The sequence below is a fragment of the Dermacentor variabilis genome, chromosome 3 (assembly GCF_050947875.1).
Source record: "Dermacentor variabilis isolate Ectoservices chromosome 3, ASM5094787v1, whole genome shotgun sequence".
NCBI lineage: Eukaryota > Metazoa > Arthropoda > Arachnida > Ixodida > Ixodidae > Dermacentor > Dermacentor variabilis.
Window position 1 is genome coordinate 125,395,996 of NC_134570.1, and position 144,179 is coordinate 125,540,174.

Genomic DNA, 144,179 nt, shown 5'->3' on the forward strand with positions numbered 1-144,179 from the left:
CGACTGACTGATGCCGCTGACGGCGATAGTGAGTCAACCCCAGCTATCCGCCACACAAGAACAGGGGGGGGGGACCCTTTCCTCCTCTTTCTGCATGGCGGCGACGGTGTTCTATGCAGTCACGTTATCTTGACTCTCTAGCGGCGTCAGCGGCATCCAGCGGTATCAGTCGGTCGCTGCTAGCGCTGGGGGTTGAAAGGGGGGCGGAGCTGGTTACGAGGCCGACGACGACGCCGACGACGACGCGAAACCCAGGAACGGACGCCAAAGAGCTGCGCTCTAAAAAACATTCAAATTCCGTTCTTGTAAATGTATGTAAATGCAACCTTTTAGACGACCGACGCGGGTAGTCTCGTGAGGTATAAAAGGTAACTGCGAGCTCATAGTTTGGCATAGATTGGCGTCAAGGGAACTTGCGTACTCGGTAAGTAACTTCACTTTCGGCTCATGCCATCATATGTACCCCGCGAAAAAAGAGAATGGCAGCCATGGTGTACGTGGTCTCAGCGAATTTCGTCTGTCAAGCGCTTTCCTATAGTTCTGCTCAGGTGCTCAGAGGCGCACAATATATTGAGCAGTTTTACAGTAAAGATGTCAGTGGGAGGTGCAGACGAATTTAGTGTGGTGATGAACGCTGCGTGAGCGCGGCAGCCTGTTCTGTATGAAATCTGAAAGAACAGCCTGCAACTGTGCCACCATACTCGGCGCAAATTTTTTTTGAGACGTAATTGTCGAAAGTTTGAAAAGTTGTTTTGCGTATGTTTCACTTTAGTAGACCACCTCGTCGTGTGGTTTAGATTATCTGAAATTATAGTTTTGTTTTCTCACATCGCATTCCTCTGGATACACGTGGTTGTCCAGCTAGGAGGAGCCTTAATCAACATGTATCGCTTCGGAAATTTTAGCTGCAATTATTTATAGTAACTCTTACGTAGAATTCGCTGGCGTCGTACAGTTTATTTCTGGGCATTTTAAAGGAAAGGGGCCGTCGTGAAAGCAATAGCAAGATTAAGCGCTATGATTGCACCGGGGGGGCGATGCTGTAACTACAGACCGTTTTATCGATAGCATCCTACATTTTTGGATCCCAGTTCCGTGTATCGTCCGGCCCCATGGTGGTACGTGGGATTGCGCTGAAGTGTGCAAAGCGAACGCACTGTTGATGACAAGTAGCAAGTTTTCACGTTTTCTTTAAACGTCTCCGCACGTTTCTTTTTTTTAAACTGAGAGGTTCCTTTCCCTGTCGCTACTCACATTTTAGCGTCAATAGAGCCGCAATATCGAGTGGCGACGTGCCTAGAGGAACTGCCCCTGCTTTTCCCGCGGTCGAAATAGCAGGCGAGTCAAGTCTGAACATTTGCGATACGTAGCCGATGAGTAACGCCTTATTATTGAATGTCTAGTCATGGACACTAAAATGTATCATTCAGGCTACAATAATCAGAGCTGTCTCTGCGTGCCATGAGGTGTGCCTCAGCGGCATACATCCCAATCGAAGTAGCTAGCTGAGCTCCGAGGAAACACGTTTTGTAGCTTTCATGCTCCAAAAAGTTTTGCGGTACGATTTTTTAAGAATTGGTTACCTGGCACAAATGTATTAAGCTTTACAAAATGAGGAACTGCAAGCTACCTCGACCGGAAGGGTGATTAGCATGGGATACCCAATGAAGCGACCTGGTGAAGGTGGCTACAAATATGCCACTATCAACAAGACCCACTCGACGCCTTGAAAGAATTGCGCACTCTTAGGTATTGAGTAATGTCTGTGCAAGGTCACCTCGCCGACTCGAGACAGATCAAATACGAACTACGCTCTGCAAGAGCTACCATATTTTTTGAAGTAATACGGCGTGCTATGCGTATAGGCGGCGTCTGTCAGAGAACTTGCCGGCGAGTTTTGAAAGAATGTCAGAGCCCATGTGAACCAGGGGCGGCGGGCGCACGATGGGCATGGCTTTGGATAGAGAACGAAAAGAACGCGCTTTCAAATACTTCGTCTGCACGTACTGTTTCGATAATACATCCCCTGTTAACTTCCACCAGAGCGTTGGTTTGTAAACGTGATTATCTTAGAACTCATTTGAACCTTGTAACGTCTATCTGCGTGCACGAAGAAATAGTTGACCGACTAGAATGGGCACCTTTCTTTCCTATCGCAATTTGACCACGGGTGTACATTTCTCCGCGCTGCGCTCACTGCAAACGAAACCTTCCAGTCGATACCTGCAACGAAGCTGATGGCGTTAAATTCTATCTATTTATGCTGGCAAACCAACGGCACGTTGTTCTCAACCGCGTTGGCCTTGTTCACAGTGTCGCCGCTGTTGAAGGGCCGCTTTACATCCGCTTTGAAAGTTGTTTTTACAGCCCAATACGGTACGGGTGATAACATCTTGACCTTGAGTGATCTGGCATCTTAGTAATAACAAACGGGACACGTTAGAATCGCATTATTTTGCAATCGCACCGCCACCATTCCAAGCTACTACTGGGATAGAGCTGCCAACCTCGGAACTCAGTTTTTCCTTGATTCGCATATAAACATTTCCCTAGATTTCTATATACATTTGAAAAAGATGGTTGTTGAATTCGCCAATACAACTTTTACGGAAAATAATTCCTATGAGCCACGCAAGTTGACTGCAAATTTTGTAGTATCAATTTATTTTAATTTTTACACATAAATAAAATAATTTTAACCGCGTTTTGAAATATTCAAATAACGAAGTCACGGGACTCAAGCAGGAATCATGCCGCATTGCAAGTTGTTATGCCAAACACACAGCCTCTTGCTTGGTGTCATATTCTCAGAAGAAGATGCGCCAGCACTTTTATGCTTTGTTCATTCTCCATAGTTGTTTCTCCACAAAACTCAAATGCCGAGATTACACGAAACTTTACTTGTATTATAAACAACATGGACAGCGGACACCTTTACAGAAGGCATTGCCACAACAATGCGCCAGTTCACGAAACAGATGTCAAAGGTGTGAAATCTTTTTTAATGCCATGTATGGACGTAGCACCACCATGCTTACTAACTTACGCGACATTTTCAGCAAAGCACGAAGTTATGCGGCCAATTTCTATCGTTCCTCCACAGCTCAAGCACATGACAACTGGGACATGGTCCTAGGTTGCTCTGCATATGGGCAATTCCCTGTCAACCTTAGCATACGCATGTGGAGTCTGCGGCTTTGCGGCATGCACGAACGCAGTGTCCTGCTCGGTGATGGCTATATGAGCCCGGTTACGCCCTGATTCGTCCTTGCTGCATTGTTTGGTGTCCGACCTTACATTGCTTTTAAAGTTACAAAACATATTTTACTCGGATTGCGCGGACTTCGATAACCCCCTTATAGCGGTACGATTGGAAAAATCGCAGTAGCCGTACTTCGTTACACGGCCTAGGGCAATGACACATTATTGTTTACTGGGGGAGATGTATTGACAGCGCTGCGGTCCGATCAAAATAGTTCGCATGCTAGTGCGAAGGTAACTTGCAAGCGACTGAAGTGAAAACGCACCATCGTGGCAGCAGTTTTACCGTTTTAACATCTTGGCACCAAATTTTTTTACATTAGGATACATTCCCCCATTTCCCTGAACAATGCGTCAAATCTCTAGATCCAAGAAAATTTTTCTACAGTTGCCAGCGCTGCACGGAGAGAAACAGCAATCCTTCCATACCAGTACGAACAGGATGGCGCAGCGGCACGCTGGGTCAAGGCCATGTTCCTCGTGGGCCTGTAAATTGTTCTATACGCAGGTGCTAGTACACGCGAGTGCGACATGTACTGATGCCCTTAAATTTCCGGCATCCTTAAACGCTTTAACACGCTATGCAGTGACACTCCGCTGCCCGTAAAGGGCAGTGCCAGGCTAATTTCGCCATTTTCAAAGTGTGAGCACTGACATTCTCTTGGAATTTTAAATACGCGGAGAAGAAATAAAACAAAAGGGATGCACTGGAGCTTTTATTCATTACGACTTTTGTTTGTATGCTCCAATTATAAATATGAGTAGGAGTATGTCAATGAAGAAACTAAGACCTCGTTTGAGCAACATTGGCAGTTCAATGATGAAAAACTCGCCTCCATTTCATTCTGTGAAAGTGGATGTATAGCGAACCTGCTGTGGACGTTAGACAAGTACCGCCCCAACTGTTGCAAGACGACTTCACACAAGCAGTGCCCCCACAACGATGTACGCCATGCGCGCACGTATGTGTGCGGAAGTACAGCATAAACAGCATAGGTCCTCATTCTTCTAGGACAACGACCAAGCGCCAGCGCCTTACTGAACTCAGTTATTGTTTAAGAATTCTTCAGCAAATGCATAAAGCACGACTTCCACACAAGCTGCAGACAAGATAGCATCGTACTGAAATACGAACGAGTGAGAAAACGTAATTATATTGCGCGAGAACTCAAACAGAACGCGTTCCAGCTGCGGTTTGTTCTTGGGTGCTGTGCCTGCGGAAGCGCGTTATTGAACTAACTGAATTTCTAAAAGTGAAGTGTTTAGTACGACTTACGCACAACCTACATACGTGACAGCATCGGACTGTTACTCGATTATACGTGAAAACGTAATTCTATCATAGGAAACTCAAACACAGGCACTCTTTCCAGCTGCCCTTCTTTTTTTACGTGAGCATGGCACGAAAAATTGCGACCAGCTATAGGGCAATAGTTTCGATGTAAAACTTAAATTAAAAAAAGCACGATATGATTATAAGTCACTCCATAGTGGGGGATGCGGAATACTATCGACCACTTGGGGTTCCTTAAATTGCATCCAATGCATGGTACACGGCCGTCTTGGCATTTCACCCCCTATGAAAATGTGGCCGTCGCCACCGGTATTTGATGATTTGATAGTGCAATCTAAGAAAACAGGAAACAATAAAACAAAAAGAGCCTAATGCAGTGGCAGATATTTAATACTTTTGTTCATCTCTCACGTAGCTAATGTAATCGCTGATTATGTGTTCAACCTGAAAGGGTGGATAGCTCTTAATTGGTTTTCAAAGGAGAAACATTCAAGTATACAATTCGATAGAAAATGGCAAAAGTAAAACTAACATATTATCAAATAATCTCTCGATAAAACCTGAAACACCAATATGTCCCAGCAGTGAAATGAAGGATAAAACGTCCCAACCCTTATAGATAGATTAGGGATAACGAAAATGCATGCTTCACACGAACATAGTACGCGCATGTGCATACAAATACGATGCCACTTTAAGCATTATTTACCTGTGGGCGCGTGGCACCATGCTTCTTACATTAGTTATAAAGCGAATGTTTACAAGTTTAGGCGGCCAATAAATGAACTTTCCTTCCTTCTTCTCCTCCCTTAAACTGGCTCTCTTAACTACTACATGCAGAGACAAAGCAACAGCGCGCGCATTAGATCCCATAGATGAGATGAATATTTACAATTATTATTAGGGTTATAATTATATTCGAGTGCTGATTGCCGTGCTATCGTTTGTTAATGAAGTTTTCCCTCAAGTCTAAATATTTTAAGGCAGTTTGTCGTGTGCGTATCATGGCCACGCACGCTTATATCGCCTTCCGTTTCTCTACCACGGGTGCGCTTTAAAGGGAAGCTGAAACGGTTTTCAATTTCCACGAATTATTGGGATTGGGAAGAACAGGCCTAATAATTTACGGTTCCGAATTTTTTTTCTTCGTTTTGTTAATATAAGGGGCGGAAATGGCTTTCTAAATCACCCCCGCGGACACGCCCCCATCGCTTGCCGGAGCGCCGGGTGAGGTGGTTGCCAGAGGAGAGAACCGGCGAGAGTGACGTCATTCGCGGCGACCGAGCTGCCGGACCGGCGTGCTGGCATGTACTGGCATGCCTCTTTCCGTCCTGCGCTTTACTGAACGACGCAACGAGAGATCTCCCGCCGCCGCCGCTCACGTTTGTTTTCTTTTGCGATTTTCGTAAAATGTTCTTCCGTGAAGCTGCCCGTCGCGGCAGGTTCACGTGCATGCTCGCGCGAGCAAACGCCGCTGGCACGCTGCGAAGCATAGACGGAAATGCGCGCAGTAATAAATTTTGGTGACCGGACTTCGTGCGTAGCTTCCACAGCGTTGCACCTGAGGTATGAAATGGAGTATAGGCTTGCCTAGTGACATTCGACGTACGGTTGCAGTTATCGTGTTTACCATGCGGCGGTGCTAAACAGCCTAATATCTTTATGTCAACACTAGCATGGAGCACGCATACCGATTCTTGATCGAGCCACAATCGCAAAGTCGTCGAACCATAGTATGAATATTGCACATATAATACCTCTGGCCATCTCTGGATGTGTATGATAAGCAACTTCCGTGACTGTACCTCGCAGCACTGCATGTGCGCGGTTTGAAACGCGGCACTTATGTTCGCGATCGTGTATCAACACTCAAAAAACCACGGGACTTTAGACAAGCAGCGGCAAGGTGCTTGACATCGCGGAATTGCACCCGTGTTTACAATCTAATGAGAAGTTAGTGCTTCGGCATTCTTCCAGCATCAAGTTCCCAGTGACACTTTAGCGCATTTTTTCTCCCGTCATTGGAACGTGCAGCTACATTAAAAAAAAAGACATACGTACCAGCTAAGATTTCCAACGCGCGAGAAGGTGCACAAATAGCTCTCGCTGTTGGCACACTCAACATCGTCGTTGCCGCCGTTACCGCCATTGCCGCCATCGTTTTCCGTATCGGCTGTCGGTTCGAACATGTACGGCGAAAATACAAGATGTCCGAGACGGCGAGAACGTTCCATAATGCTTACAACTCAGCTATGAAGCCAGAACGTGCTACGCTCTGTCGGCGGCATGCGGCGGCGCCGACCGGCGACTGCCGCGATTGACGTCACAGCGGCCCCGACCAATCACGGGCAACAGCGGCGTTCGCGCGATGCCCTGAGGCGCTGGTGCGCGTTTTCTCGAAAAAACAGCCGCTTGCCTTTGTTTCAGCCCTTTTTGAACCAGATATTCGTGTTCAGGGGACTCAAAACTGTAGAATGCCGCAGAGAACTCATTTTTTTCGAAAAGTGTTTCAGCTTCCCTTTAAAACCACGGCGCTGCAATTTTGCTTTAGAGACTTTCCTTTCCTTCCTTCTTCCCCGCCCTTAAATTGGCTCTCTTAACTACTACACGCAGAGACAAAGCAACAGCGCGCGCGCGCGATCCCATAGATGAGATGAATATATATATATATATATATATATATATATATATATATATATATATAATAACCCTAATAGGACTACTTTCGAAAGAAAAAAACAAGGAAACGGCCCGGAGGGCTATACTACGAGAGCTATGTCTGATAATTTTCTATATATATATATATATATATATATATATATATATATATATATATATATATATATATTATATCTATATAGAAAATTATCAGACATAGCTCTCGTAGTATAGCCCTCCGGGCCGTTTCCTTGTTTTTTCTTTCGAAAGTAGTCCTATTAGGGTTATTATAATTGCACGAAGGTATTTCGCCCTCGTCAGCAGCAGTCCTTGAGATAGTTATTCTGGCGGCTAGCTTCCCACGCTATGCGTGCCGCCCTCGCACCTGTTTAAGCTTTTCCTAGACGCTAGAGTTATATATATGTCCGCGCAACCTTGAGCGATCGCAAAGCGCGTTTTCTCCTCTTGGCCCGCGGAGAAGGGAGGCTTTGTTCCGGCCGCAGAGCCCTCCACGCCTCAGTAAGGTGCCTGGTGGTGGTCTCGTGCGGACGGTGCCCTCTCGGTGAGCGCATATTCCCCCTCATCTTTTAAGAGGTTCAATACTTACAAGCATTTGTCTCGCAAACCATATTTATTTCAAGGGAATTTTCCACGTCTCAATAATTTCTCTCGTCGTATTCGAGTGCTGATTGCCGCGTTATAGTTTGTTAACGAAGCTTTCCCTCAAGTCTAAATATTTTAAGGCAGTTTGTCGTGTGCGTATCATGGCGACGTACGCTTATATCGCCTTCCGTTTCTCTACCACGGGTGCGCTTTGAAACCACGGCGCTGCAATTTTGCTTCAGAGACTTTCCTTTCCTTCCTTCTTCTCCTCCCTTAAACTGGCTCTCTTAACTACTACACGCAGAGAAAAAGCAACAGCGCGCGCATTCGATCACGCGCTCGCCGTGCACGTGATCAAGCTTTTCCTAGTCTCTAAAGCCGCTCGAGTTCGCTCTTCCCCTCGGGCGGCCATTTTTCCAAGAAAGTATGCCTTCGACTATCGCGGACGACATCAGTCCCTTTCCACGTAAGTATGAGGCTCGGAGCAGGAGCTATGGCGCTTGAAAGTAACCTGGGGCCTGACGAACCAACCGACTGAGCTATCTTTCCGGGCAACATCCAAGGGTCACGAGTTCAAATCGCCTGTTCCTTTTTTCCCCTTTCTTAATGTCTTTTCTTTTATTTTATCACTGTACGGAAACCCTCCTAAAGAAAAAGAAAGAAAGATATATATCCTCAATTATGTATGGCCACACATGTGCAGGTCATAAATACCAGGTTCTCTAGCCGAGTGCCATCCGTGCGGTATAACCGAGCTCAGATTGGTCCACCTTGACTGATCAAATAAGGCACCACTGTAGCTTAAATGAGGCGTACAACTCCTGCGAGACCCACCGTGGTTACTCAGTGGCTATGGTGTTAGACTGCTGAGCACGAAGTCGTGGGATCGGATCCCGGCCACGGCGGCCGCATTTCGATGGGGTTGAAATGCGAAAACACCCGTGTACTTAGATTTAGGTGCACGTTAAAGAACCCCAGGTGGTCGAAATTTCCGGAGTCCTCCACTACGGCGTGCCTCATAATCGAAAAGTGGTTTTGTCACGTAAAACTTCATAATTAAATTTTTAATTTAACTCATGCGGGGACGGTAGAGTATCCGCCTCCCGTGCAAGTGGACCGTGATTCAAATCCCGTTGCCGCACAATTCTCCACCGGAAAATATAAAAAAAACGTGTGTTGAGAAAATTGCACAAACAGGCCTGGAGTGCGGCCTGATCCCAGTGACCAGAACCGGTAACGCACTTTCTCACCAGAGCAGGATTGGCCACCCTGGTGCAGTACTTGGCCACAGCCTCCTATATGAATACAACAATCAAACCCCGGCCCTCAGTCTCCAGCAGCCGCGAAGCAACTGACCACGGCGGCGGTCAGATCTGTGACGCAGCAGAGGGTGCTAAGAATACCTGGCTCCGGACAGGCCGCCATTGGAATCTGAACCTGGCAACGTTTAACGTTAGAACGTTATCTTGTGAGGCGAGTCTAGCAGTGTTATTAGAGGAATTAGAGGGTAGTAAATGGGATATAATAGGGCTCAGTGAGGTTAGGAGGACAAAAGAAGCATCTACAGTGCTAAAAAGCGGGCACGTACTGTGCTACCGGGGCTTAGCGGAGAGACGAGAACTAGGAGTCGGATTCCTGACTAATAAGAAAATAGCTGGTAACATACAGGAATTCTGTAGCATTAACGAGAGGGTGGCAGGTCTTGTTGTGAAACTTAATAAGGTACAAATTGAAGGTAGTACAATTCTATGCCCCTACATCCAGTCATGATGACCAGGAAGTCGAAAGCTTCTATGAAGATGTGGAATAGGCGATGGGTAAAGTCAAAACAAAATACACTATGCTGATGGGTGACTTCAATGCCAGGGTAGGCAAGAAGCAGGCTGGAGACGAGTCAGTGGGGGAATATGGCGTAGGCTCTAGGAATAGCAGAGGAGAGTTATTAGTAGAGTTTGCAGAACAGAATAATAAGCGGATTATGAATAGCTTTTTCCGCAAGCGGGTTAGCCGAAAGTGGACGAGGAGGAGCCCGAATGGTGAGACTAGAAATGAAATCGACTTCATACTCTGCGCGAACACTGGCATCATACAAGATGTAGACGTGCTCGGCAATTTGCGCTGCAGTGACCATAGGATGGTAAGAACTCGAATTAGCCTTGACTTGAGGAGGGAACGGAAGAAACTGGTACATAAGAAGCCAATCAATGAGTTAGTGGTAAGAGGGAAACTAGAAGAATTCCGGATCAAGCTACAGAACAGGTATTAGGCTTTAACCCAGGAAGAGGACCATAGTGTTGAAGCAATGAACGACAATCTTATGGGCATCATTAAGGAGTGCGTAATAGAAGTTGGTGGTAACGCCGTTAAACAGGAAACCAGTAAGCTATCGCAGGAGACGAAAGCTTTGATCGAGAAACGCCAATGTATGAAAGCCTCTAACCCTCCAGCTAGAATAGTACTGGCAGAACTTTCTAAGTTAATCAAGAAGCGTAAGACAGCGGACATAAGGAACTATAATATGGATAGAATTGAACAGGCTCTCAGGAACGGAGGAAGCCTAAAAGCAGTGAAGGAGAAACTATGAATAGGCAAGAATCAGATGTGTGCGTTAAGAGACAAAGCCGGCAATATCGTTACTAATATGGATGAGATAGTTCAAGTGGCTGAAGAGTTTTATAGAGATTTATACAGTACCAGTAACACCCAAGACGTTAAGGTGAGAGATAATACGCTAGAATAACTTGAAATCCCACAAGTAACGCCGGTAGAGGTAAAGAACGCCTTGGGAGCTATGCAAAGGGGGAAGGCAGCTGGGGAGGATCAGGTAACAGCAGATTTGTTGAAGGATGGTGGGAACACTGTCCTAGAAAGATTGGCCGCCCTATATACACAATGCCTCATGACCTCGAAGGTACCGGAATCTTGGAAGAACGCTAGCATAATCCTAATCCATAAGAAAGGGGACGCCAAAGACTTGAAAAATTATAGACCGCTCAGCTTACTGTCTGTTGCCTACAAAGTATTTACTAAGGTAATGGCAAATAGAATCAGGAATACCTTAGACTTCAGTCAACCAAAGGACCAGGCAGGATTCCGTAAAGGCTACTCAACAATAGACCATATTCACACTATCAATCAGGTGATAGAGAAATGTGCAGAATATAACCAACCCTCATATATAGCCTTCATTGAATAACGAAAAAGCATTTGATTCAGTCGAAACCTCAGCAGTCATGAAGGCACTACGGAATCAGGGTGTAGATGAGCCATATGTAAAGATACTGGAAGATATCTATAGCGGTTCCACAGCCACAGTAGTCCTCCACAAAGGAAGCAACAAAATCCCAATAAAGAAAGGCGTTAGACAGGGAGATACGATCTCTCCAATGCTATTCACAGCAAGTTTACAGGACGTATTCAGAGACCTGGAGTGGGAAGAATTGGGGATAAAAGTTGATGGAGGATACCTGAGCAACTTGCGATTCGCTGATGATATTGCCTTGCTTAGTAACTCAGGAGACCAATTGCAATGCATACTCACTGACCTGGAGAGGCAAAGCAGAAGGGTGGGTCTGAAAATTAATCTACAGAAAACTAAAGTGATGTTTAACAGTCTCGCAAGATAACAGCAGTTTACGATAGGTAGCGAAGCACTGGAAGTAGTAAGGGAATACATCTACTTCGGATCCGGATCATGAGACTGAAATAACCAGAAGAATAAGAATGGGCTGGGGTGCGTTTGGCAGGCATTCTCAAATCATGAAGAGCAGGTCGCCACTATCCATCAAGAGGAAAGTGTATAACAGCTGTGTGTTACCAGTACTCACGTATGGGGCAGAAACGTGGAGGCTTACGAAAAGGGTTCTATTGAAATTGGGGACGACGCAACGAGCTATGGAAAGAAGAATGATAGGTGTAACGTTAAGGGATAAGAAAAGAGCAGATTGGGTGAGGCAACAAACACGGGTAAACGACATCTTAGTTGAAATCAAGAAAAAAAATGGGCATGGGCCGGACATGTAATGAGGAGGGAAGATAACCGATGGTCATTAAGGGCTACGGACTGGATTCCAAGGGAAGGGAAGCGTAGTAGGGGGCGGCAGAAAGTTAGGTGGGCGGATGATATTACGACGTTTGCAAGGACAACATTGCCACAATTAGTACATGACTGGGGTAGTTGGAGAAGTATGGGGGAGGCCTTTGCCCTGCAGTGGGCGTAACTAGGCTGATGATGATGATGAAAGAACTATCTTCCTGCTGTTCTCTAATAATTTGCGATACCAATCAATGCGTCAACTTTTGGACGAAACTGCGACTTCTTATCTTCAGTGATTGATCTTGTAGTTTTCTACCTTGCTGCTTGCGTGTTTAAGGAACTCATGTACCTTTTATTCACTACATTGTCTATGGTGCCGCAGTTGTAGACGCTGATGTCTGTAGCTACGTGTAGCTGGGTATAGCTGGGTTATAGCAGTATAGCTGGGTTATAGAATGTGGAAGCAGCAAACACTTTCTGAAGGAAAAGAATACATGTTTGTACGTGAAATACATACTGTCAAAACAGAATACGACTGAGAAAAGGACATCGCCATTCATACAAGTTCCTTTCACAGGTTTTATTCAGGCCATGAACGCTTTTGTCTACGCCGCTGTGATAAGTTTGGCAGTCTGGGTGGCTTGCGGTAAGTCCCACTATCTTCCATGACAATTGCATTTTGCTGAATTCGATGATCCCGGTATATATATATGTATACACACACACACCAAATGCCTGTTCGTTATACAGGGTGCCCACGTAATTTGAGCCAGAGATTGAAAAATGATGCAAATGGCACGTAGCTGGACAGAACCAATGTAATGTTATATGCTGTCGCTTGGAGCTACTCAGAATATTTTTTCATTCCATTTAGTTATTTAATTAGTGGTAATTATTTATCAACTCTAGTAGTATAAATACATTAAAAGTGCCAATGACAAAATTGAAGAGCAACATGAAAAACTCCTTATACAGGTTTCTGTTGCTCAATACGTGCTATATAAAAGTGTTTTTTCGAGCATCAAGGAAGCCCGCTAATACACGCGAAATTTCTGCTCGGCTGGCCGCTCGAGACGAAAGCCCTTTTATTTAGCACGCATCCAGCAACACAAAAATGTATCGGGAGCTTTCGTTGTTGCTGTACAATTTTCTCATTGAAACTTTTCATTTAATTATAACGATTGGGAAGTTGAATAAATAACATATACCAATTATGTAATTAGGCGGAAGGAAAAAAAATAATCTGAATATTGCATATGAAGGAACACAAGACTGCCTTGGTTGTGTCCAGCATTTCTATATTTTAATAGTTGGCTCAAGTTACGTGGGACACCCTTTATGTATGCAAGCAGCAAGCACAATGTAAAAGGACATATGTTCGACGAAAAGTCGTCGGGCGAGGCAGACGCATTGTCAAATAAAACGGCGCTCGCCTAAGTTCCAAAATGAAATAAAACAAATGATGAGGTTTTGAGACCGCTACGGGTCCTTTGTTCATGATGATGAGCACAATTGACAACTGACGCTAACTTTACTGAAATTTATTGAAGGGTGATGATTATTTATATGTTAGGTGGTTCAGAGTGTGCATGTATATCCCGGGGAGATTACCCCGCGCCCAGTTAATCGCGTTTGTAGTCGTTTGAGTATGTAAAGATTGAAACAGTCGCCTTGAAGATAGGCGCTTCGCTGTCGCGGATATGCACACAGCAACCCAAGGGTGAGAAGATTTATTGGAATGGAAGCAGAGAGCTCGGCCTGAAGTAACGCGCTCTAGCCTGCTACTCTGCACTGGGGGAGGGGGAACGGGGACATAAAGGTGTGATGAGGGATGATGATGACATAGCAAGAGGGATGCACAAAGGTGAAACCAAGTTCAATAATCTGACGATAAACATTCAGAGATCTAATTCATGAAGCCACTACCGAGTTCTATAGCTTACTTGCAGTCACTAGTTTAAGTAAACCTAGGGATAAAGGCGCTAAGGGGAACCTGATCTGTGGGCCTCCCCTACGTGAGCACCACAGGCACCAAGAAAAACCTTTACAGCATGTAAACAGCTGCGATAAGCCAGTACGGCGAGCACCTCCAGCTCACTTTTAGCGGCCGGATTATGGAGACCACCGAGAATCACGCGCATTGAGCCTACTAGGTGCTTCAGCATTTCCTGGACGCCTTCCTTCTCACTGTGTCCATCTCCTGGGTTGCCCGTAGTGTCACCGATTTCAATGCCCCTAACATTCTTGGCTTTATGGCGCAGAGGGCCACTAGGACGCACTGCTATGGCCGTGGGTCTAGAGGGCAGCAAAGGCCATTCATTTTCTGTATCAGCAGGTGGAGGTGAATATTCGTAGCGTGCTCTCACCGACCCTGAATTAGCAGCAGGTGCGGTTACCGTCTTAGATGCATGCACGGGCAGTGATTTGGCGTGGTGACTGTGCCCCGCTATGCAGATTTTTTGAAATGGCTTTGTTGCGCTTCTTTCGCAAGCGTTGGTCACGTTGGCGAACAGATTGAGCTGTTTCTTTATGTGAATATTTGTGTCATGCCATTTTCCAAAGAATCCGAGCTTGTTGTTTCATCTTCGGGCATTCCATCGAAGTCGCTTCGTGAGAGCCAGTACATTTGCAACGGTTATATGAAGACGCATCACAGTCGGCGGTATTGTGCTCTCCGCCACAGCGCGAGCAGGTAGTTTTACTTCTACAGACAGCGCTCACGTGTCCTATCTTTATGTATTTCAGGCACTGAAGAGATCTCGGAACAAATGGTAATACACTGTGTATAATACACGTACACCAATTTTAACAGACGCTAGTAATGTCGAAAAAGCAAATATTATCTTGATACATTAGGAGGTCCCGAAGCGGTGAATCTCAAGAACGCGCGCAGATGACTTGGAAAGACTCTTGAGGTCCGCATAGTTGATTTCAAGCTACCCGTGGGAAATCACACCAGTCGTTGTCTCCTTCCCGTAAGCAACAAAGGAGCGGATGGGGATCGGGCAACTGTGGAATGGTCTTTAACATCTCCAGTATATTATCTTCTCCAGTAGGACGTTCTTGCGAGCGTTGATCATGATATGGTTCATTTGTCCAGGGACCGCTATTTCAAAACATTCTGTTGGAAACTGCCTAATGGGGGAATTTATTTTGTATGACGTCGAAAGCGGCACATAAAAAACCCGTGAGGATTCCTGCTCACTTTCATTCGATGAAGTGGTCTCAGTCGACATTCAGTGCATCTTCTTCATACGGTGGCCCATGGCTAGGGTGTACTCCCTGTGAGAGTCCGTGACTACCGGCGTTGAGCTCTCCCAGGCGTGAAGCTGGTCTGCGCTTCCAGAGGCACGTCGTCCAAAAATGAGCGATTATGCAGACGACTGACTATGTTTAGGTGGTCGTGGTGCGTCTTCTTGCTCATCCTTGATGAAATGACTCACACAAAAATGGCCAAAATGTAAAAAAAATTCATAACAGCAAGAGGCCCCGAGCACGAGTGAGCCCTGGGCACTCCTTTTTCTTCCGCCAAAGTGTTCGAACTTGCATTGCCATTCCTAACATTGTTCTGGTGCAGATGTATCGTCCTTCTAAAATTTAAAGTATCGCCTATGCTGGATGTGTCAGACCTCTTGCACGAGATCTTGTAGAGCAACCCCGGAAACCTTGACTTCTAAAAAGCGTCTGTCGCACGTGCGAGGTTCGGTGTGTTGGGACGTGTGCGATTTTTCACCGTATGTGCAAAAACTTTCGCCAGTGGCTCACTTATTCTTGGTGCATAAGTAATAGCCAGCCGTTTCTTCTTCTTTGTTTCTTCTACTCTTGCATGGTTAGCAATTGCATGATTAGCAATTTTCAGGACACCTGCTTTTATTCATCGAAACTGTGGCATCGATGGAAGCGGCACGGGAAGTGGTACCGGAGGATATCAAGTTTATGAGCGGTACGTGGAATTCCCGTCATTTTTTGCCGTTTGAAGGTTTCACGCCACGCTAACGGAGTTAACCCTACAAGGCTAAGCGGCCAGCCGAACGCGCGTGACCCGTGACCCGCGGAGCGTGTCCCGTGCTTCGTGAGCGCTCGTGAACCGTCGCTCGCTCTTTTCGAGAGCGACTTGGCGCTGCCGCCCAGTTCTAATGACTGAAGCATCCGATGCGAGCAAGAACTGCACGAGAACTGAATCAGGAAAATAACAGCACTGAAATGCAGGTGGACACGATACGAGAGCAGCAACAATGGGCAGTGGAGTAGACGTATGACGATAGCAGCGGAAAGGCGATAAACATCCAGGAAAAAATGGCAAACATGGGACAGGAGAGGCAAGAAGACTCAGGTTCATATAAAACCCGCAGCCGAGGAAGCAGACCAAGCACGAACGCAGCAAGCCAGAGGAACGATACCTATTGCGGGAAACATGCCACATTATAGAAAACCGAGACTTCCGCCTTTGCTAGTGGACGACACGAAGATCATTTACAGACCTAAGGCGGGATAACAACTCTCCAAATGGATATTGGTGGCAGTGACACATACCATCGGCCGAGCTAGCAAGTTCTCCCAAAAGGACTTCTATGACAACATCCGGATTCAAGTGCAACACGTCGAGAATGTAATAATTGCAAGTACGCCAAACAAAGACATGGCGTACGACATGCTCCTCAAGATCCCCAGCATCCAGCTTGGAGGGTCTATTTACGAAGTAATAGCACATGTCAGGACACCAGGGGGCATCAGCAAAGGCTTAATCTACAACATCCCGCCAGGCACGAGCGAAGAAGAACTACTACAAGGACTACGAGTATCCGCAAAATACACAGTCCTCGCAGCACGCATGCTGGGAAGATCGTCTACAGCAGTCATCTACTTCGACGGACCGCACGTCCCATACAACATGATATATAAATGCTGCGACTACCACTGCGAACTATACAGGAAATCCGTGCAATACTGCAGAACCTGCGGAGAACTAGGGCATCGGCAAGATATCTGCCCGAAACCCCTTACCAACTTCTGTTGCATGTGCGGGATGGAAAATCAACCGGATGAACATTACTGCAAACCCAGTTGTAAAATCTGTCAAAAACCCCATGAGACAGCAGGAAAGGGGTGCCGACATAAACTGAAACCAAATCCACCACCGTGCAAGACCAGACTGTAATGGGAAAACAAGAACCAAGAGCAGCAACGCAGGTGGAACTCAAATTCAAACTCAGACTTCCCGGCACTATCCTTATCAAGCAATACCTCACTACACAGTGCACGCAGATCCAGAAGTGACTCCAAATCAACAGGCGATGAAGCAAACAATAGACTCCGGTCAAGGTCACGGTCTGCATCCCGTACACGCAACCCACAAAAGCGAGTCACGTATGCAGACGCTGCAGAGGAAACGCACGAGCACAAGAGCCCACAGAAACCGAACGAGATCTGCGAGCACAACTCCAAAATCAGCAAGCCCTCATTGTCAAGCTCATACAAAGGCGCAAAGAGCAAAACAGCGCCAATCAAGCCTCAAAACCTCAAGGAAAACCAAACACCCCACCGCCCCTTACGGAAGAAAGAATAAAGGAAATTGTAACAATGCAGGTGCAGAAGCAGATACAGGAGGCCATGACCACTTTTGCAAATGAGATAACACAACAGCTTCAGCAACACATCACCACTCAGCTGGCCCCTATCCATGCTACCCTCCAAGACCTCAGAAACTTCATGTCCTATGCCAAGCAGAACCGCGTAACGAAAGCCACAGTGGAAAAGCTGCTCAACAACACCGACACGGCTCGCAAGAAAGCACGTAAGGACCTCCACAATGCAGCCAGACCGGAATCCATGGCCCGGGGCGAAAACAACGATATCGGACAAGATGGCGAGTAATACCAAGAAGATATTACCACAACTTCCAATGAAGCTCTGGCAATGGAACTGTCGCTCTATCCGAACCAAAAGAACAAACCTCCAAGAAATGACCAAACTGGAACAACCAGATATCATCGCTATCCAAGAAACTTATCACACCAATCCGCGCATACAGGGATACGATATACACACCGTATCTCAAAGAACAGCCATCCTGACGAAGAAAAATTTCACCACGCAAGGTCACACAATCCAGGGAACAACCGTGGAACACACCCTAGTGGAAGTGCTACCTGAGAAGAAGACACACCGAAGACTATACGCACTATGCTTATATAGTCCACCCAGGGATCCATTATCCGACTTTGCAAACTTGATCACGCAAGCAAGAAGACTATCTAAGGGTCATAAACTCGTTATAATGGGGGATTTGAATGCCCCACACACGGCATAGGGTTACCAGCACACGCACAAAAAAGGAGCGCGAGTGTACGATTCGGCGCAACAGAATCACCTCACCCTCTGGAATGATCCTAAATTGACGACTCGAATAGGCAACAATGTGTCCAGGGGCACAAATCCCGACCTGACCTTTACAATAGGAATATCCAAGGCGGAATGGACTCGACTGGAAGAAAATCTCGGCAGTGACCACCACATCCTTCAGCTTGAAATCCTGCACCGTAAGAAGCCGAGCAGAACCGAAACGGCAAGGCTGACGGACTGGAAGGCCTCCCGAAAATATTACATAGAAGAAAATATCGAAAATTTTGAAGAGTGGCTCACCGAAGTGGTCATGGTGGTGGAGAAGCATACTAAAGTCATCCAACTCGCAATGGACACGCCGGCCGTAGACGCTCACCTCCTGCATCTTTGGGATGCCAGAAGAGGACTACTGAGGCGGTGGAAAAAGATGAAACTTAATCGCAAACTGCAGAAACGGACTGCTCACATAACAAAGCAAGCAGAAGAATACGGAGATCAACTGGGCAGTAAGAACTGGCATAAGCTGTGCGACCAACTTCAAGCACACTCAGCACGAAGAAGACCTGGCATATACTGCGAGCCCTTCTAGCTACCACCAAAACCAAGACTCAGCAAAGACATGACCTCAAGAAAATCATTAACTCCCATCCAGGAACTGAGAAACAAATTCTGGAAGAAATCAAGCGTAAACTTGTCGGAGACAATTCCCCCAAGGTTACCGATCCCCGACCGTACAAAGGCGAACCAAATCTCACCCTCGACAGCCCTTTCACGCTTCCTGAACTCCATGCCGCACTTGCCAAATTGACCCGTAACACATCGCCAGGAAATGACAAGGTGACAAACAAGATCCTACGAAACCTCCCAGACAAGGTCCTAAATGGACTCCTCGACTACATGAATAACTGCGGGGTAAAAGGTAAGCTTCCGGCAGAGTGGAAGCACGCTGAAGTCATTATAATCCCAAAACACAACAAGCCACTACCAATCAGCAACCTACGGCCCATATCCCTTACTTCCTGCGCTGGAAAGCTTCTCGAACACATGGTTCACGATCGCCTTACCACATACCTCGAAGACTAAGGACTCATGCCTGACACAATGTTTGGCTTGCGACAGCACCTCTCAGCACAACATATACTACTACAGCTCAAGGAAGACCTCTCGGACTACCTAGAACGCCACAAAAAGTTGTCTATTTTAGCAATAGATGTTAAAGGAGCCTTCGATAATGTGACGCATGAAGCAATCCTCCAATATCTCCAAGACACAAACTGCGGAATCCCGACCTACCAATACATACACGACTTTCTCAAAGATCGCACGGCTACGGTGGGTATAGGCAACATCCGAAGCGACAAGTTCGAAATGCCCAACAAAGTAACTACACAAGCTTCAGTCATTTCACCTTTGCTCTTCAATCTCGCCATGATTAAGCTCCCACAACGACTCGAAGGAATCGGAGATTTAAGCCATGCAATATACGCCGACGATATAACGTTATGGACAAAAGTGTCCACAACCAGCCAACAGCAAACTACTCCCCAAGAGGCAATCGATCAGATAGAACAGTACCTCTCAAGATGCGGGGTCCAGTGCGCCCCCGAAAAATCAGAGCTACTTATACCCAAGGCAAGGACCCGGGGATGACCACCAGCCTACGTCGCTCCTGATCCCAACGTCAGACTCAATGGAATCGATATCCCTGAAGTTGGCTCACTCCGCGTCCTTGACCTCGACGGTTCTGGCGCAGCTACACTTCCGAAGCTTCAGAAGACCGTAACACAAGTAACCCTTCTCATTCGGCGTATAACCACCCAAAGAAGAGGATTTAAAGAGCAAGAAACCGTCCAATTAATCCAAGCACTCCTTTAAGCCGGATCACATATGGCACTCCGTATCTACTCCTCAAGCAAGCTGAAATTGAAAAACTCAACATCATCATCAGAAAAGCAATCAAGAGCGCACTAGGACTTCCCAGTACGACCTCAACCCCGACACACCTAAAGCTTGGCCTTCATAATACCTGGCGAGAAATGAGTGAAGCGCGCAGAGCCAGCCAACTGGAAGGCCTTAAGCTGACTGAAACAGGCAGAGCAGTAATTCGCAAACTCGCATACAGCGAAAACTTCATACCAGACTCAGACGCGAAAGCCCGATTGCCGCCACTTGTTCGTGACTCTATCTCAGTCGCTTAAATGCCTCACAACATGCATGCAACATACCACAAAGACAGAAGACAAGCAAGAGTAAGAGCGCTGAGAAAGAAATACTCAAAGGACCCCAATACGAGGTAAACAGATACGGCAAAATGCCCAGGTAGAAGAGCATACGCAATTACCGTGACCAACAACCAAGGGAAGGAGCTAATCGCTGCCACCATACCGGCCGGAAACTCAGAAACGGCGGAGGAAGTGGCCTTCGTCCTCGGCATCGCCACATGCAAAGACACAGCAATCATCTTGAGCGACTCGCAAACGGCATGTAGAAACCTACGAAAAGGCCGAATTTCTGCCGCACCAGTGAAGATTCTGAAGGAAATAACAGGACGCCGAGAACTACCCGAAACCTACGTCGCACGGACCCGATGCTACGAACACCTGGCAGGAAACGAAGCAGCAAATGTTGTCGCCCGAGAGCATACCAGCCGGGATTTTCTGCGCATGGTCTCCGGAAAGCGACGAGGGTGGAGGACGTTCCCATCAACTACGCCGCAATATTGCAACATTACCGACGGGAAAGAAGACAATATCCTCTACCACATCCAAAATTAAGCAAGGAAGAAGCCACCGCCCTTCGCAGACTACAAACGAATACTTATGTTCATGGAATTATCATGCACCGAATGCACCCCACCGAATTCTCATACCTTACCTTACCAGACACCCTGAACACATGGTGTTGGTGTGCCCGCACCGCGAGAATAACAGTCAAGATGATGCCCCAAAACCGCTACAAGCGATCGAAGAAACGTCGGAGGCAACGTTAAAGGCACACAGCCTGGAAGATCAGCGAAGTCTGCTGGACCGGGCCCGGGCTGCGGCATTAGCCAACGGCTTTCTGGACTAAGACAGCCACACACCTAGGGCGAAGAAAGAACGCTTTCTCGCTGTTTCACACAATAAACGTTCATTCCTCCTCCTCATTCCTCAGTAACTGTGATAGGTAGCCGTTGTTGGAAAGGTCCTTCTTTACCACTGCTAGCTCCCGCTTGCGCAGTCCAGGCTCGGAGCAGATGCACAATGCGCAAGAGAAGAGAGAACAGATGGACCAGTTGTTTTTTGAAGAAATGATGGGCCCAAGGAGGCACTGTCATTAACGAAAGCTACAGTCAAGAGATGATCCTATAAATTTGGAAAATAATGATACCGCCAAAGCTAACGTTCGGGATTTCCAACAGCTGCTTTTATTAGGTCTCGCCGGGGTTGACGTTAGCGAAAGCTTGGTGGGCCGATAAGTGTTACGGGTCCTTGGTAAAACCACCAAAGAGCCGGCGCAGAGTCACATAGTTTGCAACTAGTTTGAAGAAAGAGAAGCGCATGAGAAATTTAATTTTTGGAATTTATTAGGAGCATGGACAAAATTATTGGGCGGGCCGGGAGCATATTATTTGTACCTCAAAGGCGCTGGCACGGATTAGAGCAAGCGGTCAACAAAGTCGGAAGCCAAGTAAAGGGTTACAGGAATTGCATGTATACCAACCGGAGCTATGGAAAGGAAAGTGAGAGGAAAACTGACGTTAAACTACCAGAAAGGAACGAAAACAAAATGTTGATGGGTATATACAAATAAGGCAAGAGAAAAATAAAGAGAGATAATCTGCACTATATCAAAAAGTGGACTATGCAGAGAATCCTTAGTGATGTATGTTCGGCCTAAATTAGCATTCGGCTGCGTAATATTTTCCGGTGGTCCCGCCTACAAAATAAACCTCTTATACTCTTACAAAGGGAAGGTCTTCGATTATGCCTCGGGCTACCTAGATTTGTTGCCTGAACTGTTTTATATCAGGAGGCTCATATACCCACCATAGGTTGCAGATTGCACATGCTTACGGTTAAGACATTTAAAACATATGACTTTTTAAACAGGCGTAAGCAATGTGTATTTACCACTGAACCATCTCAGTTTTTTCAAGTGCAGTGGTTGAGACTACACAGTCTTCACGTAATATTTGTGCAAGGACAATTACAAAAATTGGATGTGTACATACGCCAAGTTTCCCATTGAAATAATGCCTTGTCAGACGTCCAAATTCAGCTCGAGGACATATTCCCAAATCATCATAAACTATTACCAAGCACACATTTAATTAATATCTTACATGGCCACCTGCGCTACCTAACCACCGACAATGTAATAGCTACTGACGCTTCTGTATGCAATGAGAAGGCTGGAGTGGGGATCTTCTCTGAATCTCTTCAATGGTCTTACTCCCTTCGCCTTCTCGATTTCACACCCCTGTTTGAGGCCGAATTATTTGCGATTATATTAACGTTACGAAAACTCCCCCAAAATGACCCATTAGCTGTTATTGTGACCGACTGGCCATCTGTATGCACATCACTTAATGCACCTTTGAATTTAAGAATTCAACGAACATTTCTTTCGATGGTTCCTCCATGCTTACAGAAAATATATTCGCTTTGAGTACCGGGAGATCGAGGGTTGCACTTGAACGAAATGGCTGATTCACTCGAACGAGCATCCCTCAATGACCCTATAATATCTGTTTTGCCGACATCTGCTTACGTCACCGCGGCTAGATACAGAAATTTCTCTATATCGCGAAACACTGCTATATCCATGCAAACATCCTCTTGTGAATTCCACCATCTTGGCTTCCCATAGTATAATAATTGGTGCACATCAAGTCAGTTGGAAGTTTCTTTTGCAAAATTGAGTTGCCCTATACCGCCTCTAAATTTTCACCTACACAGGTCTGGTCTCGCTATGTCCCCTCTACGTTCTTTTTGCAGCGGACCTGAATCTATTAAACATTACTTGCTGTCGTGCTACCGCTTTCTAAGACAACGAAAACTCTTCGATCATTTAGCAAACTTGGGCTATCACTCGCCTCACCAACCATTCTTTCTCTTGGTGCGACTTCGCTGGGATCCAGCCACAGTGATGCTTTTCTTTCAGTTTACAATTTTGTTAGAGAGACAAAAAGGTTACTTTGCTGAATTTCTAAAATAATCAATTATTGATATTATTTTATTTCTTTATGTAAACTTACTTTATTAAAATTATTAATAATATTTTCATTGTACTTCTAAACCACAGTTCTTTAGACCCACGCTTCAATGTTCAAATGTATTTTTGCTTTATTCTAACCCTACGGAAAACCGCCTGCTTCTTGGCCAATTCATCGCAGTGGGTATGCGCCAATGTTTGGGAAACGAAACGGAACAAAGTGCAGTGCCTTGCTGTTTGGAGGCCGGAGCTGGCCGCCTGAAGAGAAAAGCATACAAGACAAATTTATGGTAGCAAGTTGAGGCTTGTGTCTGTTTAGGAAAACTGGAAAAAGAACTCAGTTCCTCGTAATGTAACGTCAACATGTTGACAGCACAAGGACAGCGGGAAACGTCACCATTCCAGAAGCACTGGGACTTAGAGCAGATCGGAATGTCAAGTAGTCAGCAGTCGAGATAAACAGGAGAAGCTGAGGGGATTCGTGAAAAAAAAGAAGGGAAGAGATGGAGTCAGTTGACGATACAATATGGAAGCTTTAAATAAAGAGTAACGACATAAAGGAGACATAAGCGAAATGCTGGGCGGCAATAGATTTGTAAAGCGTGATTAGCTTATTAACCTGAGTATGCCGCAATGAATAATTATCAGAAAATGATCGGAACTAGAAGCGAGAAGCGGAACAACGACACGAGTTGGCTTTGAGCATTGGGAAACATGAGCATCGAAGTCAGAAGGGTGACGATAGATAGAAGAAATGATTAAACACGTTTCATGTAAGCTTCATATATATCTTCTGAGTCTGTCCAGCACACCTTTTCTGCGGCAACGCACTCGTTTTGCCACTTTTAATAGTGCAGCCCTGGGTTTTTTTTCTTCTAGTAAGGTCGGTGAGAGTTATGAGTGCGGTATCACTTCTTATGTTAATCACAACGCCCACTTAAATTTTGTGCGTTCTTACGCATACTCGAACGAGGTTATAAAGAGCAACATACATTGACTCATGTAAAATTACAATGGTGCAAATATTGTCTCACCATAAACCTTAGCACTGTTTCTAATATGTCTCGTATTTCACTGTACAATCCCAGATTACGAGGAAAAGAATATTTATGGCTCCCAAGCTGCGAAAGTTGGAACAATTGCCACCCTCCATCTCGGCAACCCACGATTTTGAAGGTTTCCGCGAACATATACCGCTGGAACTCTACGTGGTTATTGTAGCTAGGCGCTTAGTGTCGCACAGTGCAGGTAAATGGGTGCGACACGTAACTCAAGCATGGGTACGTCAAAAGGAATGCCGGGTAATGGCGTGGATGGGCATTGCTATGTGCTCCTGCACTGTGCATTGTCCAGCCCGTACCTGTTGCAAATTTTGCCATGCACGTTTTGCAGAATGGGGTGACCTAAATGACAAAAGCGGTTGACGTCATCAGGTTTTTTTATCTGTGCTCTATATCTTCTGCGAACAATTTCACAAATAGCACTATTGCGTTTACCTAGGCAGCCCCCTACGCCTAAGGGAGAGCCCCAAAGCATCACCGATATGAGGAGACACAAGGTGCCGGACTATGTCGAAACGTTGCTAAAGAAAGGGCCTAAGTTTGCTATCTAGCCAAGTCCAGCTCCCGAATACTTTTGGCCTTAGCACATAACATAGGCACCAATGTGCCGCAAAAGTAGGCAGAAAAATGGGTGGCCAACGCCGTGGCCTGCGTCCACACAGCTCTCAAAAATCGGCATAGAAAGAGGAGGTTACAGGATCCGAGAACCACTGAATGACTGCAGTTTAAAAGGGCTAGTTAGTAGTGGCGCACAAAGAAAAACAGTTATCTTTGACTACAGTGACTACAATCACAAAGCAGCCGATGCCTTAGACCGGAACTTCAAAGTAGGGTAGCAAAGTTTTGAGAAAAGGCAAGAATCCAGTAGCTAACAAAGGCAGTCAAAGCAAGTAAGGCCTTAACATTGACAGCATTCCTTTCCGCAAAGACCAAAAAAGAAAAGCTCCTTTGAGAGCGATTCCGGAAGAGACAGGAACCTGGCAGAAAGTATTGGCCTTGTACAACCAAAAGCGTTTGGTTATGCTTAACGTTAAGGATGCTTTCGTGATTCCAAATTCTGAAGAAGTTGAAGCTAATTTGAGGGTCAGCGAGCTCATACGTGCTTTATTTATTAATGTCACAGACACGTTTTACAACATTGCACAGGAAGTTGCCATCATGACAGTCGAAGAGTAAATTGACTGCTGTGCCATTGTTAAATTCCAAAACAAATGTGGGGCCACCTCGAAAGGGGGCACTGACATCCTGGGCATCAGCTTAGACTCCATGTTTCGGTGCTACAAAGGCAAGACCTACCTAAAAAACAATTGCATTTGCATCAGTTGCTGGATCACCCCTCTTCCCAGTGACCTCTTTCTGGTCAGAGGAAACCGGAAGCTGGAACAGCCATTAAGAAACTTATGGGTAACCTAGTGCTTTCGGTGCGTAGATGACTTCCTTGTCTGCCTACCTGCAGCAAAGTTTACAGAGAACTGTAAGGAGGACTTGCTTAGGCTGTTCCACCATGAACACAAGGGGCTAATTATTACGTACGAACTGTTCGCGACAATTGCTTTAATTTCTAGACTTCAATATAACTTTTGACAAACAGCATAGCTTCTGCGCCTACAAGACCAGAAATGGCAAACGAGTATTACTATATGACTCGGGTCACCCAAAATTGTGAACAGAAGCGTTCATACTGTTTGCCTGCTTGAGGATATGAGGAAGTCACACGAACACATGGTGGAAATCGGTGTTCAAATGCAGATAGAGTGCTTAACGAGGATGATATACCCGCCTCATTTCATACCTTCCATCATGAGTGCTTTGATTCAAAGAAGCCCAGGCGACGAAGGTCCCAACAAAAATCCAAGAGGCAAACCGTTCATTACTAGGCCGTACCTACAAATGTTATCACACCGACTAAAAAAGGTAGCTGCTAAATATGGCGCACGTGTGGTCCTCACAGGATTAGAAAATCGATAGGGATTGTTCACAAAAGTAAATGGAATGATCAGATAAAGGAACACCACGAATGTATGCACTACAAACCACGACTAAAGATTTGTTGACTGCGCTACGGGAATAGCCTGCCAAATACCTTTCTCGTGCGGGATTGATCGTATAGGCCACACAGGCCGGTGCATGAAAGCAGACGGCTCGCACATCGATACAACTGAAATATGATACAGGTGCCAGAGCACTTACTCATTTAGGGCTTAGCCAATCAAGGCTATTAATAGCCTTGAACTTAGCCAAGCGGAAGGCTATTTTCAACACGACAGTGATTCTGCTAAAAAGTAGAAAGCAAACAGAGAAGAGAAGTAGTGGAAGCATGCAACATCAAAATGTACGCACAAGAATCATGTGTACACGCCGTCTATTTCACTCTGCAAAGAGGAAATTAGTTTAATCACTCACAATAGGGCGCTGGGACGAGCATCCCTGCGCCTGTAAGTTCGCTATGCATATGCCTCGTTTTTTAAAAGTAAACCAGTTAATTGTTTGCTCCCACTTGTCCTATGGTTTTTTCACGCTAAATTCCTGTCCCTTCGTCTCTGTGCACAACAATGTTATGTCGTGCCATCTAGCCCACTGTGTAATATTCCTTGATCTGGATGCAGGATGGGTGCTGTTAACCCTCGGCGCTGTCGAGCTTAAGCGTGAGCTCAAATGTGCACCTCGAAATGGCTGCCTGTATATGCTTGGTATATAAAGTTGTGTCTTTCATAGCAGAAAGCGACTGTCGTATGCTGTCTAGTGGCAAGAAGATGGCAAGCTAGTCATCGCGGGGTCAAATGTATGCGTTAAGTATTGTTATCCGCCTTCTCCTCTGCTGTCATCCCGCTGAGGTATGATACTTTCAAATGATGAGAGTCAATGGCGCATGTTTTCGAGGCTCTTTTATGGTAATGAGATACTCCTTTAGATAATTTAATGAAGAAATATGAGCCGGTAAAGTAAGGAAGCGACGTAAAAGAGAGAGAGAGAGAGAAAGAGAACAACTTTAGTGAAAATGCCTGCAGAGTCGGTTAGGCTCCCTCCACGCAGGGAGGACAAGCTTTTACCGCGACGTGGCTACTACGTCAGTCTCGTGCATTTTGCTCCTCGAGGTCTTGGTTGCTCGCTACTTCCGCGGGTCCGAAAGGGCCGCCGCCCCCTTCCGGGGGGTGCTGCCCCCCTTCTCCTCTGTTTCGCGCGGTCGCTGCCTCTCTAGAGCTGCTGAGACCTGCTGGACGGCCTCGAGTTGTGTCTCTTGGCCATAGCTCCTCGTTGCAGCCTCTAGCTGCTGCGGGAATGTCGTCTTTTCGCTGGCTTCTCGCGGATTTATGCTACAGTCCCAAAGGGTATGAGCCGCAGTGACTCTCTCCTTCGCGCACGGTCGACACACGTCACTCGCGAACACGCTCGGACACACGTGCTTAGCTAGCACCGGGGTGAGCAGGGACCCCGTCTGTAACTGCCTGTGTAACACTGCCTCCTTCCGGGTAAGCCCTGGGTGAGGTGGCGGCATAGTCATTCTGTTCAGTCTGTACCACTTCATTATTTCGTTGAAGGTCGTCAACTTGTCCTTGGCACTGCACCGCGACCAACACTCCGAGTCGGCTGTGCTTGCAGCTGCGCGGTTGGTTAGTCCTCACGCGGCCGAGTTGGCCGTCTCGTTGTGGTTCACGTTGCCGCGTTTCGACACGTCACTGCCCAGTGGGCCGGAAACCACTTGATCGCCACAGCACTTTCGCATCCGATGCCTTCGGCCTTGCGCAGTATGCGCGCGGCCTCACTACATACCCTACCGTTGGCGTAGTTCTTCACTGCAGTTCTAGAGTCACACAACACTGTGGTGCATGCGGGGTCGGTGACGGCCAAGGCGATGGCCACCTCCTCCGCCTGGTGCGCCTCTCGTGTCCGGACGCCCCCCGCGGTCTTCGTTGCACCCGTCGATGCCCCGACAGCAACCACCGCGTATGCGTAGCTGCTCCCTCGATATTCTGCCGCGTCCACGTAAACGGCGCCTTGTTCTCTGGCGTGGAGGTCCACGAGAGCCCTGGCCCTCGCCAACCTCCGCTCCTTGTCGTGCTCGGGGTTCACGTTTCTCGATATCGGGCAGACCCTGAGCTTTCTGTTGATGCTATCCGGTATAGGTACGTCTTTCTGCTGCTTGCCTTCCCTCAGCTCGAGGCCAAGGTCCTGCAGTATCTGTATTCCGGTTCTCGTTTCAGAGAGACGCTCGAGTTGCGCCGCTCCCTGTGTTTCGGCTATTTTATCCAGCGTGTTGTGGACTCCCAGCGCCATGAATTTTTCGGTGCTCGTGCTCCCGAGGAGGCCGAGTGCCGCCCCATACGCCTTGCGTATGGCGGCGTCTATCTTGTTACGTTCGCTCGGCCTCCAGTTGTGGAAGGCGGCCACGTACGTTATGTGGCTAACTGCGGAGGATTGAACGAGCCTAGTCAGGCTCTCCTCCTTCATCACGGCTCTTCTGTTGGGCACTCTCTTGATGAGTCTCATTGCCGCGGCCGCTTTCCCCGCGAGCATGTTGATTGTTTCACCGTTGACTCAATTTCGCTGGATGAGCAGCCCGAGCACTCGAATTTTCTCGACCTCCGGTATTAATTGTCCTCCCGCTGTCTTGACCGTGATCTACTTGACTTCCATATTCTTTCTCTTCCTGCCCGCTCCTGTCGTCGGAATCACCAGCAGTTCTGACTTGGCCGGAGAGTAAACGGGTCCAGACCCGCCCCGCTGCTCCTCGGTGGCGTTGACCGCTTCTTGCAGCGTTGTCTCTATGTATCCGTCGCTTTTTCCCGGTACACATAGCGTAACGTCGTCGGCGTAGATGGTGTGCCGGACTCCCGCTACTCTTTCTAGCCGGTTGGCCAACCCGATCATCACGAGGTTGAAGAGTAGCGGAGAGATCACCGAGCCCTGCGGAGTTCCGACGCTGCCCAGCTTCTCCCCTTCGAGCTGCAGGTCTCCCGCGCAGATTTCGGTGATCCGTTCCGTCAGGAAGTCTTTTGTACTGGTATGTCCTTCTGCCCATGTTTAGCCTGGATACTTGGGTCAGGATAGCCGAGTGCCTCACTTTACCGAAGGCGCTCTGCAAGTCCATCCCGAGTATGGCTCTGTAATCCTTGGTGCCCGTCGTATCGTCGATGATCTCGTTCTTCACTGAGATCATGGCGTCTTGCGTCCCGAGCTTCTTCCGAAACGCGATGATGGAATTTGGGTAAAGCTCCGATTCTTCCAGGTAACGCTGCCACCTCTTCATGAGAATGTGCTCGAGGACCTTTCCCACGCACGAAGTGAGCGAGATCGGCCTGAGGTTCTCTATGTTGGGCGGCTTGCCAGGCTTGTGGATGAGGATCGTCTTGGCTGCTTTCCATTGCGTGGGCAGCCTTCCTTCTTGCCAGCACTTGTTGTAGAAGTTCGTGAGTGTTTCGATGGCCGCTTCGTTGAGGTTTTTGAACGCTCTGTTGGTCACGCGATCGGGACCCGCGGCGGACCTGCCATTGAGATCCTGCTGGGCAACTCTGACTTCCCACGTCTGGATGTCTCGATCTAGCGTCTCGTTCTCGTTGCCTTGGTAATCCGGGTGTCTTTCCGTGGGGGTTGTCGGCAGGTACTTGGCGTCCAAGCGCCCCTTGACCTCGTCCTCCCCGTGTTCGCAGATTGCCTTGTGTAGGATCCTGGCCAGGTTATTGTGTTGGTGGCCCTTGGTCTCGGTTTCGTCGAGGAGGTGCCGCAGCATGTTCTACGTCTTGCCCTAGTGCATCTGTCCGTCGGCTTCGTTGCAGGCCTCGTTCCACTGTTGGGTGCATAGCACCCAACAGTGGAACAACATTTTCTGGTAAAACTAAAAGAGGAACGTTTGCAGCCTACTTGTGCGATTATAAAGTGTCGTCGTTGGTTTTCAATACCATCACGTACAGATGCAACAAATCAAAGCACTGTCCTCAGGAGTGCCGCTTTGCACAATTCCCGAAACAGTCATCGGATGCTGAAGGGCTACCATTCGGCTACGGCTCTCCGTTCACGTTGGATAACAAACAAAAAGCACGAGTGCACAATACTCTTGCCGCTCTCCCACTTTTTTACTGCTTAGTTATGTTCAAACGCGCGACGAGAAAGAGATGCCTCAATTACGACAAACTTATGTTTTTGTCCAGGAGTCCTTGACGATGTAGTGACTGCAGTCGCATCCTTAGCACATAAATCCTGCAACTCCGCCTCAGCTGCGTCCTTTCGCATTTCAAACCAAGTTTATTAGGACTAATTGGCGCGTTCTCACTCATTAGAACACATGGAAGGGCTCTTCTTCCCCAGAATCTTGCACCACAACAGCAACGCATAAATATATTTCTACTTGTATCGCCGTAAAGATTATATGTTGCATAAATTTCAATTTGCAGAACCATACGTTGCAAACTCATCGGCTGGTAAGTTGAGAACACGGATATTTTTTTTCAATGCTGAGCGCCTAAAACCCAATACTGTAGCCGTGCAATGATACCAGGTTTTGCCTGCTCGTAGTGCGCCTTCATGACATACAAGAACACACCTAATGAAATATGTCTGCGTGGAATCCTTGGTTACGAAATTTTTTTATTTAAACAAGAAAATATTCTTTAAGAAAGGTGTCCCGCGCGAACAGACACAATTGCACCCCAGAATCTTGCACGACAACAGCGTCGTATAAATACATTTCTACTTGTCTCCCCTCAAAGATAATATGTTACATAAATTTGAATTTGCAGAACCGCAGCTTGGAAACTCGTCGCCTGGTAAGTTGAGAACGTGGATATTCTTTCGATACTTAGCGCCTACAACGCAATAATGTAGCCCTGCAAGTATACCAGCTTTGCCTGCTCGTAGTTAGTCTTAATGACATACAACACCGCAAATGAATTATATCTACGTGCAATCCTTGGCTGCGCAATTTTTTCATTTGAAACAAAGAATTATTCCTTAAAAAAAGGTGTCACGTGCGAACAGACACAATTTCTGCCCGAATCTTCCGCGTACGTATACAAGAAATGTCCGAGGTTTAATATTGAAACTTATCAGGGCTATGGAATAACAAATGTCCATCTTCCGTGGCTTGCACGACAAATTTATATGTGAAGTACGCCTGAAATGAGCCAGAGATAATTTTTTAAATGCTAGAAAGAAATATTCCAGCCGAAGAAGCTTCTTTTCGGCCTAGCCGTATACGTATTAGAAAGACAGACGGGCAAAAAGAAAGAGTACAGATTATAGGGGTTGCTAGTACACAGTGAGCTAGGTACACGTGCAATAAGCATGCATGTTCTACACATATAAATCGCAACGTTCTAGGCAACATATACTAAATTATTGCTGCGGATCTGAATTACACACATTGTAATGGTATTAATGTCACATGATCAAATATACGGATCTGTAGATAAATGTTACTGCCTTTAAGGTGCACCATTATTCAGATCCAATTAGTAAACGGAGACATAATCATAGGATATACAGTCGAACAAAATGTGTTTGAGCGTTTATCTCAGGCTAGATATACATGTGAATGCTTGTTTACCGAATAGAACGTTATACATGGCAGCGTAACCGATCTAATGAATATTTACTAAATTATGAGGCCCAAATATCAGAATAAAAACTTCAAGGAATGGTCACCTATGCACAATCTCCGACAAAACGAGATATTTAAATATCATTCCGAAGTAATGTTTTATTTGAAAATAGCATAGCAAGGTGTATTTTGCAAGGTGAACTTAATGAACATGGTGAGTAAGCGGTGGTTTATTAGTAGGGGACAATGGGAATGAAGACAAGGGAAGCATTGTGGATCGCTTAGCAAAATGGCATCATTAGGGTAGCTGGCTGGCGAAGATGTGAGGCACATCACGTGGAATTGGCGTAATAGACATTACTCTGAGACCCTATCATCCTCAAATGAGGAGGTATAAAGAATGGAAGGCTGAAAGGTTCAAAAGTGATGATAGAATATTTATAACGGTGATTATTATATGTAAAGGCGAGGGTGTTACTCGTGCATATCCCTAGGGCAAGCCTTATTTGCCAAAATTACTGCTTGTCTGATTTCCTTAAATATCTCTACACTGATTATCTCTCTACTCTACACTACACATCATGAGAGTCATCAGCTGCCATCATGACAGTCGAAGAGGGAATTGACTTTTGTGCCGTTGTTATATTCCAAAACGAATGTGGGACCACTTCGGACAGGTGGACCAACATTCTGCGCATCTGCTTAGCCTCCATGTTTCTGTGCTACAAAGGCAAGACCTACCTACAAAACAACTGCATTTGCATCGGTTGCCGGATCATCCCTATTCTCAGTGACCTGCTTCTGAACAGAAGAAACACGAAGCTGGAACAGCCGCTAACAAAATTAGGGATAACGAAATGCTTTCAGTACGCATATGACTTCCTTGTCTGTCTACCTGCAGCAAAATTTACTGAGAAGTGTAAGTACGAGCTTCTTAGGCTGCTCCACCATGAAAACAGCCGGCTGCTGTTTACGAACGAGCTCCCGCGTGAGGATTGCTTTGAATTTGCAGACTTCAATAAAGCTTTTGACAGCCAGCATACCTTCTGCGCCTGCAAGACTAGAAGTGGAAAACGAATATTGCTATAGGACTCTGGACACTCAAAAATTGTGAAGAGAAGCGTTGGCACTGTGTGCCTGCTGCAGGATACAAGGAAGTGGTGCGAATACATGGTGGAAATTGGTGTTCAAATGCAGATAGATTGCTTAACGAGGATGAAATACCCGCTTCATCTCATAGCTTCCATCATGAATGTTTTGCTTCAAAGGGGCCCAGGCGTGAAAAGTCCAAACAAAAATCTAAAATGCAAACCGTTCATAACCATGCCCTACCTACAACTAGCATCACACCGACTAAGAACGGTAGCTGCTAATTATGGTGCACGTGTGGTCCTCACAACACCAGAAAATCTAGAGGGACTGAGCACAAAAGCAAATGGAATGACCAGATACAGGAACACCTCGAATGTATGCACTACAAACCACGACAAAAGATTTGTTGACGGCGCTATGGAAATAGTCCACAAGATACCTTTGTTATGCGGGATTGATCACGTGGGCCACACAGGGCTCTGCATAAACGACAGACAGCTCGCACATCGATACAACTGCAGCATGATACAGGCACCAGAGCACTAAGCTATTCGTAGCTTAGAGAATGAAGGCTATTATTAGCCTTGCACTTAGGAGAGTGCAAGGCTCTGCACCCACATGACTCATGTGTACACGGCGTCGATTTCACTCAGCACTGACGAAAGTAGTTTAATCACTCACAACAGAGCGACCCGCCGTGGTTGCTCAGTGGCTATGGTGTTAGGCTGCTGAGCACGAGGTCGCGGGACCGAATCCCGGCCACGGCGGCCGCATTTCGATGGGGGCGAAATGCGAAAACACCCGTGTACTTAGATTTAGGTGCACGTTAAAGAACCCCAGGTGGTGAAAATTTCCGGAGTCCCCCACTACGGCGTGCCTCATAATCAGAAAGTGGTTTTGGCACGTAAAACCCCATATATTATATTATTATACAACAGAGCGCTGGGACGAGCATCTCTGCTCCTGTAAGTATGCTTTACGTATGCCTCACTTTTTGAAAAGTAACCCAGTTGATAGTTTGATCGCACGTGTAGTGTGTTGTTCTCACGCTAAATTCCTGTCCCTTCGTCTTTTTGCGCAACACTGTTATGTCGTACCAACTAGCGCACTGCGTAATCTTCCTTAATCTGGACGTAGGATGGCTGCAGTGCACCCTCTGCTCTGCCGAGCTAAAGTGCGAGCTCAAATTTACGCCTGACAATGGCTGCATGTTTATGCTTGGTATATAAAGTTGTGTCTTTGAAAGCAGAAAGGGACTGTGTTATGCTGTCTAGTGGCAAGAAGATGGCAAGCTAGTCATCGCGGGGTAAATGTATGGGTTAAGCATTGCTATTTCCGTGAACGTTTGAGTGAACAAATTTCAGCGAACTTCCTTTTAACTTAAAAGAACAACTGTATTTCACTCATGTGCTCATTGTTAGAGTACGCATGCGTTTGCTGGGATCCGTATACCAAAGAGCTCGCCGATACGGTTGAAAAATTCAGAATAGGGCATTGCGATTCCTTCTAAGTAATTGGGATCGTCAACTTAGTATGAGAGAAAGCAAAAAGAAACTTAAATGGGAAGACTTGAAGGATCGTACACGAAACCTCAGGTTGAAATTTTTTCATAATAACTACCATTCTAAAGCTGGAATCGATAAGAAGAATTCCAAGAGTTGTCCTACATATCCCAAAGACGGCACCACAGTCTGAAAGTAAATGAATGAATGACGTTTGCGCTATTCATTTTTTGTTACATGCATAAGAGAGTGGAATGATCTTCCGCCTATGATTGTATAGATTGTGTCGAATGATGATTTTTGCCGCGCTTTGTCTAACTATTTTATTTATTGGTCGCAAATATGATGCTCATTTTTATGTATCCCTCTGCTGTAATGCCTGCAAAGGCGAAGCAGGTATCAAATAAATAAAAAATAAATAATCCGCGTTCTCCTCTGCTGTCATCTCGCTGAGGTATGATACTTTCTAATGATGAGAGTCGATCACGCATGTTTTCTAGGCGATTTCATGGTAATTAGATACTCCTTTAGATCATTTGTTAAAGAAATGTTAGCTAGAAAAGTAAGACAGCGAAGTAAAAGAAGCCATTTTGAAGATTTTCTGGTACAAATAAAGAATAAAGAGGAACGTTTGCCGCCAACTTGTGCGATTAAAAAATTTCGTCATTGGATTTTAATACCATCACGTGCGGATGCTACAAATCAAAGCACTGTCCTCGGAAATGCCACTTAGCATCGTACCCGAAACAGTCATCGGACGCTGAAGGGCCACCTTTCGGCTACCGGTCTCCGCTTACGATGGATAACAAACAAAAAACAGGAGTGCACAATACTCTTTCTGCTCTCACACTTTTTTACTGTTTGGTTATGTTCAAACATGCGAAGAGAAAGAGTTGCCTCAAGTACGACAATGTTATTTTTTGTCCAACAGTCCTTGACGGCCTAGTGACCGTAGTCGCAACCTTCGCACACAAATCCTCCGAACTCCGCCTCTGCTGCGTCCTTTGTCATTTTAAGCCAAGTTTATTAGCACTAATTGGCGCGTTCGCACTCATAGAACACACGGAAGGGCTCCTCTTACCCCAGAATCTTGCACAACAGCGTATAAATATATTTCTACTTGTCTCGCCATAAACATTTTATGTTGCATAAATTTTAATTTGCAGAACCGCACCATGACAACTCGTCGGAGGGTAAGTTGGGATGTTGGATATTTTTTCAATGCTAAGCGCCTAAAAGCCAGCAATGTAGCCATACAAATATACCAGGTTTTGTCTGCTTGTAGTGCGTGTTCATGACACACAAGATCATAAATGCGCACTCATTGAAATTGACCTATACGTGCAATACTTCGCAGCGCAAATTTTTCATTAAAAAATTATTCTTTAGGAATGGTGTCACGTGCGAAGAGACACAATTTCTACGTGACCATTCAGCGTACGTTTGCAACAAATGTTCGAGGTTTAATATTGAAACTTATCAGAGCTATGGAATAACAAATGTTGATCTGATGTGGCTTGCACGACAAATTTATATGTGAAGTATGCCTGAAAAGAGGCTCAGATAATTTTTATATGCTAGAAAGAAATATGCAGGCCGAAGAAAGTTGTTTTTGGCCTAGTAGTGCACGTAGTAGAAAGACCAGAAGGGCAAATTGAAAGGGTGCAGATGATAGTGATAGCTAGTACACAGTGAGCTATGTGTAGTGCAAAGAGTATGCATGTTCTGCGCAGATCATTGCAATGTTCTAGGCAATATGTGCTTAATTTTTGCTGCAGACCTGAATTACACAAATTTTAGTTGCATTCATATCACATGATCAAGAGATAGGGATCTGTAGAAAATGGTAATGCCTTTAGAGTGCCCCACTATGCCGATCCAATTAGTAAAAGGAGACATAATTATAGAATCAAGTCCAGCGGCTTAAAGCAAGTGGATATCCTACACAACTTCTGTCATCCTTGACGGAAGTTTTATTGCAAAAGGTTCGTTCCCCCAAGAAACAGCGCGAATCCGTTGATGACTTAACCAAGACTGCGTGTCCCATTGCATCAAGGAAACCACAGGCCGGGCCGGCGTAAAGGAGGTGTTTACCACGCCTAACAAGTTGGGAAGGTTGAGCAAAAAGTCACGAAAAGCCGTAGAACACTTGGACTGTGAAATAAGCAACATGTCGCCAGGCCTGTAGATTGCAGTACCAACGTAGTGTATTCAATTCCCACCTCTTGCGGCTGCACCTACATAGGACTAACAGGACGTTGTTTGCGTGAGCATGCGCACTGTGTCAAGATCAAGAGTGGCAGTAATCTAGCTGTTGATTGTGCAAATTGTCTGTTGACCACTCCTGGACGACACGCGTGTGTTGAAAAGGTAAAGCAATCAGATGGCCAGAGAGATCTTTGAGGCATTTTCAATGTGTCAGTTTGGAGCCACCTTTGTTAGTTCCCCTTCCATAGCTCTTTGTGATAAGTAAAACGCTTAAGATCCTTAGAAGGTAATCAGTTTCGCCTGTATCCACTATGTGTATGGTCACATTTGTATTGTTTAGTGTTATTGACGCATGCGCAGCAGGAGTTGCTCAATGATGACACGCCTTCCCTTTCTTGTTTTACTCTCCTTATGCCCGTTGCGAATTGTATATATTTGCGCAGGCTTCAATAAAGGCGTTGTTGGCAGTCAGCGCTCGTCCTGTGTCCTCCCTTGTCCGTGTTTTTTGGCGCTGTTTTAAATATGAATGATCCGTATCAAGTAGCTCGCACCCAAACCCTTCTGAGTCGTAGGATGTACAGTCGAACAAAACATGTTGGAGCGTGTATCGCAGGCACATCTTACATAGAAGCCTAGTTTACCGAATATAACTTGATACAAGGGTATATAGCCACTCTAATGAAGCTGAAATAAACCACGAGTCCCGAATTTCAGAATAAAAACTTCAAGGATTGGTCAGCTATGCACAACCTTGGATAAAAAGAGATATTGAAAGGTATACTTGAACTGTTTTATTTGAAAGTAGCAAACAAAGCGTATTTTGCAAGGTCAGGTTAATGGATACAGTGAGTAAGCGGTGGTTTATTAGTGGGAGATAATGGGAGCGAAGACAAAAGAAGCATGGTCGATCGCTTAGCAGAATTACATAAATAGGGAAGCGGCCTGGCCAAGACGTGAGGCACATCATGCGGAATAGTCGTATTCGAGATTGTTGTAGGGCTCTATCATCCTGAAATTACGAGATATAAAAAAAGAAGGGCTGGGATGTTCAAAAGTGATGACAAAAATATTGATAATGGTGAACATGCAAGGGCCTAGGGCAAGTCTTATTTGCCAATGTTAGGGCTTGTCTGATTTCCTCAAATATCTCTACAGTGATAGATCATGCACTGATAGGACATGATAGGTCAATCGACTCGCTTTGCTTGTAGGAAGCAAATTACCTGCACCCTCTGGGATACCGAGAACTCGAGTTCAACTAGAGTGCACTCTTGGGATCACTTTAAGGATGCCTGGTTCTACGAAGTCCAACAATGTTAAAGTTGTAGGTAGAAGGCATCGAGAGAAGTTTCATTTCCAGTGTCCCTCCATAAAGCCATGTTCCTTCAGCGGCAGCAACAGACGGCTGGTCTGTGCAGGAGTGCAGATTATAAGGGGAGCAATATAATTTCCGTTAGTTTCGGAATTTTTCAGAAACGTACAAGTTATAAAGACGAAACCTTGCCTCCGACTACTGCTGCAGGTGGTAATCTCGTTGGCGCGATGGTGAACGACGTAGATGCCCAACGGTATCCTATTGGGAAATATTGGGTATCTAGTTCCTGAATAATAGTTGAATGAGTTACCGTGAAATTCATATCTTATTGTTCAGAATATATTCTGCTGCGTTAATCGGGTACATGCTTTAAAAGTCGCTTGTGGGATCGCTAAATACTAGCTTTTGGGCCAATTGGTGATTCATTATTTGTAGGAGTGGTAAAGCACATGGAAACGTAGGAAAAAAATAATTGTACAGGGCAGATGACTGCAATTTGTGTTCTCGCTTTTTTATACGCTTGTATGTAGCGTAGCACTACTGATAAAAATCTAGCATTGATGTGAAGAAATTTTACACGTACGTTTCATACTGTTTACATATAGCATGCAATTTAATGAAGAGCCCGAGTACCCAGTGTGTGGACGTAGCATTGTGAGTAAGGTTTGCAGTATAAGTTGGTCATAAAAGGTGCAATAACTTTAAGTAAAGCAATATTAGGGATGTGAGCAACACTTTATCAACAAACACTGTTGATACATATTATCTTAGTGCTTTGATTGTTCAAGTTGTGTCTTTACGATGAGCAGAAAATGACATGGCGAGCCTGTATTCAGCATGGAAGGGTCTGTAGGTCTCCTAAACATTTCTTAGAGCGCATTTCAGTTGTAAGTAACAGTAATGAATGGGTAATCATTCGAAGAGGGGAAGTCTTCGTGGAATATTGTGTATAGTGCATGGCAATGCGATATGATAGCAGCCATTAAGGGATGCCCAGTTGAGATATAGAAGGCACAATCGTACGTTGAGCAAGACTTTGTGACACGAAGAGACCTTTTGAGCAAATGCATCTTTATATTGCACATGGGCGTTATTGGAGCGGTAATACCTCACTTTTTGTAAAATGTGGTTATGTTTGTCTATGTTAAATTTAGCTTGAGATTTTAGAAGCGCTGCGATTCAAATTTCCGCAATCATCGCTCACACTCATCTGTGAAAGCACTTGTATCTAGGCCAGAAACCCGAGTGTTGCTTTCGCTTGCATTCCTTATAACTTTAACTGATTTAGCGACGTCAGTACGAACGTATGCGAATCCGCATTAACTTGCGGTGGTGCTGATTTCCAGCAGTGGTTATAATGATTTCGGCTGCGTGATTTACGCAGTGGAACAACACAAACAACTATGGTGTTATGAAACAAGTTCTAGTGGAGGCCACCTGAATAATATTCAGCGGTGCCTTAGCGTGGATACCAATTTAAGCGAACAACGACAAAATTTTTTGTCCAAGAACACACCACAAAACCTGTTGGTTAAGCACGGTGTTTCCAGAATAAGTTGAAATGCTCGAATGTAAGCACTTTCCAAGTTCGTTGCAAAATAGTTGGCTCAGTGTGTCAAATGCATTCTAATGTTTTCTAAACTAAAATGATTAGCAACTTTCGTTGATCTTCTTAAATATGTGTTACGTAACCCCTAGTATCGTGTATTGAGAGGATATGTCTTCAATAAAGGCATAGCACTCGTCCATGATAAAAATTGTAGGTTTTATTACATATTGTGATGGTAAAATAATCCTTTTTTAGAAAAGCTCGGATGTGCAGAGGCTGCCTGTAGAGACCGAGTGTCATGCAGGCAATCAAGATGCTTTGTTGGGCTAGTTGGCATGTATACATGATTGAAACTGCCGCTGTAACGAGAAAAAATGAGAGGCGAAAGCATTTGCTTATTTTTTGCGCTACGTTCCACCATTTCAATCAAAAGGCACTGGTTTCCTGGAGCCGTGCAGGCTCTCACTGTCCATGCTATGGTGTTCACAATGAATTGTTTAATGTTTATTGTGTAGGGACTAAAACTATTTAATTACCACGTTGTTATGACAATGAAAGTGTACCTGGTTTACGTGGTGGTGAAATAAAATTTGGCTGCCTTCTAGTTGCCCGCGGTGCATACCGCGCCATTCCCTCAATGGCACAGCAGTTGTTCCAGAGTAGTGTCATTAAAGAGCAGCTCTTGCGCTATTATGACAAGTCAAGAAGGATTGCTGCTGGATGTCGTTGTTAGGCTAAAATGTGATTCTGTAACATCGAACACGAATGCATATATTTCGAGCGAGAGCTCTACTCCTCGAAATGGAACTTCCAAGGTCGATCTCGGCGCGCGCTTAACCTCCAGCTGCTGGCGCGCACATGTGAAGGTGAGAGGTCAGGTCACGTGAACCGCTGCGGAGGGGCATCGGAGCTCTACCTGTGCTCGCTTGAGCCTCGCCACTGTGTAGCTAGTGACTAAGCGAGACTTTAAAGGGTTAAATATAGTCCTAAGTAGCGTGAGCGGGAGCACACGCTGCGTCAAGTTGACGAGAACAGCACCTATAGTTCGACCGATAGTTCCATGCACTGGCGCAGCCAACCTAAAGGGGAACTCGGCGCACGTCGTCGGCAGGGAACATGCTTCACCTCCGCTCCGCTAATGATCGTCTCTAATTGCGGTCATAAAATGCGCACCCCGAAAATTTTGGTACCTTCGCCTAGGCAATGTTTTGCGGCACAAGTGGACAGCACTTTAATCAAGGTGAGCCTATCTTTTACAACTTTGTGAGAGTTTGGATATTTCTCAGACCACCGCGGCAATAGGCCTAACGGCGGTGAAGCTTCCGCAGCCCCGGCCGGGGATTCCCCGGAGATCGTGGCTCTGAAGACTGTGACTGGTGACGACCCTACTTCGATGCAAATTGTACGCATGGACACTGTTCAACTAGAGGACCTTTCAGCAACCTAAGAATAATTTTTGGACGACATGGTTCGAATATGCTCACCCAAGCAGAAGCCGCACGATCCCAAGGTCACCGACGCCGCCTTCCAGCACGAGGTCAGCACGGTGGCCCCCACAGGGGCGCAGCTAGCGAGTCCTTCAAGTGCGGAGACCGAAGCCCCAATGGCAGTCGCAGCAGACGCCATGCTGTGCTCGCGACGAACATAGTACGGCTTTCTGTATGGCCTGCGTGGGACCAAAATATTGTGACGTGGTAGTAACCTTAAAGAACACAGTAGCAATACTCTGAGAGACGAACCTAAAGTTTACTGGGTGAACCTGTGCCCACAAAAAGAGGCTACGCTCAAAGAACGGCGACAGCGGCGAACACAGTCGTCGATCGTCGAAATCTGATCAGCGGGTCAAGCGCGTCGGCTTTTATACATCAGTCGTCGAATGTTCCAGAGTAATCGCTAGGACCCGCGTGCCTTCCAGAAAGTTCTATACCATTGCGTTGCGCATACATGCAATGAGATTACATAAGGTTCGGCGAAAACAGACAGCGGATGGGAGCATCGATAACATTCTAGAAACTTCCGATACATGTGGGCACGTTCTGCGCTGAGCGATAACATTGCTTATACGGTAAGAGTGCTCATTCGTAAATGATAAACGAGTTCCCGTGGCAATATAATAGTTTGCGTAATGAACTCAGTTCCCGCCGCAGAGTAGTTCCTCGGGGACGTCATGCTGGTGGTCGGGGGCTGTCAGATCCCATTCCGTGGACACGCCGAAGCTTCGAACGACGTTTGCAAGGCGATACTCCAGCAAAAGCAGTGGCGGAAGCATGGCGAAATTGGCTCCGTGAGGAAACTGAGCGTCACTTACGTGGCATTGGTCACCTTCAAGAGGAAAAGGATGTCACGTCAAATCTACTGAAGCGATCAGGGCAGCCCTGTGAGACTGTATAAGACGATCCCCGCCTCTGACTGTTGTGACCTGGTGGGGCACAGAGCTGACGTCTGCAGCCGCTGTGGCTCTCAAGTGGCTACCATTCAGACATGGATACCGATTTTACGTTCCATGACCATAAGACGGCTTTAGCTAAGATGTGTAGAGGTACCATTACGGGCCAAGATCCCATAACAGTGAAAACAATGGTGAATCTTGCGGATTCAGCCGAGATCCATTTGCTAGAGTACATTAATCACGTCTGGGACGGGCGTCCACGTTCTCCCGACTGGAAGACCTCCTTTGTCACCTTCGTTCCTAAGCCAGGCAAGACGGTAAACACCGACGACCTGAGGATCCGTTATGATTTGTTTTGCTTAGGATAATGCGTGGTTGTTGGCCCGGTAAGTTATTCGTACTTGCACCATCCAAATTGTTCTGGCCATCACTGACACGACGTGTAAGTGGGGAAAGAGACACCGAAGCCAATTCTTAAGGAAACATGCATGTAATAAAACGAAGCACAACGCAGAAAAACCAAGTAAATAAGATGCCACGACTAACAAAAACGTTTCTGTAGCTCTAGATGTTCTCACACAACCAAACAATTATTTAAAACAGTAAGGTTCGTGAACGGCCACAATCACTTGACATGCGTTGCGGCGCAGCTGCAGGACGTCGGTCGCGTGAGCATCAGTCGCTGCTTGCTTCTTTCGGATCAGCCTCAGTTCGAGGAAGGAGCCACAGAATGTCAGTTGCAGAAAGTTCTTGCCTTCCGCACTATGTCACCAGGATATGCGGACACCAAAGTGTGGAGGCAGGACCGAGTCCGGATCGTCGCCTAATTCTTGAAGTTGGTGCCCGTAGTCCCCCGGATTTGCGTCTCCGTCGTGCGCTACTGACGTCTTAATATTCGGACACACAGTCCGGGAACCTCACTTCCTCAGCCTGGTCATCCTGAAATCTTGAGGTTCAGACCCGCAGCCCGACAGACTCGCTTCCTCAGCCTCGGACACCGGGCTTCTTCTCGAGAGAAAAAAAACAACTATTTTTTCTCTTCTCCTCCCTCTTCCAGAAAACGTGTGTGTCAATGAATGGCTGCTGGCCGAGTTGCCGCGTCCTGCGAGCTCACGCTGAATCCCACTGTTATTTCCCTTCTTTTAGAGTCACTGACCGTCTGACGCACCAGACATGCGCACATTAGTCTTTATACAAGACAAAAGTCCCCCTTTTTGGAAAACCTTTTTTTATGAAGGACACAAAGAAAAAAAATATACTGCGGTGATTTGCGTGGGCTCATGAAATTACAAGCAGTACATATGTTATAAAAAGGTAGATTGGCATAGAGAATTTCAAGCAAGAAAAAATCAATCACAAGAAAACATACAGGATCATGAACTTCCAAAACGCTAGATTAGATAGATGATCGACACTTACTCCAATAATCAGCTGCAACACTTTCTGAGCCTCTTCTGCTCTTGACCTTGAAAGAATGTTCTTGAAGAGCTAAACTCCGTCGAACTCTCCTGTTAAGATGCTTGGCCCAAGGCAGGTAAAACAGAGGGTGGTGGTCTGATTGGATTGTGAATGTAGCTCTATATAGAAAACGGGGAACTTCTCGATCGGCCATACAAACGCTAAGCATTCGCTTTCAATGGCAGAGTATCGTGTTTCATGTGCGTGAAGCTGGCTGCTTCCAAACAAAAGAGGATTAAGTACCCCGCACGCTTTTACATTAAAACTGCACGTATACCTGCATCAGAGGAGTCTGTGCGGAGAAAGAATTCCTTCTGAACGTTAGGCGCCCATGTAATGGGTCCAGAGCTTAGCGCGTTTTTTAAGATCTTGAGAGGCATTTTATTATTCAAGGTTCCAAATCTTCCGGCTACTTTCTCTTTTTTGCATTAGCCCAACAAGATGTCGGGCCTTCTCAGCCTAATGGGAAATTAGGTCTCGGTAATAACCAGCAAGTCGAAGAAAAGAGCGTGCTTCATTCTTGGTTTCCAATTTTGGAGCATTTAGTAATTTTCTATTGTGCTGTCGACGCGTTCTATCTTAATGCTTCCTACCCGAGTGCCTAGAAGTACTATTGAAGTGATTCCAGTTTCACACTTGTGAGTTTAAGTGTTACGCGCGCGCTCCGAATTCCTTCGAACAACTTCCGGAGAGTGTTGACATGGTATGGCCAGGTAAAGTTGGCTACTAGAGCGTCATCTATATAGTGCACGGCATTATTCAAGCGAGATTGAAGTGTAAGCATAAGGCGAGTGAAAATTTCCGAAGCTATCTGAATGACGAAAGGCATAAACCGAAATTGGCAGTGTCCAGATTGTGTGGAAAATGTGGTCTTGGCTCTGGACTTCTCTTTGAGTGGCACTTCGCAATTGCCGTTTGTGATATCCAGTTTCGTAAAATATATCTTGTTTCCCACTTCCGGGCAAACATCAGGTCTGTCCTTGATATTGGCTTGACATCCCAGACTAGCACACCGTTATTGCGCCGGAAATGAATGCACGCTTGCTACGTTTTGTCTGGATTTTTAACAAGACCCAAAGGATCATTGTAGGGAAAATATGAGTGCTTGACCATACCTATTCAACATGTGATTCACTTCACGCTGAACAATCTCATTCATGGAAAAAGCAAAGCATATTGCGGTGTGTTAATCGGTTCTGAAGTTGTCGGCTCAAGACAACATAGACAGCATGCGAGGAGTGTGGTCTTTGCAGGCACTTCCGAAAATAGGTCTTTATAGTTCACTTACAGTTCTTAGAGCTTAGACCTTTCGCTTTCGTGAAGTGCATCAGAGGTGCCAATGCTTTCGATTCATTTCGGCAGCAGTGGTTGGGGCCTGAAGTACGGTCCCAACCATTGTCTAAATTGTTGCGCAAAGAACGCAGCCACCTGAGCTGAAGATACAGCACTTCGACAGCACCTACTATCAAGGCGGACACGTGTCGAGACAACTGCGCTACGTGCGGTGGCTGCCGGCAAGGACAACCCTTCTTAGCGGTAGGCTCCGGACGGTGTTCTTCATTTCGGCAGCAGTGGTTGTGGCCTAAAGTACGGTCCTAATCATTGTCTAAATTCTTGCGCAGATTACGTAGCCATCTGAAGTAAAGATACATCACTTCGACAGCACCTACTATCAAGGCGGACAGGTGTCGAGACAACTGCGCTACGTGCGGTGGCTGCCGGCAAGGACAAGCCTTCTTATCGGCTGGCTCCGGATGGCGTTCTTCATTTCGGCAGCAGTGGTTGTGGCCTAAAGTACTTTCCTAACCATTGTCTAAATTCTTGCGCAGATTACGTAGCCATCTGAGCTCAAGATACAGCACTTCGACAGCGCCTACTGTCAAGGCGGACACGTGTCGAGACAACTGTGGTACGTGCGGTGGCTGCCGGCAAGGACAAGCTTTCTTAGCGGCTGGCTCCGGACGGCGTTCTTCATTTCGGCAGCAGTGGTTGTGGCCTAAAGTACGGTCCTAACCATTGTATAAATTCTTGCGCAGATTACGTAGCCATCTGAGCTCAAGATACAGCACTTCGACAGCACCTATCAAGGCGGACACGTGTCGAGACAAGTGCGCTACGTGCGGTGGCTGCCGGCAAAGACAAGCCTGCTTAGCGGCTGGCTCCAGACGGCGTTCTTCATTTCGGCAGCAGTGGTTGTGGCCTAAACCACCGACCTCTATTTTTGTCAACGATCACCTAACACCGGAAAATAAGCGACGTCTTGCGCAGGCGCTAAAACTTAAGAAATCTAAAATTGGGAAATTTCTGGGGACCGACAACTGCGCTATCAAGGCCAGAAAGTCGGAAGACAGCCATGTGCACTGAATCTCCCGTCTGACTGATCTAACTATCTTCACGTAATCACATGTCGTTTTCTTAGCACTCACTGATCTTTAGAATTCATCACAGCTGAGTCTGTTCTGTCACTTGATCAAACTAATTCTCTGAGGAAAAAAAAGCAACCCACGCTATCTATAGTACACCTTAACATCCGCAGCATTCATAAGAACCACGATGATCTTGTCATGTTTCTTTCCATTCCGGAGCACGATTTCTCTTTCATTTGCCTGAGACGTGGTTGTCATCCCATGACGCAAATCTTTATGGTCTTCCCGGTAATACTTCTGAATACTGTAATCGCGAAGGAAATCGTAGTGGCAGTTCGGCCATATTAGTAAATTCAAAACTGTCATATAAACGTAGTCATGACCTCACCTTGTGCACCTCTCTCTGTGAATCTGTTTGGCTAAAAGTATATCAAAGTAACTTTCAGTCAAGCAGTAACTTTCTGCCGACCAATCGTAATATTATAATTGCGTCCATCTATCGCTCACCTTCGTCTTCTTATATTGAGTTCTGCAGAGAATTCGAGCTGTTACTACAGAAGTTATATGAGGAGAACAAGGACATTGCTATTTGCGATGACATTAACATCAATATAATTGACCCTAACAGTCGGTCATGCTCTGAGCACGTTAGCACTTTTCTTAGTTGTGGATTTTCTTCGCTAATTCATACTCCAACTCGGTGTGAATAAGGTGGTTCTAGCGCTCTGATATTTCATATCCTTTCCAGCTTAGCTGCTGATAATATCACGGCTGGTGTAGTAAACTATGATATTACAGACCATTATACCATATTTTTTGCACAGGCTCCGCATCATCTAGCCTATCTAGAAAAAAAACGGCCTTTTTTGATTCAAATAAATTCATTCAGCTAATTCGTGCGAATGATTGGACTGACGTGTTTAAGGAGCAGTGTGCAGAAATAGCTTTTGCATCTGCTTCAGCGAAGATATCATAGTGCATTATTTATGCATGAGTAACTTCACCGTGACGGGCAGGTTCAGTACACCAAGAAAGCCTTGGATCATCAACAGTGTAATGCGGTCCATAGTAAAAAAAAAGACACCCTTCGCGAGAAGCTCAAAGTTCAGCCATTTAACAACACTATGCGTCCACGATGGAAAGCATATTGAAATGTTCTTGCAGCCACCCTAAAATGTGCTAAGCGTAATTACTGTGAAAACAAGGTTAGACGAAATGGAAAGAACACCAGACGAAACTGGCCAGTTATTAAATAATTATTAAAGTTATTAAATGCTTGTAACTCTAAGTACCGACGTTATGAAGTTGAAATTTTTTGGTTGTGTTATTTATGTCCTAAACAAGGAAAAAATGCATCGAAAAAATCTGCAAGGAAAATAAAAAAATCAGGGCTGAAAGGGTTAAACACTAATACCACTGATATTGGCATATCCGTCAGCTATAATTCAGTTAATGTTATGGACCCTGAGTACGCCGCTGACGCTTTCAGTAACCATTTTAGTGCTATAGTTTAACTACAGCACGAATCACCCTTACCTAGTTTACCACGCAGTCCCCATTCCCCCCCCCCCCCCATTTTACTTATACCCTACAACTTCACATGAAGCTTGTAGTATCATAACATTACTCAAAACAACTGGGCCTGGCCGTGATCTGATCTGACCGTCGAACATTAAGCTTGTGCATAAAGAAATTGCACCGGTACTTGCTGACGCAATAAATAAGTTCTTTAAAGATGGTGTGCTTCCCAAAAACCTCAGAATGTGTAATGTAATCCCAATTTTTAAAAAAAAGGCAATTGTGAGTGTTTGAATAATTATCATCCTGCTTGCATTTTGTCTTTCTTTAGCCAAGGAATCGAAAAACTTATTCACAAGCGTTTAACTAATCACTTATGCAAATTTAAGCTATTATCTCCTTATCAATTTGGTTTTAGAGAGCATTTGTCAACAGAACTTGACTTATTACGTTTACTGACAAAGTTATATAAGCTATAGACCAAGGCCTATTAGTCGGTGCTCTCTTTAATGATTTCACTAAAGCGTTTGATACATTTAATCACCTCATCCTCATGGCATTTCTCATCCTTATGGCATTTCTGGCCCGCCTTTGCAGTTAATTCGTGACTACCTAACAGATCGACCACAAATAATCCAAATGAATAGTTCCTTCTCTTCACCTAAAATTATAAATTGAGGCGTCCCTCAGGGATCTATACTTGGGCCATTGTTATTTTTATTGTTCATTAATGATTTGCCACAAGTATTAACACACGCCCGCTGCCTTCTCTATGCTGATGACAGAACCATTTTTGTATCCAACAAAAATTCGGTCACATTACTAAACAAATTAAACAATGATCTCGCTAATGTTCATGCATGGTGCCTGAAAACACACGTTATATATCAATCCATCAAAGACCACATTTATGGTGTTTCATTTCCCTCAAACATTAATCATAGATTGCTTAGTTGTATCACTTAATAATCACATATTTGCAAGATCTGGGTCAACCAAATTTCTAGGCATTATCTTAGATGAGCACTTAAAATTCAACCGCCATGCCCAATCTATCGTTCAAAAAATTTCTTTTGGCATTCACGTCATTATCAAATCGCGCTACTTTTCTGAACCAAGTGTTCTTTTGTCTTTGTATTAGGCGTATATTCACAGTCATCTTTTATATTGCCTCTCATCATGGGGTAATACAGACTTCACTCATCTCCACCAACTAAAGCTTTACAAAAGCAAGCGGTACGATTGATGACATTTCAGTCTTTTACGTCTCACTCTGCTCCCATTTTCGCTCCCTAAACCTTCTCCCGTTGCACATGTTATGCAATCATAAGCTGTTGCTAATAACGTTCCGCCTCATAAATACGGAAGCCAGGTATTGAAATTTTTACGCACACTGACCTCACTAATAATAATAATAACACAAGGTTTTCCGCACGTCCCAATTTGCTTCTTCCTAAAATTCGAACTAACTATAGGAAATTTACTGTCATGTTTTCAGGCATATCACTGTGGAATTCGATTCCGTTCAATATCAAACACGTGCATTCCAAGCCTTCAAGCGCAAAGCTAAGGCGTATTATATTAACTCTTTACCGAACTCCGAGTATATTTTGTGTGAGGTAAACATTATTAGATATGTTTGTATTGTACGGTTCATAATTTTATTTTTTAATTTTTATTTTATTTCTTTCTTTCTCTGTCAATACTTTACAGCATTGCTTGTCCCCATGCTACCAACACCTAATTCTCTATTCAAAAATTTTTTTCTTCACGATGTAGACTTTTCCGCGTTGCATGTTCTTCGCACTACTACCTCACTTTTGTATTCAAAACTCAGTTTTTTATTTCTTCTTCTTATCCAGTTTTTTTTCTTGCTGAAAAACACAGCCTTTGTATGATGTAGCCTGCTACCCAGGTAGCACAAAAGAGATACGTAACGTTTTCGTAGCGTTTATCCAAGACGATAAAAACGGGTTAAAGAAGACACGAATGAGAGAACTTCGGCGGGAAAACGTCGTATATCTCTGCTAATGTCCGGCTTAATTACTTTCTTGAGACGATCTGGAACAGGTCTGCAAGACGCATTCGAAAAGCTGGTCTAGAAATAGGATTGGGAAAGCCACAAGTAATCTCTTTGCCAAAACTATTCGTAACCAGTTTCTAAGCGTTTTTAGGACGTTATCAAAAAGCTGGTCTAGAAGCGGTCTTGAAAGGTTTACGATCATCTGAAGCTAATTTTTGCGGGTGACGGGCGCGATCAGACATCGTTGTTCAAAACACGAGTTTAGTTTCTGCTCACGCGACTGGCCTATGCCGCGCAGACGTCGTCAGCCGCACCCGTTGGCACGGCCTAGGCCAATCGCTTGAGGTGAAACTGATCGGGCGTTTCGAACAACGATCTCCAATCGCGCCCCAGATGAGTACAAGCGTCGGTGTTGACTGTAAGAGCCATGGCGCAGTGCCAAGCACTGTTCCCCGCATGGCCGGCGCATCCTCTACCAAGTCACACGAAAATGAGCCTGTTAGGAATAATAAATCCTTAATACCGCCTTTAGTAAGCTACGATGCTCACAACCACAATGGGAATGACATCCTGCAAAGAACAAATGGCCACGTCTTGCCAGGTGGCCAGACCAAGCCCTTCATGCCAAGAGTGCATGAAATGAGAACATTGTGACAAAGCAAAAACACTTTATTAAAATGTAATGCTTATGCAAGGTTCAAACAAACTGTGTGAGAAATGCAAATAGAAGTAAAAGTACAAAAGTCGCAGAAAGGATTCGTAATTAACTCGAAAGTGAACATTCAATAGCGCATAAACAAAATTCCAAGTACGCATACAAAAATGAACAGAAAAACCTGGAGTGTACTAAAGTGTCTAATTTATCACAGTAAAGTGCACGTGCTATTAGATGGACTAGAGTTATGCAGAAGTGACATCGGAGCGAATGAAACAAGTAGACTGAAAAATGCAAAAGTATGAATTGGATGGTAACTGCCTCCAAGCAATGTTACCAATCATCTAGAAGCTTGAAAAGAGCACAAAAAGAAATACCACCGCATACCATCATAAAACAATCCTGTGACAGAAATTAAAAAAAAGAGAACAATGCAAAATTGGAAATATTGCCTTTAGGATATATCACAGAAGGTGTTGGCGAGAAAAAATAACCATGCAACAAAAAAGCAATAAAGTGAAATTAGTACAGAATACTTAAACGGGGGATTCAGTGTAACAAGTGAACACTACTGTAGTGCATCGAACGATGAGACAGTAATGCTGCATCTTGCCACTCCAGAACGTGAGAAATGAATATGCAAGCCTCATATTAGAAACTTACATAAACATGGAAATAAACTGGAATGCACTGGAAGCTGCATTTGTGTAACAAAGGAAGCAATGGTCATAATAAATAGTAAGTGTTTTATCTAAAAAGCCCTTTACAATAGGCAAAGTTGTACCTCTTAGGCAAAAACAAAGTTGCAACGAATAATTTGCAAACCAGCAAATACACTAATTAGCACACTGACATGTCACACTTTGCGCACATCTCCAGTCTCCTAAAGTAAAAAAAAGCACTCTGAATGAGAAAAACGTTTAACACATGTAGCCCAGAGCAAATTCTTTGCCAGTTCACTTACACTTTCACATCCAAAAACATTTGCCACAAAGTCCAGGCACAGTTTCACTGATGTTTACCAATTCACCTCCACTTTCACGTCCAAAAATATTTGGCACACTGTACAGGCAGAGCTTCATAGATAAACAGCTTGAGAGCACCCTATTGTGCAGTCCCGCTGCTGGAAATAGAACTGCCGCACATGCTGGTAGTGGTTTCAATGTAGACACACTTGCTGCCCTGGACAGGTATGCTCAGATATCTGCACTGGTGCTCCATTTTGTCGAAGTAGACACATTGATGCACTACGCTGGTAATTGAAATGTTTTGAATGCACAAGTATTGGCTTCACCAAAAGACTTGCCCACATACCACCACTGGCATATATATTTACTTGCTCTTCACTCAGTAGCATTGAACTTAAAGTGTTCCCTATGTGGGAGCCATGTGTAAAACCGGTGTCACACGACCACTCTCGATCGCGATCAAGCCCGATGCGGACGGAAATTATCGATGCGACTGGCTCACTCTCGTAGCTTGCGCAGAGGAGCCAATCACGACCGAGAAATTCGATTTGTAACGGACTGGACAGCGGCTAAAAGAGCCCCGTGTGCAACCGGTATCAAATAATGCACAGACGTACGCTGGGGAAAATGTGTTGCACAAGGACAAAGTACTGCGACATGCCCGGTTGTGCGAAGCGCGCGAACAGAACACACACACACACACACACACACACACACACACACACACACACACACACACACACACACACACACACACACACACACACACACACACACACACACACACACACACACACACACACACGCACACACACACATATATATATATATATATATATATATATATATATATGTATATAAACTGCGATAGCGCTTCGCGAACTCCATGCGCACACATGGCACCCGCACGAACTCGGCAGGCCGCCGTAAAGCGCGCAGGGCGCACAGCGTACATTCCGACACATGTCCCAAACTGCAAACAATCATACTACCTAAAGCATACAAGTTGTTTTATACCAAGGGCATACTCGACTCACGTATGCAGCATCCACAAGCGAGTTATGCAGCGTACATGCTGTATCCATTCGCCAAATAGTAAAATTGATAAGCACAAAGCTACAAGGAACTCAATACATTACTACCATTTGAGGCGTCAAATAAAATCGAATTTGGCCGTTTCATATATTGGACACAATATATGGACACATGCGGTACCCGGTAATACCATGAAATACCCATCACATGGGTAAAGGGGGCGAAAACACAATCGAGGACCTGAAGCGCAAACGATAAAAGCACGGTATGGTGCACGCAAAATTCTGTCAGTGCGCTGTAGCGCGAGGGAAGAAAATAGGGTGAGCACTTGACCTCACCTTTTGGGATACCGCACTAGTACTGAATTATTAAAAAAAAAGCTTGTTGGAACCAGTTCCCATGTCTGCAACACTCTTGCTAAACGGGAGACTAAAATACCACGATGACGGCTACATTGCGGAGATCGGCAAGGTGCGCACAGACAGAAATTTTGCCGCCTTTCTTCGCATTCTGCAAAATGCTTTTTTGTTAGGATCACGCATAGCGGCCGGCCCCGACGCTAGGGACACACAGGCACGATTTCGTCCCTCTAACTTTCGTCCTTATACTGCCCTTAACGCCTTAATTACAGCGTCAGTGAAAAGGCACCTCACATAACATGACAATGAACTTGAAGAGCTGATTAGTGCTCTCCACTCCGCGCCCTCCAATTGAAAACGCTACTGATTTCCAAATTAAACTACACAAACAGATCGCACAACCCAAACTAGTCACAGTACGTCGTTTTCTTGACGGCAAAACCCTGCAACACTTACACGACAAAGTGCAGCGGCAGCACACTCAGAACAGCCGCTATCATACCACAGCGCAATGCAAGTGCGACAACGCTATTATGCCCGGCTCAAACAGATCGCACAACCCAAACTAATCACAGAATGTCGTTTTCTTGACAGCAAAGCACTGCAACACTTACATGACAAAGGGCAGCGGCAGCAAAGTCAGAACAGTCGCAAACAGACCATAGTACCATGCGAGTGCGATAACGCAACTATGCCCGGCTTCACGAATAACGTGGCCGCCTTGGCCACATAACAATTGAAAACACTAATGATTTCCAAATTAAAACCACACAAACATCGCACAACCCAAACTGATCACAGAATATCGTTTTCTTGACAGCAAAACACTGCAACACTTACATAGCAAAGGGCAGCGGCAGCACGTTCAGAACAGCCGCAAACACACCACAGTGCAATGCGAGTGCGGTGACGCGACGACGCCATGACGACGCGACTATGCCCGGCTCGCTCGGCTGCCCGGCATCACGAATCACGTGGCCACCTTGGTCACATGATTTGACGACGGTATCGCCACCTTGCGCAAGGTTGGATTGCGTTGACGGGTTGTTGAATATTGTAGAAGCCGCTAAAGAGGCTGACGCGCCGTGGCGTGGCGGTGGCGTTTTGAGTCGTTTGCAAAACGTATTCACCCCTCGTTTTTAAGCTGTCTGGCTTCCAACGTTATCAAAACGTACTCACCCCTCGTTTTTAAGCTATCTTGTTTGGAACGTTTTTGATGCGTCGATTTTGGTCAAAAATTCGTTTCAGACGTTGAATCCCTTAATACGACGTTTTCAAGACATTGTGTGCTACCTGGGTACTGTTGCCACAATTGTACTAACCCCCATTTGTTTCTTGTTGAGGAGGTCCACCCAACAGTTTTTACTTCGGGACCTCCAATCGCGCAATTATGCTTCAACTGTTTGTGTTACTGTTTGAACTACTGATGAAAATAAATTGAACTTCAACTTCAATTCAATTTATTTTCAATTTACCGGTATATATATATAAGTATCAGGCACGTTACAAAAGGACATAAAGCTCGATGAAAACTGGTCTTGCGGCGGTGACACATTGTCAAAAAAAGCGGCACTCGCCTAAGGCCCAAAATAAAATAAAATATACCATGACCCTTCGAGACCGCTACGGGTCCCTTGATCATAATGAAAATGAGCACAAGAGGGACGATTATTTATGTGCTAGTTGGCGCACAGTACGCATCAATATCGCGAAGAGATTACTCCGTGTCCGGTAAATGGCGTTCCTAGTCGTTTGAATAGGTAAAGATTCCAACAGTATTCTTGAATATAGGCGCTTATCTGTCGCAGTTGTGCACGCTTCATCCCCATCAATTATGTGGTCAGTAGTCTGTCATATGATGATCCCCGAAGGCTTTCGAGCTTGCACTGCCTTTCCTGACATCGTCCGGGTACAGCTGTATCCTTATTTTAAGGTTCCCAGTGTCGGCTATGTAGAATGCGTCACACATATTGTACGGGACCTTTTAGATTACCCCAAGTAACCTTGACTTTAACGAAGGATAGTTCGCGCGTACTAGCTTGTCTTTGTTGCACATGTGCAATTTTTACACACGCATGGGCCAGAAACTCTACACAGTGCCTCACTGACTCTTTTTCGAACTCTTGCATGGTCAACAATTAAAGATCGCAGTTCTTGAGACATCGGAGCGAATGGAAGAAGTAGACTGAAAAATGCAAAAGTATGAATTGGATGGTAACTGCCTCCAAGCAATGTTACCAATCATCTAGAAGCTTGAAAAGAGCACAAAAAGAAATACCACCGCATACCATCATAAAACAATCCTGTGACAGAAATTAAAAAAAGAGAACAATGCAAAATTGGAAATATTGCCTTTAGGATATATCACAGAAGGTAATGGCGAGAAAAAATTACCATGCAACAAAAAAGCAATAAAGTGAAATTAGTACAGAATACTTAAACGGGGGATTCAGTGTAACAAGTGAACACTACTGTAGTGCATCGAACGATGAGACAGTAATGCTGCATCTTGCCACTCCAGAACGTGAGAAATGAATATGCAAGCCTCATATTAGAAACTTACATAAACATGGAAATAAACTGGAATGCACTGGAAGCTGCATTTGTGTAACAAAGGAAGCAATGGTCATAATAAATAGTAAGTGTTTTATCTAAAAAGCCCTTTACAATAGGCAAAGTTGTACCTCTTAGGCAAAAACAAAGTTGCAACGAATAATTTGCAAACCAGCAAATACACTAATTAGCACACTGACATGTCACACTTTGCGCACATCTCCAGTCTCCTAAAGTAAAAAAAAGCACTCTGAATGAGAAAAACGTTTAACACATGTAGCCCAGAGCAAATTCTTTGCCAGTTCACTTACACTTTCACATCCAAAAACATTTGCCACAAAGTCCAGGCACAGTTTCACTGATGTTTACCAATTCACCTCCACTTTCACGTCCAAAAATATTTGGCACACTGTACAGGCAGAGCTTCATAGATAAACAGCTTGAGAGCACCCTGTTGTGCAGTCCCGCTGCTGGAAATAGAACTGCCGCACATGCTGGTAGTGGTTTCAATGTAGACACACTTGCTGCCCTGGACAGGTATGCTCAGATATCTGCACTGGTGCTCCATTTTGTCGAAGTAGACACATTGATGCACTACGCTGGTAATTGAAATGTTTTGAATGCACAAGTATTGGCTTCACCAGAAAGACTTGCCCACATACCACCACTGGCATATATATTTACTTGCTCTTCACTCAGTAGCATTGAACTTAAAGTGTTCCCTATGTGGGAGCCATGTGTAAAACCGGTGTCACACGACCACTCTCGATCGCGATCAAGCCCGATGCGGATGGAAATTATCGATGCGACTGGCTCACTCTCGTAGCTTGCGCAGAGGAGCCAATCACGACCGAGAAATTCGATTTGTAACGGACTGGATAGCGGCTAAAAGCCCCGTGTGCAACCGGTATCAAATAATGCACAGACGTACGCTGGGGAAAATGTGTTGCACAAGGACAAAGTACTGCGACATGCCCGGTTGTGCGAAGCGCGCGAACAGAACACACACACACACACACACACACACACACACACACACACACACACACACACACACACACACACACACACACACACACACACACACACACACACACACACACACACACACACACACACACACACGCACACACACACACACACACACACACACACACATATATATATATATATATATATATATATATATGTATATAAACTGCGATAGCGCTTCGCGAACTCCATGCGCACACATGGCACCCGCACGAACTCGGCAGGCCGCCGTAAAGCGCGCAGGGCGCACAGCGTACATTCCGACACATGTCCCAAACTGCAAACAATCATACTACCTAAAGCATACAAGTTATTTTATACCAAGGGCATACTCGACTCACGTATGCAGCATCCACAAGCGAGTTATGCAGCGTACATGCTGTATCCATTCGCCAAATAGTAAAATTGATAAGCACAAAGCTACAAGGAAGTCAATACATTACTACCATTTGAGGCGTCAAATAAAATCGAATTTGGCCGTTTCATATATTGGACACAATATATGGACACATGCGGTACCCGGTAATACCATGAAATACCCATCACATGGGTAAAGGGGGCGAAAACACAATCGAGGACCTGAAGCGCAAACGATAAAAGCACGGTATGGTGCACGCAAAATTCTGTCAGTGCGCTGTAGCGCGAGGGAAGAAAATAGGGTGAGCACTTGACCTCACCTTTTGGGATACCGCACTAGTACTGAATTATTAAAAAAAAAGCTTGTTGGAACCAGTTCCCATGTCTGCAACACTCTTGCTAAACGGGAGACTAAAATACCACGATGACGGCTACATTGCGGAGATCGGCAAGGTGCGCACAGACAGAAATTTTGCCGCCTTTCTTCGCATTCTGCAAAATGCTTTTTTGTTAGGATCACGCATAGCGGCCGGCCCCGACGCTAGGGACACACAGGCACGATTTCGTCCCTCTAACTTTCGTCCTTATACTGCCCTTAACGCCTTAATTACAGCGTCAGTGAAAAGGCACCTCACATAACATGACAATGAACTTGAAGAGCTGATTAGTGCTCTCCACTCCGCGCCCTCCAATTGAAAACGCTACTGATTTCCAAATTAAACTACACAAACAGATCGCACAACCCAAACTAGTCACAGTACGTCGTTTTCTTGACGGCAAAACCCTGCAACACTTACACGACAAAGTGCAGCGGCAGCACACTCAGAACAGCCGCTATCATACCACAGCGCAATGCAAGTGCGACAACGCTTCACGAATAACGTGGCCGCCTTGGCCACATAACAATTGAAAACACTAATGATTTCCAAATTAAAACCACACAAACATCGCACAACCCAAACTGATCACAGAATATCGTTTTCTTGACAGCAAAACACTGCAACACTTACATAGCAAAGGGCAGCGGCAGCACGTTCAGAACAGCCGCAAACACACCACAGTGCAATGCGAGTGCGGTGACGCGACGACGCCATGACGACGCGACTATGCCCGGCTCGCTCGGCTGCCCGGCATCACGAATCACGTGGCCACCTTGGTCACATGATTTGACGACGGTATCGCCACCTTGCGCAAGGTTGGATTGCGTTGACGGGTTGTTGAATATTGTAGAAGCCGCTAAAGAGGCTGACGCGCCGTGGCGTGGCGGTGGCGTTTTGAGTCGTTTGCAAAACGTATTCACCCCTCGTTTTTAAGCTATCTTGTTTGGAACGTTTTTGATGCGTCGATTTTGGTCAAAAATTCGTTTCAGACGTTGAATCCCTTAATACGACGTTTTCAAGACATTGTGTGCTACCTGGGTACTGTTGCCACAATTGTACTAACCCCCATTTGTTTCTTGTTGAGGAGGTCCACCCAACAGTTTTTACTTCGGGACCTCCAATCGCGCAATTATGCTTCAACTGTTTGTGTTACTGTTTGAACTACTGATGAAAATAAATTGAACTTCAACTTCAATTCAATTTATTTTCAATTTACCGGTATATATATATAAGTATCAGGCACGTTACAAAAGGACATAAAGCTCGATGAAAACTGGTCTTGCGGCGGTGACACATTGTCAAAAAAAGCGGCACTCGCCTAAGGCCCAAAATAAAATAAAATATACCATGACCCTTCGAGACCGCTACGGGTCCCTTGATCATAATGAAAATGAGCACAAGAGGGACGATTATTTATGTGCTAGTTGGCGCACAGTACGCATCAATATCGCGAAGAGATTACTCCGTGTCCGGTAAATGGCGTTCCTAGTCGTTTGAATAGGTAAAGATTCCAACAGTATTCTTGAATATAGGCGCTTATCTGTCGCAGTTGTGCACGCTTCATCCCCATCAATTATGTGGTCAGTAGTCTGTCATATGATGATCCCCGAAGGCTTTCGAGCTTGCACTGCCTTTCCTGACATCGTCCGGGTACAGCTGTATCCTTATTTTAAGGTTCCCAGTGTCGGCTATGTAGAATGCGTCACACATATTGTACGGGACCTTTTAGATTACCCCAAGTAACCTTGACTTTAACGAAGGATAGTTCGCGCGTACTAGCTTGTCTTTGTTGCACATGTGCAATTTTTACACACGCATGGGCCAAAAACTCTACACAGTGCCTCACTGACTCTTTTTCGAACTCTTGCATGGTCAACAATTAAAGATCGCAGTTCTTGAGTCTTCTATAGCTGCTATAGGCAGCCGTTGTTAGACAGCTCCTTCCTTAACAAGGCTAGCTCTCGCTTGGCCAGTCCAGACTCGCAGCAGACGTGCCGTGCGCGAGAAAAGAGAGAACAGATGGATGAGTTGTTTTTTGAAGAAATGATGGCCCAACGGAGGCGCTGTCGTAAACAACAATTTAAAATTTATTATTCCCAAAATTTTGAGAATGAAATTCCTGTCCGGCCAGATTAAAATTTTCTGAAACTGGGACACATGCAACGCTTTGGGGCTACAGTTAAGGGTTGATCGAAGAAATTTCGCATAAAATAATACTGCCAGCGGCAACATTCAGAAAGTCCAATAGATGTTTCAATCAGAGGTGTCGTCAGGATTGCGCTTAACCATAGATTTGTGGGCCGATTGGCCTTACTGTTCTTCGGTGAGACGACAAAATAGTCAGTGCAGGGTCACATAGGTTGCACCTAGATTAAAGTGAGAGAAGCCCACGACTGCGTAATTTTGAGAAATGATTAGGAACATTGATAAAAATAAATGTGTGGGTAAAGAGCATAATATTTGCGCCTCAAAAGCGCTGACACGGAACGCAGGAACCATTCAACAATGTCGGCAACAAAGTACAGGTTCACAGAAAGTTCACGTAGACCAACCCGAGTCATCTAAAAGAAAGTGAGATGAGAACTGACGTTAAATTATTTGAAAATAACGAAAACCGAATGTTGATGGATATCTACAAATAAGGTAAGAAAGAAAAGAGAAAATCTGCACTATACGAAAAAGGGCAGTGACTTGTTATTTGAGGCAGCAGCCTGAAGAGAAAAACATAAAATGGAAATTATTCGCAACATGTTGTGGCAAGTGTCTGTTATTGCAAAATTGGGGAAACAACTCAGCTCCACGTAATGTTAGGCCAACATGCTGACCCAACCAGGACCATCGGAAAGTGCATATTCAAGAAGCACTGGTGTTCAATAAAGTGGAAAGTTGGGCTAGTTGGTGAGTGACCATCATACCTTGCTGGTGAAGCAACGCACTGACACGGACACAGTGAAGACACACAAGAAAAGACGACACTCGCTGCTTAATGGAAATGAAGTTCAGTAAAGTGAAAAGTTGGCCTAGTTGGGGAGTGATCATCATACCTTGCTGGTGAAGCAGCGCACTGACAGGGACACAGTGAAGACACACAAGAAAAGACGACACTTGCTGAAGCGAGTGTCGTCTTTTCTTGTGTGTCTTCACTGTGTCTGTGTCAGTGCACTGCTTCACCAGCAAGGTATCATGATCAAGCACTGGTGCTTAAAGCAGATTTGTGCACCAAATGATCAGCAGTCGAGGTAAACAAGAGACGTTGATGGTATTCACGAAAAAAAGAAGGGAAGAGATGGAGCTAGTTTTCTTAAACGCATGGTTGATACAAAACAGAAATCCAAGTATCAAATGAGCAGAAATATTATGAAGTAAGTATCAGCAAAATGCTAGGCGGCAATATGTGCAATAAAGCGTGATTAGTTTATTAACCTGATCATACCGGTATACATCATTAGGATCCGTACAGGATTGACATTAAAAGCGAGAAACTGATAACAAAGCGAGTTCACTGCGAGCAGTGAGGAACCTCAGCATCAAAGTCAGACGGGTGATGATGGATAAAAGGTAGGAGTAAACACGTTTCATGTAAGCTACATTTATATTTACTGGGTCTGTCCAGCACACCTTGCTGGCACCAATGCACTCGCTTTGTCGTTTTTAATAACGTTCAGCTCTGGTTAATTTTTCTTGTAGTAAGTTGTGTGCGAGTCATGACTCCGGTGTCACTTCTTATGGTAATCATAACGCGCACCCAAACTTTGTCCGTACTTGCGCATATTCTAAGGGGGTCATAAGAGCGAGAGCCACTGAAGCTTCTAAAGTTACAACCATGCAAATAATGCCTCACCATAAGCCTTTACACTATTTCAAACATGTCTTGTATTGCATCGTACAAAGAGCAGAATACGAGGCCAAGGATTTCGAAGGCTGCAAAGCTGGGAAAGTGAAAACAATCGTCACCTTCCATCTCGCCAACCCACAATATTGAAGATTTGCGGAAACATGTGCCACCTTAAGGCTTCGTGGCCATAGTGACTAGGCCGTTAATGTCACACAGGGCACTCAAATAGGTGCGATGCGTCCCTCAAGGGCCGGTTACGTTAATGGGAGTGATATTCAACGGCGTGGATGGGCACGGTTATGTGTTCCTGAACTCCACATTTTTCAGCCCGCAGCTGATGCCACTTTGCCCGTGCACGTTTCGCAGGATGATATAAACTAAATGACCCAAGTGATTAACATCTTCAGGTTTTCTGTCTAGCCTCTATTTATTATTAGAAGGTTGCGAAAATACCATGAAACGTGGGGCAATTTGTTGGACCCAGCCGTCCTTGCTGTTTCTTTCTTTTTCTAACAGCGTTCAAGACTGTGTGGTGAGAGCCAGACAGCAACAATAGTTTGCCTGACAGATTGCTATTTCGCTTAATGAGATCTCCGAAGTATAGTCATTTGCCGCGAAGTCGTTTAGGAAGAGCAGCCAATGTGTGAAAACTAGGTTCCGGACATCTCACGAAGAAACTGGACGTCAATGGGTGCTCTGCACTGTCGGGTGTGCTGAGATAAAACGTGAACTCAAATTTTCATCTGGAAATTGCTTCCTGTATAAGCTTGGTATATAAAATTGTGTCTTTGGAAGCAGACAGGGACTGTGGCATGCAGTTTGGTGGCAAGAAGGGGGCAAGTTAGTCATCGCGGCGTCAGAAGGATGAGTTAAGCGTTGCAACTTCATTCTCACCTGGTGTCATCTAGCTGAGGTATGATACTTTGCAATGATGAGTGTCATTTACGCATACTTTGCCGGTGCTTTCATGGTAATCAGTTAGTCCGTTAGCTCAATCGTTAAGGAAATACTAGTCGGAAAAGGAAGACAGCAAAATAAACGAAGCCACTTTAAAGGTTTTCGAGTAAAACAAATAGGGGAACGTCTGCGGCCCCCTTGAACGATTAGAAAGTTTACTCATGCTTGTTATGCCATCACGTACGGACGCAACAAATCAAAGCACTTTCTTCCAAAATGCCGCTTAGTAGCATTGACCAAACAGCCGGCGGAAGCACCAGGGCCACCGTTTAACTACGGCTCTCTGCTCACGATGGCTAGCAAAGAAAAAAAACCTAAATGAGCACGCAATACGGTTTCCACTCTGCCGCTTTTTACTCAATAGTTGTATTTAGTAGGGCACTGACATACTCAATTCCCCTTATACTGGAAGTTCTCCAAGATAACAGGGCAGTTTAATGCCTGCGGCTTGTAGTTGTGGCCACTGTTCACGGTTTTTCTCAAAAAGTTCTTTGGACACAACACAGACGTGTGAGCCGGTGGCCACAATCATAGGTACGTCAATACCACACCATATGAATGTACGAAGAATAGGTGGCAGTCGCTGACCATTGGAGGGTGCAGTTAATGTCCAAATGTGCACATCGTCTCCATTTTTCTCAGTGACATCTGCTGTCCCTGCAAACGCTTCTCCTTGCCTGCATTGCGAACGTGTTTTCGGGCGTTGTTTCCGCACGTCGCTTTGGCACATCTCTAGATGGCCGTAGGTACCACAGCGGTAACACCTCGCTTTCGCCCAGCCGCAGCCATTTCTGTTGTTTCTTATTTCCGCAATGCCCAAATGCTGACACAGGTTCATCAGCTTGTCGTGTATTGAGCTTGAGCACGGGCTCAAGGTCGGCAGACATCTTCACTGTATGTTTTTCCGCTGCTTCTGCTGATATGGCAATTGCTTCGGCCTCCCTCAACGTCAAATCCGTTTTCGCTAATAACTGCTTCTGAACAGCGCTTGACCTCACTCCACAGACGATCCTGTAGCGAAGCAACCGATCTAGCATACTGCCGAAATTACAGCCATCCGCAATCCGGCGAACTTCAACGATCAACTGTAGAATGGGCTCACCTTCCAATTGGCAGCGATTGAAGATACGGTAGGTCTCCGATATTTCATGACGCTTGGGGTCGAAGTATCCATGCAAAACTTTGACTGCTTCCTGTAAGTCAGCGAGTTTGCCTTCCTCGGCGCAACCTGTCCTGAGAGCACTTGCACAGTGCGCGCACTTAATACTGCTACCAGTAACGCCCTCTTCTTTCCCGAGTCCCTGACGGCAGTTGCCTCAAAATAAGCTTCTGCCTTCGTGATGTAGAACTTACAGTTGTCAGACTAGTCATCGGATTCCGGTAGTTGATGATGAGCCATGTCAGTATTCCCGCGGCCACTGTTTCCTGATGGACTGCCTGCCTGAATTAATTTTTCATCTCGATGGTTCTCTCCCATCCTCGTCGACACTGTTACATAGTTACGACACACGTGGCGTGTCTTACTGAATACGACGGCTTGCAGCTTGAAGGTTGGAACATGAATGTTTATTGCTTCCGTCTCGGAGCGTATATATACGAAACGGAGAGAGGGGAAGAGGCAGAACAAGGAAAATATACCAAACCATAAACGCACGCGCCGTCAGCGCTGGCAAGGCAGTCTGATTGCGGCTGACATCACTTTACAACACTGTCCCTACTGTGGAGCAAATACCACAGTACATCATTACACCTGGGAGCGCTAACAACCTATGGGTCGCTCCCCTATTCCTTCATTTCTACCTTCCTCCTGGGAGACTGTGCTGACCAGCTTAGGCCTACAAGAGCTGCGACGGCTGATCCGGTGGGCATGCGGGGTGGCGCGAGCCTAAGGGGCCCTGAACAAGGGGCTCCACATAGGAGGAAGTTTCCCCAGCTCATAAGAAATAAACGTTCTCTCTCTCTTTCTTGCGCAATTCTTCTTGCTTACAGTCCGTAAGTGTCTCCACCCACAGCGCGTGTTACCGCTCCACGTTGAAGGCCACTTATAAGTTTGTGAGGCTACGGTAGTGAAAATTGCTGGCATTGTCAAGCAACCTCGACTGCGTGGTAGCTCCGCAGTGGCCGCATTACTAGGGTCTCTCTGAAAACGACAGGCAGCGTCGGTGATAAATTATTATAAGACCGACAAGCAGACAGATGCCTAGTGCTTAGAAAAGTGTTAGAAGTTCCTTATGCATCTTTGCCATCTTGGATGTACCGATGTCTAAGATTGACATATACCTGAATATGCTTTGTCTTAACAAATTTTGGGGAAGTACTAAGCGACCGTATGAAATGTAGATTCGCGCGCACATTCTCTGCATTGGGTCTTCAGAAGAAATGAAAATGCTTCAGCACAAAATAAACGGTTTTGGAGTAACTCTGCCAAAATTGAGTGATTTGCACGCACTCTGATTCAATATAACGCTAGAGTCGCGCTACTATAATGGCGAAACCTCAGCAGTCCTGCTCAGTGCAGCTTTTAGATCTACGTAGGCTTTTGAGGAGTAGAACGCTCTTTCTAATAAACGGTATTGGAAAATCGTATTGTTGGTCGTTACCACATGCATAAAAAAATATATATTTTTACATCTTGATAATGGCGTGGGGACTTATGTGTCTGTTGAAAAATTACTTCTCTGCCTAAACATGAATGTATGTTTTAAAGAATCTATCTCAGAGACATGACTTTTTGAGCTTTTACATAAGCCTTCACATTATTGCATTGTAGTATTCGATAATATATTGATGCTGCTGCCCACAGTAAATACTTGACATGTTTTCTTTTGCCTGTTTCATAAGAAGTAAAGTAAGGCCATTGCTGAAATATAACGCAAAAATACTTTTCTGCGGAAAAATAAATGCATTCTCGCATATTCCTAAGGATATATCCTGGAGTCAGCAAGTTTTTATTCTCGGACGCCATCTGATAATTTTTGGAATTATTGATCGGTAGTATTGTAGGCAGTTTACAGGTGTTTCTACAGAAAATATATCTAAATATTTCAGCAGTTTCTATTATTGGTTTCTGTATATTGATTTTTCCTTTGTTTCAGGTGACTACTACTACGAGCCTGTAGGATGTCCGTTTACAGTTGCTGTGAATGCAAGTGGATTCGGAGTGAGTATAAAAATCTCGGAATGTAAACACCAATGTAATAAGTTTGTAAAATATTGGTAGACATTGGAACCAAATGCCATGTTGTCTGATGTCAAGTGTCAATGACGTGTAGTCTGAAGTTTGTAAACAGGGATAAGGTGCCTTAGAAAGGCTGGCCAACGTTGATAGGAGGGCCTATCTTTGTCAAAGGCGGCCTCTTCATCCTTGGCATGTTAGTTTTAAACGGTTAGTACAGTGACGTCACGTGCGGGTGTTGTCGCTGGTGGCTGGTTTGAAAGGGAGAGACTTCAGAGGTAACGAGCGTTGTCGTCCAACGTCTGTGAGCTTCGTTCCCAAGAAGAGGGGACAACAGCGGGAGAGTGGGAACGCGGGGAGAAAAGAAAAGAAAAGAAAACGGAGGAAAAAAAAAGCCAGGGCGATACCAAGACAAAAAAGAGAAAAAGAACCAGAAAGAGAAGAAAAAATATTAAGAAAGACGGGGGCCTGGGTGCGCGTTGGGTAGGCGAGAGGTTAGGAAGCATTCAGGGGTGTCGTTGGCGGCGTGTTCTTGTGGCATTAGAAGAGCCGGTCAGGCGGTCAGCGCGCGAGTAACACAAAATACAAAAAAAACATGAGTTGAAAGAGTGACTTGTGTAGCATAGCAGGAATGCGTCGAGTAAGCTTGAAGTAGTTAAGATGGTGACGAGGAGTCTGCAGTACTCGTCACCATGTATGGTGTATGTATGGGATGACTGAAAGGCTGCGGCATGGTGTTTCAAGAGGCATTGCACCAGTTGCTCAACGTAGATGTCGTTACGGCGGCATCCAGAAATGACGATACCCTGTGTTGAGGCGCTGAAAAAGGTATATTGACTTCAGAATGTGTCGGTGAGGGTGTTTCAAAAAATATATATAAAAAAGGAAGGGAAAGAGAGGGGGAACCGAAACCGGAATAACAAATAGGAGGGTGACGTGCGCAGAAGTGGGTGGGGCAAGTATACATGGGAGAAGTGGGTAGTACAGTTGATATAGACGTAAAAACCTGAAATGTGTATTAGATTGAGTAGCAGGCAGGAAAAAATTTTCGAAATGGAAGAGTGGGTGAGGTTAAGAATTAAGGTGAGTTGGTTGCATAATGTGTTTTGTCTCTTGGTTGATGATATGAGAATTTCAGATTTAAGTGACCGCTTTTAAAGATTCTAAGTTGCCACCTGCCAAATGAATTCCCGTTGGGTGTAGGCAATTAAATTTGTGTATAAGGTATGATTCCGCATATTTCCTTTTGCGAGAGGAACGGAAATTTGTTTGTAGTATACAGAGCTTTGCTTTGTCAAATATGTGACCATTTTCATTAAAGTGACTGGCTACTGCTTTATGTAAATTTTGTTTTGTGTCCGCGCGGTGACCGTTGAGTCCTGTATGAATTTGTTGTGCCGTCTCACCTATGTATTGTTCGCTACAAGCGGCGCATTCTAGATAGTATGCTACGTTGCTTGATGTGCAGGTGAAAGTCGAAGTTACCTTGTGTGCGTAATTCCACGCTGTACTTTTTACTGTAGTAGTAGATTGAATATGTTTGCACGTAGAGCGCCTGGGGCGGCCACAGGGACTGGTTCCCAACTTCCTCTTTGTCTTTAGCTGGGCGTGCACAAGAAGGACCTTAAAATTAATGTTGTGCCTGTAGGCTACTCTGGGAGAGTCGCGAAAAAACTTATTAAGTTTCTGGTTGCTGGTGAGAATTGGGTAGTATTTACTGCGGATGTTATTCACGTTTGGGAGTGCGTTTGAGAATTTAGTAGTTAGAAGGGGCGTTTTTGCTGACGTGATCCTCGGGTGGGGTTTGAGGACCTCGGCTCGATCAAGTTTGGTTGCAGTGGTGTGGGCTGTTTGAAGGTCACTGTTTCGGTGGTTCCTGTTTGATAGGGTGTCTTTAAGGTGATCGAGTTTATCTATGTAGCCTTGGTTTTCAACGCAAATGCGACGTAGTCGTGTGGCTCGGCCTTTAAAGGTGCCTTGTTTGCAATGTCTCGGATGGTGGCTGGTATATTCTAGGTACTGTTGCTTGTCGAAAGGTTTGGTTTCCTATACAGCGTTGTCTTTAGCTCCCCATTGTGAATGTACATTGTTGTGTCCAGAAAGTTTATGTGCTCAGTTGAAGATTCTGATGTCAATATTATTTCTGGATGAAAAGAGTTTAGAAATGACACATATTTATCTAGACTGTCTTGACTATGTCTCCATATTATGAATATGTGGTCTAGGTATCGTAGGTATGTGTGGGGCTTCACAGTGCTGCGCGATAGGAAATCTGTCTTTAGAATCCCCAATAATATGATCGCGTAGGTTGGTGCAAAAGGCATACCCATGCTTGTACCATGTCTGTAGATATTAACTCTCAAATTCGAAGTAGTTATGTGTTAGAACTAATTCAAGGGGAGACAAGTGGACTTCAGCTGAGTCTTTTGCATTGTGTTTAGAGAGCGTTTTTTTATCGAAGATAAACCATCAGGGATAGGAATATTGGTGTACAGCGCCGTGACGTCTAGTGTTGCGAGAATTGTGTTGCGGGGTAGTGTGCCTTCAGTATTAATGCGCTCTATAATTCTCAGCAGGTGGGGCGTATCTTATAAAAATGACGGAAGTGCCTTTGGCAAGCCACCAAGGTAGTGGTTAAGAAACGTTGAGAAGCTCTCTGTCGGTGTGGTGTTGTTTGATACTATCGGACGGCCTGGCATAATAGCAGTGTATAGTTCAGCGGATTGAACTTTATGAATTTTTTGAAGGAGGTAAAAACGCCCAGCAGTTTTGTTGCTCGGTTTAAGAAATTTGTATTCTGACGGTGTTATCCAGCCCATACTGATTTCAGCCTGTTGGTAATTGTCAGTGTGTAGGACAATGTCGGATCGTTATCTAGCTTGTGGTAATGTTCTGTGTTGTTCAGTTGTCTGTAAGCCTCGTGCTTGTATTTTTCTACTGGCCAAATAATTATACTTCCACCCTTATCTGCTTCTTTAATAACAATGTCATTCCGGCAACTAAGATTTGAAATGATATGATTCTCCGACACAGTTATGTTTTTAGGTCGCCTCGATGTCTTGGATTAGCTTATAATTTCTTTAGTGACAGTTTTAAGGTATATGTCAAGTTCTATGGCTTGTTCTGGTTCGGGAGTCCAAGTGGATTGGGCTCTAAGTGGTGCCGTCCCGGTGTCTCGTGTGTTTGCGAAAAAATTGTCTGATACGCATTCGTCGGGAGGATTCTGAGAGGTCCTTGTGAAGCTGGAATTCATTTATTGTGTTGTTCGTGGGACAAGAGTTTAGGCCTTTGCTGAGTACGTCTATTTATTTTTTACTTAATGTTTTTGAATTGTGTATAACATTGGAATGGTTTAGTTTTGTGGAAGTGGCCTTCATGTCTGGTATCTTAAACTCAAGGTCCCCCTTGTCGGTGTGTGGTGGCTGCCTGGCTGAAAAGTTGTTTTTTATTAAAGTTTGCTTTCTTCCTTTGTTCTTGAACCAATTTTCTAGACTGTTTTTCGTCGTAATGTTCTAAATCTCTCTTCTCATCTGGTGTCAGGGCTATGTCCCGAAGCCTGTGGCTAAAACTTTAGATTTCTTCTTGGCAGTGTTCCTTCAGGATATTCAAAAGCGAAAGTGAGCCATTGTGCAATGTTGTTTGCCAGTTTGCACGATGGTGTGGTGGGAGTGTTCCTAGAGCTGGTACAGCCTTCAGTGTTAGACCTTCAGGGATTAAGTTTTTCTCTGTCCGGATTGTGTAGGTTTTCAGATGGGAGGTGTAGCTCGCATGTTTTTTGGCAAGTTTTCTAGCCTAACGTGTAGTCATATGTCATTAGCTGTCAGGTGTAATGTAACGTATCGCGCTTCTTGCATTGGGGGGGTTCTCTATTCTCTTCAATTTTCCTTTATTCAATTGCTCTTACTGATGAACAGACTCGGCGATTCATTAAATATTCCTTCAAAGGACATCATTAATATTTCCATCTGAACAGCTCAATCAGACCTTCACTTCCAACCATAGACTTAATGAAAAATGAAAAAAAAATTAATTTAGTAAAGGCAGTAAGGATTTCGAATCACATAGGTAACCAAATAAAGAATATGGGTACCGACAAAACTGAGTTAACAAATAAGTATTTTTACCTAGATCTAAAACAGTTTATATAGCACCAACTATAGCTTATTGTTAGCGACGCACGATTGCGTGCTCATATTTGCAGAAAACATTTTGAGCAAAGTGCGGATGACCTTCTTTGAAAAACAACTACCTTACGTTGATCTTCCTTTTTATCTGATAAGTTATTCAGCACCTTTTCTCGTCTGCTAATTACTTTTGAGCCCGCTGATGCACGTTTTGTGTTTCCTGCACCTCAATACGCGCCACAAGCACTGCCCCGTGACGTATAGCGCATTTCAGTGCTCGCAGTGAGACAGTGTTCCGATTACACATTTATCTGCAGCAGCATTTATATCTCTGCTAACCATCTCCAGGAACGCGAGCAGCTCTAGGTGTGTTTTTTACATCAAGTTTTTGACCTGATATTGCTTGCGACTAGCCCCTAGACATCCTATATTGAGCTTACCGATGCATAGTGGTGCAAGTATACTAATAGTAGTGATTGTAAGAGCTAACCAGAAGTAAAAGCCTTACTCTGACTCTACCCTTCCGTGAGAAAATCGGGTTGATTACTTGTTGCGTTCCTGACGCCGGACGGACTTCGGGGCAATATTTTTTACCTTTGCGCATGGAAGTCGATGCCATTGACACTCCAGGCGTTTATGTTGCGTTTGGTATTGTCCTCCGTCAACATCGGAATGCTCGTTCTGGGATGCTTGCTGTGCACCGCGGCGGCCGTCGTAGCTTTCCAGGCCCACGGTACCTAAAATATAGCGGCGCCAACCCAGGGCAGCAAAAAGGGTGTCATTTCGAAACTTCAAAAAATGTGGCAGGTTGTCAAGCTCTTTACCTTCGTTGAGCCTCATTGCCACCACTATCGTCATCGACGTCGCCTCTTCAAAGCAAGCGACGTAACCATTATTGTTGGAAACCTCGAGGACGTCGCCATATTTGCTCTACGCTTGCTGAAAGCTCTCATTTTGGACATCGAATTCGACTCAATGAACATTAACATGGACGTATTGTTAGATGGGCTCATTGACACTGCAGAAGCGATAATTTGATAAGAATTGATACGGTTGAATAAAGATTAGAAGAACTGCGATAAGTTTTATAAAGAATAACGAGAGCTGATAAGGCCGTATTGTCCGATATGGTTGATAACGACCGATAAGGGTTGTTGAGGTTCGATCAATTGCGATAAGATTGATGAGGACCGATAAGTGTTGATAAGGGTTTGTATTGGTCAGATCAAGTTTGATAACATTGATACAGAAATCGTGATACGTGCAGATAAGCAAGTGACACAATGATTGTGCATACTTTGTCAACTCCAGTAGAGCTTCTGCGTAATTTTGAGAACGGAGGCTCTTACCGCTCGTTCCTGCGTTGAGCGTCGCCGTGTCGCGTGGGCGCAACCGAGCGAACACGGAACGCAGCGGGGAATGAAAGAAGAAGATAGCGAAGAGAGCGCTAGGAGGAAAGCGGAATGGGAGAGTATAGCGAAAGGATGAAGGGAAAAGCGGAGGATTGTGATTGCGAAGAGAGCGCGAGAATGAAAGCGGAGGGACCCACCTTGAAGCACAACCAGACGGCTCTCAAATACGCGCATTACGTGAGAGGCGTGGACACAGAATGGAGCACGGGTCAAGAAAGTTGGCAGCCAAGTACAGGGTAATTGAAACTGTAAATAGATTATGAATGATCAGGAGTGATCAGAAAGAAAGTGAGAGAAATATAGACAGGTAATTGGATGCAAAAGAATAGAAAAAAAAGCAACATGGCGATTTACAAGAAGGAGACGAAACAAATCAAAAGGGAAAGCCTGTACGTTAACACAAAGAGCAGTGCCTTGCTATTTGTATCTCGAGCCGGTTTTCTGTGGACAAAAACATACCGGAGCGAATATTCGGAACTAGATTAGGGATTTGTATGCTGCACCAAAAGTCCGGAAGCCATTGAGCACATCCCAATCGAATGCGAAGGGGTTCACCCAGGGAGAACCGTAGGTAACATGCACCTTCCAGAAGCTTTTGGGTTTAAAGTGGATGGAACCATCAACCGGTCAGCAGTAGGGATAAGCAAAAGACGTTTAAAGCATTGTTGAAAAACAATAGGGAATATTGATACGACTAGATCTCTTACAGTCATACCTAGCCATTCAAGGTTGATTTGAAAGGGAAAAAGAAATCAAGGAGATGTATACAAAAATGCTAGATAAAGAAAATGTACAGCCCACCTGTTCATATCAAGCAGGCTAGGTCACTATTTGTCACTGCTCCGTTGCAAAAGAGATGTAGTTAAATCGTCATCACCATCGTCACCGCGGCAGCAGCGGCGCTGGCTGTCTGGGGAAAATTAAACAAAAAAAAAAAGCGGAAAGGTCACCTTCGCGCGCAGCGTTCCCCGCCAGCGTTTCCCGCTTAAGATTACGGTTTGGAAAGTTTTGATATAGCGCCACGCGCTGCGTCTTTGCCATTCGATGCAGTGATCGGTGCTATATCTCAATATATAGCAAAATGAAAACACGTATAGAGCTGCGTTAAAAATTTTGCATTGGGGAGTATCGTAATCGTCGGAAAATGTATCGCTGTTTTTCTTTTGCGGCTTGTTAAAGAACTGGTATAACTTTGACAAAAAGTCTAGCGATTGGTGTTATGTCCTTGCATGGCATAATGCCACTTGACACGAAGAAAAAAGTTACTACATGACAGCCAAATGGCTGTGGAAACAAAACCCGTCCCTCGCTCATTATACGTAAACGTAACTTGCTGGTCTTCAGAAACATTGTTGTTTGCGCTGAATTCTCCCTGCAAAATGAGCTGAGTAAGGTACCACCTGTGATCATTTGAAAGTACAGACACGCTCTTGTTCGAAGATGACTAAACAAGCAGGCAGTGTACGCTGTTTCAAAAGCGTGCTCAACACAGGAAAGCGCCTTTCATGAGTTTGTGGTACACAAGGGCAACCTACCAGTTAGCAACCTGGGAAAGCTGAAGCCACATGTTTATTATTTTTTATATGAAAGAAACTTGGTTCCGCAGGAACTCATGTAGTAATTGTATTCATTGGTTTGGCTGGGGGTATAGGTGGAATTGTGATCGTTGGAAGCACTAGACTATATGAAAAACCTTTAAGTGTTATGTTCTCTGCATTGTACGGGAGGTAATGTAGCGCTGAAACACTTTTCTGAAAAGAGTAGAAAAAAAAGAACGTTCGCGATATCTAGAAGAGGCCACCGTGAACATGTGAGTCAAATATCAATGTACTGCATGACGGAGGGTGTCAGCAATCTAGTATCAAAAGCAGTCAGGCATAAGTTGTCCCCTACTTCGTAATATCGTTAACTGTTGCGCCATCTGCGGGTGTAAGCTGGCAAAATAGGTGTTGCAGGAATCAGTAATCGCAAGGGCGTTATCAGTACTGATTATCAATCAATCAATCTTTATTTTCATTCTCTCAATGATACAGAAAGAAGGGCTGTGACAAAAAGCTGTTTTTCAGAACACTTTGACTAGGCCACAGCCCCATGGAAAAATTTCGCAGCGGTATTATTGCTAGTTTTCAGGTAAATAATTCAAAATGAAAATGCCGGCGATCTCAAAAGGACCAATAAAGTACGCGGGTGAATCAGAAAGTCTCTGCCCCGATTTTGTTTCGCCAAATTATGGCTGTAAATGCGAAGTCAACATATCCATTCCCAGCCGTGGCCTTTCTTGGTCCGGCCCGGCCTTATCTGCACGGCACGGGACTGCTGTCAATTGTTGAAGATGATGGTTTTGCTTTGCATGTCCAAGACGTACGAGCAACGAAGTGTGGTTCTTTTTCTATGGAGCAAGGGAGGTACGCCCATCGGAATCCACAGGGAAGTGTAGCTCACGTATCGGAAAATGTGCCTCGCTTTGAGAAGTCTGAAGTGGTGGGTGTTTTGAGTTTCCCAAAAGGCCATGAGGACTTGCGTGACAACGAGCGTTCGGGTAGGCAGCGTGCGTCACTCATTGACGACATTTTCTGCGTGGATTCCGTGCTGAAAGCTGATCGGTGCCTGCATTTTAAGGGCCCATGAACTTGGAATTTGGTATGGGAGTGTTTACGACATCGATCACGGGGCCTTAGGTTACCGGAACGTTTCATGTCGGCGGGTGCCTAAGCTGTTGAACGGCATGATGAAGGGAAGGCGAATGATTACTTCACTGAATCATCTGCAACAATATGCCGAGGAGGGTAAATGTTTCTTGGACCACATTGTTACTTGTGATGAAACGAGGATACTGCATTTCACGCCGGAGTCGAAGCAGCAGAGCATCGTGTGGATACATCGGGGATCGCCTGCGACAAAAATTCCGATTAGTGGCATCGATTGCGTAAGTGGTCTTAGCGGTCTTCTGGGATTGCCGATGACCGCTTTTGCTCAATTTAATGCAACAAAGTGCAACCATCAATGTCGACAGTCATTGTTCCACACTGTCACGTCTGCTGGCTGCCATCAGGCGAAAACGGGGAGAGATTCTCGATGTTGTATACACAGTTATCTTCCACAACAATGCGAGGCTACAAGTGGAAATCAGAACCACCGACGAACTCCGGTCATTTCAGTCGCAAGTCTGGAGCACCCACCGTATAGTCCAGACCACGCCCCCAGTGATTTCCGCGTTTTCGGTTCACTGAAGTTCCTGGCAGGAGAGCGATTCATGTGCAATGATGAAGTCAAGACAGCGGTCCGACAATGATTCCACAATCAGCGGGATGAATTCTAGCACAGGGGGATATCAAATTTAGGGCTGCGATGGGACAAATTTTTGAACCGTTTTGGGGAATATATGGAGAAGTAGTACAAGACACATAGAACAGTACGTATGTTTCTAAATACCTGTATGTACTTTATTTTGTCGAATAAAAATATCGGCTAATACTTTTTTATTAGCACTCGTATTTCGTACTTGCATTCGAGCCCTAGAGCCGCTGCCAACTGCTCAATGTTAAATTTTCTCATCCATTGCGTTTACTGTGAAATCTTATAGCGGTGCAGGAATCGAGGCAAATGCTTTCGTAGTTTCAGTAATCAGCGATTGATTATTTTAGTGAGTGCAGCGTTGCTGTTTGGTGTCCAGGTTCTGCGTAAACCATATCAAATTGGATACAGGAAATGTGTGCTGTCACCGTGCAGTTTTGCACTGTGCTGTACATTGGCCCTCTTTCCGCGATATCTGTTTGCCTGAGGTCTTGTAGAGGCTTGCGCTTGATGAGGTATCTGATAAGCAGCATATGAGTGGTGTGTTCTAGCTCGGCTGCAAAGGCCTGTTCGGTAAGGTGCGTTTTATTGAGTGCCTCAAGACGCCAAGCCTAGGCAAACGTGACAACTGTGCACCGAGCTTTGACGCAGCGCAAATCCAATACGTTTGTGAACGGCGCTTTTCTGTGCCGATCACTGTGTTGGATGCCGGGACGTTATGCAAGCTTTGAGCTTGAGTATATCACTTGCTTCGTACAGAGTCTAGGATCATTGCTAAAGTATTTACCAATGCATATATATGTTTGCTCTTACTGATGGCGGCAGCTATTCTCTCCCGCACAATTTAGCGGGGTGGTGCATGTGGGTGGGGATCAAAAGCCGTCTCGGCTGTCGTCTCATTCACGCGCGCGCATAGGTTGGCATCCACGGCTGGAAGATTGTTGCGAACGCGACAAACGGTCCTGCTGTAGAACAGTAAGTGTACTTGGTCTACAGTGGCTTGTCAGCTGCCACGCACAAAGCCATGCACGAAGAGCTACTTCAGCCTAGAAATTTACGAAAAATTTAGAAAAAATTTAGAAAAATGTGCGGATCCACGGCATATGCTGGAATTCGTGTGAAGAGAAGCTTAAGTAAAGCATTAGTAGCTTTCTCTACAGGTAATGACGATGCGTAAAATTTGGTCATGAGAGGTGTATGCACGGAAATGTAGGACACGCATCAAGTCGCATTTAGGGATTCTAAGCCTCAGATGTCACAGAAGGAGATAACCATTCTGGAGGATTGGTCACGAACACCCGCCGTGGTTGCTCAGTGGCTATGGTGTTGGGCTGCTGAGCACGAGGTCGCGGGATCGAATCCCGGCCACGGCGGCCGCATTTCGATGGGGGCGAAATGCGAAAACACCCGTGTGCTTAGATTTAGGTGCACGTTAAAGAACCCCAGGTGGTCAAAATTTCCGGAGTCCTCCACTACGGCGTGCCTCATAATCAGAAAGTGGTTTTGGCACGTAAAACCCCAAATATTATTATTATATTATTATTGGTCACGAACGCGCTAGTCCGCAGTGGCGCCTACCGAACTGCTAAATTAAAGAAGGCAAAGGAAATATATCAATGCCTGAAATAAGATTTATATAATTAACCATTTTAATAACACATCCATGTGCTTCACAGATATATGAGAGCCGACATTATATGTTGAGGTTTTACGTAGAAAGATATTTTTGTGTTCCACCGAACAGTGCCAGTCATGTGTGACTAGGAGACATGGTTTATTAGGGCCACTTCGCGGATACATTCATATAAGGTTTGAATGTCTGTCCACAAATAAGTTAGCCCAGACAGAGACTGAACGAACTTCAGGTAACAGTCGTGAATTGCTGACCTTTGTTAATTTCGTATATTTTCTTGAGTCTATAAATGGTCTATTATCACCGACTCAACCGCACGCCGCAGCCATGTAAAGCCCGGAAAAGCCGACAAAGATAAGTTTTGGGTGAGGCGTACCCTTGTTACTGTCACTTTGTTGTGTGGCTTTCAGCTTGCTAATGGAGAATGAAGAAAATTGAAAGCCGCACGGTTTTGCGATAACTCCGCTTATAGTTGAAGGACCGGAAAAATGTTTGCCACAGGAGATTCGGGGAGTGGCCTACAGCAGTAGTGAGTTCATTCTAATAACACTCAGAAAAGTGCTTCAGGGTCTCTTTAATTAGTGCGCACTCAGGGGAAGTCCGAGAATGAAACTATACACGGGGAAGTTCAGGCGGAAGCTTGCGCACGAAAATGATGGTTGTGTCTTGCAGACATGTTGTATTTTACTTCCCGAAAGAAGACGTACCGTGGCGTGCAGGTTCTTCGCACACTGCTGCAATGTTATCTGCAAATTGCCCTACACTCGCATCGCATGATCAGTTTAAGCATTTTTTTACTTCAGTTGCCACTTGTGTTTATGTAAACAAATTGTGCAATTTGGTTGTAGAATTTTCATACCACAAGGCTATGAAAATAATGTAGCGTTGCGAATCATAACCTTGCTTACAGCACTCAAAGGAGAAACTTGATTGAATGCGAAGGTAATCGTGTGTCATTTTATTTAACGCTCTGACTTTCGTTTATAATTTTAAAGGAAGTTTTGCATATATATTGTAATGCGTGCGCCTCACGCCTCTCGGTGCTGTTAATCTTATGCAGTTGGATTGCGCGAGTCCTTAGAGTGAACGTGAACCTTAATACTGTATTATGGTTCTATTAACTCTATTAAGGCAAATAAAATGTGTTTTTGTTTTGTTTAAGGAAATGCCTGAGGAAAACATGGATAATAGAGTGAAACACGGCTTGTTCTTGTGTTATACGTGAGGAGGCAGACATTACTTTTACGAAAAATTTGATTTTACAAGTGGCTAATAACACTGTTTACTAATCACCCACCGAGGTTCCTCAATGGCTATAGTGTTGTGGTGCTGAGCACGAGGGCGCGGGATAGAATTCCGGCCACGGCGGCTGCATTTCGATGGGGGCGAAATGCGAAAACACCCGTGTACTTAGAATTAGGTGCACGTTAAAGAACCCCTGGTGGTGGAAATTTCCGGAGTCCTCCACTACTGCGTGCCTCATAATAAGAAAGTGGTCTTGGCACGCAAAAACACATACTTTTCTTCAATTTTAGTGTTTACCAATGAAATTTTTAATTACTCACGAGGGTTGCAATGTGGGCTTGTTGGTAATGCATCTTGATTGGGTGTACGGTAGCCCGATTGAAAGACGGGGCAAAAGAAGACACACATGGACACACAAATCATTGTGTGTGTACCTGTGTGGCTCTTTTTGCCCTGTCTTTTAGTCGCGCTACTGTGCACCCCTTCAAGTTTCAATTACTCACTTGAAGAAAAATACTGCAGCTACGAAAGCGAACCCAAAAAAGTAATATTAATGATCCTTACCGTACTAAAGCTAAACCTAATTTTTGAGATATTTCTTCATAATATATTATAAAAGCTGTGTTGGCGTTCCGATTAGGATCATCACGAATTGCTTGACGCACGGTTTTTTTTTTCTTTCGGGGAGGGGCGGGGGGACTGCTTGCAGTGACGGCGAATTTCGCAGCACACGTTACAGACTGATATTTTGAAAGTTGGGCAAGCTTTAGCAGCTCTGTATTAATGAGAAAACACGACTTCGTTACTGTTCCCTTACAATTCACAATTGCCGCTTGTGACATAAACTGCATAACTAAAAATATTTCCAGAGCGAGGCTTCCCTTGGGGAGCCCTGGCCTACTTTGCTGACGGTGCCTGTTGGCTGCTGTTGCTCTCTTGCTCACATGTTAAGAAAAATTCATTACGTGCCCGACGCTGAAATGGAGCCGGTCCTTCCTCCAACACAACGATATAATCATTAGGGCCGCAGTGACACGCACACTCCTATCGTGCCAACGGCAATTAGCTCTTTGAGATCATTTCCGCGCGTATCCTATTGCAGCAGCACGAGTGCGAGAGCGCAAGTGCGCATTGACAAGTTGCCTCTACCGGAAAGGCGCATAAAATTATACTGCAATTTTGTGAAATTTGATTCACCATTTGATGAAAGCTTCGCTTCACATTGATTCGATGTGCACTGAGTTTTCACAATGTTCTTTAATTCGTTTAGTAACCAGAAGGTTGTTTTTTGGTCGTGCAAGGTTTGTTCGCTTGTTCAGGTAATGCAACTAAAACGCGGTACCTGTCACATGCGCAGAAAAAAACGTATCCGACTTACAAAAGAAGTTGCAAAAGAACATCATGGTGGTGAATAGCCTTTCAATGAAACAAGATGTTAAGCTAACTCTCCATGTTAGGAAATACAGCAAACACTTCAGTCCCACTTCAATACCTAATCACTGAGATAATCATTATCGATATCATAAAGTGCATGAAACCCGCAATGAAATAGCCGTGAAACTAAAAACATGTTTTATTGCAAGGTAGCTTATTTCTAACCACCATCATTTATTTGCACAGATGCCGGTTAACTGCAGCCAGGAGTGCAACAATGGTACCGAGACTATACCCGACGGCACTCCCTGCTATGTAAGTAGTACACAACTTTTGAAAATGCACGTTCATAATAATTTAGGGTGCTCTTTTTCCAAAGGGACGGTGAATTTTATAAGCATTTTGCTTATCGTTCTTTATTTAGGAAAATTATGTGTTTTTCTTGACAGATATGCACTAACTTAACGCACATGTGTTTCCGCTTCCTGGTCATTTAAACTTAGAGCAACGGAAAGGTAATGATTTAGCTACTTCAAGTTAAAAGTTTATGGAACCTTCTTGAAAGCCCATGAAAGCTTCTTTCGGCCAGACATGGGGCACCCGAGGCACCCTCGATCTAAATAAACGAAGGATTACGTGGGGACATATACAAAAATATGTGGTCTCTTTCTTAACGCGATGCAGTGGCTTTGTCGGTATAACAATGTTCCGTACGGTATGTGTTGGAACAAGAGTGTGCAAGCGAACGAGGTCAATTTCCTTTCAAGATTTCATTAGAGAAAACTGTAGTTCCAGTTGTCTTAGTTTCTTCAGGTGGCGCTGATTAGTAGCGAACGCCAGAGACACTGAGTTTAAATGAGAAACTTCCTCTACCTGCCTCGGTTTTAATGATTGGGATATCATGTCTAAGAGCGCAGCTTGATTACATAGAGAGCCCGAGGAGTAACTGTACGCAGCACGGGAATGGAGGTTGGTACAATTTGGAGAATCCAAGAATTGACACGTTTAGGGAGCCTACATTGAAGTGTTTTAAAACAGCGCTTGCACCTAGGCTTCGTATTCACTCATCACGATCACAGTTCTCGCCATTGTCTGCTCCATCGTCGTAACGTCACTGCCATTCCATTGCAGATCAACTGTAGCCGTCATTCGTATGTTGGCATGCCACTGTCTTCATTACGACGTCGTTATTCCGTCGTTCTAATGCCGAGGTGAATTCGTCACCGCCGCCGCACAGTTGTTCGTGGCGTTATACAAATTACGTTACACAATTACACAAATCAGACATGTCAGCCCATTCGACAAAACAAAATTATCACTTGGCTTAAACCGTAAGCCCATAATGGTTCTGATACATTCTTCTGCTTCTTCTTCTATACCGCTCCTCTTACGTCCTAATTCTGGTTTTCTTTACACTATATTAGCTGAGCGCTTCTTTCTGAATAGGCTGTATAACGCGGCTTCGGTCAGTTACAGCCCGCAATCCAAGTGTAGCAGCTGGTGACGCACCGCACTTTACAGGCGCTGCACTACTCTCAGTAGTACGCTTAAGCAAGTACAAAACCTCACTGGCTGATTGGTGAATTTACTTGTGGGCAACCTGCCGGTTCTTAGTTCAAGCCCTGGTGGGGCATTGCCTCTGTCTTCTCCAGATCGTGAACGAGAAAAAATAGAAACTAAGGCGCCCATTTTTTGTTAGGCGCAATCATATGAAACTACTTGATAATGTAGTATTAAATAAGCTTGAGACGCAGGGATGGCACGTATTACGAGCTCGCAGCTCTGCTCTTCCGATGGATTGACCCAGTACATGCCCCCGAGCAGTTGCGGGCTGACGACTTATCGCTTCTTTTTTTGCCCTTTGCCCAGTCCTCTAGGCGGCATTATTGCCATCCTCGAGAAGGTGGCATCATTCTCATCTTTCAATAATTTGACTGCGTTGAAATAAAGAAAAGAACAAGAGCACATATGTACACCATGCAAAACGCTGAATGTACCCGATATAGCAGAAGGAGAGCGCGAAAAGGCGGCAAAGCGATGTAAACTATGCTTGGACGCTGTCCAGGTCAGCTTGAAGCAGCAGTTACAGCAGCAGTTAGTTGCCGAGTTTAGTTATTGGCCGGTTTATTATGCCATCCTCAGCAAAAAGTTTAGCTTGTGAGAAAAAATGAATAGGAATATCATTAATAGAAATAAGGAAGGGTAAAGACGCGAGAACGGTCCCTCGCAGTGCACCGAAGATGACAGTGAAGTTAGCAGAGAAACAGCTGTTTGCCGTGACGTACTGTTTTAAATAAAGTAAAAAGAAAATTTAATCCACTGAAGTACGGTAAGCTCGATGTTAAGGGTTTTCGATTGTAGAAGGCAGTGAGACACGGTGCCATATAGTTTCTGATAGTCAAGGAGGACGCAATCTACGAAAGAGCCATGATGAAGGGCATTAACTAGGTCGGTAGTAAAAAGAAGCTGGGTTTCACAATAGCAATATTTCCTGAAGCCGAGGTGATGCAACATTGGAGCAGTGAAAGTAAAGGAAGTCACTGTAAGCTTGAGGGCAATGTAGATACATCATTCGAAGATGGGGCAACAAAATGGTTTTCCTGAGCAACACAACACTCATTTCGTTATATATCACCTTCCCCATCGCATAGCTATATGTCCTGCTTCATTGGCCCACTAACCGTACTCCAAAACATCTATGGATTGGATTGCAACAAAGACAGGAATGCAGAAGTTAAGCAATATATTTGGCTACCCTAAGGGCCTGGTAATACTCTAACACGGTATTGGGGTACGCCGCCAACCTTTCATTGCTATCATTAAATGGCGCGCTCCTATACAATCTCTCTTTCTTCTTGTGAGGGCGTTTCAGCATAGATGTATATCAAAGGGAACCGAAGTAACAACGAAGACATCACCTTGACACAGACATATCTGTCAGTAATAAAACTTGGTCTATGAATACGACTGTTATTTTTGCCATGTAATTGCTTTGATCCCTTTACGATTCTAAGCGGCGTATAAGGGAGTGGGGTAAACTTTCGGTCGTTAGAATATGATTTCGCCTAGTTTTCATACGCTATCTCTTTGAGGGAAATAAAACAAAACATTTCTATGTTACGTATAATTTGTTATGCCACAGTAAATATTGCTGGCTTGTTACTTTACCCTATTTGAAAAGCTTTTGCGTAAGTTGCGAATCGCTCTACAGAAATATTCTTTGATGCTTACATGTGATATTTGTAGGTTTTCCTAGCTTGTAAGAACAGCGTCCTTGAATTTATTAGGACAAAATTTCACAATCATCGGTAGTCACTAGTGCCTGCAAATATACGTCAAACCGACTATCCGGTTTAGCCGGGGGAAGGTGAACCCGGTTATCCCGATTTTCAGAGGTGGATATTGAAATTATCCGGTTTGAATAACCGGTTAGCCGGATATTCGAACATTCGATTTGACTACATTTTCCCGTTCAAATTAATCCAAGCGCCAGCTATATCAGTCCAAGCGCCAGTGAATTTTACTCAACTTCAACACATTCATTCTCCGCCCCAGATGATTTATCTACGCATCACATATTTTAATCCTAAAGCCAGTGAATCTAATAGATAGTAAAGGTGCATTTGCGGAGGTGTTCTAACATGTTCAACATAATGACTAAATATTATAATTTTGCTCCGACCAAACATAACTGAAGAGCTTTCTTGATGAGTTGTCATGTGACAACAAAAATTCCTTTCCCGCGCGATACATGATCTAAATAATGCACTTTTATTGACATTACTGCCATGTGCTATCGTGAGCAATATTAATGGGAAGGCAGGAGTGCGTGTCAGGTAGCTTCAAACCCTGCTATGGGCAATACGTGGCGGTCGCAGGTGGAAACAAAGTGGAAAGGAGGACACTGCTCTAATAATTGTTGGCACCCCCACCACGGGTCCCTTTATACTAAGTGGCGAACTTCGTTTCGCCAGCGCACATTGATAACGCTGCCTGATATTGTAGTTACTGATAACTTTGCGCACCGAAGAGTGGCCAATAGCAGCACTGTTTTGAAACAAACATTCGAGAGCTACTTCACTGGGAAGCCTGTCCGCCTGTCCGGAACGCGTGACACGATGCGCTCCATAAGATATACGTCAGGTCCTATGGGGGTTCAGATGAAAATACCTTAGACTAAACGCAGGAACGGGCGCTTAAGAGAAGCGCTCTCAAAGAAAAGGGAAGCATGACTGAAAAAACAGCGACTAGCTGCAAGTTACTGTGCATGTACCAGTCTTATCGTCTATCGGCGACCAGTGAAATGCCGTAAGCTGCCGTTTTTGACAAACACAAGCGTGGTGGGAGTGCGAACAGTTGGCAGAAGAGTGCCCCCCTTTCCCCTCTGTTTTCGACAGCGCCTTCCGCGTATCGCTCTAACTCGGTTTCGAGGCTATTTGCCACGCGTTCGCGTCTTACCGCTCATATTCCTCACGATAGTACAGGTCATGTAAAACGTAGCTATTTGATGGCTTTGCTAAGATGCATTAAAATAAAGGGGCGGGACGTCCAGCAACAAACCGCTGTTTTCTGAAGCTCTGAAAAACAGGCTAATCAGAGCATCACCTGACCTCTCATCATTTTGTTTTCTACAAGGCCCGTTGGCACGCATAATAAATGAACGAGGTATGAACAATGTCTGCGGTTATAAGCACATAACGCTCCTGAGATCGCGTTGAAGAGTGTGTTACGTGATCTCACGTAAAATTCGTCAGCATATTCCTCATTCTCAACTATATTGACATAGATATCAAACTAACGGGCTTCGAAGCAGACCATGTCTAAAAGATTCAGGTGACATCATGTAACTTTAGCCAGACCATGCTTAATTACCAACCATGCCGACATGAATATCAAACGAACGGGAAAGTCAGAAGCTATACCATGGGTTACACGTAGTTAACGTCAAACCACGCGGGAAAGTGTGTCGCGGGAGCTCGCGTATCTTTCGCTAGCCCACGCGTGATTCCCAACCATACTGACATGGATATCAAACGATCCAGCTACGAACAAGGTCTGCGAACGTACGCACTTCACGTTCCTCAGACCACGGGGAAAATAGTCACCTGAAATCAAGTAACTTCAGCCAGACCATACCTAATTACCAACCATGCCGACATCAATATCAAACGAGTGGTAAAATCAAAAGCTATGCGACGGTTTACACGTAGGTAACGTCAAATTGCGTGAGAAAGGGTGTCACCTGACACCACGTATCTCTGGCTAGCCAATGTATGATTGCCAACCATACTGACATGGATATTAAACGAACGGGCATCGAACAAGGTCTGCCATGCTACGCGCGTCGCGTACTTCAGACCACGTGAAAAAGAGCCACGTAGCATCACGTCACTTTCGCAAGCACATGGGTAATTTCCAACCATACCGACATGGATATGAAACGAACTGGAATCGAGAAAGCTATGCGGCAGTGCGCACATGGCGGCAAAATTTGACAGCTTAACGACATGGTCTGCGGAGTTTGGGCTCCATGGTGGGGCGGTCGAATCCGAGAAATTGCCTGCTATGAGAATGAGCGAACCAAAAATCCGCCATTTCGGTGTGTCCTACAAATCTTGCGTGACCGTAGCCCCAAGTCTCAGCAAGGTAAAAGAAGCGAACTTGGCGCAGTGTATGCTGTTTGGTCGGGCCTTGACATACACTTTCTGGGAACGTTGTAATCGCTCTAACCTGCCGTTAGCAATGGGGTGGTACACTGTCGTGTGAATTCACGATGAGTCGAGGAGCATCAGGAGGTTGAAGAAAAGTGACGACTCAAACTGATGGCTGCGATTGGTTGCGACGTTAGAATGGTTACAGCACCCAGACACCCAGACTGCAACAACAAGAGGCATTGCATCATTTCGGCTGTAGGTAGCCTGGACGCTTAACACCAGCGCGCAAAACGGGTACGTGCTGCCATTACGTGGAGGCCGCAGTGCTACGATATCCACGGAAATCCTCTCAAAACGCTAGTTCTGAAGCGGAATGTTGATAAGGTGGTGCGACATTACGGGGGACCTTGGACTGTTGGCAGGCGAGGCGGCAGCTCATCGAAGTACGTACGTCCTTCTTACTTCCTGGCCATGCGAAACGCTAAATGACAAGATGCTGCATAGGACGAATCCCAAGGTGTGACAGATGGGGCAGCAAATCGAAAATGTCGACGAAGCGCAATGGCACAGCCACCGCCTGCAGAGTGCCCAAGAAGAAGAGAATGAAATATAATAGTGGGTCGAGTGCCCGAGCCATGCTCTGTTCGCCGCTTCAGGCCAGTCCCCTCCTTTATAGCCAACGTTCGCCGCCACTAGAATAAAATAGGGCGTTGCCAAACTTTATAAAAATTTGTTTTATTGGGGCCATAAATCTAAAACGGGCATATATGATATGCAGCGAAGTGACCACAGGTCTCTCTAGCTTCAGTGTAACTCAAGCGCTGTTTCTGTAACATCACGAAACACTTCTAAGCGATGAAAACAAAAATGCCATCGACCATCGCGAAACTTGGTTTTAGACCTGGCTGTGATGCGCTTTCTTCATTTGAGGAGGCACATTACCAAGCAGATTCATGCCGAGCTAGTGCCATTGTGAAATAGCAGTTCCCCAGCCCCCCCCATATAAGACTCTTCTATAATATCTCGCACAATTTCAACGCAGTCGAACCTACCTGGACGGCGAAGAACGGCGTTTACCATCACTCGATGGTAAAACACAAGTTGTTACTTAAGTGGAAGCTCTAGCTCTTATTGTCCCACAAACCCCTGTTGTTGAGACGGCTAGCTAGAGTGCGGGGCGAGATTATACTCTCACTCGAGTCACAGTGCTTATTTTTTGTTCCTTCATGACTTTAATACAGACTCTGTGAAATTACTTTTTACATATCAGTATAAAGAAGGAACTGTGTCTGCTAAAGACCTAGAGATATTCGAAAGGAAATGAAAGAATTATAGCATCTGTTATAATCAATTCTCCAAATCTGCCAGCTGTTTCATAAGCACTCATAAATGAAACTTACACCGGACAGCGTAATTCTAATTTTATTAATATACGATAAACTGTTTAAATGCTACCTTAGGGTACAATGCACATAAGAAAACCAGCAAGAAAATAAATGAATTGAGTTTACTCGAATGTCACGATTTTTGCCAGGAATTAGGACGAACGACACGGTCCTCAATGCCAGTAAAATGTGGCGCTCTTATTGTCTATCAGTACTATGAGAGACCTTATCCAATCTCATCGGGCCAATCAGTGTATTATACACGAGTCAGTCACGTTACAGGGGACTATTATTGTTTGGTTCGTTTGAAAGGAGCAGGATCAGTTCCCAAATGAAAATCCCCAGAAATAACTTACAACGCTTCTGAATATAAACCTTGGTGCATCCAGCTTCGCCGGCACAAAGTATACCATTTAACATATAAACTTCGTATATGTATTTTTGTAAATAGTTGTACACTACCATTTCTGGTGCGATAACAATTATATCTATGGGCACTCGAGGCACATAAGGTTTCCAAAGTTGCAGCTGTCGGCATAGCACACCACGATACGTATTCTGCTCTGGCCTGAGCAGTCAGGAAGCTTCCAGCGAAATCTGTCTAATACTCTGAATTCGCTGAGACAAACGCCGACAGTTTTCCTTCGGTCGCGTGCCACTCACTACTCAGGTGCGACACCTGAAACGCCTGTGTATGATAGGTGGTGCGCCTGATAGGTTGTGCGCCTGATAGGTGGCACACCTGATAGGTGGTGCCCATTGGACCTCCAATATCCTCTCGAAATCCCAATCAGACTCGAACGTCCGAGTCCCTGTTAGGACGTCCAGTCGATAAAATTAGGACATTACTTTTGGGATGACCTATTTAAGACATCTTTCGGACATCGACACGACTGAACTTCTGGAAACTAAGGAAATTGGAAAACTTTGATCCTATGGATTTCCGAAGGATGTTTTCAACAAGACGTCCCATACCAGACATATGTGGAACCAACACACAGTCCAACACGTAGTACTCGATCACATCGCGGAATGCTAAATCACTTCCCTCGCTGGCTCTAGTACCCGCTCTTCCGAAAAGACATGTCAGCCAGCAACATGAAGCTGCTGCACTCAGGACCAAACATCTGATGGAGACGATAAATGGAGACGTTGCAATGAACGACCGAAGCTGCACAAACATATCGGGAGGAAACGTCACAAAGCGGTAGGCAGAGCGCCGGAACAGCTGCGCATTACCACGCATCAACACCTACCATAAGGGGGTAACTGAATCAATCATGTTTTACGCTTCTACGCTTTCTGAACATATTTCGAGAAACCAAGTACCTCAACCTCTGTAATCGCTGCCGTAGAACAGAGCAGTGACTCCGTTTATACAGTCGAACACCACTGCATGTTGGATGCAAGCTTTGCGCTCAATGTACGTAGTCGGTCACATTGCTTAACGCCACCGGTTTTTTGGATTTCTTCGCCCTTCTCTGTAACGCAAGGCCTAAGGGTTGGCGGTTGGTATGGCCCGCGCTCTGTCTGCGCATTTTCTGTCAACATGGTGGTGGTGTGAAGTGCTCATTAGTTCCAGCGTAGACGTTTGTCAGTTTCAGGCGAACGTTCTCGTCGTGCGCTTTGGAGCTCCATTGCCACGGCGCCTGTACGTTTTACGCCAATCAAGAAGTGACAATTCATGAAGTCGGTGTCCTTTTATCAGCAGCCCTGCAATGTTTTCGACTAAGGTGTCGTCGTATGTGCGCGTAATCGAATGGCGGGCATTGTACGTCTCCATGGTTTGCGGCGACGGTAACATCAATTGACCATGCATTGTTTTCCGCATGGTCCCATCGTACTGATTTTCTCCAAACTTCCAAGCTTGCTTTCTCCTATAATGTCTCAGCGCGGCACTGAGATCTGCCAAAAAGAAATTTTTTGAATGCCAAAATTTAGAAGTGCTAAGTCCGATGTAGCCCACAGGATGGCCCACGATAGTTATTCGCCACTATTCAGGAAAGACACAATGATAATGCCAAAATTATTATTAATAATAAACATTCCCGACACGCACTGTGCGGAATCGCCTTGCTTGGGCGATCGTTTGCTTTCTCTTTGCGTAACCGCGATTGCGAGAGCAACACCGTAAGGTTTTTAACCAAGGGGCCGAACTTTTATTGGCCATATCATAAAAAGCCCACAAGCACTGACACAAAGGACAACATAGAGGAAATTACGTGTGCCTAATAAATTAAATAAAGAAATGATAAATTAATGGAAATGTAAGTGGATGAGAAAACAGCTTGCAGCAGGTGGGGAACGAACCCACAACCTTCGCATTAAGCGTGCGATGCTCTACCAATAAAGCTACCGCGGCGCCGTTTCCCCATCAACTTTCTTGGGTATTAGTGTTTCCTAGTAGTAGGAAACATAAATACCAAGGAAAGTTGGCTCCGATTTTTTGCAACCCTAAGTGTATTTGTAAACAGTTCAATTTGTACGCACTTTTACTAGCCATGGAGCACCATAAATAACTCCTAATGGCTGACCTTGTGTCATGAAATTATTCAGTTTTGCTTGTTTGTATTGATGCGCATTACTGAAAACTTCCGAGGATAGAGAGTTGAACTCGGCATTTTTATTGAGATTGTCAAATGACTCAGCAGCCTACAGAACTTATTTCTGTAGTTTCTTTCGTCTAAGCACGAAAAAGAATAGCTAGCGTGTCTATAAGTTCTGATTTAGTGCAGTTTTATCAACTTGCATGTAATGTATTAGCTTACCGTAGCAGGGAATTATTCACAAAATGATTAGCTACATTAGAGCATTCTTTATCATGCTTTGAGATGCAGCAGGCTGTATTTCTGGCATGTCTCCTGGTACATCAACTTTTGCATGACAAAAATGTTTGGTCGCTTTATTGAACCGCTGGGATGGATCTTCAAGAGGCATGCAGTTGCTTTTCATCATAGCCACACAAGCCAACATAAAACCAGGCGAAGCTTTGGTAATGGTACGTAATATGCAGCAGGCCTGCTGCATTGCTACGGCACCTTATAAGGGACATCGCTATTATTTTTTTTATTTAAGTATACTGCAGGCCCTTCACGGCCCGTGCAGGAGTGGTACAGAAATGCAATGAAAAAATATAATGATGACAAGTCAATACACTGAATGTGGTTAATAAAAGAATTGATGTTATTGCAACACACAATATCGTTCACTTGTTCCACTGGGAAATGGCAGGCGGAAAAAGGGAATGCTTGTGAACATTAACAAGACTTGGGGGAAGATAGATTGCTTTGGAATGATTTAGTCTTTAGTCTGGTTGAGCGTTTTCGAGGATCTTGCAGGTAATGAGAACGTTCTATCTGGAAATGACCAACTTATAATTGATAGATGAATTTTAGTCGCGAAATTGCTCTTCTCTGCGAGATGAATTTTTGGTTTGCCTTTGCTAGCAGACCTGAGATACTGGGCTGTCTTTTGTAGTCAAAATATACAAACCGAATTGCTAATTTTTGCATACGTTCTATCTCATTTATGAGGCATTTTTGATGAGGGCTCCAGATTAGATCAGCGTAGTCTAGGCATGGTCTTATTAGTGTTTTGTGCGCATTTAGTTTGAGGTGTGGTGGTGCTGCACGCAGTTTCCTTTTCAAAAAGGATAGTTTGCCTATGGCTTTTTGACACATGGCCGAAATATGAGGCTCCCAGTTACGGTTAGGCGTGAGTTTAATGCCTAGGTATTTTACCTGGTCGCTTTTGTTGTTTGTTGACCTTCCGATCAAATATGTAATGTTAAGCGGGAGTTTCTTATTTGTGAAAGACATGTAATGTGTTTTTGATGTGTTCAGTTTCATGCCCCAAGTCTTGCACCAAGAGTAAATTGTTTGCAGTGAATTGTGAAGTTCTATCTGGTCTTCTTGGTTGTGTACGACTGTGTACACGACACAGTCATCAGCAAACAGGCGCATCTGAATTGAGTTTTTAATGGAAAACTGGATGCCGTTGATGTACATCAAGAATAAAAGTGGTGCCAAGCTGATCGTTGAAGTACTCCGGAGTAGACATCGAGTGGTTGTGAAAGATTATTATCGATTGGAACGCTCTGTTTACGATTGGTTAGAAAGCTGTTGATCCAGGATATTATTTTATTACCAATACCGAAAGCCGATAATTTTGTGAATAAATCCTGGTGCGGAATTACGTCAAACGATTTAGAAAAGTCTAAGGAAACTGCATTTATTTGGCCATCGTTATTAAGTACGTTAGCTATGTCATGAGTGAACTCTGCTAGTTGGGTTATAGTTGACAGGCTTGATCTGAAACCATGTTGTTTATATGGAAGTTCGTTTGTTTCTAGGTGAGTTCTTAGTGTTCCATTATTTTTCAGCATGAGCTTGTTAATGACACTGGGCGGTAGTTATTTAAATGTAATTTCGAGCCCGATTTATGTATTGGAATTATTGCAGCCTTGCGCCAATCGTCTGGTAACACTGATGTTTCAAGAGAAAGAGTGAATATTTTAAATAGAGACTTTGATGTCCAGCTTGCGTATCGACTTAAGAATGAGTTAGAAATGTGATCGGCGCCAGTAGATTATTTAAGATCGAGCTTATGCAATAGAGACAGTATGCCCTCCTCACTTACAGTTAATTCTTCCATTGATATTTTGACATCGTAAGGTGGTAAAGCTGCATTTGTAGCATGTTTCGTAAAAACTGTCTGAAAGAAGTTATTCATCACTTTAGCAATGAGTTGAATGTCCTGAATAACATGATCCGAGATTTTGATTTGCGTTATTTTTTCTCGTTCATTTGACTAACATCGCCAGGATTTGTGAGGGTCATGCGCCATAAACGAAGGTAATGTAGTGTCTAAGAAACGGGCTTTTGCTTCCGATATCCGATATTTTTTGTTTGAATGTACCGATAAGATCGTCTAAGGTGCACTTGGTTTCCTTTTTCCGCCTTCGTTTTATTTTTATTTTTCATTGGATTATTTCACGGGTTGTCCACGGGTTTTCTCGGTTAACACGTTTCTTTTTATTTGGAATGAAGGTGTCTTCAGAATACTTAACAATATTTCTAAGACGCGTCAAGAGTTCTTGTACATTTGTTAGTTCATTGAGTGAATGAAACTGGAATTCTAGGAAACCTAGTACAGCAGGATCATTTGCGCGTGTGTAATCCTTAAAGTATGTAGGTTGTGGCTTTTTGTATTTTCGCGTCGTTGAAATGGGACAGGTTGGAATAAGCGCTTTGTGGTCTGAAATGCCATTCTCGATGGACACGGGAAATCCTTCTAATGTATTACTTATAAGAACTAAGTCAAGTAAAGATGATGATGTTGGAGTGATACGGGTCTTATCAGTTACCATTTGGCTCAGTGGAAACGTAAATGCCACGCCTAGCAGCGATTCTGAACTTGCGACATCACGACCGTCATGCGATCGGTTGTTCCAGTCTATTCCGGTAATGTTAAAATCCCCAGCAATAATAAGTTTTGATCTAGAATTAGTATGTTTTGAAAGGTAATCATGAATCTGATCGATGAAGTCAGGTACTGCATTTGGGGGCCGATAAACGCCCCTTGCAGTTATGTTTTTGTTACAATATGTTATTTTGCACCATAAACTTTCATGGTCGGGAGTACCATCAAGTTCTAAGGACTTTATATTATTTTGAATTGCTATCGCGACACCGCCGCCTCTTGATCCTCTGTCTTTAATAACTTCAGAATCACGTACACTAGTGTTAAGCCGCGTTTCTGTTATTACTAAAATGTGAGGTTGATAAGACAGGATTAGGTTTTCTAACTGATCAAATTTATTTACGACACCTCGGGCATTTAGGGAAAGAATTTGTAGAGTTTTGATACTGGGCAGTCAATTAGAAACTTTCTTGTTTTTAGAGGATTTCAGCGAAGTCGAAGTGGAAAGGGACTGTTTTGGCAGACTTGCTTTCTGCGATAACTCAGTCCTAATATTCTTCACTGGGTCCTAAGTATACACTTTTTCATCGATTCTCAGTTTGTCGAATGTTAGCCTAACTTTTGCTCCTTTTGCCCTTTCATTTACCGCTGAATGCCACAAGTGCGTGGGCATTTCCCTTACTCTCTTAGAAAAATCTTCGGAAACAGTTAATGGTGTGCCTTTCAGTTTGTAGCAGCAAGATAACATTTTGGTTTTTTTCGGCGTAATCAAACACTCTAAGGATGGTCGGGCGGTCTCGGTTACTTGTGCGGGTACCTATCCTGTTAGTCCTTTCAAGGGTTTTCACTTCAATGCCTAGCGTTTCTTTTAAAATGTTTTCTCTCACTATCTTTTCGAGTGAAACTATATCTTCGTTAGGTTTTTCCGTTACGTCGTAAATAATCAAGTTGTTCCGTCGACTTCTATTTTCTAAGTCGTCCAATTTCAATGCAAAATCTTGGATTTGATTTTTCGTGGTGTCATAATTATTTTCACATTCGGCCAACTTCTCTTCGCAACCCTTCAGTCGTTCCATATCGTTTTCAATTGCGGCAAGGCTAGTTTTCATGTTATCAACTGTTCGCTCAACCTTCTTCAAGTTAGTTACTAGTTCTTTTAACGTTTTGTTGGTTTTAGATTGTTCTTTGAAAATTTGTTTCAGAAGGTCGTTATTAGGACGAGTATCCGATTCTGAGCCTGACGTCGGACCGGAGTTAAGCTCGACATCGCCCTATGTTAGTAGCAATAGCTTAAATACATCATAGCACTCAACGATCAGTACAGCAAGAAAGTGTGGACTTGGAAGCACCGTCAGGGTTACATCAGTGTCCCGCAAATAGGGTACAGAGTAGTTACTGACTTGCACAACGAAAAGAGCAGGAATAAGCATGGTCGTCTGGTCGGTGCCACGAAGTCCACTGAAGCAGATGGGGTCATGGGTCGGGTTTATATACTGCCGAGTAGCTTATAAGGTTGACGAGACCGCATCCGTGACGTGGTCGCTGTGTAGTTGAAGGGCGTCGATCGTGATCCGTGTTTGCGCAGATTTGTTGTCCCGTGCTCTGTCATCCGAAGCCACTGGCATTGTTCCGTTCGCGTGCATATGTGTGGCCTTGGCCACACATATGCACGCATAGGCCGCTTGGCCACCAGCGCAATCTGCACAACGAAAAGAGCAGGAATAAGCATGGACGTCTGGTCGGTGCCACCAAGTCCACTTATGGTGAACTTGGAATAATATAAATTATGGTAATTTATACCCAACATGGACCTCCTAAATCCAAAATCAAATGTCCCACAAACGTCCATTAGACGACTGGTAACACAAAACGTCCCAGGAGCATCCTACATCCTCACAAAAATGTCTTTAGGGCAGACTCGAAAATTTGCAATACGAATAATCCACATTGATACTTCTTTTGAACGTCCCAATATCCCATTATGACGTTCGTGGGATTTTCTCTAAGCGTCAATAGGCGTGCACGTGACGATCCCATGCACAATAAAACATAATCCACAGGCTTCTCAGATATGTCCTGTAGACGTTCGAATCTGCCGTTAAGGATCTCTGCTGGATATCTGTAGGAAATTGGTGTCCAGTGGGTAGTGCGCTGCTTCTGCTGCGCAACAGCTGTTGCCTCCCGTACTATGTCAGGCGAACACATCGCTCCCGCATTTCCTTGGGGCACCATTTGAGGAGCTTAAACGCCGCGCCAAAGCTTGCCATTGCGGATTCAAACGGAGGCCAGCAAATAAACTTCATATATACGAGAACTCCGCGATGGGTGCTGAGATTCAATGCTCTTGGGTTCAGGGCTTGAATGCAAAGAATTTGACCGCGCCGCCACCCTAAACCTGCGGCTCCTCGCACGCAAATACACAGTTTGTCAGATGTCTTGCGGAAGTTGCCAACGTGGACTCAAGTTTTCGTTCGCCACGAGATTGTATGAAAACCTTTGCAACCTTGTATAATAGTCCTTACCTGCGGAATTAACTACGCGCCAAAGACATTCATCCTCGACATGAACGAGCACAACGACACCGTGCCTCTTTACAGGCTTAAACAAGCGTTCGTCCAACTTTTTTTCCCTCTTCTACCATAACCAAGTTATCCCTCTCATCCACGAGAACACTCGCTCAACCTGCTACACTTTTATAACTACAGCCAAGCGCTTATCAGTCAGACTCTTGACAATATCTGGACGGCTTCCTTAGCGGGACGGTCACCGTGCAGCACACTACACGCGAGCCTCGGACAGCGACGACGAAGATCCTTTTCTTTTCGCGTGCAAGCAGCACGATGGTTCGAGGCAAGCAGGTCTACAGAAACATTTTTTAGGCCTTCTTGATTCCAGGCAAAAGCTTTGGCATCGGTAGGACATGTCACCGTAGTCGCTGAGCTATCCTGTTCAGGCACAGTGTACACCCCTGCAGATAAACGTTGGCCATTTTTTGTTCTCAATAGCAGTCACCTATTTATGTCAACCTTTTCGATTACTACGCTCACGTCAAACAGATGTCACGTCGATTACATGTGCTAAGCTCGTTGGTTCATGCTTGGTTTAGTGCACCATAACGAGAATGAATGTGAAGTAAGAATATGACAAGAAAGAAGGTGTTGGCCGTAATGTTATTCCACATTGTTTAGAGTGCTCCATCAAGAAACAAAGGAGGAACTTATTTCTCCGACATTACTGGAGAGAGAATTTTAACGGTACACTGGAGTCGATCAATGCGAACAGCACTTCTAATGAAAACCATTGCCGTAGCTAGAAAAATAACCATACAGGTACTGGCGAATATAGCAGAACTTTGAGAAAATATGCATGTTTAATCTCAAGACTAGAAAAGTGCTCCGAATGTATTGCTTGATATATAACTGAAAGGAAAATTCTTGAATCTCGCTTTGTTTGATTCGGTAAAAATGTAGAATTGCGCACGCTAATCAGCGTTATTCTTTTCCTTTGAATAAATTATTTTGTGCAGGAGTAGTTCCTCTGATTAGCGAGATTTTGGAAATGACTATATTATGAATATTATAGAGAAAATAAAGCAGCGAGCCGATTATTGAATTGAATATTTTCATTTTCCTGAAAGAAGGCGACAATAATAGTTGCGCGCAGAGTGGTAAAAAGACAGATACATAATTTGATTCATGTATGCTAGGTTATCCGTAACTGCACGTCTGCGTAATAGAAGAGTTGGTAAATGAAAACAACAACTCGTAGTTACCCATTGTCCCATGACAATAACAGTAATGCAACATGGAAGCAGTACGCCACGAAATCAATGCGCTTTGCTAATTCATTGCAGGAAGGAAGTGTGATGCATACATATACGGTGTCCCACATAATTTGAGTAAACTTTAAAAATATGCAAATGCGAAGCAGCTACACCGAACAGGGTATGCTGTTTGCCGTCGATTGGAGCTACTCAAATTCAATTGTTTCATTCCGCCGAATTAGATAATAAGTCCTAATTAATTTACCAACTTCTAAAATTATATAATTAGATAAAAATTGTCAATGAAAACTTTGTATAGAGATATGAAAAATTCCCGGTACAGCTTTCTGTTGCTCAAAAAGAACTACATGAAAGTGTTTTTCCGAGCATGAAAGTAGCCCGCAAATGCGCACGAAATTGCCTCATGACTGCCCGTTAAAGGCACTTTGCGTGTATTCGTAAGTTTTTCATGTCGCTCTACAATTTTCTCATTGACACTTTTTATCTAATTATAATACGTGGTAAGTTGAATACCTAATTAGGTCTAATTACGTAACTAGATACAATGAAGAAAATGTGAATATCTCCAAGCGACGACAAACAACATTACCTTGGTTCTGTACAGCTACGTGGCATTCGCGTAGTTTTAAGTTTTGGCTAAATTTAAAGGGGCAGCCTGCATACCAGAGCATAAGGCTTCTGCATAGGCAAATAAGATCAGACTGCTGAACCTAATACATCGCTTCGTGTACATGGTTTCAAGAAAGTCGTGTGTATTGTTGCTAATACTGATAAATTCGTATGGAATGATTGCAATATATTTCACAGAATTTATCTGCTCCGTACGTTTGCTCACGAAGTTGTGCCTCGTGGAAACAGCTGCAGATCTTATGCAGTATCTTTTGAAAAATACCTACCTTGCACCGCTCTCACTCCCTCAATACTGTATAACTGTTGTGGTCTCTTACATTGAAATAGAAACAACCTTTGATAAGTTTTAAGACTGAATTCTTGAACCGAATACGAGTCGCATAACAATGGCTCTTTGATTCACATTTGAAATGACAAATACTCAATCCTGTTACGCTGATATTTTTCAGGCAATTGGAAGGAACTTCACAGCGATGGCCCTAAATACTTCATACGTATGCCCGCTCGGAGAATGCCAGAATGGGACGTGCGTTGCAAATGGACTGAACAATACCTGTTACAGGATGTATGAGGAGGAATAAAACTTGATCTATATGTCGACATGTTCAGCCTTACACTTAGAGTGATTTTTCATTCTTTTTGCATCGTTCATACACGCTTCGTGATTTTACAATCCATGAGTCAAGAGTGGATGCCACATCGTTTTTGACAGCTTAGCTCGCGTGAATAGGAAAGGCCTCCAAAATATATTTGGCACCAACGGTGGCGACGCACTCTGGCTAAACTGTAATGACGTAGTTACTGCGTTGCAGTTCATGAGTCCACGGTTTTCTAGAATGATATGCGATCGGACGTTCATCGCCATAATTGCATGTCTGCTTCAGGAAAGCACTAATACCTTCGCTAAAAGCGCCTCACTGTATTATGCGTGACTTTGAACTTTCAAATAGAGCTAAAAATGGTTTTTGTGATATTTTGTTCGTCACATACGAAAAAAAGAACCGGCACATCCCACGCCCTTTGGGAACCGATGTTATGCGAAGCAATGTGCGGGGAATCCGCCAAGTTAACGAAACGACCATGAGTGCATCAAGACGTAGGAGTTCGTTTCATGACTTACATGACACACGTCATGATATTCATGTCATGACTGATCATTCATGTTCGTCATACACTCTTGTCATTCTGTACCAGTTTTGGTGCCTGCCAAGTTAACGAAACGACGATGAGAGCACCAAGTCGTAAGAGGCCAGATAGATGCTGTCAAAGAGGCAAATGTCCGGGCAAGAAATGCTGGGCATTTAAGAAATCTAATTCAAGGAACCCTGCACACAGACTAGCGCAAGTGGTCGATGAAACTCTCCGGTTAAGGAAACGCATATATATATATATATATATATATATATATATATATATATATATATATATATATATATATATATATATATATATATATATATATATAGTGCAATGAACGAAAACAATACGATCCGCCTGGTACAGGGGTTTGTAACTAGCCATATAATATACGTCACCTCCTACCTCAAGTAGCAGCCAATCAAATAATCGAGCTAGATCGCCTCGTGCGCAAGGCGTACAAACACGCCATCCGGTTACTGATCAATACTAGCACGGATTTATTTCTTGAGCTGGGAATACACTAGGCGAGATATGCGAAATAAACATCGTCGCGCAGTACGAGCGTCTGACAAAGACCACATCCGAACGACGCATCCTCGAGAGGCGTGGCATCACTACTTTACCCAGCATGGCGATAAGATCGGAATGTCCACACCGATTCGTGAGCGCATCGGCGTTCTACCGCTGCCCGTGAACATGCACACGATGCATCATGTCAGCCTGCGCAACAGGTGCGTGCAAGACCTGGAAAATAAATACGGCAAGAGTTAAAAAAAATGTTTGCGCAAACACGACCCCTTACGAGCGGAGACATGATTTCGCTGTCACGATTACGGATCCGAGAAAAACTTCCTTCTTGAGCGCGACCATACGCACGGAAGAGATGAAAGCCGCCGAAGAAGCGGCGATGGCCCTTGCTGTAGCCACCACGGATGCTGAGGGGATGATAAGCGACTCGGAGATGGTTATACGCAATTACGCTAGCAGCCGGTTCTTGAGGACTTACAGGCCTACCAGCGGCGCCTGCCGGCAATCCCGACGCCGCGCGTATAATGCGAGAGCGATATGGGAGTGGACGTGGGGATTCGCATGACCACTTTCAAGGACATCAGGCTACATTAGACATTGAACAGATGTGAATACTCACCACCGCACGACAAACTAAACAAGAAACAGGCAGTTCTCTGGAGGCAGCTGCCGACACACACGTATCCGAACCCGGCGATCGTTGCCTCTGCTACGCAGAGCTTTATTCACCCGACAAGTGTAAAGCGTGTGGAGTCAGAGCAATTCTGCAGCACATGGTAGGGGAATACACCGGTAGCAAGCAGCAGTTCTCGGCAAACGGTTTAGACAAGGCAGCTCCAAACCGCGGTACCCGACGGGAGGCGGCCCTGCTCAGCCACGACCTTGCCGATCAACTGTGGGCATTCCGACCCGCCGACGAAGCCACCCGTGTCAAAGGACTCGAGGCCGTCGCCTAGGCTGGGGGGCTGGTAGCCCCACCCTGCCCAAATCACCACACATATTTAAACAAATTTTCACTCACTCTTTAAGTGCGGTGGTTTTGCCGACTTCGAGCATGTCCTGCGGGGCTGCGCCTCTACCGGTCCCTTTATCAGCTAAGAGGAAACGATGACGCTCATTAGGGCCCAGGACCTGTCCTCTCAAATTCTGGCAGTCCAGAGGGCTCGCGAGAGGGCCATCAGGTTTCACCTGATGGTCCCAGTGGGCCTAGCCAGGTGACGTTGAGTTTACTCGCGTCTCTTATGGACTAAATAAAGTTGTTTCACTCACTCACTCACTCACTCACTCACTCACTCACTCACTCACTCACTCACTCACTCACTCACTCACTCACTCACTCACTCACTCACTCACTCACTCACTCACTCACTCACTCACTCACTCACTCACTCAAGATTCTGAAAGTATCACGCAGCTCTTATTTGCGGTGGGCAATGTCCTCAAGTGGACTCCACGTTGGAGAAAGCTTATATTTACTGTTATTTGGCTGTATTTTCATAGAATGGGCTCTGAAACGTCGAAGTTTAAATTAATTTATCCAGCTTTACGTGACAAAACCACGACCTGGCACGCCGTAGGCACGCCGTTGTGGGAGACTCCGGAATAATTTGGACTACCTTGGGTTCTTTAACGTGCGCTTATATGAAAGTACGCGGGTGTTTCCGCATTTCATTCCCATCGAAATGCGATCGCCATGGCGAGGATTTGATCCCGCGACTTAGGGCTTAGCAGCCGAATACCATAGCCACTCGTAAACTACGTTGGGTACTTGAATATTCAGGCTTAATTATCAGGGCTATAAAAAAGTGTATAAGTCTCATAATAAATTTCATGCATATTAAATGGGAATTTCCTGGTGAACATTTCCCACTTTAACAGTGTCTAGCCGCTTCCGTCTTGGTGCTCTGAAGGTCGTTTTGTTAACATGGGAGGCACCAAAATTGGCAAAGTCTGACACCAGTATGTGGCGTAGATAACCGATAGGACATGGCATGACAAATTTGCAGTTCCACCCGATAGCCGAAGCACCGATTACAAGAGCAAATTAATAGGTAGCTGTAAGAAGTAAGTAAGAATAGTAGATTTATCGGCCGTATACAGTTGTAAATATTTGATTACTAACTAAAATAACAGTTATAGACTATGTAAGCGTGACTCAACGAGGACGTGGAAAGAAACAGACGCATCTGTACGGAGCGGTGGGCAAGGAGGACATCGATGTACCCTAGCAGCCGCCGGACCCCCTGCCTCGGGCACCACAGCAGAGGGCACGCATGCGGCATTAAACGCAGGATTGAAGCGCGTTCGCTGGCTCACCCTCACACAACTTGGCTTATACGGAACCTCACGGTGACGGCGGCGGTGATGCCGACGCCAACGCCGACGACATAAATACGCCACGATGCCCATATAATGGATATCGCAATAAAATAACGTGCTCTTGCATTCGGAGCACAATGAATGTAAATTGCTATCGGCGCAATATTTAGGTAGTTTCTCTGACACAACTATAAATGCCAGCGTAACAAATTTAGCGTAATAGGGCGAAGGATTTGGGAAATCTCTTCGCGAACTTAGTTGTGTGAGGACCAAATGCACCTCTGCAAGAAAATATTGCGATTTAAGTGTCATACAGCCGTTATCAGCTGCACTGTTGAGAAAAACTGTAAAAAACAGGAACATCCTACAGGACCACCGCCGCGCGAACGCCTTACCTGCCGTGTCCTGTAACACTCTTCAGCGGCTGCGAAATTGTTTCACAACGGAATGTTTATGGGGGTATGATAAGTAGTTAAGTTTAATGTGATTGACAGGAAAGACGTGGGGGATGTCAGTAGACGCAATGCTGAGGCTCTACAGAGCTCTCTTCCTCGGTTTTTTAAGATACCGTCTACCTGTACTGAACAACACCTGCAAGACAAATATTCGTGTTCTGCAGGCAGCACAAGCTCAAGCACTCAGAGTTTGTCTTGGTTTGCCCACATGCACGTCAACTGAGGCAACTATTGCGATTGCTCGGGACCATCCAATGCAAACTAACATCACGTTGAAAGCGCTGAGAACGCATATCAGACATTTTGCACGTGCCCCCTATCACCAACTTGCAACACTACCTTCAGACAGGCACCAAGCATCATTCTCTAAAGCTATCGTCAAGTACAACGACAAACTTCCCTCGGGCTTCACCGCTGCATCTAAAACCTCGATACCCCCTTGGTGCCTTGTCAGCCCCACAGTCCATCTCAGTGTACCAGGAATCGGGAAAAAGTCTGATTTGTCGTCGCCTGTGCTGAAACAACTGTCTCTGCTTCATCTGCACGAGAGGTACGCGGACAGTGAACATATTTATACAGATGGTTCCACAAACATCCAGTGTTCGTCCGGTGCTGTGGTCGTCCCAGCAAGAGGTATTACCATCAGCTTTAGGACTGACCACCCAACGACATCTACACCTGCGGAACTAGCTGCTCTTCGCGCTGCACTTTGTTTCGTCAGTCGGGAACCACCTCGACAATGGTCAATTTTCAGTGACTCAAAGGCAGCCCTACAATCTATGCTATCAGCTCTGCGTCGCGGGCCATTCGAACAGCTCGTGCTCGATATTAGATGCCTCCTTCATATATCACATGAGAAAGGACATCACGTGACGTTTCAGTGGCTGCCAAGTCACTGCGGCGTCATAGGAAATGAAGACGCCGATAAAGCCGCTCGGACAGCTCTTGAAGACACACAGGAAGAGGCCATACCACTTTCATGGTCCGACGCAGCCAGAAGCCTTCAAGTGCTTGCACGGGAGATCACGCTCTCTCTATGGTGCACACCAAGCAGCCAGACCAACCGCAGCAATCATCAACACAACCTGCCCTCATTGATGCATCTGTGTATGCCAACTGGACTCCGCCGAAGTGAGGCCACCCTGCTTTATCGCTTATGGCTAGGGGTGGCCTTCACGAAATCCTACTCGTTTCGCATTGGAATGGCCGACAACGCTCTCTGCAATGCCTGTCTTTGCGAGGAGACGCTGGAACACATTCTGTGCGACTGTCCTGAATATAATGTTCAGAGACAGTCCATGGCGTCCGTTCTAGCGCACCTGGACAATAGACCATTGTCAGTTGCAACCATTTTCACATATCGCCGACAGAAGACATCGCAGCTGAAGGCGACGCAGGGACTACTTCGGTTTATGAAGGATACGGGCTTGGACAAGCGGCTGTGACAGTGATGTCGCGTACCGCGCCAGAGTGACGGACTGTAACTGACGATGTGTTTGCTGTGTTATGTGCTCTCTCTCTCTCCTCCTCCCATCTTTCATCCCCCCATCCCGCTCCCATGTGTAGGGTAGCAAACCGGTTACGCTACACTGGTTAACCTCCCTGTCTTCCTTCTCCACTTTTTCCTTCCTTTAATGTGATTGATGTGGTGAGTACCATCATTGTATGCTGTTGTCAGCAGGGCCATGCTATATCCATTCCTTTAATGCAGCATTAAAACTTCAATCGAACTAACCTTTTGATAGGAACTTGCGCAACTATCCCACCGCTCGAAAGAACACGCTTAGGCACCCGCAGTAGCGGTTCCTGACTTACGAGCAGCGGCAGCATCGTCCATGGTTTCGTTGGTTTCCCACGTATTGCGCAACGTCAAGGTCGAACCGTGCAGCTGCGGCTCCAGTCAAAGGATTACACGGTAAGTTTGAATGCACTTGAATTCTTTGTTGAGTCAGAAAACTCGTAATCTACGAATCAGCGATCCGCCGACCGTCCATGCGCCTGTCTTTCTATATGGCACGCTTTCTTGCTATAGCACAATATTCTAGGCCGTATGCCGAGTACTTTCCGTCGCGTCTTTCTGGGCGAACAACTGAACGGCGTAGCTTGCTTTATCGCCCCTGGCAATTTAAAATTTGTCGCCGAATCGTCGCTCGGTGCTTGCTTGTGACTTCGTCTAGCCGCTCTGAGAGCCGATACATGTAGGTAACGTGCCTTACGGTGATGATTTGCATAGTGCTTCGTTGCATGAGTTTGTATCAACATTGACGGTGTGCTCGTCTCCTGCGTACGCCTCACAACAGCTAATAATAATGCGCAAAAGCTCGGCCAGAGATGGCACCCGCACCGGCAAGGGTCTGACTGGTGTTGCACAAGTCGTAGGGTACTTAACGTTGCAGCAATGTGCGTCGTCACTGTGCTTTTATTGCAAGGCAGTTATGTTTGTAACTGCACTGTTAATTACATTTAAAAGCAAGGTTTAATACAGGTACAGTAAGCATACAAAGTCCGGAACATATTCAAGGTTTATTGGCTTCTATGCGGGGAAAAATGGTCCTACATCGGAGAACAGACAGTATTAAATGTAAAAAAAATTGTTTCTTTTTCGGCGTGAAAATTTTTTGTAATATTAGATCTTGGCCATTGTTGTGCGGAATTTTCCCGACATTGAGGGTGGCTTGGAGAAATGAAGGTTTATATACATTATGTACAGGATTAGAAACATGTAGAGTAAAAATAAAATTTCATCGACGGCTGGTGGTAAATCGAACGCTATGGCCCGTGGCAATAAGATCGTCTCTCCCTTTCCAATGGCTCTCTGGCTTATAACGCGTTATGTCAGTGCAGGTGATGTCATTTTCATTGAATCAGCGAGGCCATACAGGTGTCGTCATTTTCATTCAATCGTAATACACGTGCAAGTGGCGTCTTGTTCGGCCAATGAGGTCGCTCCCTGGGCTCTATACTCATATGGCTCCATCCGACCGGCGTTGCGTCTTTGCCTGTTCGACATTGAACAAACTTTCAGCGCAGAAAAGCAGCAATTTTGGGGACTAAGGTCAACCACCTCGAACCGTTTCGGCCTCCAGGTGCACTTTCGGGAATCGTCACGCACGGATCGGAGACAAAAGCTCCACGCGCGGAACACGACGGAGGGATAGCCAACCTGTCTTGACGGGTCCTGTAGCAGGGTGCACGCGCAGCTGCCCACCATAATTGCGATGCAACGGCGAATGGCTGCGTTCGTAGAACTTGACCGATGCTAATTATCGGTCCGTATCTATCAGTATGCTACTCAACAATTAAGAAAACGGAGGTGGGGGTGTCAGAAACTCCGCAGGGGGGGGGGGAGGGCGGGCGGGGTTGAGTCGGTACTGAAAGTGCGAGTTCATGCGATGGAAAATTGCGACGACCCCTTATTCTGACGAGCCCCTAAAAATTGTGACAACCCCAAACTGCCATTTCGTCTCATCGAGATCGAACACCTCATTCTAGTGACCAATCGCAAAGGTTTATAGTGTGTGCTGAGTCTATAGCATATAAAAAACGGGAAAAGGCGCCTGAATTGCTACGTAGCATGTCAACGCACGCACAGAAACGGGAGAATGGAATCTGCGGTACAAGCTTTTACTCTCCCTTCGCGTGTCAGTGCTACGTACCGCATTTGGCAATCCATTTCTCTGCGAATTGAACGTGTAGAGCGAGACGCCATTGCCTCCTGCCACGGTTATCCACGTGCGTGAAGGAAAACCACTATTTAACGCTATTGTGCAGTACTATATGCGGGATTTGTCTGTTCTCCATATTGTCTACCAGGTTACCGTTCCGCTTTATGATATAGTCACAATGTAGACCAGCAGGTATGGAACGCCACAAAGGCTACCCAAATACTTAAAGACCTCGCGCACAACTCCTGACACTTACTTGTATTCAAGAGTTGCGAGACTGCCAAGGTCATCTATAAAAGACATTAAATAAGAAATTATTGGGTTTCACCTGCCAAAACCACGATCTAATAATAAGGTACGCCGTAGTGGCGGATTTCGGAATATTTTGGACCACTTGGGCTTCTTTAACGTGCGCCTAACCCTAAGTACACGGGTATTTTCGCATTTAGCACCCATCGAAATACGGCTGCCCCAGCGGAGATTCAATCCCTCGACCTCGTGATTAGCCGCCGAGCCCCTAGGAACTACGGCAGGGAACTCATGTTGACGGTTCGAGGAATGTGACAGTCGGCGCGTGAGAGAATTTGTTCGGAATCTCATTGCCCGAGAATTCGTACCAGCTGTCCAAGACTGACACCGTAGTGTGCATTCTGTTTAATGTGATGGAGTCCGCGTCCAATATTTAAGACCCGAATCACCCTGTAACGACTGACGACCAGGCATCTCGCTAATACGTGCAGTCGCCTGACAGCTGCCGGGCGCTGGCGTCGGCAACAGGACCTACGTACTTTACCGCGCCTTATTCTCAGCTTATTTCACGCCGTCGCGTTTCAGCTGAATTCCTTCAACAGCCAGTTTATTCGTGCCAGAATTTGAACACCCTGTCAACGTTATGGTTTCTTATCTTTAGGTCCTCCTTTGTATTTAGGCTAATGCTGTCCTTCCATTTCCAGCAGTTTCACCTTTCCCTATATGCCCGCATTTTCGACGGCTTCTTTTCATATCTTAGAGGATATTTTATAGACGTTAAAGTATACCACGGCTTCCTGACCGCGCGGCTCAAAAAGTGATTTTATTTTCCTGAGGTCCTGTGCAAACTTCTGCCTTCTTGCCGGTCATCAACCTTCTAATTTTCTTGCCACTTGCATCCCATTTTGATGACTACGATCCCACGGAAGTCGGCAGTGATGAAGTGGCGATGGGATTGAAGCCGTTTAGATCAATTATACCGTGGACACGACAACTACTTTTGCTCACTGCGAATGCAAATATTGCATTATAGACCGCTATTCTTAAGCAGATACATTCATTGCCTAAAAAATTATACGAATCCCACGCACTGAGCAAATCGAGGTAAGCGAAGCTTTCCGTGTTTGTTTTGATTGTCGATAATTAGCGTTAATGCTTTCTGCGAATGTATAATGTCTTCAGCGTATTGTGCAATACGAGATTAGTGAATTGATGGCAAATGTTTCCTTGTGTACAATACTGCTCTTTGTCTGCATGGTACACAACATACAACGAGCCGTGTTTGCTTGAGGCGTTGTTGTGCGTCATTGTTTGTAAATTCTGAGAGGGTTGAGCATTGCCATTGCTTCACATGGCTCATCGCAAAGAGGCATAAGTGTTGCCAGAGTTATGCTGCTTTACGTGCCAAAACACTGTCGGGTTATGACACACGTCGTAGTGGCGTACTCTCGAATAACTTAGGTACCCTGGTGTTCTCTAACGTGCTCCGAAATAAAAGTGCACGATCGTTTTCGCATCTCGGTCCCGTCAAAATCCGGCTCTCGCGGCGGAGATCGAACCCGCCACCTCTAGAAATGCCATAGCCATCAAGCTACCACGGCGGGCAGTTAAGTGTTGATTTGACGTGCGACCACTTCAATAGCGTCACCTATACCCTACAGTAAGTAATTGCGGTTTTCCGTCTGAACACTCATTAAGAAAGACAGGAAAACTGAGATTAAGTGCTTCCGCGCGCATAGGTTTTCTCGCAGAGTACGCTTAAGCAGTCAATAGCTAGATCCTCAGTTTTTTTTTTTCTCCTGCAATATGCAAATCAGTAGCCGCAGAAACTCTTGTAAACGCAGCTAATTAATTTATTATGGGTATCGTGGTAAAATATTGCTCCTGCAGAAAGCAACAACACTGGAATAAAACAGATAAGCTAAGCTGGGAGCTTTGGACTAGGTGATCTCTAAAAGTACAAAATAGTACAAGAAAGTGCAGCGCGAATAGTTCCTCGGCAGTATTTCATGCTATTTCGCGGGATTCTTTTTCAAGCTTATTTTCAAGCTTTCAAGCACGTATTCAGCGCGAAAAGCTCGGTTATAAATTTTTGTCATGGTATAAAATTTACTCATTACAGCATTTGAGCTGAATAATATGAATCTGCAGTCGAATATTTATTATCATTAAATATGTATTTAGGCGTAATTCAAAAAAGTTATCTGGCTTTCATCACCAGTTTATTTTTATACTTGGTTGCAACAGTTGCTGAAAACCACTCGAGCCTTGAGCCATACTGCTTGTTCTGGATCCATGCAATTGCATACAAAACACCATTGCAAACAATTGCATACAAACACCACGACGCACCAACGGCAGGTGTCCTGCCGTTGGTGCGTCGTGGAGCTCTTCTAGAATGGTTGAGCGGAGGTGTTTAGGTATGACAGGTAGGAACTCAGAGCCGTCCGGATGAAGGTGACGACGGTACAGAGTACCGTCGCGGAGGACGAAGAGGCGTAGAGTGGCGTCGGCCGGAGAGTGTTCAAAACGGTCGATGAGTGCTCTGATGTAGGCGTCACGACGTTGCTCGCCGGCGAAATGAATCAGCTGCGACAGAGAGAATACACAAGCAGCACTGGTAATATTGGAGGAGTCAGGGTTGTCAACAGGGTAACGCGACAAGCTGTCCGCGTCTTGGTGCAGGCGACCAGACTTGTAGACGACGGGATACGAAAAATTCTTGTAGTCTCAAAGCCCATCGACCAAGCCGGCCTGTAGGATCATTTAGAGATGAGAGCCAGCAGAGAGCATGATGGTCAGTGACTACGGAAAAAGGGCGACCGTAGAGGTAAGGACGGAACTTCGCAACCGATCAGACTACAGCAAGGCATTCTCGTTCCGTAATGTAATAGTTGCGCTCCGATGGTGTGAGGAGGCGGTTCGCATAAGCAATAACGCTATCCTGGCGACGCTGACGCTGGTGGTGGTGGTGATAACTTTATTGTACACAGGGCTAAGACGGCACCTACGCCATGACCGCTGGCATCTCTACGCAATTCTGTAGGGGCATCAGGGTCGAAGTGGGCGAGAATGGGTGGTGAGGAGAGTAGAGTTGCATTGCTTGAGCGAGATGAACAATTGTTTCAGCACATTATTACCATCTATTTAAACGAGCAACGCCAACGTTTTCCCAGCACTACTTACAGAAAACTTTATAGAGGATACTGTTGCCGTGGCATGTGTTAACAGTGCAACTTCCTTTTGTAAGAGGCCCATCAGAGGTAAAAAAAAACGCCTTTGTTTCACCCTGTGAAAGTAGATGTAGGCACACCACCTCCACTAACGACGTACGTCACGTGTGCAACCAGGTGTCCGGAAGTGCCGCAGGCATCCTCTTCCTGCTAGGCCCACCGCCAAACACTAGTGCGCTATTGAACTAAATGAATGTTTAAAAGCAATAGGCGTCAGAAAAAATTGACCCACGACAGCGATACTCCATAATGCGAAATTTAAACTACACCTGTATACATGATTTTATTGCGCGGTATTTTGGCTGGCGCGGACGATCTGTCTCGTGCGGCACGTTGTAAATGGAGCTAAGTATAGTGCGACTGCCTCGCTTATCGAGCCATCGCGAGAGGCAGCGCGTGGCTGACGCGTGGGCGCGATTCACAGCAGCAGCCGCAGGCAAACCTCCGCTCAAGCAGTGCTTTGTTTCCATGTATGGTAGCGGTGGCATCATCGTGAACGAAGCATGCGCGCCGCAGAGCCCGTCTCGCATGGCACTGCGCTTTTTTTTCTGCTGCTTTCGCAATACCCTCCTCCTCTATTTTGCGCCTCATGGTTCCGCTGCACCTTCCTTCTCCGTTTTCCTCCTCGCGCATTCTTCGCCATTGCCGTATTTCATTCACCGCAGCGCTCCGCGTTCACTCTTTTATCCTTCGCTGTGCCTCTTTGCTTGGTTACACCGAGGGACGCCGACGCTCGCCGCTGAAAGTGCCGCCTAGGATCTGCGCTCTAAAATACGTAAAGTACCACTTGCACAGAAGTTGCAGGCTTGATAGCTTCGGAATGTTATTCGAATGGCAGGCGGAGCCGTTAGCACATCATATATCCTCATTTTTGTAGGACCTCCGCCTAGCGCAAGAATATCATGGAACTAGTTGAATTTCTCATAGTCAAATGCTTCATAAAATTCGTGAATACGACTTACTCGAAACCTGGAGACACGATAGCGTCGGATTGTAATTGCAATAAACGAATAACATATTCCTGTTAAGCGGAAACTCAAACGCAAAGCCTTCCAACTGCCTTTAGTTTTTGTGTGGGCAAAACTGCGCAAGCGGAGACGAAAAAATTGGGCCAACTAGAGGCTAAGAACGTCGCCGTAGAATTTGCACTTCGACCAGAAAGGAGATACATGCAAATCGATAGCACGGTTTAGTTTTTAGCTAAAGCTTCTCGAATAAATGTTTACTGGGGTTTCAGTTCACGCGACTGCATTTACACAGCTTTACAAGGCGGAAGGCTGCACTGCTTGTATTGCAAAGCCAAATCAGGAGGTCCTGATGGCGTATCGACACGGCTACGTTTTTCTAGCGCCCCCTACTGACCAGCGAGAGTAATGGCCCACAATATCCCTGTACCCCGCTCTCAATATCCACACCGATTGCTGCGGTTGCACTTGTCCACAGATAGATGCTCTAACGAGCTCTTGCGTGCTGTATGCGCCTTGGGTTCGGTGGAAGGTCTACTGGTAATCAGCTAAGCTTTCCAGTACTTATTTCAAAAGCCGTGAGACAAGTTAGTTCTACTAAAACTTAGCTCTGCCTTCACTTTGGGCAAACAACAGACAGACAGACAGACAGACAGACAGAAAAAAAGTTTCTTGCAAGCGGACGCACTGCACCGTTACCTTTCTACCCCGCCTCTTCTAATTCCAGAACATCTCTTCCACCTTTCTTCCTCCTTCTTTCCGCTCTTTGTTAGCCTTGGAAAAACTTCCGACATCAAGATCTGATGCCTTCTCGCACCCCTATGATTTGGCGGTGGCGATCAACGAGATTTTGTGCTCGTGTAGCCAAAACAATGCTATCTCATTTATTGCTATCCTATTTCTGTTAGATTTGCTATTCTGATAAGCGTAAAAAAACATTAATTACTCCCTGCTGCAGAGAAACGTGTGGGTTCTGGAATGCCAGAGAAGCAGACTTATTCTGCGTTTATTCTGTTCATTCTAGACGATGTACGACTAAATAATCGTAAAAGCAGTCGTTTAGTTTTACCCATGTGTCAGGGTCATTAGTGCCTGTCGCTTCGAAGGCTCTTTAAGATAAACATGCGCATGGTGTTAAATGTCGTGGTGGTCACCTTTTGCGAACACGGAAGCGCTCTGCAAAGCTGAGAAACGAATTGTACAAAGAAAAATCGTGTGCGCTTCTCAGGAATTTTTCTGCGCCTTCGTCACACGTACGGTTGACGCTAACCCTTTCTCGCTCATGACGTCAACAGGGTAAAAACCGTCGACTGGCCCACCTGCCAAGGAGGTCAGTTACAATCCCAATGCTGGCACGCCTTCTTCATGCAGTTGGCGTGTGGCTTCCACATCGTGTGGCTTGCTTGTAGTGCACAGTGAATTAAAATAACCTGGATAGCACGTTTTGCAATGCGTGTGCGGCGCGAACAGTGTGTGCCGAAAGAGCGTCTACTCATGCCAACGAGAAGAAGATGGAATTTTCAAGCGAGGAGAGAGCGGCCAAGTGACCTTTGGTAATGACATAAGTGTCAATGGCTCCTAGAAAAGCACAGATCCTGCAAGTGAAAGCGCCCGTGGGGAGGGTAGCGAAACGAGTTGAGAACAGTTTAGGGTAACGGCATTTGATGAGCCGGTCACTTCATTTAGTATCGTTTACATTATAATTCCGGAATAAAATTGAAACACGCATACGTTTGTTTGCTTCATAATCCTTTATGGCGGGTAATTTATACTCTAACAAGAATATAGAAAAAACTGCCAAGGTACGGAAATATGATTAAAGTGAAGTTTTCTCACCCCCAACGCAGGCTAGGTGCGCTACAAACGTGTAGCAGTCGAGTAGAAGGAAGGCTTGAGAGCCTTACCCGCGTCACATCTGTGCGAGGTGCGACCACGCTGGGTGCACCAAGCCGCCACAGAGCCCATAAATATGCTACCGCCTTCACCAATTGGAGTCGATTTAATGAGGTTCTTTCCATGGATTCATTGTTACTGAGGCGTAGCCTAAGCACATCAAGGGACGAAGTCGTTCGTTACCACACAGCAAACATTTCATAGAAGATAATACAGCACAACGAGAAAAATAAACTCTAAAAACTATCCAAACACACAAAAAAGAATTAAGTCTCCAAAAGTAAGCATAAAACTCAGAAGGGTCCTACGGTTGCAGCTGCGAGATGAACTAGTGGTGGCGACGGAGGTGGCGCTCGGAGTGGAGTAGCAGTGTTGAGGTTAGAAGCCATGGAAGAGAATTCCTGGTTGCCCCCAAGCAAATACCGCGGTCCAGTGATGCTACAGGAAGTTCTGTTGTGACGTCGGAAACATAAGCAGGTGGCCTTCGCACTGCAGACGACTGCACGCCCGAGAACAAATGCAATGGCTTTACCTCTGCTCCCGGTGCATGGGCTTCATTACTCCCACGTCGATCGGCATCTTTTTGTGTGCGATCACGAAAACGCGCCGACTACGCCTCTGGAATGCGGCTCGTGTAAAGTAGAAAACACGAAGCGCGGGCCGAACACCCGACGACTTTACTCCGGCGCATGACGCCCTAGCGAATTCCTTCGTCCATGCTGTCTAGTTGTTCCATGTCTCCCCAGATTATTTTTTTTCTTCCTCTGTCATTTCGCTTTGTTCTGTGGGCCATTCGTTGGCTGAACGGTTCATGCTTTTAATTCATGCCACCTGCCACCTTCATTGTCATCTTCGAATTATTTCTTCGGCGCGCTTGTCCAGCCGCTGCACAGTTGATCGTCGTCTTCGCATGGCTGACCCACTCCGATCACGGTACTCGCGCACCTGACACATCTCAGCCGATCACGATATCTCTTACTCTATAGACGCCAGTGCTATCAGCGCGTTTTCTGCACCGCGTATTCTGTCAGCGCCGAAAATGCCTCGCAGGCGCATAAGGCATGAACGACAAAACTATATTATTCGTGAGCACCTTGTAATCCGAGCACTCGCGTGTAGCCAGTTCTACGTCTCGCCCCGAGTGACGTTGAGGAGCAGAAGCCGAAAATATTCATGAACCATTCCATTCTGTGAAGGCGGATGACCAGCGATGCTCTTTAACGCATGACACAGCAGTTACCCGGAATGTTGAACAAAGGTACGAGCGTGTTTATTGTCCTACTCTGTTGTTTCCGCGGCAATATAGGTAGGCACACACATTCGCGTATCACCTATGTTAATAAATGTATCCGTAACGTAAGACAATGAATGGCATGTGCCAGCTTAAGCAATGGCGCATGCCCCGATAAGCGTGGCCTCACGATTACGACAACCGAAGAGAAGTTCTACGCTGGAATGTTGAGCGGCAGCGAAACCAGCTGAGGCTCCGCTGCCGACAGCTACGCTGGAGCTTTAGAGTTTCACGCAATAATTACTACAGGGAAGAAAGAGACAAAAGGGAGTAAGAACAGGGAGCACTGATGATAATGTCTACGTGAGCTGCAATGGGAGCGATTGATTCAGCATCGGATATACGAGAAGTATACGGGTTTGCCTAAACTTCGTCCTTCTGGCTTTCAATAGCTTCGCGACTTTGTGAACTCGTCATTTTCCACAATAAACTGCGTAATACATAATTAAGTAAACATTGAACTTGTCTGACGGCGGGATTCAAACACAAGCCGTCTAGCACGGAAGCATCATTACACCAAGCACGCATTCACCGACAAGCGATGTGAAACCCCTTTATGCATTTATCGCGGGTATGCCAGAGCCCTTAAGATGATTGGCGCATTTCGATTTGCCCAGCTCGACAAGCTCATTCGTTGCAATTAGAAGCGATTGCGCGTGTTTCCAGCGTCTTCTGCACCTTCAAAAGTATAGGTTTTTCTGAAATTTACGACAATGCAGGCACCTAATGCGCAATAAGGAAAGCTACCAAAACGTTTAGATCAGCAAACACGAAGTTCAGAAAAATCCATCAATTTCCCATTATTGCCGAGGTTCTCAAGGACTGCAGCACGAGAGTTCCCTCTAGTATATTGTAAGAAACGATGCGGCTGAAGCCATTGCTGATGATGCTATTTTTTGCACAATTTAGCCTGCTGTGCAAGAATACGACGAACGCGCGAGCAGTGGCACTAGTGCGTTTGCGTGGTTGGCGCAGAGAAGTTTTCAAGGGAAGCTTGTATTGGCTCACAAGTGGCGTTGTCGCGTTGAAGAAAAAAAATGTGCTTCCAAACTACAGAAGCGGCGGGAAAGGGCGGTTTGATGAGTCGACAGCGGCGCAGGTGCCGGAACGTGAGTCAGCAACAGATACCAGCTACATAGGCGTGCGCTCACGCCAGGTGCGCAAAAAGTCAGAGCCATTTCGCTTCCACCGGGGAGGCGAATGGCAGGAAATATTCTCGCGCGCTGTGCCGGCTTTCTGCTCAGTCTCGGAAAACTCACGGGAAGGCACCGCCTTGTGCGTTCTCCCAAGGAGCAGGCAGCCGTCGGCCCGTTGATCCAGCCGTTAGCGCCGCCATAGGCCACGTTATCCAACAGGAACAAGGAGAACCCGGGGACAGGGAGCGGGACGCTGGTGTGACAAGGCAGATTTGCGTGTGGGTTACTTACCCGTGACGAACGGCAGGTGGTCGCAAGACAAGCTTCGCTTACTCCCAATTTCCTGTAAGGGAAGGTTTCGTCAGTTTTAACAGTTCTTTTTGAAGAATTGTAAAAAATGTTTTTTTATAAGAAACATACCTGCTTGCCCGTATATCTGGGAGCTCTTTGAGTCCCATCTGTATTAAATCCTATCTTTATCTGTCGCACCTGCGCTTAAAAAAAGGCGCAGGTGCAACAACAAGCCACGAACTCCAGTGTTCCCGCTAACTATCTCCAAAATGAGAAGACATTCAGCGGCTAGAAAAATATGTTTGGTGAGGTTATTGCGCTAAACCACTCGAACTGCATTTAACGAAGCAGCAATACTGGATCTGACATTCCCTCATGTCCGACGGGTTCATATGGCATCATCGAAACACCTAAAATAAAATCAAATGTTACAGAACAGAGCAAAGTCGCAGTTTCTGGTCATTTCAAGAAACTAAACAGCTGATTGTAGAGAAGAGCTAACTTCCCTGAGTGAACTTTGTTGAGACATACCCACGTACTTTTTGTCCCAATACACGCTACACTTCCACCAAAATGTTACCTGTAGCAAGGCACAGACAAATGACACCATTTAGGAGTCGTTTGGCTGGCAGACCCTCGCGCCAAGAACCAACACACGTTATTGTCTTTTTCTGTGGCTGCTCGGCTCTTGAGCGTCAGTTTATGGCATCGTACTATTCTACTAGTTTCAACTCGGCTTATAGGCTGTACATCAATAACGGAGAATTCCTAATTTTCTCGTCTTCTAAAATGATTCTCTTATAGAGTATTCACCAAAAATTTCTGTCCCTTTGCTTTAAATTTGAAGATCTTTCTTTAGGGCGGCGAGATATCGGTGCCTGGTTGTCATTTAGTTTCGTCGCATTAACCTAGGAGATCCCTCCAGTTTATGGAGAGCATAACAGAACATAAGAAAATGCTACACACTGTGGGAATTGGTTTCGGTGAACCTTCATTTGTTGCTTGCTTTGATTGACGCTTTACGGGTTCTGATGTTGACACCGCATTTTGATGTTCAGTGTTTCATGAAATATGAGAGTCATATTATTTTTGATGCAGCAACTGTGACTGTCTACGCATTACACGTAAATTCCAAACAGATATGTGCAAATAGTAATAGGGTTCTTTTCGTAGCATGTGTTCTGATTTTTGCCGACATAAAGGATTTATAAGGCTACTGCAGTGATGTCAATCTACAGCAATATTTTGCGGAATTTAATAAACACTGCGATACGAATTGATTCTATTGGGTGAGTTTGCTTCTAAGAATTATTCGGTGAATATGAAGACACAGCTGGGGCTGCATAACGTAACACTACTCCAATATGTTTTTATTCCGATCTCCTGACATCAAATTTGCGTAACCGCCGACGGAAGCATCGGGCGGTCACCCGCAGGGTTGTCTGAACAGACCAATAAAACGCTCTGCTCGTTCATAGGAGGTCACTTTTGTTTGCTTGAAGAACGAATAACATTGCCTACACTGAGCGGCTTGCCTTATCTAATTGGCTGAGAGGCCAGGAGCGCGCTCAAGTGGAGAGGAATTTGATGGGGCCGAGCCACTGCACTGATAATTGATAACCGGATTGAGAAGGTGGTGCAGGCGTCTGCAATTGGTCCGCTTTCTCTTACTTAGCTTGAGGCGGCTGGTCGAAAATCACGGCGGCATGAAACAGAAGCCACTAAAACGGATCCTCAGCAAAGAAAAGTGGCAGAGCGAGGTCGTAAACTTGCTAAAAGGGCTTGAAAACGTTACACGCGGCCGCGGCCACGCAAAAAGATACATTGCACAAAAATAAACCCATACTCTCCGGCAAGTGCGAGTAGCCGGTGCCTAAGCGATCGGCGGCAGCCATCTTTTATTCCTTCCTGAACGGGGCAACCTGCGGCTATACAGAAGAAAATCGTTTTGTTCGGCATAATAAATAATCTTTAACGCGTACACGTCACTTTGATCCGGTGAGTTTTCGCGGTTTTGTGAAGTCGCTTGACAGACCGGTGAAGTGGGTGCAGCCCGAAAACATTTTACCAATACCTGAGGGCTAATGGCGAAAAGGCGTCGAATCAAAAATAACTATTTTTCTTTCGTTCAGTCAAATCATGCATAATCAGCGTGTACGCGTCATATCAGATGGGGAGCTTTCGCGGTTTTTGTGACGTTGCGTTATAGACAGGCGAAGTGGGGGTGGTCCAAAAACGTTTTTTCACCAATCGCGGATGGCCGATTGCAGAAATGGAATAGAAAAGTTTGGAATCTTGGGCGCTATAACATAAAACTATTCCAAGCTTTTCTATTCCAATTTTGCTATGAGCCCTCCACGATTGGTCAAAAACATTTTTCGACCACCCCCACCTCACCTGTCTATCACGCGACGTCACGAAAACCGCGATACCTCCCCATCTGATATGATGTATACACACTGATTATGCATGATTTGACAGAAAAAAGAAAAACAGTTATTTCTGATTCGACCCCTTTTCGCCATTAGCCCTCGGCTATTGGTAAAAAGGTTTCGGGCTGCACCCACTTCACCTGCCTGTCACGCGACGTCACAAAACCGCAAGAACTCACCGCGTCAAAGTGACGTGAACGCGATAAAGATGCATTATTATGCCGAACAAAACTGAATTTTCTTCGGAATAGCCGCAGGCTGCCCCGTTCCGAAAGGAATAAAAGATGGCTGCCGCCGATCGCTAAGACGCTGGATACTCGCACCTGCCGGAGAGTATGGGTATATTTGCGCATAATAAAGCTTCCTGCGTAGCCGTGGAACCCCCTCATTCTGCCAACTCTTCTTTGCTGAGGGTCCGTTTTAGAGTCATTCTTGAGCTTCCGTTGCACGCCGCCGTGATTTTCGACCAGCCACCGCAAGCTAAGTAAGGGAAAGCCGACCAATCGTAGACGCCGGCACCACCCTCTTCATCAGTTTATCGACTTTCAGTGCAGTGGCTCATCCCCATCGAATCCATCTCCACTTGAGCGTTCTCCTCGCTTCTTGTCAGCCAATTAGATACGACAAGCCGCTCAGTGTAGGCAATGTTATTCGTTTTTCAAGCAAACAAAAGTGACCTCCTATGAAAGAGGAGAGCGTTTGATTGGTCTGTTCAGATAACCTTGCGGGTGACCGCCCGGTGCTTGCGTTGGTGGTTACGCAAATTTGACGTCAGGAGAATGGAATAGAAACATATTGGAATAGTTTTACGTTATAGGGCCCCTTTTTACGTTATAGCGTCCATGTTTTGAACAAATTGATGTTTTTCACATTTCTTGCGTGTGTCCGTGTTCCCGCGTCGCATAAAAAAAAGAAAATTGAATGCTATAATTTTGTGTAGTTACTATATCTTCTCTTCTGCGTAGTAGGTGTCAAGGACCGCCACCTGGATTCAAACCTTTCCATATCTCTGCGTCAAGCTGCTGAAAGTTTTCTCTCTTTTTCCTAGCTGGCCTGTTTTAAAGAGCATACAACATATCACGCTAGGCATCGCAGAGGGGAAATTATTCGTATCGAGAAAGGTCATAGTTATTGTGATCATTAAATATCAGAAGCAACAGATGTAGTAGATTGTTGTGGCGTGCAGGAAATTCTATGAACGTGTTACTGACGTCTGTAATTCCATTAAACTCGGAAATGCGCTTCATCATTTTTTTTCGTAAGAAAAACTTCATTTCCTGACCTATACAGTGCTAAAATCATAAGGAAAACTAAGCGAAAGCGGATACTTTAAGAACAGAACAATTCATTCCTGAAAATTGTAAAAACTATACGAAACGCGTTAGGCAGTGTGATTTGGCCCTGCTAATATAATAAAAAAGGGACAATGATGACTATACAATCGAAATATGCATACGTCTTGATTGGCTCATAATCGTTTATGGTGGCTTATTTATTTCAACAAGGTTGTAGCAAAAATATACCACGATACTAAGACTGAAACTGACGCTTGCTTAGCCGGAACGCCGGCTAGGTGCGCTAAAAACGTGTGGCTGTCGACTAGAAGAAAGGCATGAGATCGTTAGCGGTGTCACGACATCTGTACTACGTGCGACCACCCTGGCGCACCAAGGCGCCACAGAGTGCTTAAATATGCTACCGCCTTCAGCCCCTTTAGTCGATTTATTCAGGTTCTTTGAATAAATTGATTGGTTCTTACTTGAATTACACTTGAAATAAAAGAGGGCGCCTCAATATTCCCCCCCCCCCCCAAAGATAAACACGGTCTATAACGAAACTGACTTGTTCAAATGACACGGAATTCGAGTGATTTTGAATTAGCTAGCTTAAAAGATTGAAAATACGCTCGGTGCTGGCGTCATATCCCTTAACTAGGGGGTGCATATGCCCTCTCCTTCGGTGACACTTGCAGGCTGTTAAAAACACAAAAAAGACAATTATCAACCCTGCATCGGTGCCAACATTGCTATGAGAGCATATGCGTTATTCTTTCACAACGAACTTTTGCTAATTAAACTTTAGTTGCAGCTAGAGCTTATAAGGGATATAAAGCGGCATCTTGTTTTCAGTGCACTGAAGCGAACTCAATGCCTCAGCCAGGAAAATGTGGGAGCCACAGCTGTCTGGAGACCCACACACACTTGCAGAACTTTTCCGCAGCCACCCCGATGTAGATATCCCTAAGCGGGAACTGAACACTGAGCTGTGTTTCGTGGTTGCTCTCATGACTAATGAGCCCGACAGGCAGCTCCATAAAATTTAGTACGCCGTCTAAAGAAAAAAAAATGGCTATTCATATTGCGTTCTTCTGGGTGGCGCGTCTACGACATTCGGCTGTCCTGAATGCGCACAGAGGATATTTAGTACACGTAGCAGTTCAAGAAATATCGGCCGCTTCCGCACGCTGACAATAATATCGCTAAGGGCCTTCTTCGCAAGTACCTTTGACATAACGGAACAAAGTAGCAAGGAGGCGATCACATGTTTTTCATCTTTGTTTCGGTTACTCTGGGTAGCCTATGATACTATATGTGCAACTACAAATCTGCGACGCTTGGTCTCTGTATTCGTTCACTTATGAAATCGTGCAACGATTTGGGAGAAACAACAGATTAATGGGCATGGGCAGAGGAAGCAGGCGACTACAAATACGGTGGAGAACCATGCTATCCTGCCCGGAATGCTTGATACGACCCCTAATTTTTTTCTGAGGTGAAGATTAATCTAAATAAGGAATACATCAACTAGGCGAAGATGTACGGCGTGTGGAATAATTGTCACTGTTAGTGTGTTATGCGGTTATGTTGTTGTGTGCTACGAGTGCTTAACCTAGACCGCTGGATCTGCTGACTACGTTCGTAGCCGTGGAAAGATCTGCGAAAGGTTATCCTCCTTCTGGATACCGTGTGGGTTTGCTATAGCTGAAAGCGGAATAACAAATTGAGGGTGGCACTAACACGTAGACAATTTAGTGTTTTTAAAAATAGTGATCACGCACAGGAATTTGTAGGTGGAGTATCTGGCCCGCACTGTGGTAGCGCAGCCTTTGCCAGCGATACCCCTTTTCTTGCTTTTCGCCTGGAAGTGACACTCCATCCGCGTTATCAATGGGACCAGCTGGCCTTGAACGGTGGAGGACAAGGGCGGCACGGAATCGAGCGGGAAGCACTGGCATAAAAATTGTGTGGCTGGCCATGAGTGTGCTGCGTGGAGATGACCAGGGGTAATGATATTACTACACTAATGTTCGCGCTCATTACAACGCTACACCCTAACACCATCGTATTTTTGTCTGTAGCGCGAAGACCAAGCACGTGTGGTGGCGGTTATAGGCATGTGAGTTTTAATGCAACACTTTCTTCGCGCCTTTGCAAAACGCTACAGTAGGTAGGGTCCAGTGTCGCCTGGTTTGGGGCCTATTCAATAAAAAAAGAAAGTTTTTACAAAGGTGGGATTAGAAGTATAATTTTTGTAGCGTATAGCTGGATGATCTGCTAATGGAGTCATATTCTCACACATACACAGACCCAACAATTCTAAAGGTTATGGTTTGCGGAGCACTGCTTCCCCCTTGTGAAAGGAATCGGCACGATTTTCTCGGTTGTTTTCACTGTAACGCCTATGATTTAATTCGCAGCATGTAGGATACAGGGAAGGTTTGCCTAAATGCTTCGCGTCAGTCCTCATACAATTCGGAAGCCATTATTGCTTCAGTTATTACGAGCACTATCAGCGGTCTTTGATTGATGCAAATGTTTGGTGGAATCCGAGATATTGCTGTGGAACGTCCCTACACGCGGGCCGTGAGAATTTACCTATGAGTGGTGCATTCTCAATGAAAGGTAAATCGAAGATCATTGGACCGGAACTACAATCTTATATTTCCACTAATAATCTAAATCTTGGAGTGTTTCCGTCTGCACTTTCATTTTATGTTAGCTCTTCGGTACGTTTATTCAGAGATTCTAGATTATGCGACAACGTTCTTGATGGAACGCTCTCGTTTTATATAGACGTGAGTTTCTATGCTGATATTGATGACATACCAGAACACAACAAAACTTTTAGCAGTCTAAATAACTCCATCAGATGTTGAAGTCCTCTGCCGTTTCCAGCACGTTCTCCGAAAACATGTCGACTAATGATGTTTTAACCTTGACTTGTGAGATTCATCGTATCAAAAGAAATAAGTACGGTTCGCTTGGAACAACTATTTCTTATTACTTCTAGTATTTCACTTAATCCCCATTATCCTATTTTATCAGTCTAGTGTGTGACACTATATACTGGTATTGCATTCGCATGTAACACACGTGAATGTCGCCAAAGACAGGACCACTCTCCTATCCCGGCGATCAACGCAAATGTGCATCTATAGCATGTTGACTAGCCTGTAATTGATGGTTCATTAAGGTCGTTGCGTGATTGTTTTGTGTCTAGAACGAGTGAGTGGCGTATGTTATGACACTTCAGAGAAAGCGTGGAGCTGAGTACGCGAAAAATAGTCGAGGAGCTCCGTATTGAACGTCAACACAGCGTTCAAAGAAAGCCCTCGACTTCATTTTCTGAGGTGGGCAGAAAGGCTTGAATGGTACCGTACCGTTTGGCGTATTTGGTAACCACAGTGATAAACACGCACTTAAACAAAGGGAAACGGCCGAGCATGTTGAAATTAACACCAGTGACAACACTCGTGTGGTATATCAAGAGTATATCAGCAATAAGGTAAGATGGATGACAGCCTTCGCAGAGTTACTATGTGGGTAAGTAAAGGGGCACAAAATAGTCTATAACAACCGAAATAAATCAGCGTGGCCATAATTGTGTGACAGGCCAGGGTGTCCTGGAGGTGAGCGATTACAGTTTACATTCATTGCTTGAGAATAAACTCGAGCAGATCACAGACGTCCGTGGGAGGTTTCTACGATACAAGGTCACAGCCTGAAAAAAGTATGCTTGCGTATGGGCGCATCAGAAGACCCAGTACTAAGTCCCTTGCTGATCATATGCAGGTTGACGTCATCGTTTTATTCAGCGTTTATTTCTGAGAAAATGAGTTAAAGTTATGTTTTTTTGCATCTTAATGGCGGGCGTACTCAGGGAAAAAATGAAAGCGTTGATTAGAGTGTGACTGAGTAATCTGTGTAGATTACGTAGGACAATCATAACAAGAATACAATATTATTAGGGAATATAATTTGAAAACAGATTCCCCTTTTTTGCGGTGTAGTAAAGAGGAAATGCCTCCACGGTATAGCTATGACGATGCAAATAATGAACGGGCTGGTGAAAAACGCTGTTCTGTAGGTCGGTAGTAAACTGGATAGAACATTCGCGTCTTGGCAACAGCATAAGGTTGCTCCTGACCGGAGAAAATCTAGTGAGCCGGTCGGCCAGTTGGCTCTCGTAGTGATGAAATTCCCCAAAGGACGCGATGATGTCACGACGGCACGTGGCTGTACGCCATCAAACAAAGTGATGTTCTTACAGCGAAGATTTCGTTGCCTCTTCCTTCGAGTTTTACACTGCTTCTTGCTGCGGTCTCGCACGCCAAGTCAGGGGGCGGAGGGTTCACAGTGAGCATATACATGAAAGGGACGTGGTAGAGAGGATAGATGACGCGAGAAACTCGTTTGGACTTTTCCATCATGTCGCATGCCCACAATTCTCACTGGAGCTACGTGGACATCGTCAGGTTAGCCTCTTGACAGCTGTAATTATCCATGACCTCCCGCGAGAGCATTGCACAAACTGCAGAGCTTACAGTTCCACTAGCGAGCGAGTCCTGCAGACAGGTATATTTAATGGTAGAAAGGGGGCAAGGAGATGAGGCAGAGAATGGGTAGAGCCGGCGCAATCCCGAAACGAGTGAATAACAGTCTTGCCGAGGAAGTGATAGTTGTGCGAGTTGGTGCGAATTCATAGTGAAATATTTGACACTTGTTGCACATGCGCAGCGATGATAGCTGGGGTATTTATGTTCTGTATCTTTCCGAAACTAAACAGTTGTGAGTAAGCGCTCGTGAGTCCACCTTCCCTGTGTCCTTGTCGATTGCGCGCCCTAAATATTTCACTATGAACAGTCTTGCCACCCTTCGCTCGCAGTTCCCATAAAGGGGAGGAGGTCGGGACAGGGAAAAGGCTACGTTAAGGAAAGGAAGATAAGGAAATGCTGTTACTGTAGACCCACCAGTTAGTGGGAAAATTGAAACTACGGTACTCTACGTTTCTGCTAACTCTGGAAAATGAGGACCCTGCAAATTCGTCGCCACTAACGGCACAATGCGCACCTATAAAGGTGAGTGCGGACAACCCTTTCTGGGTAACATTGCGAAGCGAGTCTGTGTCTTCAGGAGCCTCCAACGTGGTTGGGGATGCGAAGTATGCTCAGCAAGTGGCATTAGTGGAGCCGTCATGACCATGCCTCATATTGCCTTGCAGATCAAGAAAATCAATAGGGACCTTGTGTATGCGACAAACATATCGAAGCAACCTGCTCTAAAGCTCTAGCACGTCCAGGCTACCTAAAGCGTTGTCTGCGCTCAGCCCCCACAGAAACAAAATTGCTTATTTATAAAACCCCAGTGTGGCCCATCTTGGATTACGGGTGTGTCATTTGGAACACCTACCTGGAATCCGACATAAAAAAAAACTCGAATCCGTTCAAAAGCAAGCTATATCGTAAATAGCGGCGTTACGAGAAGGACTTCTCCTCCTCTTCTAACCTTCCCTGCTCGAACCTCTCTTCGCTAGTAGAGCGGCGTAATGTAGAAAGCCTTAAACTGATTAACACCACTGTTAACACTCAGCGTTGCTCATCCTTGGAATGCATTATATTTGCTAAAGCGTCTACCCCATGTAATTTTCACTCACTAAATATAACACCCCTGTACGCTCGCACTGACAAATTCAAATACAGTTTTGTTCCCCGATCATTGAATTGTGGAACCAGATTCCTCCTAACATACGATAACTGACACCTGATAATTTCGTTAGAACAGTCACTGCTTCATGCCCATGATTCCTAGGGCCATCTAATGTATACCATGTTTACATGTATATATGTATGTACTGAAACCATATTTTTTCATATTTTGCTCACGAGTGCTTTGCTGTGTGCCTCGCACCTTTGACTTGTGTACCCCCTTTTGCTCTGTGTGTGGCGCACTAAATTCGGTACCACACTTCTACAATAACCCTATTAGGGTTGCAGCATGTATAAACAAAATAAATAAAAATAAATAATAAAAAGATGCTTGTTTAGCTTGCCAACATATGGACAATAACAGGTGTAGGGTCTCAAAGCGGCAAGCTAAAGAAGGGGGATCACCCTTGCACTGAGTGGCAATCACCGCTGGTGCAAAATATTCGCACGTGTATTGGGCGACCACGTATCACCGTCTAGCAAATGTTATCGCACAGCGCAGGACGTGCCTGCATGTATTGGCAGTTTCTGGAATGTTATCGATGGTTCCATCCGCTGTCTGTGATCGAACCGTGTGTAATTTGATTGCATGTATGCGCGACGCGAATAATATAGGATTTCGTGGAAGACACGCGGGTACCAGCGATTACTCTGGAACATTCGACGACTGATGTCTAAAAGCCAATTCGCTTGACCCACTGATTAGATTTCGACGACCGCCGATCGTGTTCGCCGCTATTGCTCTCCTTTAGTGTAACTGGCTTTTCTAGGCACAAGTTCACCCAATAAAATGCTAGTTTCGCCATTCACCGTTTTGCTTTCTTCAGCGTCACTACCACGTGACATCTGGTGGAGGTGCTTGCGCCTTCATGTACCGGACGCTCCCACAAAGCCGCAATCCAAGCCCGAAGCCCGAAGCCCGAGGACAACACCTCCGCCGCCAAGGACGAGCGAGCTAGCCGCAGGCTGTAAAGACTACCCCCGGAGCACGGACGTTTGTCTCAGATGACCAGGAAGATCGCTACCAAGTTAACGACCACAATGGCAGAAACAGCGTCCCAGATGGTGCTTCAACACCCTAGAGAACCACCCGCCTTCCGTGGAGCTTCGTCGGAGGATCCAGAAACCTGGCTCGAAACTTTGAAAGCATCTCGGTCTTCAACAAGTGTACCTCTGAGGAGAAGCGGCGCCACGTGTACTTCTCCTTGGAAGATGCCGCGAGGACCTGGTTCGAGAACCGGGAGTCGACCCTTACAACGTGGGAGCTGTTCTGGAGTAACTTCTTACGGACCTTCACGGGCATCGTCCGGAAAGAAAGGGCGGATATTCTATTGGAAGCCCGAGTGCGGCTACCAAACGAGAATGTTGCCATCTTTACAGAAGAAATGAGCCGCCTATTCAGCCACGCCGACCTGGAAAAATCCGAGGAGAATAAAGTCCGCCTACTGATGCGTGGTGTAAAGGAGGAACTTTTCGCGGGAAGGGTACGAAGCCCACGGAAAACCGTCGACGAGTTTCTTCGCGAGGCCACCAGGATCCAGAAGACACTGAAAATGCGGAATCGGCAATTCTTTTTTTTTTTTTTTTATTGCGATAAGGCTTGCCCTTAAGGCATAATTCTTGGACTGTATATGTGTATTCAACCGCCGCACGAACTCGACAAACTACGCCGGTGTTCAACCACCGGACATCAATGACATGCGCGAGACTATACGAGCGGTCGTGTGGGAGTAGGTACACAAGCTGTTCCCTTCATCACAGCTTCAAGTAGCTTCTATTGGCGATGTCTTATGTCAGGAGCTCCAAAAACAACTCGGAGTAGCCCCTGAATGGCCTCAGCCGCAAGCGATGACATACACCGCTGTAGCCCGCCGTCACGCTCCCCATCGGTGCCCACGGCAGGGCCCAGTGACGACACAGTCCCGTTGTCCGCCACAGCCAGAACGCCAACCTGTCGCCCCACGCAGCATCCAAGGAACACAGACGTTTGGCGCGGCCCCCACCACCGTCCGCTTTGATATCACTGCGGAGGTGCCGGGAACATCTACCGCCGATGCCCTTGCCGCGAGATGGGACTGCTAGTGTTTGCCATTAGCGCAGCTCGCCCACAGCAAGGCGAACGCCCACATGCCATCGCCGACTGTATCGCTGCCACGCAGTGAAGCCCTTGACGACCGCTCCATTCGCCGTCACCAGACCGCTACCTGCCGCCGCAGCGCCATCAATACACTGGCCCGGGGTGGGGACGGTCCGTCAGCGCATATCCCGAAAGCTAAAGGCAGCAACCGATGGAGGTGTGGTTGCTGTTTCGTCAAGCTGACGAAAACCCTCCTCTGCCGACGAAGACGCCGAAAAGACGATCACAACGATATATCAACGAGACGCCGCCATCCCGACGAAGCCATAAATTCAAGAATAGACCAACGAAAGGCGACTTGATGACGCGGCGTTCCAGCTTCAGTTCGACATGACGCAGCCATGATCGGATGCCAAGACTTAACTGCTACACAAGACAAAGACCCACCGACCTCGACGTGCTTCTCGACGGCCACGCAGTCACCGCCTTTCTGGATACAGGAACCGACAACTTTAACATGAGTGCACCCATCGCCGCCCACCCGAAGAAGGTTAGGACTGAATGGGAAGGCCCTCACATTTTCACAGCTGGAAAACCCATAATAACGCCGACTGGAATCTGCACTGCAGGAATTACAGTTAAAGACTGGACCTACCCTGCCACCTTCGTTATCCTCCAACAGTGTTCACGAGACGTCATTCTGGGCATTTTCTGGGCATGGAGATCCTGAAACAAAACGGCGCAATCATTGACCTGAAGTCGAAGTCAATAATGCTGTCGGAAGATCAAGCGGTAATGCCGGATAGCTGTTGTAGTCACCACGCCTTGCGTCTGCTCGAAGATTGAGCCAGCATCCTTCCCCGCTCCAGCATTGTCATTTCCGTCGTCACAAAAACACCTGCACACGTAAAAAGCGTCATCGACGGTGACCAACGAATACTTTGTTTAGCGAAAAACAACAGACACAAGAAAGACGACAGGACAAGGCGCCTTGTCCTGTCGTCTTTTTTGTGTCTGTTGTCTTGCGCTAAACAAAGTATTCATGGATTCGCACCAACTAGCCCGCCAACGAATGGTGACCAACGCCTACTACTCGACCGTGAAATCGGTGTCGCAAGAGGGATCGGTCGACTGCACGGAGGAAAAACGAAAGTGTTGCTGACAAACTTCAGCCAGGAGTTCAAGCATGTCAACAAGGGCACAGCGATCGCATATATCGAGGAAATTCCCGAAACAAACAATGCGTTTGTCCTCTCGGATGCTGCCGCATATACCCCGACGACCGTAGTTCTCGAACCAGACTTCAATATAAATCCAAGTCTCCCGATGATTAAGCAGCAACAGCTCAAAAGTCTCCTTCGAAGATACAAAGACTGCTTTTCGCGTCGTCGAGGAGTAGAAAAACTCCATCGCAAAGGATCGCATATTAACCGAAGAGTGCGCTCGACCACTCCGCCAAAGCGCTTACCGAGTTTAGAAGGGGGACCCTTAAACTATAAGATAACGATTCGACGAAATCCTGCGCGATGACATCATCCAGCCGACGAAAACCCGTGGGCATCACCTGTTGTCTCAGTGAAGAAAAGGGCGGAAGCCTACGTGATTGCGTCGATTATCGTCGACTGAACAAGATCACTAAGAAGGACGAATACCCCCTCCCACGGATAGACGACGCATTGGGTGGGCTCTGCAACGCTAAATATTTCTCGTTGATAGATCTCAAGTCAGGCTACTGGCAAATAGAAGTCGACGAGAGAGATCGCGAAAAGACCTCCTTCATCACGCCAAACGGTCTCTACGAGTTCAAGATCATGCCATTCGGACTGCGCTCGGCGCCTGCAATGTTCCATTGCGTCATGGACGCCGTGTTAGCAGGGTTCAAGTGGCAGACCTCTCGTGTTTACTTGGATGACGTCCTCATCATCGCTAGAAAATTCGACGATTCCCTTAGGCGGCTTGCGACAGTACTAGAGGCCATCAAGTCATCAGGGCTCACTTCGAAGCCGGGATAGTGCCACTTCGCTCACGATGAGCTTCTGTTCCTGGGCCACGTCATCAGCAAATCTAGGGTCCGCCCTGACCCACAGAAGACAGCCGCCATCGCATAGTTTAAGCAGCCCGTCGACGAGAAAGCAGTGCAAAGATTCCTTGGCATGTGTGAATACTACAGGCGCTCTGTCAAGGACTGTTCACGTATCGCTGAGCCGGTGACTCATATAACTAAATGTGATGTCAAGTTCAATTGAGAAACCACACAGGCCAACGCATTTCAAGAACTCAAGGGAGGCATGCAGTCGCCACCAGTACTTGCGCAACTTCGGCGAGTACGCCGATCCAGAAATTCATACTGACGCCACTAACCTAGGCCTCGGTGCCATTCTACTCCAGAGGAAAAACGGAGTTGAACAGGTGATAGCTTATGGTAGCCGGTCGCTGTAAAAAGCGGAATGCAATTATTTTACGACCGAAAAGGAATGCCCCGCCATCGTTTTGGCTACAGTAAAATTTGACCCTTATCTATATGGCAGGCCATTAAAAGTCGTCAGCGTCCACCACGCGTTGTGTTGGCTAGCGAATATAAAGGATCCGTGAGGACGACTGGCGCGGTGGAGCCTCAGACTAAACAAATACATCACTGTAACCTACAAGTCCGGAAGAAAACACTCTGATGCCGATTGCCTAGCACGCGCCCCCATTGTCTCCACGCCGCAAGATCACGAGGATCACGACGCCTTCATTGGCTTAATAAGCGCTGAAGACTTCGCTGAACAGCAACGAGCAGACCCGCAGCTAGAAGGCCTCGTCGAGTATTTGGAAGGGCACTCCGACGTTGTCCCTAGGGAATTTAAGCGAGGATCGTCTTCATTCTCGTTTCAAAATCACCTACTAATAACGAAGAACTACTCACCAGTCCTCGCCAACTCCCTTCTTGTTGTACCCTCAGCGCTGCGTCCAGAAGTACTGTACGCCCAGCATGACGATCCGACCGCTGGGCACATCGGTTTCTGCCGGACGCCACGAGGATACAAGAAAGGTATTACTGGCCGCGCCTGATCGCCGACGCTGTCCGTTACATCAAGACAAGCCGAGACTGTCAGCGACGCCAGACACCAAGCACACGGTCAGAGGTATTACAAAAGCCGGTCAAGCCTCCTTGCCAACCATTTCAGCAGATCGGGATATACTTGTTGGGACCCTTTACGATGTCAACAACCGGAAATAAATATAACGTCGTGGCGACGGACTACCTCACCCGCTTCGCTGAAACTAAAGCTCTGCCGAAAGGAAGCGCAGCCGAAGTGGCGGAATTCTTCGTCAAGAACATCCTGCTGCGACATGGCGCCCCAGAAGTCCTAATCACTGACAGAGGAACGTCCTTTACGGCGGAGCTCACCCAAACCATTTTGCAGTACAGTCAGACAAGGCATGGGAGGACAACTGCCAGCCACCCAGAGACGAATGGTGTTACGGAGCGCCTGAATAAGACCCTCGCCGAAATGCTAGTCATGTACGTCGACGTCGAACACAAGACCTGGGATGCCGTCCTGCCATACGTAACCTTCGCTTACAACACGGCGGTGTATGAAACAACACGGATCACACCGTTCAAGCTATTGCTCTCCTTTGAGTGTAACTTGCTTTTGCGGGCACAAGTTCGCCCAATAAAACACTAGTTTCGCCATTCTCCGCTTTGCTTTCTTCACCGTCACTACCACGTTAAAATATGCTCAGGCCTGGTGTTTGGTTTTTCTTGAATGATATGCTTGGAAAATGAGTTCTTAAGCGCCCCCCCCCTCTACTTGTGTCAAGTAGAGGGGGGGGGGGCGCTTTACGCGCGCTGACTCGGAGTGACGTTGGGATCAATAGATTGAGCAAACGTTCTGTCACATGTCAGCTCATTCGTAGCGACATGAAGAGCCATGACGTCAACCTGAAGAAGAGTAGAATCATCAGGCACGTCGTAGACACACCTGGCGTCAAATTCCTCTGCAGAGCCGAGGCACTTGCGATGGTGCATGCTTGCCGGACGCGAGAACGTATTCAAAACGTAAAATGCGCTGGAACCCTGGTGAATGGGAGGGAGAGCGAAGGGAAGCAAGAAGGGATGGCGGCATGCAGAATAATCAAAGGACGTGAATAGAAATGTTAAATCTTAAAAAGCAGCAAAGGAAACGAACACAAGAGCAGAAGAGAAAGGAGGAACATCGGTGGCGGTGGTGACGACAACTCGAGCAGAAGATAGAGGCAAACATTTAGAAAGACGGCCGGAAAATGGAGTCCGCTCATTCTGCAAGGGCCACAATCAATACCTGGCTGATGAGATCAGAGGAAGTCTCATCTCAGAATGGTGACATTAGAGCAGAGAGGAAGAATGATAAACTCAATGTGGTCGAAACTGTCTTGTTTGGTAGCACGGAAGGTGCATTTTCCTAAAGGCTCAATTGGCTCAGCGCTTGCTGTACAGTAGCGAAATTGCAAAAAAAAATGATGTCGTGACTTTTCGGAGCGTACGGCGAGCTGATCGGCAATCACGCACACTGCGGCACCCGTGTCTAGAAGCGAGTAAAGGGCGATACCTTCGGCGTAGACTGAAATGACGTTGCCCGGGAGTAATCGAGGGCTTAAGCAGTTCGATGAGATCTCAGTTCTAGCCTGCGGAACTGCGCCTTTTAGTTTTCCTCTAAAGCGGAAGGGCGGTGGATAAATAATTAAATTATGGGGTTTTACGTGCCTAAACCACTTTCTGATTATGAGGCACGCCGTGGTGGAGGACTCCGGAAATTTCGACCACCTGGGGTTCCTTACCGCGGACTTAAACCTAAGTAAACGGGTGTTTTCGCCTTTCACCCCCATCGAAATACTGCCGCCTTGGCCGGGATTGATCGCGCGATCTCGTGCTCAGCAGCCCAACACCATAGCCACTGAGCAACCTTGGGGGGTTGCGGCGGATAATGGGGGACAGTAAACGTCGACGGAGAGATGGAGACCAACGGGTGCCGAAGCTTCGGGGAAGATGAGAAGAAGAAGCGAAGGGCTGTGCAGGCGGAACATAGTGCTAGTGGGAGTCAGGAGCATTCCCTTTTGGTCTCGCACTCTCGGGAGGGTACCGATTCCACCGTTGGCAGAACCGTACCACGTGGACAGCAAAGCCACACGCGTCGTAGATGGGTCGGTTGTCTTTGGTACGCCATGGACAGTGGACAGGGGGCCCAGGGTGGGGTGCACGAAGCTGAGCCGGGAGTCCGGGTTGTGGAGGCGCGCTGAAGCCACTTCGGGGTGTGTAGTTCACAGCTGCAGAACGCGGCGCGTAGAAGCCTCCTGTGGACATGTAGTGCGCAACTGCAGGCAGTGGTCTTGGAATGGCGGCGACGGCAGCGTACGTGAGCAGAAGCGGTGCTAGAGGTCGCTGATTAGCGAGGGGTAGTGCGTCGCTGACTTGTTCGTGTATGACCCGTTCGAGTTGCGGAGACAAAGAAGCCCCAGAAAACCGGGTAGCAGCCGGAAGTGAAAGACAGCGCCCCACTTGCACAGCGCACAGCGAGTTCAAATAACCCGGTATATCATGTCTTGCCATACGTGGGCGGCGCGAACAGCGTTTGCAGAGAGAGCGTCTGCTCATGTCAACATGAAGCAGATAGTGTTTTCAAACGAGGAGAGAGCACCGAACTAACCTTCGAGAATGCCATAAGTGTCAAAGGCCCCCAGAAAATCACGCATCATGCAAGGGAAAGCGCCCGTAGAGAGGGTAAGGAAGCGAACTGAGATCAGTTTCGGTACTTGATGAGGCTGTGACTTCATTTAAGATTGTTTTCATTATATCGCCGGAATAAAATCGATTTTGCTCCCGGGTAACAATCGTATGTGCTTGCTTTCGGCAGTGTTTTATATGTTTGGCAAAATCTTGTTTTACATACCGCACGTAGCGTCTTGGTGCAAAGCACATACAACATTTTCTGTCATTGTTAACGGGCACCATATGAGATCGGTTTATTTGGATGTCTCTGAAGCGTTAAATGATCGTCCGCATCAATGATCATAGTAGGGGGATGAATAGAATGAGGCAGCCTATGCTATGATCTCAGGCGCAATATATAAAGAATACAGCAATGGGCAGTCTCACTGTAGCAATTCCCACATATAAATTTTCCCAAGGTGCAACCTGTTTCTTGGCATAAACATAGGATGAAATGTTCGCGAAACTCTTCCCTTTAATGCTCCGCCGAGAGCCACATGATGCACACAATTTTATTTCATGTCCTGGCAACGTACAAGCAACTGTTCATATACTTTTCCCATCGGATTAGTTTTGTGTCCTTTGGCGTCGGCGTGCGACGGATGGCACTGCTCAGTTTCTGCATCACGTTTGGCACATAGCAATCGCGTGCCTGTTGGGCAAGACGGCGAGACTCACGGACCCACGCCGTGGCACTGCCGTAACCACGCATCACATTGTATCACTGATTCGCCCTTTCTTCGTTTCACCAGATCCCAGATCGGCCCACTTTGTTACTGAACTGTCTCCGCGAGATAAGCCCGTGTAACTAAAGAAAAAGAAGAAATGCCGCGGAACAGACGGGCCAGTCCCCGTTTGAGAAAGGCATAGAAGCGTTGGCTTTAATAAAGAAATTAGGCGTTTGACGGCGATGAGTTCATGGCAGTGAGGGCATAGAGGAACGTTTGTTTTTCAATGTCGAAATGTGCAATAAATGGATCTGCAGGGGTAGTATAGATGGATACACATAAGCGAACTTGTTAGATGCGTGCTGTACCATGCTGTGAGCGCGAGTATTCGACAAGACCCTTGTACCACTAGCCAGCGGTAAAACAAATACAGAATGCTTCGTAGAAAAACCTTTGCTTTAAGCAATTGACAGACTCGTTAGTATTTGCATAACTAATGAACAATTGTTTTCTATTTAAGAAATTTTGTCATAGGCATTTCTCGACATGCGACCTATATTTTTACTTAAACGATTATAAAGACATTCATCATCATGATCATCAGCCTATTTTATGTCCACTGCAGGATGAAGGCCTTTCCGTGCGAACTTGAATTACCCCTGCTCTGCGCCAGCCGACTCCAGCTAGCGCCTGTGAATTTCTCAATTTCATCACCACACCTATTCGTCTGCCATCCTCGACAGCGCTTCCCTTCCCTTCGAAACCATTATGCAACCATAGTGGCCCACCGGTTATCTAGCCTACGCATTACATCACCCGCTCAGTTTCGTTTCTTCCTCTTAGTGTCAAGTAGAATATCGGATATACTTGTTTGCTCTCTGATCCACACCACTCTCTTGCTGTCTCTTAAGATTATGCCCAACATTCTTCGTTCTATCGCTTTTTGCGTGGTCTTTACCTTGTCTTTAAGCTTCTTTGTCAGTCTCCTAATTTCTGGCCATATGTCAGCATCTGTAGAATGCGTTGGTTGTACACCTTTAGTTTCAATGATTATGGTCAGCTTCCAGTCAGGATCTGACAATGTCTGCCGAATGCGCTCCAACCCATTTTTATTCTTCTGTATGTTTCCTTCTGATGAACAGGATGTCCTGTGAGTAATTGACCTAGGTAAACGTACTCCTTCACAGACTCTGGATGCTGACTTGCGATCTTGAACTCTTGTTCCCTTGCCCGGCTAGTCATCATAATCGTTGTCTTCTCCATATTAATATTCAACCCTACTCTTAAACTTTCTCTGTTAGAGTCCTCAATCATTGGTTGTCAATAAAGACATTACTGTTATGTAAAAAGTCGTAGCTGTTACTGCCGTAGCATGACAAGTTCTCTTTTAAAGTTTTCGTTTCAACAAAACATGCACCTAATCCCTTCATCTCTTTTGTAGTTTCGAGACCTGAGAGCAGGTCCTCGGGAACTGCTTGCTCCATTCACTTACTTGACACTGAGCTTCAAACGGTTAGTGTCTCTTATTTGTATGCAGACATATGCAACTAAACCTGAACCGTCATACCTTATCTGATACTATGACTAATCCAGTGTGCATGAATAATTTTTTGCCTCCGGGATGTTTTCTGGGTGCATATTATATGCAAAAGCTATGCTTCACTTATAGGTTAGCAGTCATGCCTTATTGGCACGAAAGCACGTGCCAATGCAGCCGTGCCAATGGCTCAACGAAAACTTAGGGCTAAAACTCCGCAATGGAGTATTTTCGTGTATTGTATCATTGTTTAGAATCGTTACTTACAAACCCTATACTGCACTGTTGAAACCATGGCGGCCGAATTTTACGAGATAAGCAAATCCAATGAATAAAACACACGCTATGACGATGTCCCCAGTAAACTCGCGCTCATGACACATTCTTATGCTCATATGCCAAATTTCGACAAAACCTCGTCCGGCGATGGTAATAAATTGTCAAATAACCTGGATACCGGCAAGGTTCGCAAGGACATAATAAATTCCCCCTTTGAAACTCAGGCAAATCCCGGTTTATCTGACCATCTTGTGTTCGGTAAATGAAATAAATGCTATAGTAGCGCTGATCTTCTCTCATCATCTGCCCGCCGATGCGCTCGCCTGCATTCCCACGTGTCCTCTTCAGAAGCTTCTCTTTGTTGCTACTGACGTGATTCTGTAATTGCCGGCGTTTCCCACGCATGCCTTACCCGAGCAAGCTCTTGCTGGTGTTCTAACTGCGCCTCCGTAAGGCACCGCGTTTCGAGTACGTTTTCTAATCGCATTCTGACGTCTCCGTCACTGAGATGTTGCTTAAGATAGTCACAGATGTTTCGTATCCAGAACAATAAAAGCGCTAGCTCACCCATAAATTGTGATCTTTTTGGTCTATGATACGACGCACGTCTTCCGATGTCGAGTGAGCTGTTCGTCTGTCGAAAAAAATTCTAGCAACAATTTGGGCCGCGGGTTTCCTACAATAATTACAAGAGGGAACTATGGCGCTGCAATTGTTCAGCTGACATGGAACGATAATTACTAAATGCTGATCTTCCTGCTTGTGCCAGGAGACGTCCTTGAGGCGTTGCCTATTCCGCTTTATCTGCGTTCACTCCAGCGCATTTCGAAGGAAACTATACTATATCAAACCATATCACGGGAATATCCCAGGAAGCTATATGAAAGGAGTAATTGCAGAAGACTCCGTGAAAAACATATTCGCTACGAATTGCAGCGGCTCTCACTGTCTGATCTGCAGACTGTCTAGGCGGCCAAATCAAAACGCGCCCAGCGTCTCAACGCTGTCGCTTGCCAGCGCGAATTTCTAAGGGTGTTCTATGCCGCTTGCCGATGCATACCTCCGCGGAGCGATGATTTCAATATCGGGGTTCTCTACTAAGTCACGAAGCCGCTTGACGGTGGAAGAACAAAGTTTAGGCAAATCCATATACTTGCCATCTTGCCTTGCTGACGAACCACCGCGCTGGCAGCTCCCGGAGACGGTAGCGCCAGAGTTCACTCTCACAATTATTCTATGAAACATAATCTTTGGCCTATGGCTGCATTGGTGTCCACAACCATTTAGTGGTAAGCATGCATGAGTTTGTGTTTTCACACAGACTAACCTATTAGAGCCCAAATGGCGCTGCGGGTTTTGCGGGGCACGATACCGAAGGACGAATGGAACGTCGCAGAAAATTGCTCGGGCACCTAGCCAAAAAACGCTGCGCAATAAAACACAACAGTTTGCCTCGAAATGGGCTGCATCACGTAAGGGGTTTGTCTTCGTATCCCGTTTTCGAGTACGAAATCAGTGTGGTGATAGTGCGATATCACGTTGAATATCATGAGAAGCGTCCACTTTAGCTAACAGTGTTTTTTTAACATTGCTAATAGTTTAACTTTGAAGTCGTTTTCTTGCTATTTTGTTGGTGCAATTATAAGTGACAGGTAGATAAAATTTTCTACAGAGACCTGTTGGATGCTGCGTTATTTGCCAAGGATTAAATCGAACACTACCAGATAAAACTCCATGCTACGTAAGTAATCATATATTTCTCTATGCAATCACATTTTGAAATTTCGAAGAACGCCCTCATAACGGTGACACCATATTAACTGCAGCAAATCGGTCACCGTCTTAGTATCTGTAGCGAGTAGCCCAGGGGCGGTATGCTCGGTTGATCACTTTCAGAGATACAGTCACTTTCGTGAGATTTCGCCCGAAAACGCCGACATTTACGTGAAAACGTACCGCGCCAAGATTGAGAGCGTTTGTAAGAATATAACAAGCTTGTTTTTCCTGATTTTTCTGAGAACATGCTCTTCTTGCACAAATCATAACGCTTAGATGATATAACAGTTTTCGCACCTCTGCCAGATGAAATAGTATCAAAAATCATAACTTACGCATTTGACGTCTTTTATATCTTAGAGAAGATGCTCTTCTTGCACAAATCATAACGCTTAGATGATTACATTTCTTCGCGGTTTTATTATCATATTATCACTAAGGACTTAGAAGGTGAATTTTTGCATTCGACCTCGACACGACGTTGTTTATATCAATGTGCAAGTGAAGTTACAATTAGTGGTCCGTGCGCATTATGTTGTGGTTTAGAGGGCAAGCGTTCGGGGGGGGGGGGGGCTGCGATCCGAGAAGGACGTGGGCTTGACGCGCACCGTCTACCCGAGCACCCAATGCTAAGCGCGCGCTAAGGAATTGGAGCGAGCGTCTTTTCGTCTACCCGGGCCATTGCTGCACATAGCTGTTTGCTCAACTGAGAGCAGATGTGATTCGTGGCTGCTCGTGCACCGAATGCTAGAGATGCGAAACAGTTCAAGCGGGTGAGCGGTCCGCGCGAGTGTTTATTCCGTGATGCCAGCTCTCGTCGCGCCTGCGTTGATTCTGGGAATGCTGACAGGCTTCGAGGGAGATCCGCTTGTGTATTTTATGCGCGCATGAAATCAAGCTATTTTAGGTAGTAGGTGAATGCTTACCGCAACCTAAACGCCTTTTCAAACTAGGAATCCTAATTTATTGTGTAACGGTCGAATACTTTGCTAACACTATCAGTGCCTCGCCTTCCAGCGAAAACGTTGCACTTAAGGTATTTATTGTTCTATACTGATACCAAATATTTTAATATGTCGTAATAGCGTACATATAAAAAATTCAATGAAACTAATTATGACAAGGTATGCATGTACTCCCCTGAGGAAAAGTATTCGAAGCAGGGGTCTTGCTATGAAGACAATCTTTATTTCTACGCCTACGTATACGACAAGAAGCCAGCAAACAAAGGCACCAATGATAGCATAGCAAAAATTGCATGTATTAATTAACTGAATTAAGTAAATTGTAAACTACTAAAGCGAAGGTGGATTAAAAACACACTGACCGTGGCGGGGCACGAACCCACATCGTCGCATTACGCGTGGGATGTTCTTACTGATTTAGCTACCGCGGCTAATACTCCCAGGTGTAGTTCTAGTTCATAAATATCCCAGGATATAGATGGGAAAACGGCACCGCGATAGCTCAGTCGGTAAGAACATCACATGCGTAATGCGAATACGTGGGCTCGTGCCCCTCCTTCGGCCTGGTGTTTCCTCATCCACTATGATCTGCATTCACTTATATTAATTATTGCGGACATGTAATGTCCCGTATGGTGTCTGTGGTGTCTTTGTTTGTTGGCTTTTTATTGTATCACTAACGAAATCATGCCTTCGGTTTCCTTTCTTATTCTGCAGTCAAGTATGTAGTTTTAAATAACGACTACAGTCAGAACTTGGTATTGAATACTTTCCACTTAATTATTGAATTTCAGTTTGTGCACATGGATTGCCGATAAATTAGGTTCCGTTCGGCGAGCCCAAAGTCCGTGCACTTTGGCTCACGGGTTTTCGTTTACACTGTCCCCTAATAGTGCTTGTTCCCTGTCGCTAAGTTCTCTAATATTTACAGTGACGCAGGGGTTTATTTAACTTGAAAGTAGGAACATCTACTTCGGAGCTAACATGCTTGCGATGGTTTCTTTCAAGGCCCTCCGTGCGGAAGATGCTGAAAGGATACAACCATTCGCACATCGAAGTTGCCCTCTCGGACTGTGTGAAAATGGGGTGTGTTCGCCAACCGGGAAATATGAACTTTGTGCAAGTAAACTGATCTAGAATGCAACGTGACTTTGTCTCTATTTGTGTAAATTCTTTCATACTTAGCAAATAACCGAACTTACTTTGATAGAAGAAACATTTACATCCCACCTGATATCCCACATGACAACACCATTTTTGTTGATGCAGTGAAGTAGGTATTAGTTTATGCAGGCTACACCCTTAGGCAACGTTACACCCTTTGGGGTATATCTCTGCTATACAACAATAATTTTCGTCTGCCTTGCTTGCGTTTCCTTTCTTGAAAACGCCGCGCCCGCTACTTTCCTGCCGGGAATGCTATGTCGTGCTGATAACGCGCATGCTGTTCGTTACTGGGAAGTGCCGGGCTCGCAGAGTTAAAGAAAGGATATGCGGACAAGACAGATGACGATTATTGTTGTGTGGCAAAAGGGTGTAATTTTGCTTAGGAGAGCAGGGGAATATTTTACGCCACCGAGTTTGCAAGCTCTACTTTTATCATTATCATAATCACTAACAACAAAGATGACACGCTTCTTTTTATAAAAGCATTAGGAATCGGTTTTGTTTTGTTTATTTAGTTTATAAGTACGTTTATTACCAGCGAATATTCGCATAACCACACACAAAAGGAGGTCCGACAGAATAGGGATACCATTTACAGTAGTGAAAAGGAATTCCGTGCCGCTGCAGCCACATCGCTATTCCTCTTCCAGAAGCAGAGATCGTCGTGATTGAGCCTCGATACAATTGTAAAAACGTTGCCATGCCGAGTTATTCATTTGTCTAGTAGTATTTGTTTATTTATTAAGGTGAAATCCTCAGGAGTCTACGTTGGCAGGTGCCCTTGGCTAAGGTGCGCCGTGACGAAAAATGGCCGACAACGCAAAGAGTAAAATCACGTCAGCAAAGCTCGAATTGACGTCACCACTCCCCGGGAAGGTTCCGGCAAACAAAGTACGTTAGTGGCTTTGAAAAGAAAATTTGCTGCATTTCGGTTTGGGTGGGAATCGAGCCGAAGCCCCCGTTTTGTGAGACGAGGAAGCTTACTTGAATTAACGGCTGCTCGCCGGATCTGATTTCCGGTTAGCCAAGAGTGGGCCTAGTGCGTGCCTGATTGAACCCGTCACGCAGTCAGAGACGCGCTTGTGACACTGTTCGCGCGTCCGTCGTCGTCTTTTTTGCACAGCTGCCTCAGACGCCGCTCATCATGTCAGCGTTCCCATCATGTCAGCGCCCCTGCCTCTGTGAAGGCACTCAAGACATTGGCCCATTTCTAGTGGGTGCAGCGATTTCAGTAATACCCCTGTCACACGGGAAGATCTAATGTCATTCGAATCGAATGGCATTCGCATATAATCCCACAAATCGGGACTTACACGGCAAAATTTAATGTCATTCGATTGGAAGGACATTTGCCATCGAATGAGTTAGGGGAACTCATTCGCATTTGATTTCGAACCGCATGTATAATCTTGACCCCAGATAGACAACAGCGACACGCAACGCTAAAAAATAATGCGTGCATCAAGAAAGTCAAAAGATATTTTTTTAGACTTATAAAAAGCAATAATTAGTTTTGCCGCGATGATATTTTCGCCACGGCCTGTGCTCAAAAGCGCTATTACTCTTTGCAGCACGAGTCTGTTGCGGCGACCGCATATGGGATGTATTGATCGAAGTGCTTTTAGTTGTGAATCATTGGCGGCAAAGTGTTTTCGTCCGCCTTAAAAGCACACGCAAAAGTTCTTAAACGCGCTTAATAGGCACAAAATTTCTTTAAATATCACTCATTTTGTTCCAGATCGTCACTGCTATCATTTGCTAATGCCATTTTATTTTACTGTGTAGCAACGCAAGAGACCGGATAGCATCCGATGCATCGAATGCCATTCAATTCGAATGACATTAAATCTTCCCGTGTGACAGGGGTATACGTTAAGCCATGCACTCAAACGCACACTTACCACAAGTCATCATAAAGGTATCCTTACGGTAGTCCTGATTAATATATATGGTTATTCTCAGACAGAGTAAGCAAGTGAGGTTAGCACATATCATGCAAGCAATTTTTTGTGGTCAGGAGCCCGATGGCCTTCATCTTCGTGGCTCGGGCACTAGCCACTTGTGCGCTGTGCTTTAAGAAGGCCCATATACTACACGATGGCACGAAGTCCAATATTCCCACTAACTATCTCCACAATGAAAAGACGTATTTAGGGGCTATAGGAGAAATCGTTTACCGACGCTGGCGGCCACAAATAGCTGCGGGAATTTCGTGTGTTAGCCTCACTTCCTGACTCTGACCGAGAATAACGATATGTGTGAATGGGGACCATAAATGTGAAAAATAAATTGATGAAATTTTCATACATTCGACTGCAGCTAACGAAGAAACATAATCAATACTGGATTAAATGTGTCCTCATATCTCTCGGGTTCATATGGCATCGTCGATACACATAAGATGCAATCCGGCACAACGGAAAACAGTCGCAATTTCTGGTACCTTCAATAAGCTGAACACTTCATCGAAGATAACGGCTAATTTCGCTGTGGCACTTTGTTGAGAACCCACGCATATTGTTTTGTTCTCACAAAGTCACAGCAAAACCAACGTATATCGAAAAGGCGAGAATGAACATAAGCATTCGTGAAGCGCGCTGGCCAGCCCTTACGTTTGCTATAAAAAAAAACTAAAGCTAAATTGAAGGCTCACTCCCCTCGTTGGCTGAAAAAGCGCAACGTACGCTGAGATGCAGGAGCACGTAGTTGATAACATTTGTCGCTGTCCGCCTGGATTTGCGGGCATTGTAGTCTTGCTTTATGTCATCAACACGTAGAAAGTATCGGGTGAAAAATACGTCGCGCATTCTTCGTAATGTACTTGAAAAGGAACCCGCTCGCATCTTAATGCTGGTGAAATAGGAGACAGAGCAGTTCACACATGCGTTGAGTGAAAGGGCAGTCATCTTTAATAAAATGACACGGGGCATCAAAGCCGTGCGCCAGACAGTTCGCCGTGCATTAACTATGCAAAAAAAAAAACGCTGTCTTTGAAAAGGAAAAAAAAAGAGCTCTTAAATGTTAATGTGTAGTTTTTCGCGCAGTTACAATAATTTAGAACAGCTATATTGTTGCGTTGGGCAAGACAGAGGCAATAGCTTTGTCTGTGTTTTGCCCATTGTTGCAGGGATACCGCTGAACTCCGTAACTCCACATAAATGTTACGTGTGGCGAGATACAGAGAACGAGAAGAAAGCGGGTTCACTGAGGGGCTCGATCTTTATTTATCGTATCGTGAGAAACATGCTATTCTTTCTTACCCTTCTTTCTACTGGGCGACTTTAATATTCGAAACATAGCCTGTCATACCAATCCCATTGTGATTCACCCTGTCTCTACGTTAGCAAACTATTTTCTGGACCATTGCGCACTGTTCTCTTTCAGTCCAATGATAACGCAGTCCACCAGAATCACACGAAAAGTTGCTAACACCCTTGACCTTCCGCTAACAACATAACCCGATTTTATTTCAGACATTACCTACTTACCGTCCTTAAGCGATCATTCTCGTATCCATTTCAACATTTCACGTTCGAAGTCAGAAAAAAAGATCAAGACAATTACCGACTATGAGAAAGCTGCCTTTGAATCAATTACCGATGAGCTCTGTATTTTTCTTTACACTTTTCTGACTGATTTTGATAACCGCAGTGTGCAACTCAAGTGGAATATGTTTATTACTAAAATTAATTATATAACGGAAAAATTTATGCCTACCTGAACTCTTTCCTATAATGATAACGCTCTATGGTAGAACACCCACAATAAGCGCCTTTCTAGGAAAAAGAAACCTTTGCCAGATCAGCTAACGCAACTGCAAAAGCTGAAAGATGGGCAACCTACAAACGCGCTACAGATAACTACATAACAGCGCTTGAATAAGCTAAAGATAACATTTTAAAGAACACATTGCCATCCATGCAAGCTACTGATAGGAAAAAGTTCTGGAGCACTATTACCCATAAACATGACAACGCCATAGTCCTTGTTGATAGCACTGATAACGTAATTCCCCATGCCGATTGGGCATGCGTTTTAAATGACATTTTTACGCTTAACGTTTATAAACACGCTCATGAAACGCATCCAACTACAGTATCTTACGACTACGCCGCAATGTACCCTTTGATAATTGAAGAAGTCGGCGTAGAAAACAGTTATCGCATCCCTGAAACTCTCATCTGCTACTGGTCGTAACTTAATTAATGCAAAGTTTCTAAAAAGTACTTACACATATTGTTCCGTTATTATTAGAAAGATTTTCCAGCAATCACTTGAGAAAGGTTCGCTGCCTGCTGATAGAAAGGTGAAGAAGGAGATTCCACTCTACGAAACAGCTACTAAACGTTCTCCATTAACTATCGGCCTACTTGTTTGACCAGTATGCCATACAAAATTATTGAACGTATGCTGTTTTTTCACATTCCCGATTTCTTAGAAACAAAATAGTTTTTTCCTTAGTTCCTAAACGGTTTCCGCGAAACCCCCCCCCCCCCCCCCCCCCCATATTCATGTGACACCCAAATATAACATTCACGCGTAAACTGAACCTAATGCTTGACCACTCTTCAGCTGCCGATCTAATTTTTTAGACCTCGCAAGAGCGTTCAGTGAAGTGTGCCATAGCTTAATAATCCACAACCTGCATGAAATAAAGTTTGATCGCAAAATTTTGTAATAGCTTTAGGATTTTCTCACTAAGGATTCAAAGTTGTTTCAGCTAACCAAGTAACCTCTAATCTTAGTCCTGTTTTTTAGCGTGTACTACAGGGCACCATGCTTTTACTCCTTCTATTTCTCACATATATTACCAACTCACCTTCATGTGTTTCACCTCAAATTTGCCTATGCGTTGACGACTGTGCAAATTACACTGAAATAACTTGCGATGACGAGATCATCAGCCTTGAAGGTGGACTAAACGCCGTTTTTGCAAGCTGCTATTCATTGTTAATAAAATTAAATGTTAACAAATGTAAATTCATGCATATATCTAGACGTACCAATGAAACACCTGTGTACTCCATTATTATAACACTCCCTTCGATTTGGTAACAGCTGACAAGTACCTTGGTCTTCACATTACATGCGATCTCACTTGGAATACCCACATAGCCCGTATGATAAGTAATGCTAACCGAATGCTAGGTTACCTACGACACAAATTTTCCAAAGCACCTTCTTCTTTAAAACTACTCCTCTGTAAAACTCTAATTCGACCCAAACTTCTGTATGCTAATTCAATCTGGAATCCACGTACAGTAAACCTAACGCAGTCACTGGAAATGGTCCAGAATAACGCTACTCATTTCCTTTTTTCTAACTATGCTAGGACCGCGAGAATCAGTGCCATCGAATCTAGCCATGACTTACAATCCTTGTGGTCACGCCAGAAAATGTTCCATCTGTGCCTTGTTCATAAGTTATTTCATCACCTGCTGCTACGCAACAAGCTAATTGCCCCGCCACCGTATGTATCGCCCAGACTAGATCACATTAAAATGGTCGACGTTCCATAGGCAGATAAAACGCTTTCTTGCAGTCATTTGTACCATGCACTTCCGATGAGTGGAATCGCCTTCCCTTCTCGACGGCGACATCGCATATCACCAGTTATTCAAGAACGTCATAGCTAGCACTGTATAACTAGGAATCTTTTTATTCACATTCTTCAACCTGAACTCTCGAACGCCCTAGCTAACTTTGTATGTCTCGACGCCATTTGTTGTTTGTTTTTGTGCATATATGTTTTTTTTTGCTTTATTAATTCCAGCTTGTAGAATTTACCCGTTTTGCTTGCAGCCACTCCATTCTAAATTGCTGTTATGGCCCTGAGGGTATGCTAAATAAATAAAGAAATATATAAAGAAATATATATTAAACATATGTACTCATTTCTTTTTTATTTGCACACCCCTATTCCAATTTAACTCTTTTTAGTTCTGTCTGAAATGTAATATATACAGATTTTACTGAAATAGCCTGGTTCTGGTCACCTCCTTTGTTATTAGCTTCTGGAGAATAAATGAATAATACTGCTCAGCATGTATCAATATAAAATGTATAAAATCGCAGTGCATGACCGCTTTTGTATTTCGCGCCCGTCCAAATCCGGCTTCTCCGGTGGGGATCGAACTCGCGACCTCGAGCAATGCCATAGCCGTCAAGCTATCGCAGTGGGCACGTGGGTGTTGATTTGAGGGGCGACCAGTTCAGTAGTGTCACCTGTACCCTACGGTAATTAATTGAGGTTTTGTGTCTGCACGCCCTACGTCAGTTGTGCACTTGACAAATTTGCATGGTGTTGATTTTTAGAAATAGCAGAAACGTACAGTACCGTGCCTTCAGTTTGCCCTCAGCCACTGTCGTGTTTATATTAGTAGAATTTAGTTATCTTGTCGCCCTTTCCCCGTCCAGTATTTCCCCCCTGTATGAGAAGAGCGAGCGATGAATGGCATGGGTGTTATTCACTCGTTTCGTGAATACACCGGTTCTACGCATTCCCCGCCTGTTCTCCCTCCCCTCTTTACTATTCCGTCTATCTCTCTTCAGGATTTGAATGTCAGAGTAAGGGTAAGCGCTGGAGTTTCTGCAATGCTTTTTACAGTGGTTCACGGATAATTATAATGGTAAGGAGGCTAATGTGACAACGCCCAGAGAGCTCGAGAGGGCAGTATGCACATGTGACGCGATGGCAAGGTCCGAAATAGTTTCTTGAGCCACCTTTTCGCTTTTCCTGTCTTTCCATGTACATGCACGCTCTGAACCCCTCCCGAGACGGCGTGCTAGACAACAGCACCAGTGGAAAAGTCGAAGGAAGAAAAAAAGAAAGCTTGCCTTAAAAAATGTTGTCTTTGTTGCCGTACAGTGGCCTGTCGTCGTGGCGTCAGCGCGTCCTTTGCGGCATGTCTTAGCTACCTGCGAGAGCCAACTGGCCGACCTGCCCACAGAACTTTCTGCCTTCAGGAGCAACCTTATCCTATTAGCAGGGCGCGAATGGTCTATCCAGTTTGCTACAGACTTACAGGACTGTTTTTGAGCCTGTTCGTTACTTGGTCCCTTCAGAACTAGTGTGGAAATACTTCCTTTTCACTACACTGCATTAATAAGTGAACTTGTTTTTGAAATATGTTATCTAATAATGTTATATTCTTGCTATTATTGTCGTGCCTAATCTACACAGAATACTCATGCACCCGCGAATGAAATGCTTCTAATCATTGCCTAATTACGATCACCATTGTGAGGCTAGCAATATCTTTAGCAATATATTGCTAGCAATTCTTCTAGCAATACTGCCGCCAGGGGGTTCACGCGCTCCCGTAGGCGGCGGCAAGGACTCGAACTCGAGAAGTTTAAGCATATAACCGCATTGCATAAAAACGAAAGCATGGTGGCTTATGTATTTTGGCTTGGATATGTTTGGCACGAGGCCCAAGACGGCCTCCCTGTCTTCAACGCGTTCTTATGTTTGCGTTCGCGTCTCTGCCTTGAAGGGACGCGCACCGTAACATGATGCAATGGTGCTTACGTTGAGCGTATGTAAGGCGTAAAACGCTCTTCTAAAATGTCTGTTCTCAAACTTGTGCAGTAATGACTCTTTATACTATTCCTACTATAAGAAGTGTCACCAGTACGGCAACCGTAACCGCAAGCGTCTCGGTATGGTCGTAGCAAGTCGCGACCACGCAGTTGTAATCCACAGACCCTTTCATTAAGGAATACGTGGCAAAGTATGGCTGATGAATAAGTAATTGCCCAAATTGGTTTTCAGTAAACGTTGATTACCAAGAACAGCGGGTGCTTATAATACACCAAAGGACGGATGCTGGGCGGTGACTCCAATCACTTACTTGACACATCACACATCTACAATGGAATTCAACCGGTTTTGCAAACTCTCGATAATATTCTCTCGACCCTAAGCTCCAGCTTCACCTGCCATCCGGATTCCAGCTTTTCCTCTCATACCCATGCTCCTTTTCGAATGTGTTGGGCGTCGCATACGAAATTTTGTAGGAATGGCAAGCAACGCGGCGTGCAAGCTTTGATGGGTGACGAGACAGTATAGAGCACCTTTTCTGCTACTTCCGCACCAATCGCTCTGTTCCGTTAGGTAATATTAGCCGCTTGGAGGAAGTACGAAATGAAAAAGAAGCTAGCTGGACATTGAAATCATTTTCTGTGTATTATATGTCCTGTTAATATAAGGTTGCTGTCTTTTACCCATCCACCTAAATTAAAAAGCAAGTTATGAAAAATAAATTGTTGCGGTAAATGTGTAAACATACACGCAACAAAAGTCCTTGTCAATTTCTCAGTATTCGCTCAATGAAGATGAAGCACGTCAATACTGTCAAGTTGTAGGTGGGCTGCTCTTTTCGCATTCGTGATGCGTCGATTTAAAATATAAATTTCTGATCTAAGCCTGAATGACAGCGATATAGGCGAGGTGAGTTACGGTAGCTCGTGGATCGGGACTAACGACGGTCTTCACGCAGCACTTTCGTCTTATGCGTGTTTGTGAACGGGAGTGAAAGGCAGGTGGGTAACACGCCTTCCTGCAATGAAACATTCAGAATAAGCCTTTGTTTGATGGTTGGACATAAGTCAAGGGCCCACGATACGAAGCACCTTCAAGTCGGTATCAGCTTGCAGAGGGGGAACTCATATGAAAGGTTGTCAAGCGTAAGGGATTTTAATTATCATAACGATATCTTTATCGAA

At 45.3% G+C, this 144,179-nt stretch overlaps 1 protein-coding gene, 1 long non-coding RNA gene and 1 pseudogene across 2 annotated transcripts; 2 read left to right on the forward strand and 1 right to left on the reverse strand.

Moving 5' to 3' along the window:
* The first annotated feature begins 402 nt into the window (after positions 1-402).
* LOC142576264 (evasin P467-like) lies at positions 403-95,271 on the forward strand. Its single transcript, XM_075686311.1, has 8 exons — positions 403-424; positions 12,430-12,498; positions 30,841-30,867; positions 31,186-31,212; positions 35,746-35,772; positions 64,632-64,696; positions 78,040-78,108; positions 95,117-95,271. Exons 2-8 carry the CDS (start codon positions 12,444-12,446, stop codon positions 95,246-95,248), a joined length of 402 nt encoding a protein of 133 aa, XP_075542426.1. The 5' UTR covers positions 403-424; positions 12,430-12,443; the 3' UTR covers positions 95,249-95,271.
* On the reverse strand, positions 27,561-29,699 carry LOC142574158 (uncharacterized; annotated as a pseudogene).
* A 35,898-nt stretch (positions 95,272-131,169) lies between the features above and the next one.
* LOC142574159 (uncharacterized) lies at positions 131,170-135,424 on the forward strand. The gene is made up of 3 exons (XR_012826441.1): positions 131,170-131,240; positions 133,217-133,285; positions 135,294-135,424. It is a non-coding gene; the product is annotated as an uncharacterized LOC142574159 (long non-coding RNA).
* Positions 135,425-144,179: the final 8,755 nt, after the last annotated feature.

Coding starts and splice junctions, on each gene's coding strand:
- LOC142576264 (XM_075686311.1), top strand. CDS start 12,444: ATGAACGCTTTTGTCTACGCCGCTGTGATAAGTTTGGCAGTCTGGGTG. Junction 30,868..31,185: donor CGTTGCAAACTCATCGGCTG/GTAAGTTGAGAA, acceptor TTGAATTTGCAG/AACCGCAGCTTGGAAACTCG. Junction 78,109..95,116: donor CCGACGGCACTCCCTGCTAT/GTAAGTAGTACA, acceptor GATATTTTTCAG/GCAATTGGAAGGAACTTCAC.